The following is a 135,144-nucleotide window of genomic DNA, read 5'->3' on the forward strand; positions in this document are numbered from 1 at the left end:
TGTTGGCAGTTGAGAAGTCCAGTCTCAACTGTCAGTACCTCTCCTTCCATCACCCGCCATCAGAACTGATGAAGCTTCTTGGATGAGAAGTGAAACGTTTTTCTTCTTCTTCCTCAAGGGAAAAAAAAAGTCCAGTTTCATTTTGAAAAAGCACCTTTGAGATTAAAACTTGACTAGTACTCCTAACATGTAACCACTAGAGGGAGCCCTTAGCAAAATTATGGCCCAGGCTAGATAATTCTAATGGGGGGGGGAAGAGAACCCCCACTTCCCCAACCCTGTGCCCTCCAGATGCCTCGGATTATTAGACCTTCACATCCTGACAATGAGAACAATTAATCAGTGGGTCGGTTGGCGTTCAGAGGTTGTGGGTGCCCCACCAGTGGAGAATGTTGAGAGCCATTTGTTCATATAAGTGTAGAAATTTCTGCTGCAGAGTGAAGTGTTCATTCAGGTCCTCACTTATAGATTAAAAGAGATAGGCGTAGCTATAAGGCACAGTACTCTGCATTGTGAAGTCTTCACTCAGGTCCATCTCTCTCTCTCTCTCTCTCTCTCTCCCCCCCCCCCCCCCCCGTTGATGTCCAACATTTTTTGAAGCCATCGGCTGTGGTTTTTGTATGGTAAACTTCTAGTATTCAGAGTCATTCTAGAAATTGGGGAAAGTCCAGTGTAAACTCATTTACACTGGCATTTCCCAAACGCTGCACAACGTAAGGCACTCCTCTGCCTGAAGTGCTCATTGTCTACTTGCAGAACACACACAAATATCACAATACTATTCAGGAAGGGAAATCCCTGTGCATTATTTCATAAAAAGTCCTTTAACTGGGTGTTGTTAAATGTTTGTGGGCTTCAAATGAATTCTTTAACGGTAATCTCATTGCGTTCTTTTGTTTCCCTTCTAGTAAACTGGAGTGGAAAGGGAAATCAGGTGAAATAACAGAGTTTTAACTCTTGAAAAGTTGGAAAAAGAGCAGAGGATGGCAGAAGGGCATTCATCAGCAAGAGTTTTACAGAACTGGCCTACTTGGCAAGCCAATTGTGCATAAAGTATGGGTGGCTTTTAAAATAAAAATAAAATACCAATAAAGGAGAATATTTGTAGCTCTTTTCGGCTGCGCATTTGGCTGGATGTGCAAAGATGCGGGCCATGTACACAACTGCCACCCTCAAGGCTTGGCTGGCTCGTCCCATCAGCTCACTTCAGAGCCAGGATTCTCACTTAATAGAATTCGAGCAGAGCATTAAATCAATTACCCAGCCTAATAAAGCACTCAGGGTATTTTGTGTTTAATTAAAGCTTTTAATTAAAGCAGTGTGGATTGCAGTTTTGTCGTCTCCGGCAACCAGAACTCTCCTTCTGAGACTTGGGAATCGTGTGGTTCTGGAGGTGGTGGTGGGGGAACTCATGGAAATACAGAGTGAAAAATGAGAGGGCTTTCTTTAGTTGAGAAGACAGGTGTCGCTTCCTTACACCTGAGCCTGAACAAACACAATGGGGGGAACTAATGGAGGAAAGCCTTCTCCCACCCCGGTTGCCCAAGCCAGGTTCACCAGAAACTTAACACTGTTCCTCTCCCAGTGGAGAAAAGGGTTGTTGTTTTTTTCATTTTCCCTGGCTATTTAGTTCAGGGTTAAGCCCCTTGAGATTTTGTCTTTGTGATTGTTTAACTGCTGTGTCACGTTGATGGATAAAGTTGGAGAATGTAGGCAAAAACAGATGAATTTCTGATGACCCTCGCTCTTAGATTGCCACACATTATTCACCAGATCCATTTTAGACCACTTTGAAGTGCTTAGATCCCAGCTGCCTTCATGTAAACCAGTGAAGATCAGCATGTCCACAAGTAGTCCCAAGTCCAGGAGAAGTTTTAGAACGTAGAATAACAGGAACATAGAATAACAGGAAGTCAGTCAATTAATCAACGGAAAGAAAGCGAAGAGGATGACCACCATAGCTAGACTCCTTTCCTGTGGTGATGGGGACCCTGTTGGAAGATTTAATGGACCAGGTTGGGCACAGTTCCTCCAGGAGAAAATCTACCTGTGGCTGGGGTGGGCAACTATGACGCGTTATGACCTGTGGACTCCACGCTGGCTCAGGAATTCTGGGAGTTGGAAGTCCACAGGTTATAAAAGGGCCATAGTTGTCCCCCCCATCTGTGGGGTCGCTAAGAGTGGACATCAAGTTGATGGCACATCATCAATCCATCAGTTGCAGCTATTTGAAAACCTCGCTTTCAATTAGCAGCTGCAAGGAGGAGGACCTGTCTAAGCATGAAAGTGATATTTTTGCATCGTCTTCCTCAGCTTCCTCCATACTGTGGGAATTGCACACACAGACAGAAAAATCCATATTGTACGAATGGCAGCATTGCAAACTGGGTGCTTGGGAAGCCTGCTGAACGACCGGGGTCATTGTCTTTTCGAATATCTGCCAAGTGGCCTGCTGTTTCTCCTCCGCTCCTTGTTTATATAGTCTCATTTGGCATTCAATATGCCCTGGGCTTGGTTTCTTAAGAAGATCAGACGTCTTTACGTAACCCATTTTTCCTTAGCATTAAATCTTCCTCCGGATTAGTGACTTCTGAAACATCTGTGTGGGCTTGGAGACAAGACTGCCAGCTGTAGCTGCCGAAAATAACAGAAGATATTAACTGTTGAAAAAAGGCATTAAGAAAACAAACAAACCCACAAGCTATTAAGTAAGTAAACAATGCTAGGATACATCTTGTTGCTAACAAGGATGAAATCAGAATTAGTTGTTTTAAAATTTCAGCGTGGTTACATCCTGCAAAGAAGTGAAAGAAAAAGAAATGTTGCGTTTAATTATTAATTGTTCTCACTGTCAGGAAGTTTCTCCTTAGTTCTAGGTTGGATCTGTCTCTGAGCGGCCCTTCCAGCCCTATGGTACTATGATTTTCCAAAATTATTCTGTCACAACCCGGGCTGGGTTTCATTTGTGATCCTAGCAAGGAGAATATTACCTGCAAAATGCTGTGTGCTTTGCTTAAATTGGCAGGACGCAGGGCAAAAGATCTGCCCAGGCCACCAGCCAGAAGTTCACCGAGGACAGAATTTCAACCATTTTGTCCCCCCCCACCCTGCAACTATCTTTTTCAACTCCCCCCCCTTCCTCCGGGGCTCCGCAGTTTAACCAATCCATACAACTCCATCAACCTAACCTGGCCTGGCTCCCCTTTGGAGGCCATTAATGTAATGACAGAGGTCACCAAGTTCAAGCCAAAATGTCAATTTTCATTTGGCAAAATGAGCCTCTGCTGAAAACCGGTGGGCTTTCCCTGGGCTGCTGTCCCCCCAACCCAAGACAAACTTGGTCAGGAGTCTCCAAGGGGCTGCAGTGTCCCCCTCCCCGTTCAAAGTGCCCATGATTAACAAGGGGCAGGGCGGTTGTGCTCCTAGCCAGACCTGAAGACCCGGGGGGGGGGGCTATTTGAGACCCATTTGGCACTGACATCCTCTCCTGAATGTCCATCATGGGCCTTGGCTTCTCTATGGATTTATTGACACGTTTCAGACATTCATCTCCCGCCAGGATAAGGTGGTGTTGACAATCCCAAACCTCCCTCTGGTTTAGCAAGAGTTATTCCACACGGCAGCAGCGGAGCAAAAAAACTGCCATTTCCAGCGCCAGGATGCTGGAGAGAGAAGTCCACAACTGAAGGCTCCACAACCGCATATATCTTTGTCCAGCGTGTGGCTTGTGAGGCGGGCACGGTGGCTCAGGGCCCAGGATGCTGGAAAGCCAGGGCCCAAGGGCTGCCTGTATTTGTCTCTCTCCAGAGGGGAGCTGTTTTCTCTCCACCGTCCACCTTGCCCCAAGAACGGAAATCCGGAATGCAAAGCGGCAGAGTTGCCCATAAACAATTTCCCTTCTCGAGCTCACAGTCAACGGGGTCCCTAATTAAGTGATTTAATTGGACTCCGGCAGCTTTAATTACCTTTTGGGATTACAGAGTGGGGTCAGAGAGTCAATTTCGTGCCTTGAGCAAAGGGGCCATAGTTGCTGCGGGACCCCCGACAGGAAGTCTGCCGGCCTTAAAATAAAATGCCCCCCATGATTGTGACGTTCAGGTCTGAGTGCAAGTCTCCCCTTCCTCCTTTTCCCCCTTTAAGGAAGGCAGGATGGAACCTGCCAATAATCGACCCGTTGGAGGGACGGATCTCAGCTCTTAAAAGCTCAGCTATACATTTTCTTCCGGATTTTGTTTCAAAGCCTCGCAGCCCGGCTGGCGTCTCTGGCCAGACGTCCGGACGCAAAGGGAGAGCTGGCCTGAGAGGGACCCAGTCTTGGACTTGCAACGTTTCGTTTAGCGACTGTTACACCGGCCCTGGAAAAAGGGAATTAGGACCGTTTTTCACCATTGCGGCCATTGCAGCATCCCCAGGGTCATGTGATCGAAATTTGGATGCTTGGCAGTCGCGGTGTCCTGTGATTCTCTCTTGAGACCTTCTGGCGGACAAAGTCAAAGGGGAAGCCAGATTCACTTAACAACTGTGGCAAAAGGGTCATAAAATGGGGCACTTGCTTAGTAATGGGCGTTTTGCTCGTTAAGTTGAGGACTTCCCATATATGCAAGGAAAAGAGAAAGAGAGACAAAAAAAAAGACATCTGCAGGTCAGCAGGTTCTCATCAAAATCACCAAAGCCACATGCAAAACATGTGATGTGACAACGAAACACCGCTTTGCCGTTTGACTCAGCTTCACCCCTCCTTCCCTGGATGTGACCCTGTCAACTGGGGCTTGTTCACCTGCACTCAAAGCCATCACTTATGCCGGTTGTGTGAACTCAGCCACGGCTCATAAAATATCTCCCAGCCCAGAGCGCTTGAAGCCCTTCCCTCTTGCGCCAGGGAGAGATTATCTGTTTTTTTTTTCCTTCAGGGACTTTTAAATAATATAAATATGTAACACTGTCATTAATCCCGCTCTTAGCTGGGAGAGCAGGGTTAAGAGCGGAGGTAATGAGCGCGGATGAATAGAGAACCCATGAAAGATTCATTGGGCTACAGGTGATAAACGGAAAAACTCGAGCAACAGGTAGATCAGTGGGCCAACTGGCTGCAACAGTTTTCCTTAGTTCCTTAGAAAATAAGAATCAAAATAAACTGGCTTCTTTGATTAGAGAAAAGACTTGATCTACCTTTATTTGTGCTTGGAAGCCTCTTGTGGACTCTGCATAAAAATGAAAAAAATAAATAAACTTGCGATTGATGAATAGAGAGGGCAGATTATGCCAGGAAGAGACTCGTGATCTAACTTCACAGAGAGGGAGGTTAAAATGCAATTTATTTTATTTTTATTTATTTTGTTGGCTGCCCGTTTGCGACTCTGGGTGGCTTACAATGTTAAAAAGAGTGAAAAACAAGAGACAAAAGAGAGGAGATTTAGCTGTTTCTCTTCTGTGACCCTGGTTTGTTTCCATTTGCCATGATTAAGAGCAGGTTCCCCTGCCAAGGAGGGATCTAAATTTCAGGGCCAGACAAAGAATAGACTGTAGCAATCAGAATGTGCTTTGTGAACGATCCAGCCTCCGCCTGATGCGGAAGCATTTTTCTGAAAATCAAGACTGGTCCAATTTTCTACCCTTAAGTCTCTTCCCAGCCCTTAAACCCACCATTGTGTGCAGGATTGTAGAGCAATTAAGGAGTTGTAAGTGTGCACTGTTTGGGCACTAATGAAGTTTAGGGGTTTTGTTTGGGCCTGGGAATCCAAGACCACCAGTTGATCCCAGCAGGTCCCTTTCTCCGGACTGAGTTTCAGAGTTCATGTGGGAGAACTGTTAGCCGAAAGCTGAAATGGCCTTTTTAAAAAAATGCTTCTCTTTCTGGCTTTGAAAAATACCTGTATAAAATGTGCATTCTCCCCTCTTTGAGTGGCTGAAGGTTTTCATCTTTATCTGGGCTTATTATTCTGTCCACCTTTTCAGAATGGGTCAAAACCTAGAAGAGCGCGCTCGCTTAAGAAGGTCTTAAAATGGGTGGGTCACGATTTATGACTGTAATTGCCAGGTTGAATTGCAATTATATAACTGTATAAAATATTAATTGGGTGGTCATCTTGAGCTAAATTCCAGCAAGTGCTTTGATTTGGAATAGCTGATCAAACAATTTCACCCATCAAAATCAAAACTTCAGCCAAACCTGGAGGGTCTTTGCGTTGTCCTGGACAAAATGTGTGATTGTCCAAAACTACCACTAGCTTTTCTTTATTAGAGTTCTTTATTATTTTTTCATACCTTGGCTTCCTACTTTTATTTTTTACAAATTAAGCCACTGCTTGTACTCTGCTCTGCGATAGATTATTATTCATCTGGTCTGCTATAATTGCCCGGTGACAGACATTATATCAGGCTATTTTTCCCCTCAGCTTTCTTTCACTCGGCTTACATCCTTTCCCATTGTCCCCAGAGCGAGGCCTGCCAAATGTTCGCCACGGATCTGTTGTTAATGCTCTGTGTTAAATATTAATGCGGGATATCATTTAAAAAATGAACGCCAGGCCAGAGGGAGAGGGGGTTACATGTCGGTCTCCCAGGATCACCGACAAACTGACATCTGCAGGGATATCAAGGGTGCCGAAAAGGACGCCCAAACTGGAAATCCAATGTCATCGCTATCTTGAGGTTTACCTGCCATAAGGACTACACGTCCCAGAATTCCCCTGGCCCGGCAGAGAATGCTGGGAATTGGAAGCCACTCTATAGATCTGCTGATTTTCACCTCTGTAGTTTCTCAGTCAAAATACAGGGAGTCCCTGACTTACGACAACAAATGAGCTCAAAATTTCCATCGCTAAGCAAGACAGCAGCTGATTTTTGTCCCATTTTAATCACCTTTCTTGCCACAGATGTTAAGTTAATTGCTGCAGCTGTTCAGTTAGTCACACAGTTGTTAAGTGAACCTGGCTCGACTTCGCTTGTCAATAGGTCGCAAAACAGGATCACATCACCCGGCACACCGCAACTGTCATAAACGTGAGTCAGTTGCCATTTATGACAGCCACAGGGCAAAACTCACTTAACAACTGTTTTGCTTAGCAACAGGTATTTTGGGATCAAATGTGGTCGTAAGTCGAGGCCCACTTTTTCAATAGGGAAACATGAATCTTTCAGGGCCTCCACGTTGTTTGCTTGGTTTTTCACCCAAGCTGAAGTGGACAGCTGGAGCCTTGATCTGCAGGAGTTCACGTGTGGATTCCTCTCCCAGCTGGTGGTTGGGGGGCAAGGTCAAAGGTCAACTGCCTTTTTTAATGAGGGAAAGACGGGAAATTCAAATTAATGTAATGATTCTGTTTTTCAGGTTTCTCCCAAATTAGTTAATGGGATATCCTGGGTTGGGGTCTCCGAGAGGAGAGGAGGAGGACTGTGGGGTCCTCGTTGCTCTCTGAGCTTGGTGATTTTCTCGCAGACGTTTCATGACCCAACTAGGGAACATCATCAGGGCTAGAAGGGAGTGTAGATAAATGGAGAGCAAGCCTTCTAGCCCTGACGATGTTCCCTAGTTGGGTCACGAAACGTCTGCGAGAAAATCACCCAGCTCAGAGAGCAGCGAGGACCCCACAGTTCAACCCTGAGCTACAGAGATTCTCTTCTATCAGTGGATGAAGCTGAAGACCCCTCTCTCAGGTCCTTTCCCTAGCGGCTCCTCCTCTTTCAAAGTCATCTTGCTCATCTCACTGGGCCCATCCACGGCCCCCACCCCATTATTTCAGTCAGGCGGCCCACCAATCACCTTGACAGAACAATCAAGCCACCGTTGCAGTTTCCACCTTCCCTCCGCGCCTGCCTGTCCACCAGCCCTCCTGGTTGAAAGATGGTTCGCCTTCCACCGCGCATACCGGAGCATCGGAATAAATCCGTCAAGGGACCTGTTGCTCGCATCACAGCCTGGTTTTTGACGGTCCTGTCGGATGGCGTCTCCAGCTGGTGGTCCTCCCTCCAGCCCAGCCAGCCTTTTCTCCCCTGCCTCCTTCCGATTTTTGTCTTTTGTTTTCTTCCCACTGAGAACTTCATCTTAACAGCCTCCCTGAAGGAGTAATGTCTACGTAAGCAGCATATTGAGCAGGCCGGATTGGTGATTGATGGCTGGATCGCTGGGACAGATGAAACGCCTAACAGGACTGCCAATACGGGGGGGGGGCGGGTTTGGGAAGAGCCTCACCTGCTCCGCCATCTAATAGTCCTTGACCTGCAGGGGCAGCACCCCACTTTCTCATTTCAGGGGGAGGCGAAGGGGCTTTTTTTAGGCTGGCAATCAAGTAATTCATAGGAAACTTAAAACACTTGGACACCCGGAGATTGCAAAAGGAAAATATGATGGATTATAACTTGAAAAGAGCCGACTTTGCAGTGGGAAATTGATCCCCTGGAAAATGTTTTTGTCTGCTGTGAAAAATGGGCAATATCACAGCCAAGCCCAAAAAAAAAGGGTCTAATCTGGAAAATAATTTGCTCTTGATTTTCCTTTTGTTGCAGCAAACTCTTTTTTCTCCTCTCTCTCTCTCTCTCTCTTTCTCCTATTCTTCCTTTCCACCCCCACCTCTAAATGCAGAGGTTTTCATAGTGCCCAGTGTGTGGGGGGAAAAAGAGTTTTCTTAAAAGAAAAAACAAGAACAGCTTTTAATTTGCTATTGCGCCCTTGTTATTACTGCGGGGAAAATGGAACGTAAAATGAGTGGAGAGAAATAGACCAGGGTGCAGATTCTGCCAAGTGATCTAATAATGTCAATAAGCGTGCTGGGCAGGGGTTTTTTTTAAGCCTCAGAATCAGTTTTTCCCAAAATTGGTCTGCTTCTGATGCAATAGCCAGGATTTCCAGCCAAGATAACTTGTAGGATTAGCTGTTGCTTGTAGCCGAATGCATCTATTTATTTTATTTATTCATCAAACAAAAATTGCAAATTCAAATGAACAAAATGGAAAAACTAAAATGTGACAGGGACAATCGGCCCTTCGTCTGAGGGGCTGCCCCAAAGGAGAGGGAGAGGCATAGTCATCCAGGCCATCCTTGTCCCAAAGGCGCTTCTTCAAGAGGCCACCGGACTTTCTTGGTTTTTCCTTGAAGACGTTTCACTTCTCATCCAAGAAGCTTCTTTAGTTGACGCAGAACAAGCAGAACTGAAGAAGCTTCTTGGATGAGAAGCGAAACTTCTTGAAGCCGAACCAAGAAAGTCCAGTGGCCTCTTGAAAAAGCACCTTTGGGCCTCCCGTGTTCTACTTTTATCCTGAAAGTGGCGCGGGACCCTCTCTGTTTCGCAGAGAGCCTGGTTGCAATGCGGTGTGTCGGACCTCCAGCCAGGCACGTGGACTCGGTTTCCCCCCCATCGTGGGGCCTGTGCAGAGCCCCACTGCCCTGGAAAGGTGCAAATTCCTTTCTCTGGGACAGTTCTGCCAGTGCTACGGCAAGCAGGAAAACCAGCTTCCCAGGAAAACCTTTTGTAGCACAACACATGCAGACCAGACCCTCCCGCCAAACTTTCAAATCCCTGGACATCCTTAGACATTTCCTTGCTCTGAAAATTCTCTCCGTCTTCTTGCAGTTGCAGTCCTCCTCTAGAGGAGACTGTTTTCAGCCTCCGTTCTCCCAGTTAGTTATTTCTCTTTCCACCCTCGTGTTGCCTCTGCGTGTTGCATCTCTGAATAATCCGGGGAGATCTGATTGAAATGCAAGGAGCAAGCGTGTTTCTTCGTCACCCCTTTGGGCATTATCCAAAGGGCTCCAAAAGATGCCGGGTCTTGATGTTAAGGCACATTTGCATAGGCAAACATCTCCTTTTCCTGAATTAAATTGCCCGGCCAACTCGCACGTACGAATTGGATGGTGGTAACGTATAAATCACGCCTCTGTCAGTCCCCCAGCGAGAGAGGCCGGCGGGGACAGGGGGCACGGCTCCCTTGCTAATTCGCCAGCCCGGTCATTGATGGAAATGAGGCTGCCAGGATAAACGGCAGCCGGATCAATAGTTATCTGTCTAATACGATCAGGCCGGCGATCAGCCCCTCGGTTCCTGGGAAAAACAAAAGGCAGATTTCTCCCTTTTAATGTTTTGGCGAAAGTTTCCGGAACAGCTTATTGAGCGGCTCCAGTATTTTATCACGTTTATTGCCAGCTGTTCTGCGATGCATTGGGAGGCAAAGGGGCTGGGATAAATCAAGAGGCAAAGAAATGGGAAGAAGGAAAAAAGTCAGCAGGGCTAGAGGGGCCCAAGAGAGTCACCCCCCCCAATCAGGGACTTGTTTCTCTCCTCCTCCTCCTCCTCCTCCTGCTCCTCACCTAAGAGAATATCTTTCTTTCTTTCTTTCTTTCTTTCTTTCTTTCTTTCTTTCTTTCTTTCTTTCTTTCTTTCTTTCTTTCTCAATCACTCTGCAATAAAGTTGAGACTCTCTGGGGAAGAGAGGGGGCTCAAATTATTCCTGCTGGTGAGATTCTAAGAGTGGGAGGCACGCTCCTCCCGAAGATATTTTTCCCCAGTTGAATGAATAAATAACTGGGTGAGAAATAGATCTGTCACCGACTGGCAGGAAGTAGCCCCTCCATCCTTCTTCCTGTTCTGTTATGGGATATTAAAAGGAGAGCTTTCAGCTGCAGAGAAAGCCGAACCAATGGGCAAGGGCCTGGTGAAGCCAGCCTTAGGACGGCTTGACGTATGGCCTGATGGAGGCATTAGAAGAGAGGCTGGGTCTCCTGTTATCCCTGTGAGAATCTTGGGGTCACCCAGGCAGAACAGGAGCAGCATTAGGAGGACACAGCCAGGACCTTGGAGAGCTCCAGCCAAGCCGGGCCTGATTTCATTTGATCCACCAGGCAAACTCCAGTTTTACTCCAGATTAAGGCTGCCTTGGAGTCTCTTGCCGTTTATTTAGAGTCTTGAGTGGTCAAGGGGCGTGTGGAATGGCCACTCCAGGACACCGCAACCATCACAAATACATGCCGGTTGCTAAGCACCTGGATTTTGACCACATGACCCTGGGGATGCTGCAGCGGTCGTAAGGGTGAAAAACTCCTTTAAATTTCAGGGCTGTCGTTAGTTTGAACGATCCCTAAATGAAAGGTGGTAAGTCGGCTACTTGTTTCCCCCCCCCCTCCATCCCTTTCTCCAAATCAGTTCCCCTTGGTCCCCCAGATTAAGGAATTAGGGCTCAGCAAAATTCTTCTCAATATTTAAGAAATGAACCATCTGGGACAGAATCTAGGGCAGATTACTCTTAATCTGATTTGGAAAGCCACACGCGAAGATGAGAACAGCACCAGGCATTAACGTGCTGCAGATGCTGAAGCCTAAATATTTTTATTTCTTATTTATTTTTCAAAAGTGGAGGATATGCACGCCTTGGGTAGCCTTTGTGCCTGCTTTCTTCAGGGCCAAATTCTCTGAGGCTGAGAGTGCAATCCTTTGGAGTTGTAGACACCCCATCACTGGAGGTTTTCAAAAATAGACTGGATCAGGATGACATAAGGTCTCCTGCCTTGAGCAGGGGGCTGGACTAGAAGATCTCGGAGGTCCGTCCCATCCCTAGGACTCTATGTTGTAGGTTTGGGTGAGATTATGAGACTGAGTTAGCCAGTGAGTTTTCATCCTCTCTGCCTGGGCTTCCAGAATGTACCCTGAGCAGATCTTTCTCCTCCTCCCTTCTTGCCCCCAACCAACCCCACAAGACGTTGTCTCCCTCGTCGGCTTCAATGGCTCCCCAGTGTCAGCAAAGTATTGATTTCCCTGCCCGGTTGACGTTGGCAAAATAACACCTTGATAAATCGCCGAGGATTGATTTGCACTTAATTGACAATTTGGTGAACCCTCTTTTAAGAGGCCCTGGAGTTAGCCTGGTGAAAGACCAAGCAAGCATTTCTGGATAATATATTGCCGGATCAATAAGTCTTGGCCTAACATCCCATAGTCTTAGCGACAAAGCCAGTTGAGCTGTCAGCTTGGGTCTCGGAAAATTAGTGGTGGTTGTGGGGCGGAGGAGGGGGAATTTAGGGGGCAGAGAGACGTTGCTCTCTCCGGAGCGCAGAGGGCAGCAGAAGCTTTAGAAACCGTGGGAAGTGGGTTGAGAAGGGAGGTCTCTAGCAAGGAGAATGCTGGCTGGGGAATTCTGGGGGTTGAAGTCCAGCCGTCTTCCACTGGCCAAGGTTGAGAAACATTGTTGTAGATACTCCCAGGGTCAACCATGCTGACCTCTTGGGAAAGCAGAAAGACATTTGTTTAATTCCCATCATTTCATGTGATCGAAATTCAGGCGCTTGGCAACTGACTCGTATTTACGACGGTCGCAGAGCCCCGGGGTCACGTGACCCCCTTTGGAGACCTTCTGACAAACAAAGTCAACGTTAAAGTCAAAGGCACTCAACAATTGTGTGTCTAACTGAACAAGTGATTCACTGGACACCTGTGGCAGGAAAGCTGGTAAAATGAGGCAAAATTCAGTTAACAACCGCCTCAAGGAGCCACAGAATTTGGGGGTCAGTCGCGGTCATTAAATTCTGTAAATTCTTAGATTTGAATTCTGCAGATAGAGAGAATTTTATTGTCAGAGAACAAAAAGAAATGCTAGGATCCTTTTTTTGTAGAAACCTACATACAAAATGAATATTGTAAATATTTTTCTGGATATTGCTAGCTTAGAGGATGTTTTGCCACGGATTATAAAATAATAGGAGGGGATTTTAAGGGAGTTCAGAACAAGGACTGAGATGGCAGTAGGAGTAAATATTAATACATAATCGTTCTCAAATACTTTTTTTAAGCTCTGGAAAGTAATAATTTTGATGTCTAGAGGTTCTTTAATCCATATATTTTATTTCAAATCTGCATCAAACAATTTTCGGAATTTTTTGCCCAGCTGTTTATGTTACTAAACTTTGGGAAATGAAAGAAAAACCATCCTCAAAGATCGGTCACCTGTTTTTATAATGCTAAACCAGACTGTCAAGTCAAATAGGTTACTTTTCATTAAAAATAGTACCTAGTTTATCTTTCATTTAAACGTAGTGACTTCTGCTGTTTTATCGTACTAGTGATAAGCCCCTTAGTGTCCATCTAAAGTGGCGCACACATTTTGCAAATGAGTTACGGGCAGTTCTCGACTTAGACAGCAATGTAATGTTACCACTGACTCCTATTTATGACGGCTGCAGCATCCCAGGGTGACGTGATCCCCTTTTGCGACCTTCTGACGAGCGAAGACAATGGGGAAACTAGATTCACTTAACAACTGTGGCAAGAAAGGTCATAACATAGGGCAAAACTCACTTAACAAATGTCTCACTTAGCAACATAAATGTTGGGCTCCGTTGTGGCTGAGGACTGCCTGCAGCCTCAGTTAAAGGGACACACCTGGCGGGTGGGTTTGTGTCCCTGCGGCAGATTGCCCCACTTTGCAACCCCCTCACCTCCCCCCCCCAGTGCCCGGGATCTCTCTCCCCTTTAATCTGGCCAGGCCAAGACTTCCTGGGACTCAGAGCAGCCCGGCCCTGAGGACCCTCCCACCCCCCCTGCAAATGCCATCCATTAATGCATTTCATCATTTCAATCAGGGATGTTAAAGCTGCGGTTCTAAAGGTCCCAACTGTGTCTTTCTCCATAATTAAAAGACGGGGGGCGGGGGGACGCTCGGAGCCACTCGCCCGTCTTCAGGTATTATTTACATACAATTTGGATGGGAGTGGAGGAGCATCCACGCATACATATTTTATATTTTAAAACTTTATTAAAGTGCTCGAAAAGGTTGTGTGGCTGGTTTGGTCAATCGGATCCTGGAGAGCATAAATCAACGAGCGGTTTGATTTGTTATTCTTGGCCGGCCATAAATTAAGCTTTTCTTGATGAAAAGGCGGCTGGTAGGGTTTGCCATTTCGGGGGCGGGGGAAGACTTCCAGAAAATATGCACCCGGAGTTGGCATCAGAAGCCTTGAATGGATACTGCAAGTAATTTTTCTCCCCTTTTTTCCTTGACCTGCAGTTTCTGCCTCCTGTTCAGGCCCAGTTCTTTGTGAGCATCTAATTCTGTTTTCCCCCCCTATTATTTGATTAGTAGCCTTTTATCTCTTGGTGAGGGTTTCCGCGACAATTCTAATCGCACACCCCTTATTTCCTCTTTCTTTGATTCTTCTCTGAATGCTGTGGGCTGTGGGGCCCATTCTGAGACAGACCCACGCAAACCCACCCACCCTGCAGACCCCTCTCCCATCTCAAAAGGATGCAGCGTTTTTTCGCCAAGCCCACAAATGGGCAGCCACACAAAGACCCCGTTAGAAGGTCTCTCCGCTCTGGGGGGTCTGAATGCTCCACTAAATATATAAGGATTTTGAGTTATATGTCTCAGTGAGTCCCAATAAATTACAGGTCATAAAATTCTTTGCACATAATTACCCGGCAGAAAAGGAGTGTTCAAAGAAATATTTTCTCTGCCGCCACCTCTGTTCCCATTTCTTTACCATATAACATTTATTCTAATATTAAAATGGCAGCAACTCGATAAATTGTGAATCATTAACGCACTCCATTGATTCCGGGGGGCTTGCTCTTTGTCCCCCCCCCCGTCCTGCAAGCAGCCTGGGATCCGCCGGGTGTGTGAAGATCAGTCTATTGGATTGAGATTCATAATCTATTTGAGGGCCGGTGACCAAGACCTTCAGCGCTTCCATTGCTACAGCCCCCCAGACTGATCAATACGTGGAGACACCTCGAATGGCTGGCTGTTGGCGAAGAGCTCAGACGGCTGCAGGTTAAAGTGCAAGGAATGGCCGATCCAGGTGGAAGAATTTGATGGAGAACCTGGAATGGCTCGGAGGAATCTGCAGGGGGGTCCTCGACTTACGACCATTGGCACTGGAAATCCTGATCCTAAAAAAGGAGAATATTTGTAGCTCAGGATTGAACCGTGGGGTCCTTGGTGCTCTCTGAGCTGCGTACTTGTCTTGCGGACGTTTCATTGCCCAACTCGGTAACATCATCAGTGCTGGGAGGGAGGGAGGGACCAACCCCACTCCTTCCTAGCACTGATGATGTTACTTACTTGGGTAATGAAACCTCCGCAAGAAAACAACCCAGCTCAGAGAGCGCCAAGGGTTCCTCGTTCTGACGCTCAGCAATCCAGCCCTTAAGTGACCAGACACCATTTTATGACCTTTTTTGCCACGATTGTTAAGCAAATCAGGCTTTGTTTGTCTGAAGCCACGTGGGATGAACACGTGCTGGGTGCCAAGCACCTAAGTCACAAACACGTGGCCACAGGAACACTGCGATGGTCATAAGTGGAGGTCACTTTTCTTTCAGTGGTGTCGTAACTTTGGTTACTAAATGAATGGACGTAAGCCGAGAACCGTCTGCGCCCACTTGTGCTTCAGACTGTAAGTGAAGAATATTCTCCACGATGGGCAACGCTGAGAGCTAAAGCCAGGAGTTTTTCTAAGAGCAGACAATCCGGTGAGGGCTCTATGCTTTATTTTAATTTTTTTAGCCCCTCTCCTTGGGGTGCCCTTGGCTGCGAGCTTTCATTAGCATAATCCAAACATTTGCAGCCCACTACAGCAGTCCAACCTATTATGGTCCGGCATATTTTGTGACACAACCACGGGCCTTTGTGATTACACACTGAGGTCACTGACAAGTAATATATTCAGCCCGTTAAGTTATTAGGGAGATAAATAATTGGGGTGCTGGCTGAACTGTGAACTTTTACCTTTTCCCCCAGATCGGAGAGCTTCCTCCGGTTTGGCCAGCTCCGACTTCGTAATTCCATTATGGTTATGAGCGCAGCTGTACGCCCAGCAGCCTCCGATACAATTTCTTTATGGAGATCAGCAATAGGAATATTAAACTTTAAGCCCAAAGAGGTTGTAATTTAACCTGTATTATTTATTACAGACACAAATCCTTTACAATAGGAAAGAAGGAGGAATTAGTTTAAAAACACACACCGGCATAAACAATCCATATATAAACAGAAAGGGAATAAAATACATTCCTTCCTTTAATGCAATTAGATTGGAGTGTTGCACCAGACCGGGGAGAATGTGACTTTTGTTTTTTGATCGGGGTGGGGGGGTGGGGGGGCTTTCTTTGTTTGAATTGCAGCGGGGGATTTTCTTGTCTGCAGCACCTGGCATGGCTGGTGGGCACAAAACCCTCCTGGCATTTAATCATTCCGTAACGAGGATGCATAAATGCTATAAACGATCGGGTTGTGCTTGAGGATCACACAGCTACAATCAGCTACCTGAACATCGATTGATTCAATTAAGCTGGTGACAGCCTGAAAAAATAATACTGCGTATAGGTAGTCCTCGACGTACGACCACAATTGACTCCAGTATTTATGTTGTTAAGTGAGACGTGTGTTGAGTTTTGTCCCATTTTACGGCTTTTCTTGTCACATTTGTTAAGTGACTCACTGCAGTTTTTGGCTGTTTCATGTTCGACTTCTAAGCTTTCTTTTTCTCCACAAATGAAAAAATAACTTTCATTCTCTTTGTTTTCAATGTGCTGGATTTTTCCCCTGTTGATTATATACATCTTGTATATATACACGTTTGTCCAAATTGTTTCTCTCCCCTCCTCTCCTCCCTTCCTTCTCTTCTCTTCTCTTCTCTTCTCTTCTCTTCTCTTCTCTTCTCTTCTCTTCTCTTCTCTTCTCTCTTCTCTTCTTTCCTTCTCCTTCCCTCCTTTTAGTAACTCAGCAGACCTGACACCCTTCTTCTCTCAGAGAAACTTAAAGGCAGCTTCTCGTTCATCCAATGGAATAAGAATTGGTAGAAGGGAGGAAAAAAACAAGCACATTTCTCTGGCTGAAATAAGTTTGCATGTGATCAGAATTATGAATCTGATTCTCTAACTGACATCAGGTTTTATGAGGTGTAGATTTTATTCTTTCGAATCCTAAATATATCAGAAACACGGCAATGTATATTGAGGATTCTGTATCAGATTCTGAAAGGATTTTGACAGTATGTTGTGTACGTGTTAAAGCTTTCTGCCTGTCAGCTCCCTTGCCAATGCCCGGTTCTGATGCCAACTGAAATGTTGTTTTCAACCAACACTGAAATTGGTAGTCAAGATAATTAACTGAGTTTGGAGCAGGATATTATTTACTAGTCAGGGGAACAGCGCCTCGGGCAAGGGAGGGGACCGGAGAGGAAGGCAAGTCATAAAATGTCCCCCGTCAAGGTTATTAATTTTCGCATGCCAAATGGTGATATATCCAAATAACTTACATATTTTAATAAGACACTTAGTTTAATGAAAAAGGGGTTTGCATAATAGCCAGTCATTAATTAGATTCTGAATCCCTGCCTGTTGCCTAAATATTAGTCTGCAGAAAGGGGATAAAGGGGAAGTGTTAATAAAATTAGAAATTAATAAAGAGTAAAATTATATATACAATTTATAATTATATAGACGTTTTAAATAAATTATGTGTATGTGTGTAAATGTATCTCCCTGTGGTCTCCTGACCTATTAAAACAAGTTTTTTTCCCCCTAGAAGCCTAAGTACCTCCGTCCTGGGAGCTACGAGCGTCCAGGGCTGCCTCTGGCTTTCTACTCATTGGCCAAAAAGCTCCTGATTCCCCCAAATTTCCAGCAAAGCCACAGCTTGCACCATCATTCAACCTGGCATGCTATTTATTCACGAGCCAGTTGGCAGCTGAGGATTGACGAGTGTCCAGGGCAGATGTGTGTCAAGCACCACTAATGAAAAAGCTCCCCTGTTTGGGGGTGGTGGTGTTGGGCTACTCCCCCCTGCCAAAGCCCACCGTCTACTGCCATACGGAGCCCAGTTTTGTTCCCCCCAAAGTGAGAATTTACCACACCCCCACCCCCCCGATGATGTGATGATTTCAGCCTCCTTGCCCGGGAAGGACAACGAGATGTTTGTTTATTTAAAAGACGTTGAGACCCTAGAAAGAATCCTAGGGGTGGAAGGGACCTTGGAGGTCTTCTATCCAACCCCCCTGCTCAGGCAGGAGACCTCAGACCATCCCAAACACGGCTGGCAGGGGAATCCTGGGAGTCGAAGTCCACCCATGGTCAAGTTGCCAAGGTTGAGGAACACGGCCTGAGAACTCGCCTTGCTCTGCTCTCCAGCCCATGGGTTAGAGGGGGCCCACGTCCTCCCCCCCTTCCCAGCCCCTTGGGGCCCAGGAGGCCCTGGGTAAAAGAGTAACTCCCCCCTTCCTCCTTTCCCCTTCCTCCCTCCCTTCTCTTTTACTATCTCTACTTCTCCCTTTTCCTTCCCTCCTTCCCTCCTTCTCTTTTTCTATCCCTTTTCCTTCCCTCCTTCTCTTTCTCTATCTCTATCCCTCTTTTCCTTCCTTCCTTCCTTCTTTTCCTCCCTCTCCCCATCCCCCCTCTCTTTTCCTTCCTTCTCTTTCTCTATCCCTCTTTCTTTTTTCCTCCCTCCCTCTTCTCTTTCTGTCTTTAGTTGTCTTTCTCTTCTCTTTCTCTTTCTTTTCTTCCTCTCTCTCTCTCTCTCCCCGTCCTCCCATCTCTCTTTCCTCCCTCTTCCTATTTTCCCCTCCTCCTCCTCCTCCTCCTCCTCCTGCTGAGCCTCCTACCAAGGCTGGGATTTCCCAGCAGAGAAACCTGCAGGTGGGCATCTTGGCCGCTTCCTCCTTCGCCTGCCCGCCTTCCCGTGCTTCCCGTGCTTCGCCCACAGCAGCCATAAAGGCGACTCCCAAATTAATTTAGATTTCAGGCAGCCTGGCTGGGCCAGCTGGATTTGGCAGGCTGCTCTTCTCTGGGAAGCCCTCAGACATCCCGAGGGGACACTTAGCAGTTTATAAATCTGTCAGGGGCGGCGTTGCTGATGACCCCAACTTCCACCACCAAACGCTTTTAAAGATGCAGCGTTGCCCACATCCCCAGGGCCCAGTTTTTTTGCAAAAACTGCACGTGCTGGAGGTATTTGGGACCTACATTTATGCGGAATCAGGGAAAGAAATGGAAGATTCCGGGGGCCCCCCCACCCCGTCAAAAAAAGATCATATCCTAGCAACGGGAAGCAGGCAGATTTCCTTCTTTGTTTAAAAGTATGCCTATTAGGAAAGTATTCTGTCCATAAAAGTAAAATAAAATTGTATTCAAGCAGGCTTATATTCTGGAGTAAGCATTTACATTTTAATAACATCAAAGAGCACTTCATAATAAAATATGTAATTACACAAATGTGACAATAATTTATGCATGTGGATCTTCTGGTGCATAAGATCACGGACATATCCAAGGCACAAATTAATTACAGCTTCCTCAAGTGCAACCCTATTTCTCTTTCTTTCTTTCTTTCTTTCTTTCTTTCTTTCTTTCTTTCTCATTCATTCATTCATGAATGGGCGGGGGGGGGCGAGGCGGGTCTTCCAGGGGTGGAAGGGACGCCAGCCACAATTGCCCCCCCTCTGCTTAGGGATAGGGGGAGGCCAAATCCCCGTGAAGAATTGCTGAGGAAGGGGCAAAAGGAGAAAAGGATATTATGCCTCCCCCCTCTCTTTCTCTCTCTCTCTCTCTCACACACACACAATCAACTATTTGTTTAAAGTGGAAAAGGGACAGTACTCTGACTTTTCTCTCCCAAATATATGTCTCATGTTGTTTTCTTTTTTCCTGTCTCTGCACTTCCCTTTTTAAATTTATTTTCCTATTTTTCTAATTTTGCACTCCTCTTTTGTCTTTATATTCGTAAACTCTAATGAAATTATTTTTAAAAAAAATCTGGCAAAACCAGTCCTGAAGCCAACTGCCCATTCTCTCTGCACCCACTCAGGAACATCATCCATTTTAATATTTAATTTTACACCGTGGTTCCCGTGACTGTTTGAGCTGATTTGGCAAATCCCGCTTCGGATAAAGGGGCATATTAAAAGGTCTTGGGAAAACGCCCTGATTTTAAACTCCCCAAGGAAGGGTAGAAGTTGAATCTGCAAGGTAAATAAATCTGAAGGTAAGATGATTCAGAGACAATTAAACAGAAATAAAATCCACCCGCCAAATGGAAGAGACCCGCTTTGTGAAAAGGGAAATTAGTTTGCGGGGAGGGGGGGGGAAATGGCTGAAAGAAAGCGGTGGAGAATGAAAGGTCACTACACGTGTTGCAAGCTGCAGAGAGGCAGAAGTCACTCCAGGTTTACTAATCGCCTTTAATGCTCCTTCCTTTTCAATCTCGGTTTAAATGTCAGTCTCCCTGGCTCTCACCTGGCTATTTATAACTCCCTAGTTTAGCAGGTCTGGCGCTGCCTGGAAACCAGCTTCATTTCTGTTCTTTTCTTTCTTCTCTTTGAGTCTCTCCCCTTGGCTTTCACTGCCTTTCAAGGCGATTCTCAGGTGTCTTTCGGGCGGAATGGAGACCTTTGGAAGCCCAGCAGGCAGGCGGGTCAATGGGCCACCCTAGCCGGGAGGAGTCCAGCCTCAGAACCAGCTCCTGCCTAGGGAGGCTTCGCTAGATGCTCTAGAGAGTATGCAGCCATGGGCAGTAAATACAAATAGTTAGAGTGTGGCTGCTTTTTTTTTTACAGTTTACACCACTCTGTATTGGAGAAGAAAGAAAGGGAAAGTCAGAAATTCAAAATTTGCCTATATTATCTTTAGGGGTGTTTTTCACACAGATCTTTCTTTCCTTCTTCCTTTTAACGTTTCTAACTGAGTGGAGATGTTGGCATTAAACTCAGAAATGTATACTTTCTTTTTTTAAAATCATCAAACAATGCAACACAAGGGAAAGAGGAAGGAGGGAGGGAGGGAGGAAGGAAGGAAGAAGGAAACAAAGGAAAGACAGAACAAGAAAGGAAGGAAGGAAGGAGTAGAGGAAGGGAAGGAAGAAGGAAAGAAAGAAATAAGTTTTTTAATCACTCTTCCCTCCCCCTTTGCCCATCTCTTGCCTTATATTGATCTTGGTAATTATAATAATTAAAGTGAAATCAAGCTCTAGATCTCTGTCTAAATGCAGAGCAATCCGCAGCTCAGCCTCGGTTGGCATTTTGATACCAACACATCCCATTAAATATCCTTTAGGAGCTTTCTTGCCAGTTGATTCGTTATTTACTCATTGGGTAATTTATTTCACACACTTTACATGTTCTCTTCAACCAGCAAAGCTTCCAGAGCAAATGTTTTCATACAATTGGAAAAACAACACGTAAGGTGGCTTGTTTGGAAGCTAAAGAAAGGAAGAAGTCACGGAAAGAAGTCACAGGAAAAACAAACCAACTCAGCTACCCCTTCTCAAATTTCTCTCTCAAGACCTGTCGGAAAGAATGTCAAGTTAAAAGGCTGCTTTAGCACAGCAGAGGTAACATCCCTGTTTCTCATCTCTTCGGTCTGCTGCTCAGTTGGAAAAAAAGGGGAAAGGATGGGGGGGGGGCAAAATTCAAAATAGAAGGTTTAGGAAACTGACAGGTTCAATGGACAAATGCCCGGGATGTACAGTATACCAGGACAGCCATGTGAGATCATTTCAAGTTAGGGTTTTTAAAAAAATATATTATTACAGCTTGTCTTCTTTTATCATATTGCCATCAGCACGGAATCCAGCTTGTGAACAAATGCAATTTTAAGATCAAAAGATTTAAGACAGTTAGCCTCAGTCCTGTAGCCACATTTGATTATTTTTTAAAAACGTTCTGCGTGAAAAATGTGAAACGTATTTCTGATGAATTCCACGCTGTATTTTTTTTCCATCCAGGTTTGCATGCCTGTACAACTGCATTTGGAAATGTCTGTTGAATAATCTCCAGTCTTGTGAACTGCAAACTTGATAAGGATTTATCCCACACCATCAATAAGCCACCTTTTTAAAAAAAATCTATAGCCCTTCTACGTTGGTTAGACGTTTCTCCCATCTTTTCTCTTAACTTAAAAGAATATTTGGCCATGGAAAAATAGCTACAGGCTGCCCCTGGGGGCCCGCAGAGCTCTGGAGGTGGATCTGATTCTTTTAATCAGGGTGCATGTTTTAAATCAAGATAGATTAAATTCTGTGAAAGACCTCATCAATCTTTAGCTGACAAATTTATTGCAAATGTTAATGGTATTTGATTAGAGAGAAAGAGACACCAAACATTACACATAACCTACACTTAATATTTAGTTTTACAGGTTATGAGATATAGATATATAGATATATATTGTTTTGTCATACTGAAATAATCTGTCTGTTGTTGGCTGCTGTGAAAACACACAATATAAAGGGACAATCAAAGTGGTTTTGTTTTTTTAAAAAAATTGTCACCGGGCTGTTCTTGAACATACAAAAATTGAGCCTAAATTTTAAAGATTTTTAATAAAAGATGTGGACAAACTGGTCCAGGTGGGAGAGCGTTTGGCAACTGGAAAGCAAAGACACAAACTGGACAAACATTGGAACACACATCGATCCACCGAGTGAGTTTTCTTGAACTGCATCGCCTCCCCTTCTGCACGGAAGTGAATAAATTCAGACCTTGAGAAATGGCAGCTGGTTTTAATCCTCCGTCTCTGGGTGGCATCGCAGAAAACAAAGGAAGACAAAAAAAAAAAAAAAACCCAGACATGGATAGTTCTTGACTTAGGACCACAGTTGAACCCAAAATTTCTGTTGCTAAGTGGGACAGTCATTAAGTGAGTTTTGCCCTGTTTTATGGCCTTTCTGGCCACAGTGAATCTGGCTTCCCCATTGGCTTCGCTTCTCAGAAGGTCGCCCAAGGGGATCACGTGAAACACACACACACACACACACACACCGGGATGTTGCGACCGTCATAAATACAGGCCAGTTGCCAAGTGTCCCAATTTTGATCGCATGACCATGGGGATGCTGCAACGGCCGTAAGTGTGAAAAAGGGTCATAAGTCACTTTTTCCGGTGCCGTTATAACTTTGAACAGTCACTAAATGAATGGTTATAAGTCAAGGATTACCACTGTATTGCACAATTGTTGTCAGTGAAACCACTTTAGCAAATGTTTGGCCAGCAGCTTTGTCAGTTTTGAATGCACAGACACAGATCAAAACTGCAAACTAAGCATTTTCTTAAAAAGGAGTGGGGTGTGTGTGTGTGTTTCTGGTGCTGGCGGTGTCTGCAGTACTGCAGATTCCCCGCTATAAGGGATGCATGGAAATGCACGTTATTGACAGCGACCTCTTTAACCAGGTCTGTTTGAGAACACGGTTGGTTTTATGGGATGCCAATCAATAAAGGGGGGTACACAGGCCCCTCCCACCAGCTGCCGATTTCGTGTCTCCTGCCTAAGGGCAAAACCACCTGCCTCCTGATCAGTGGAGACACACGGGAGAAATTGGTAATTGGTGAAGTAAACTGGTAAAGAAAAGTGATTTTTAAAAAGCATCCATACACATATCCATTCCCATATCAGAAATTGTTTAAAAAACAGCAGACCCTCTTCGAGCCAATCCAAATGGCATTCAGTCTGTACAGCTAAAGCAGCTCATTTACAGTGCAATAGAAAATAGCCTACAAATTAATTACAGTGACTTTTATATATATACATATATACATACATATACAAATAAAAATAAAGGAGACTCGATGCTAGGCTTTTGAAAATCTAGACCGTTGAGGCTGTTTTATTCTTTTTGGGCGGAGGAAAGGGAAGGAAGGGGAAGGAAAGATGGTGGACAAAGCGAAGCTGAATGCAGCATCCTGAATAGAAAGAGAGAGACGTGGACGCAAAAATGCTCATTAAAAGGAGAGGTTAAAGCTTCTTGGTTGGATGGAAATCAGTATTAGGGAAGGGGAGAGAGAGAGAAGAGGAAGAGGATGGGAAGGGGATTTGAGGGAAGGAGAGAGAGAGAGGAAAAGGAAGGAGGTGGAAATGAAGAAAAGGAAGGAGGAAAGAAGGAAGGAGAAAGGGAAGAAAGAAGGAGAGGGATAGAGAGAGAGGGAGGGAGGGAAGGAAAGAGGAAGAGGAAGGAAAGGGGGAAGGAGTGAGTGAGGAAGGAAACCAAGGAAGGGACCCTTGTCGTCTCTTGTTTAGGGAGTGGGAAGCGGCCATCCCAGAAACACATTTTCTTGTTCTACTCACATATGAGGAAAGAAAACTAAGGCTATCCTGGTTTCTCTTCTGTCCCCCTCGGGTGGCAGGTTTCCTCGGATTTTATAAAAAAATATCTTCTCTTGGGTCAGACCCTGTCACGACAAATGCACAGAGAACAGGCGGAGGAACCCCCGTGGCCCCTCTGGACCGCCTTCCTGATACTCACATAGGCTTCATCGAACTGGGAAAGCAAAAAGTCTACTCGGGTCCAGCCGCATCTGGGGAAGAAGCTGGGCACGGTCCCTTCACCCCCTCCGCTCCTTCCAGGAGCCATCCTTGGTCAAGAGCTGGCCTGTCCCTCCTTCTCGTCTCTGCTGCTGACACTTCTCCACTCGCCTGGCTCTCCTGGGTCATTCCAGGCAGATGTCCAGTTTCTGAAGGAGCTCCAGGAATTCTCCAGTCCGGTATCAAAACTGTGCATGGTCAACTTCATCTAGCCAAGAAGCCGGACTGGCTGGGAAATCCGGATAGCCCCCGCTGCTTCCTGAAGAGAGATCTGAATTGGGTCCGTTCCCACTCAACACCCTCATGGGTTGAGGCACTGATTGTCCACCTTGGCCTACGAGGCCCAAGCCGTGGTCTGGGTAAACCAAGCTGGACATTAAGGAGGGGTGGCCAGACATAGCTTGTAAGGACCCTGGTGAGGGGGGCATCCCGTACGGGCTGTTTGACCGGAGATCGTGAAATTGGTCCTGAGCTGGGATGCCACCGTGTTCCAAGGAGAAGTTGCCACTGCTCCCAGGCTGTTTCGCCAGAACGGGGGAGTTTTCCCCGAGACTGCTGTAAATCCCGTTGGGATGGTTGATGTCGGATATGGAAGGCTCATCTGGAAAAAGGAAACAGGGACGTGGGAGAGAGAGAGAGAAAGAATGCTCTTTTTTGGAAGAAGATCCGGCTTCTCCCTCGAAGAACATCGATGGAGATTCTCGGTCGTCCAGTTTCACGGATGTGCCAAAGGTGCTTTTTCAAGAGGCAGCTGGGCTTTGTTCTCCAGCTGCCTTTTTTTTAAAAAAGCACCTTTGGGACTCTCCTTTGAAGAACTATCAGAGTAATATTCTCACAACCCACAAGCACAGTCGTGAGTATCCGTGCAAGGCACGGGAGGCAAAAATATCAAAGTGGTGGACACAACTTTGCAATCAAAGCCCTGCCCACTGAAAAAGGCCATGATTGTGGCAGCCATCTTGACTTTTTTGACCTTCCTTGGCATGCCCGCAGTTAGGATTTTGCGCGTACCTGTGAAAGAGACCTCAGCATCGCTGTCCGGCCCTTCTTCCTGGATGCTGTCCTTGTCCAGCTTGGAATTCCCCCTGGAGCGTTTCATGTTTCTGAAATATTGGCCCCACCTCTGCCTTCCCGCGTCTTTCTTCAGGCGCTTCTCCTTGGCTCTCCTGTTCTGGAACCACACCTGGAGGGGCGAAAGGAGGGGCAGGTTGGCTTATTTATTTTATTTAGAGAATAAATAAATGAGCCCAAAATTTCTTTTGCTAAGCGAGACAGTTGTTAAGCGAATTTTAACCCATTTGACGACCTTCCTGGCCACTGATTCATTGCAGTTGTTAAGTTAGTAACATGGTCATTCAGAGAATCTGCCCCCCCCATTGACTTTAACAGAATAACAGAGTTGGAAGGGACCTTGGAGGTCCTCTAGTCCAACCCCCTGCTCAGGCAGGTGACCCTTCAGACAAGCGCAGGACTATAAGAAGGCTAAAGCTAGGTCTGGCCGAAGGCCACGAGGCGCCTCTGTTTGTATCCCACACGGCTTCAATGCTAGGATTTGCAACACAGGTAGTCCTCGGCTCACAACAGGCTTACAATAGTAACAATAATCACCGTAAGAATCACGAGTAATTACAATAACGTGGCTCAATCGATGGAGGAATCCTTCGGCTGGGTCGGCTGGGTTGTTTCCCCACCGGTCTCCAGTCTTTTCACCCACCTGGACCACTCTCATGTCCAGGCCTGTTTCGGAAGACAGCTGCTCCCTGACGTGCCGGGCCGGCTTCGGAGAATTGTTGTAGGCGTTTTTCAAGGTCTCCAGTTGTTTGGCGGTGATGGTGGTGCGAGGCCTCTTTGCTGTGGACTCGGCCTCTGAAAATGTTCCCAAGAGGGAAAAGGTCAAAGTCCAGAAGCTGAACTTGCACGCGGACGGAGTTGTGGGAGTGTGAAAGGGGTCAAGGAGGAGGAAGAAGTTCTTATGGATACGTTCACCTCCTGAGGTTATTTGTAAAGATAATAAAGGTGGGATACAAGCATACAAAGAAATAATTCTGCCCATCATAGCCATGGCTCCTGGGACTCAGCGGCTTTCCCCTGCTTGGGGCTTCCTAATTGTGAGAGGCGGGACCCGCCCCCCATTTGGAGGCCGGGCAGGTGGAGAAAGAGCCGAGCAGACTCACCTCTTTGCTTGGCGGTCTCGTAGTCGGCCTTGCAGACCAGCCGGCTGTCCTCCATGAGGTAGAACTCGTCTCCCGTGGCCAGCTGCCTTTTGCAGACCACGCAGGAGAAGCAGTGAAGGTGGTAGACAAAGTCCTGGGCCCTTCGCACCACCTGGGTGGGCGGGATGCCTTGCTGGCAGGCTGCGCATTTCGTCCCAAACCTCCTGTGGATTAAAAGCGGGAGAAATTCATTTTCTTTGCATGACGAGTATGCAAAAATTCAGAACGTTTGGAGCCGGCAGGTGAAAAGTGGCGAAAGGGGGATCACATTGTGGCGGCACCGGGAGCGTCTTCATTGGAATTCGCAGACTCTTGCAAGAGGGAGAGTGCCTCCCTCCTTCTTTCCTTCCACGCTCCTGAAAAGTCGGGAGTGCGGGTGAGGGGAAGGGCTGGAGGAAGGAGGGGAAGGCCGGCCTTGGTCCACTCACTTGAAGAAGTCCTCCTTGCAGTAGACGCTCTCTCCGCGGCTGAAGCACTTCTCCGCCAGCTGCACCTGGCAGTCGTGGCATCGGAGGCATTTGCTGTGCCAGTGGCGGTCCAGCACCTTCAGGATGAAGCGGTCCACAATGTGCTGGTTACAGCCTGCACAGAGAGGGATGTCTGGGGGGAAATGGTTCAAAGAGAGAAAGGACATCCATCAGCTCCTTCCTCCCTTCCTCCCTTCCTTCCTTCCTTCCTTCCTTCCTTCCTTCCTTCCTTCTCTGCTTCTCCCTCTCTCCCTTTCTACTCTCCCCTTGTTCTTCCTCCCTCTCTCCCTCCCTTTCTTGCTTCCTAGGGAAAGATTCTTTTTGAAAGGTGTGAGAACAGTTGGTTATTATTTTTTTTTACAATAATAAAAGTAAGATTATTTAAGTGCCCCAAAAGCCATACTGGTCAGGGGTTAGGATTAGCCATTTTAAGCCGACATTCGAGACCCCGTAAGGCTCAAATTGCTAAAATCAAAATAATTCTAAAATAAAGGCATCTGTAGCACAGCTGGGGTGAGAATGAGGCAAGAGGGACCAAGGAAATCCCTCTCCCACACTTTTCTACTTTTATTCCCGCTTCCCATACTAAGCGGGGGTCCCACCAGGCGGGTTCAAACTCCTGTGCCAGGAAACCCCTTCAAGGCGCCAGCAAGAAAGAAAGAAAGAAAGAAAGAAAGAAAGAAAGAAAGAAAGAAAGAAAGAAAGAAGAAAGAAAGAAAGAAAGAAAGAAAGAAAGAAAGAAAGAAAGAAAGAAAGAAAGAAAGAAAGAAAGAAAGAAAGTCTCTCCTGCAGATCACACCAAAACGAAAAACAAACACAGATAATTGCTGGTATTTCCCCCCCCCCCGCCCCCCCCATAAATAAATCCGGATTTTCGGTCAGAGCCAAACGCCTGTTCTTTGGTTGTGATTGTGATGATTGTGTCATCATTATCATCATGAAGCTCCGCGAAGCAAGTACCACCACATCTATGCTTCTTTTTTGTTAATTAAATTACGAATGTCCCCCAAATTGATTCATTTGTTGATTGAGAAGCCTCGGAGAGAGAGAGCAAATGATTTACCCTGATTTCTTGCAGGGTAAATATCACAGCAGGAACATCCGTCTGTGGTATTTATTAATTCAAGGAAGATCTGACATTAGTTTCAATGTACAAGTAGAAATAATAAAATAATGCAACAATAACTATTTATAACTACTATTTATAATTATTAATATAACTATTTCTCTTACCATAGTAATAGGAGCCCTTGGAGCAATACCCAAAGGGCTGCCGAGGCACATGGAAATTTTGAACTTATTCGACATGAATATTTTGACTTTGCAAAAAACCCTAACCCTTACTCGGAACTGCCTCTATTCCCAGATGTTACCGTAACAGCTCTTAGGTCCTTGGTTAGGACTTGAACCGTTAGGTTTTTAACAGTCCCAGACTGTGCATCGAATTAAAGATTAAATGATAATAATAAATAACAATCTACTGCCGGCAAAGAATCCATAGTTTTTAATTTGGCGAACGGTAAATGTGTAAACTAGCTACAAGTCTCCCTTTTAAAAGAAAATCTGGAAGGGGGGGGGGCGTTCAGCTTCGCTTGCAATCAGGGAACTCAACTTTGAACCCCGGCAGATTAATCAACTTGAAGCCCTCGCCGATGAGTCGGTCGGAGGCGAAGGGAGCCGACGTCTAACCGCCCCGCTTTGCTGCTGCGCTCTGTCCGAGGCAGGCGGTCATCCGACCCGGCCCAGCGCTCCCCACCGCCTGGTCTGGCCTCTCCCCCGAGGGCAGATCAGGGAAGGGAAGAGGAGCCCGGCCAAGAAACGATTTTGCGCCCTGGGCGATCCAAGCTCCTGGCCATCCGTTCCACCCGCTTGCGCGCTTTTTACGCCCCCCCCCCCGGTTTGCTTTATTTATTTGTTGGCAACTTGAAGTAGTCTGGATCTTGGGAGATGGCATTAGCGATGATGATGATGATGATGATGATGAAGATGATGATGATGGCGGCGGCGAGGGGGGCTTCAAAGCAGGAAAGGTCCCGTAGGTGCAAATAAGGCGCCCGCATCTCCTCCTCTTCCGAGGATAAATTCGGTCAGGGAACCGCGGGGGTGGGCTGGACCGGCGCCCTCCCGATACGCTGGATCGCGAAGCCCATCATCCACCCAAAATGGGACTTGTAGTGCGCTCGTCGGGAAGGCGGTAGTCGGTCAAGCTGAAACAGGCGCCTTAGGCTTTCTCCGCCTTACAAATGATCTGACCGATAACAAATCAATAATCATAAATAATATCGCAGTGATAGGATTTTCGCTCTTCTGGGGAAAGGTCGACGAAGTGAGTTATTCTCTCTCCCTAGAGTTAATCCCCTACTTTTCATTATCTAAGGGGGAGTTTTTTGGGGGGAGGAAGGGGGGAAAGTCTCATTCGACTTTTGAAAAATTACATTAGGGCAATTAGATCGTCTACATTCACTTCTTAAAAATGAAACCGTTTGAATGGCTATGACTCCCCTTGAGAGGGCAACAGAAGCCAGCAGAGGACATTTCAGCAGCCTTGTTTTTTCCATTTTGTGCAGGTTTTAGGAAACGGGCAACTAATTTTCCTTCCTCCGCGATTAAATTTAAAAATTCGGTGTTGTACCCTACTTAAGCATTCTCCACATCCGGAGTTCTCAATCAAGTCAGCTATCGCGCGCAAGAAAGAAAGTTCCGTCACTTGTTTCCAGGCTAAGAAGAAGAAGAAAATGGGCGAGGAGTTATTATTTCCAGCTCTTTTTCTTCCTCTTTCTAGAAAAAGGATAGAAGGGCGAGGAAGGATGAGAAGCAAAAAGGGAAGGAAACAGGAAACAGAAGGAGGGTTGCTTGCTTACGGTAACTGATGACCAAAGGTTGAAGCAAGACGTAAGGAAAAGAAATCGAATTGGGACCAAAGAAAGACAAGACAAGATGGACGGAAGAAGGAAGGAAGGAAGGAAGGAAGGAAGGAAGGAAGGAAGGAAGGAAGGAAGGAAGGAAGGAAGGGAAACGAAGGGGAGGAAAGAAGGAGCCAAAGGCATCTAGCTGGGCGCGGAGGAGGCTCCATCTCGGAGTCCTTCCCTCTTTTGGAGGATTCTCTGGCTCTGAGCAGCGGCAACTAGTTCTCCCTAAGAGAAAATGGCTGCCCAATTTTGGGGGGTCACGGCTCCCCACCAACCCAGTAAAAAGTTACTCAGCTGCCACCTGGCACCTGAAGAGACCCTCCTGCCCCCTTCTCCTTCAACACCTCGGCCGCGGAGTTCATCTGCCATTATCCATCGTTCCGAATCATCATCATCATCACCCCAAAACAAACAACGACGGAGCGGCGGCGGCGCCGGGTGGGGGGGGGGAATCTCCTTCAGGGTTCCTGTGCTGCTCCTCCCGCGGGCAGGCAAGAGGCTTAGAAGGGGGGGGGGTTGTCCTACCCTTCCCCAATTTCAGCCCTCCTCTTCTATGCCCCTCCCCTGGGAGGGCTGCAGAGCCCTTGCTCGTTTTGGGGTGTCCTGTCCTGAAGCGAAGGGTGGATATGGAGAACCCCGCCGCCCCCTTTGCTCCCGTTGCCCCCAACGGGATTTTTGCTTGGAACTCAGGGAGGGTGCTGGGTCTTGTGGGGGGGGGCAAAATACCTGGGCAGGATGACTGAGAACCATCAGGCCCTTCCTCTCCCCTGGCGGCCCTTCTTCTCCCCCTCCCCCGTTACCTGTCCGGCCTTCCTGGTTCCGCGCCAACAGCGCCAGGAGTGTCTCGGTGCTGCTGGGGGGCTCCCGGCCAGCGCCCCCCCGCCGCCGCCGCGCCTCCTTCCCCGCGTCCATCTTGCTTGCCTCCTGCTCTTGGGAAACTCGACCAGCCGGGCACTGAAGATCGGGGGGGGGGGCAGAGACGCGGGGGGGGGGGGCGGGCGGAGAAAACCTCCGCAGAAACCTCCCCTTTAAAGACCAAGCGAGCCTCTCCCGGTTCCTGGCCAGCGGCGCTCCGTCAGCACCACGGACAGCGGCCGGCCGCCAGCGACGGGGCGGGGGAGCCGGTCGAGTCTACCCCAAGGGGGGACGCGGGGGTGGAGTCACTCGTTCTCCCCCCCCATCACGGAAGGGAGGACATTAGACGGGGGGGGGAGCAGCAGGGATGGAGGCCTTCCAGGGGGACTCCTTGCCACGTGGGCCAAGGCGAGGAGCGAGTCCTTTTGGACCCACCGACAACTGCTCTCCGAGGCTTAATCCGTACCTAAAGACGGAGCAGCGTCTCCGCCGAGGGTCCTGGCGAGGATCTCCCCTTCCTCTCTCAGGCAGCAGCCGAGGCTGATCGAATGTAAGAGCAAGCCGGGGTGGGTGGGAGATGGGAGGAAATGGGGGGGATAAATAGCCCCTTCGCTTATAAATGAGGCATAAGAGAGACGGAAAGAATCCTAGCCTGGAAGGAGCCAGCGAGGTCATCCAGCCCACCCCTCTGTTCGTGGCAGGGATCCGATTCCAGATCCCTGGATGCCTCCGCCTACCGGACAGAGGCAAGAAGAGGTGTCCAAGAAAAGGCCAGGAAGGAGGAGACCTTCTGGGCAACATAGTTTGACTTTGATCCACGTTCTCTCCCTTTACTCATTTGTGAAGTTTTGCTGAAATAATTCAGAGTCAGCCGTGTTTTGTGTGACTTGTGAATAGGCGCCAATGCAGAAAGCGCAGACGGCAAAACCAAATTTCTGCTCTTTGGGAATCGAAGCTGGGGGGGGGGGGGAAATAGGAAGCGCGAAGGAGGATTTTTGCCTGGTTAAGTTTGTCCCAAGAAGGTGTTTTCTGCTGAGGTTGTGGAGATATGCAAATTTATTCTGATTTAATTTACTAATAGGGAAAGGGAAAGTGGCTTAATCAGCTAAAACGTTCCTGAATGCCCTGACCGACATAATATGAATGATCTGTGCCTGTTGGGGGCCTTTTCCTTGCAAAAGGATTCCAATTTTTTTGAGGGGAAATGGGGGAGGGGAGAGAAATCGACAGCACTCCCTCCAGCCACGCGAAGGAACCCGATTGTGGGGGCTCCATTTGAGGAACAAGGACCGGACCGGATCCTTAGAGGAAATCTCGGCAAATATTCCGCAAAAGGCGGAAGAGCCGTTCTTTCTAAATTAAAATATATTCTTCACTTCCTCCAAGAACCTGCAGGACGATTTATCTCCTTTTTTCTTAATCAAATGAAAAGAAGTTCCGGTCTCCGCTAAGCTTCTCTCTGAACTGATTTGTTAATCTTCAAAGTGCAATAAGCCTCGTTGACTACTAATCCTTCCTCTCCTCCCTCCCTCCCGTTTTCCCCCTTTCCCTTTCCTTCCTTTCTTCCTTTCCTTCGTCCTTTCTCTTCCTCTCCTTCACCTCTCTCCCTGTCATCCTTCCTTCTTTCTTTCCCTAACCTTTCCTTTCCTTTCTTCCCTCTTTTCCTCCTCCCTCCCTCCCCTCCCCTTCTCCCTCTCTCCCTGCTTCCACCAGTGCAGAAGGGAAGGCAGCCGCCAAGACTCTCTAACCTACAAACCGGCTCTTTGGAAGCCAGTCCAAAGGCCTTCGGAGGGTCGGTTCCGATATCAAGGGGCAGAAATCCTTTCCCAAGAGAACCCAAAACCTGGAAACGCCTTCTGGTTAAAGACTGTACGCGGAAGCGCGACGTTTACCGGACCTCCCGCCTAAGAAGAGGGGCGGGAGGAGGCTTCCCCTAACAGGGACCGCAAAGTCAAAAGTCTCGGGACGGGTCCAGCCATCCCGGAGACGCTCTGCTCATCCTCCTTCCGAGGGTTCCTCCCTGCTGACCGTTTTAAAATCAACTATCCCCCCCCCACCTTTTTGGTTTCTGTTTCCTTATATTTTCCAAGGTCTGCTGCCCGTTTTCAGAAAACGAAAAACCCTCCCTGCGGCTGCCAACCATTCCCACGTTCGGTTTTCGCGGGGCTCCGCCTGAGCGGCCCAGATGGCAAAGGTTGCCTGGCTTCCGGCAGGTAAGCCGAACCGCCGCGATCGGGTTGCTTGGACGTCAGCAGCTCCTGGAAACCGCCGGGTCGCCATGGCGAGCCCAAAAGGTCAGGGACACCGGCGAGGCCAGGCTGCCGAAGAGAGCCTGACCCCCAGCCGCCCCCCCAACCTTGGCCGGAGTCTGCAGGGGCGGCGGGAGATCCAGACGCGCCTATTTTCCAGCGAGATTAAGGAATCCGCCTTTCTGCCCGTCGGGCGCTCAAGGAAAGGGGCCAAGCGACCGTCCCGAAGCGGACCCCGCCAAACAGGAGAGACGCTGCTCACTTGTGGCTTCTCCAGCTGCACGCCGGGAGTTCCCCCTTTCCCACGCTCAGCTCGCCCGGCTCTGAAAAGACCCCCAAACGCGTAGGGGGCTTCTGGGTCCCGAGCTGGCCTTCAGGAGCGCTTGCGGGCCCGGACAGCGGTTGACCTGCCGCCCTGGAGGGGCTCCGGCAGAGCGCAAGCGGGACCGGCGGTGGGAGGGCGCTTTCCCTGGTCGGAAGACCCCCGCTCTGGGAGGTCCCTGGGCTGGAAAGAGACGCGCCTGGCAGCTGTTCAGCCCCGCCAAGCCAGGCGCGTCCTAACGACTTTGGGTGAGCTGCAGTGGGGGGGGGGGCAGCCTCTCCTCTCCCAAGCGGAGCGCTGGCCGTTTTCCGTCTCTCTTTCCTCCCCTCCATCCCCAAAATAAGGTGGCCCCCTCGACCGCTGGGTGAAGGGGACCCAGCCCAAGGAGCATCTGTTACAAGGAGGATGCGGGGAAAGTGATGAAATTGAGTAGGAAGATTTCCTATTAAGCAGAGGGTGCACATAAGTTGAACCCGGATTGCTTGAATCCATCCCTTCGCCCAGGAAAGACTTGTGCCAAGAGAAAAAAGAGACAGACGGACGGACGGAAGGACGGAAGGAAGGAAGGAAGGAAGGAAGGAAGGAAGGAAGGAAGGAAGGAAGGAAGGAAGGAAGGAAGGAAGGAAGGAAGGAATAATAAAAGCGACCGGGAGGTAAAAGATGAGAGGAAACCCTCAGCGCAAACGAAGAATAAGGATGCGCAAACGAGATTCAAGATCCGTCCGATTCAAGACCGCTCGGCAAAAGCTGGAAAGTCCTTCCTAATTTTAAGAAAGACCCCCACCCCGCCGACTTCGCCGCCCCCGCCCGAAGCGCTTCGGGATTTTCTTCCGTTTGGCTGGAGGCGGCGGGGCGCAGAACCAGAGGACTTCCCCCTGAAGGAGGACCTGCCCCGCGGGCCAGCCCGGCACAGGAGCCCTTCGTCCCCCCGGCGTTTCTCGGGGGGGGGGGGCGGCTTACCTGGGCTCCGGCCGAAGGCGCAGGGCTCGGCAGGGCCCCCTTTCTCCCCGCGGGCGCGCTCCAGCAGCATGGCGCTGAGCCGCCCGGCCGGGGTCGGACGCCGGAACAGAGACCCCCGGCCTTGGCCCGAGGGACGGCGGCTGGCAGCTCCCGGAGCCTCCAAGCGGAATGCAGGCAGGAGAGCAGGCCGGGGGGCTGGCGAAGGGTTGGAGGGGGAGTGGCCGCGGGGGGGGAGGAGGGGGGGCGAGGGATTCCCCCCTACCACCTGCCCGGCTGAACCGCGCAGAGGCCCCCCCTCCCTCGTCGCTCCTCCCCCTCCTCCTGTGGCCCCACCGGCTCTGGAGCAAAACAAAGGCCGAGGGGGCAACGCGGCTCGCGGGGAGCTGTCCGCGGTGCTGAAGAGCCCCCCCTTGTTATCCAGTACCACCCCACGAAGGGTTCGTTCGCACAGCTCGCCTGGCCCGCTTGGCACAGGGCAGCCCACTCTGGTTGAGCAGAGTTGGCGCAACTCCTGAAGCCAACAAGAAAGTCCTGGACGGACTTTTAATCCCAAGACGGGATTAAAAAAATAAAATAAAAAATAAATAAAAAAGAATAAATAATAATAATAAAAGGAATAAAGAATGACAGAGTTGGAAGGACCTCAGAAGTCTTCTAGTCCAACCCCCTGTACACCATTCCGGACAAATGGCTGTCCAGTCTCTTTTCGAAAGCCTCCAGTGATGGAGCACCCACAACTTCTGGAGGAGGAACAGAATAAACATAGGCAGAATAAACACAAGGGTTGCTACGTACAGATAGTCCTTGATTTATGACCACAATTGATCCCCAAATTTCTGCCTTTAAATGAGACATTTGAGTTTTTCTCCATTTTACGACCTTTCTTGACTACCTGTATTTTAAAATGAATTTATATGGGAATTTAAATTGAATTAAAAATAATAATTTAATGGTATTTTTATTTCCTTCCCCTCCCTTTGATAGTGTCAAGGGGGACGGAATGGTCTAGTTACTAGAGCGAGTAGTTTTCCCCATCCCCTTGTCCTCCCTAAGGAAGGGCCCCCCATCCTGCCCCCTTCTTGAAATGCTGGCTGGAAGGCAGGCACCCAGCATGGCAGAGTCACCCAAGCACAACTGCCTTCCTGGGGAATCATATTAAGTCAGAGCCGGCAGTTTTTCATCTGGGTCTTTTGGCGGTAAGCTCTTGTGTTGGTCTGTGTGTGTGTGTGATACACGAGTGCCCATTTCTCTGCGTGTTAAAGCAGAACGGCAAAATTTAACCTATGCGTGATCCGTAGAACACCCCGCACAAACACAAAAATAGGGTTTTAGCTAAAGGAGGCAAGCGCGACAAACTCAGGAAAGAGGTTACTAACCCCCCCCACCCCCCCACTCTACACGGAGCTTCATTAGGCAAGGTGTGAACAGGGTGCCAGAAAACTCCGGCTGCTTTTCAGGCTGAGGTGCGCCTTGGGATCACCCACAAAAGGCAAACCAAAGGGACAAGAAAACCCGCAGGAGAGACACAGGAGCTGGGATTCAGAACGCTTTATTGGCAAATCTTGAAAACAAATCTTTAAAAAAAGGAGAAAAGAGGAGGGGGAAGGAGAGGGGAGGGCACAAAGAGGGAAGGAGGGATTCAGAGGCGAATTTAATATTTTGAGGAGCCGCAGATGCTCAGATTCCCAAGGTGTTGCGTGCTGGATCCAAGGTGAGGAAGCAAGTAAAGGAAGCAACTGGCCGGAGCAAATCTGACAGCCTCCACTTGGGATGCAGCGGCTCACCAGCGGTCTGCATTTCAGCCTCGGCTTTAGGGGTGGAGACCTCGCCCACCGAGGACCCGCCTCCAGCCCCGTCCCTTTCCATTCTTTACTCCTTTGGGTTCCTTCCTGGGTCTCGGGGGGGGGGGGCAATGTTGAAAGAGCTCCCCACCTGCCCTGGAAGCTGCAGGATGAGGCCAAGGGTCATGACCTCCGTGCCCGGCCCTGTGGAGCCCCTGATCCTTCCAATCGCAAGCCAGAAGGCAGCTGAGGAGACTCCTGCCATTCCCCCTCCTGGGGGCTTCCTCCCTTTGAGCCCCCCCATCCAGGGTCAGCAGTTGGCCTGCTCCCTTCGCCATCCAGAACTGGGGTGCTGGGTGCAGACAGAAGCCCCCCCCCCCCCGGCAAAATCAGAGGGTTGGACTAGAAGACTTCCAAGGCCCCTTCCAATCCTATTATTTGATGTTCTAAGCAGCCTGGAACTCGCTTTTTCTAATCTCTTTTGTCTCCATCTAGTCAATCAGAGTAGAGCTGGAAGGGACCTTGGAGATCTTCTAGTCCAACCCCCTGCTCAAACAGGAAACCCTACGCCATTTCAGTGGCTGTCCAGTCTCTTCTTAAAAACTCCAGCCATGAAGCAGGCACAATTTCTGGAGGCAGGCTGTTCCACCGATTGTTCTCACTGCCAGGAAATTCCTCCTTAGTCCTAGGTGGCTTGTCTCCTTGATTAAGTTTCCATCCATTGTTTCTTATCCTGCCTTCAGGTACTTTGGAAAATAAATTGACCCCTTCTTCTCTGTGGCAGCCCCTCAAATACAGGAACACTGCTATCGTGTGACCCCTAGTCCTTCTTTTCACTAGAGCAGACATACCCAATTCCTGCAAACATTCTTCGTGTTCTTGTCTCCAGGCCCTTGACCATCTTAGTTGCTCTTTGTGCTTTTTCCAAAGTCTCAACACCTTTTCTGTAATGTGGTGACCAAAAATGGATGCAGTATTCCAGGTGTGGCCTTACTAGGGAATTTATAAAGCGGTACCAATACTTCACGTGGTTTTGATTCTGTGCCTCTACGCCAAGGATTGTATTAGACTTCATCTATGCGGATCCGAGCCACCTGCTGATACTCTGCCTTAGTTCTGTGTCCCCTCTTTCCATTTGGTCCCTTTTGTCTTTCAAATTATTAGAGAGATCTTTATGCAACCACGCTGGTTTCTCCTTGGATTTCTTGTTTTTCTTTTTCAATCGCATTGTGCCACACTGGCCTTTTATGATCCTATTTTTCAGAGTTTCCCATGCTTCTTGAGTTGTTTTCCCCTTTAGGGTTTTTATCTGTGGAATTTTCCTTAGGCTGTCTCTGAGCTGGTCAAAATCAATTCTTTTAAGGTTTAAGACACGGGTTGGATTATATTTTACAGTTGTCATCTAAATTTTGAATCTCCTTGTTTTTACATAAGCACCTGTTTCAACACCCTGCTAGCACCGATTTTCTTGAACCGTTCCATAAACCACAGCACACTAGGTAATCCAAGGAAGGAGATCACCAGAACCGTTTTAATGTTCTTCAGGAAAACACCTTTTTGTATACCCTTCCAAATTCAGAGCGTCCACCAGTAGAGAAGCAGAACATCAGTGAACGAGGATGAGGACCAACGGCACGGTCCCTTGAAAACGAAAATGTTGCGCTGTAGAAAAGAAAAGAAAAAAATAATCCCTGATTCCCTGCTACCCGAATTGCAGGCGAGCAGGAGAGAGCCATTGCGAGACCGAAAGTTGATTTCCAATGGATCGGCTATACATAGGGACGGTGGCTGTGTCTGACTTTCCAGCGCTTGGATCTCACGCGGAAGAAAAAGAACATGGTCATTAAGAATAAAGACGACGCTACGTAGAGGACGATGCAGAGGCTCATGTCGATGTTGGAGAAGCCGACTCCCAACAACGACACTGCCTGCTTCCTTCCCTGCTCGGCCACTGCGCCCGCTGGCCTTTTCCCTGGATCGATCATGGAGTCCTCCTTGGCTATCCCGCGGTCTGCCCCTTTGGACTCTGAGCCCAAGGGCTTCTGCGGAAGGCGGCCCTTCTTGGCCTCCCTAGCAGCTTCCTCCAGAAGCGCTTCTCCTCCACCTTGGCGCTCTCCTTCCTCAGCGTTGTCGGCTTCCTCCAGGTAGGTGTGGACCAGGTTGTGGCTGCCGTAATGCTGTTTCAGGAACTGGAGCACCTCCATCTTGTCCCAGGCCGGGGGCCCTTGGGTCGCCTGGTGGCACGCGGGGCAAAGGGCCCGGGTGGGCCACTGCACTTTGGGGAACTGGGGGTCTTCGCTCAAGTCCCCTGTCGGAGGGAGAGGAGGGAGAGACAGGAAACATCAGGGGGTGCATTAGTTGGGGAGCCCACACTGATCAACTGACTTTTTATTTATTTACCCAACTTATTTACCAAAAAACCACACCCAGTTACCAACACAGGAAGAAGCACTTAGAAGCGCCAAGTTGTCCCTTGAGAACTACCTGCCAGCCGGGCGTTCACCACGTTGTGCGTCTCCCAGAGCCACAGCACGGCTTCGTCCCAGCTCTTCACCGAACCCAGAGACGCTCCGGCCATCTCCGCGAAGTGATCTGCGCAGGCTCGGCAGCCGAAGAAATCCTGGACGTATCTCTGCATGACCTGGAGAACCACCCGGGGGTCGTCCTCAAAACCTGCAAGAGAGCAGCGGCTGACGTGCTTGTTCACGGGGCCCCTCGCTGGTCTTCCTGGAAATGGGATCTTAAGGCCAACGGGGCAGGGAAAGAACTTTCTGGGCAGAACCTCTCCCCTGAATTCTCAATAATTCTGAGGAAAGAGATTGTGTCTGTCTCATTTATTAGCCCCCTGCATCTTGCAAACAGATGTCGTGTCTCTTGACCTAATCCTTCCTTTCTCTTTCCCTGCAAAACTGCCTCAACTCTGGATCACTCTAATCTTTAAAATGGGCACGAAGGATAAAACTCCACCTGTGGCTGGGAGGATTAGGGGCCCTCCAGGAGACAGGAATTAAAGCAAGCAATAAGAAGAGGAAACCCTCGAAGGCCTAATCCTGCTGCTTCAGCCTGACCCAATTCTCCCATTACAAGAAACGGTCGCATCGAAGCCAGGCTGAGCTTTAAAAATGGGTTGAAACTTCCAGCCTGCTCCCAAAGAAGAAAATCTGGATAAAAATGACCCAATTCAAACTATGTAGCTCACTGCTGGGGATGCTTCTTGCACCAGGATATTAACGGAGACGCTCTTTAGTTTTGAAAGCCACAAATAACACCTGCTTTCCTTTTTATGCGGATGTGGGTTGTGGTCACAGAACAGGAAACAAGTTTTCAAAGCAGGACGATATTTCAGTGCTAACAGCCTCAAACTTAACAGACTCAGCACAGCCTCTGGATTTCCCAGATATTGCTCATAGATTTTCTGAAGAGGAGAATCCATAATATTTGCAAAACATAAAGGAATTGGACTTTTTAAGCTATGTCTATCTATGTACAAGCTGTTCCACTGGTTTTGTTCTGTCAGGAAATTTCCCCTTGATTCTAGCTTGGATTGCTGATCTATGAGCTTCCATCTGTTACTTCTTGTCCAGCCTTCAGGTGTTTGGAAAATAGGCTGAACCCCTCTTGCCTGGGACAGACCCTCAGCTATTGGAAGACTGCGATCGTGTCACCCCTGGCAAAGGCTGAGCTGGTTGCTCAACCCCTATTAAAGCAGCTGCAGTGCCATTTAAGTTCCCCTCCCTCCCTCCCTCCCTCCCTCCCTCCCTGCCAGCCACACTTCACCCGCAGAGGCGTTCCCCTTTCTTACCTGTGTTGAGCAAGGCTCTGGGCTGGGCTGCTGCTTGAACTGTTAATGTGTGGAAGATCTTCCAGAAGGAACAGGTGTAACCTCTCAGCCCCACCTGGCTGCCCTGACACCCGACCCACTGGAGCCGGCTGGGCAGAAACAGGCCTGAGATCTAGAAAGGGGGAAAGAGCGGCATGAGGTCCCACTTTCACGCACTCCGTCGGAACAGTCGGTCAGGCAGAAATCTATCGCACTACAGCTGACCCCTGGCGAGGGGGGCCCCCTAAAAGTTCCTATCCTCGACTAATATCTTGAGGGATTCACCTAACTTTTAAAAGAAGGGCATGAGGAAGAAGAGGATGAAGGAAAAAAGGAGGGGGAGAGAAAGAAGGAAGGAGGGAGGGAGGGAGGGAAGAAATCCCAGGGTCTGTTGTGGCCGTAAGTCGAGGGCTGCATGCAGCTCATCTGACTCGCCACCATCACAAAGGGAATCCCTTCTTCAGAAGGGGCATTTTTACAACTGATAAGGGCAAAAAACATTGCAAATAGTGATCACGTGACACAAGATGCTGCAACTGGCTCAAATGCAAGCCTCTTCTCCTCCTTCCTTCTTTCCTCTTCCCTTCTTCTTCCTTCTCTTCCTTTTTTCCTCTTCCTTTTCCTTCTTTCCTTCCTCCTTCCCTTCTTTTTCTTTCCCTCCTTCCCTCCCTCCCTCTTTCCTCCTCCTCCTCCTCCTCCTCCTTGTTTTTCCCCTTCTATGCCCCCAACCAAAAACTAGCCATAGCTTACATGCATTTTATTGTTGAGCAGGTCCAGGACGGCATCGTAGGGGATCCGGTCCAACGGGAGGCTCAGCAGCCACACCTGTAACGTCTCCAGCGACTTCATCACAGGCTGACGGCCAGGAAAGAGCTGAGCGAAAGACCAAGTTAAGGACAGATTCGCACGGACTGTTCTCAAAACTTTCTTCCCTTCCCCTGAAGCTGCCAGGGGTGCCGGTGGGGAAAACAACTGAAAGGCAGCACAACCAGGCTCCGCAAATCGCCAGGTAGCAGAAGCTGAAACGGAAGTCGACTCAAGAAACTGAAGTTCAGCTGTTCTGTTTCAAAGGGATCGGCTGCGGAGGCACCGAGGAGAGCTGCTTCTTTGTGCAACTGACCGAATGGCAGGAGATGCCTGGTTGTGACGCCACACAAACACCACACACAGCACAGCCCAAAGCACACACTCTGCTAGAAGTCCCCTGGGGATGGGCTCCAGCACAAGTCAAAAGCTCGGAAGACTAAACTCTGGTCCTGGTGACCGAACTGCATCCTACCAATCTCCCTGGATCAGACTTAGTTCTCCAAGGGCTGTAAAAATGCACACAGAAAGGCAGCCGCAAAAGTCCCGATTCCAATTTCGCCTTTCCGAACGGGCTCGATCAGGAATCCCATCTTCTCCTTCCCCATAAACGCGTCAGAGGTTCTTTTAGTTAGGCAAGTCCCGTAGCCTAAGGAGATCTCCTGCCCAGCGTGATTTACCGCACACTGCAAGCGCAGTGAAAAGACTGAAAATGTTTACCTTGGCTAGGACTATAACGACATCTTTTAAGGCCCTCAGCGCAGCACCTTCCAAGGTTTTGTGGGTGGCCATTTCTATCCTGAACAAATAATGCAGCCCAGATTCAAGGTCAGCCATATATAATTTGGACCTGAAAAACAAAGAGACACGGATACTTTAAAATGTGGCGGGTTTATTTTGCCTGCACAAGTGAGGAAGGTAGGAATACTAAAGACAGGAGATTTATCTTTAGAAACTTCTATTATTAGGCCACTGTTGTCAGTACACCCATTTTGTTCATCCTCAGTGGATTGGAACTCAGATATTTTTTTTTTAGCAAAGATAAGTATTAATAATAATAATGAAGTAGGAAGTCAACCTATTCTCCAGAGCTCCTGAAGGCAGGACCAGAAGCAATGGAGGAAAACTAATCGAGAAGCAACCTAGAAACAAGGAGCAATTTCCTGAGAATGAGAACAATTAATCAATGGAATGGCTTCCCTCCAGGAGTTGAGGGTGCTCCATCACGGGAGGCTTTCAAGAAGAGATCGGACAGCCGTTTGTCTGAAATGGCCTAGGGTCTCCTGCTTCAGGAGGGGGTTGGACTAGAAGACCACTTGTTATTCTGTTATTTACTTTATTTAGAGCTAAATTTCCATTGGGCAGCCTAGTAGCACTTCTTTTGCAGGATTCAGAATTGGCACATTTATATTTCAAGCCTTGAGATAAATTTATGGCACTGATTTCTCTTTTGAAACCCACCAAAAGTGTCCGACTAGTCCTGCCCATGTTTGAAGTGCAGCCTTTGGAATACCACAGAAGCTCCGGGAGGTCCACTCGCACCCCCAAAGCCGCCGTTCACTGAAGCCACCCGTTCAGGAGTGGGAGAAAAGCCAACACTGAAAGAAAGGGGGGGGGAAAGCTCTTTCCTGCTTACGGGTCAGATCCTTTCCATGCCTTCGCGTTCGTGTTTCCTGGCCTCTGTGGCTGGAGAAGAGGGAGTGGAGAGGCGAGTTTCCTTCTAACTCCCGGGAGTGACTTTAAATGGGAAGAAAAGAAAGACCGGAGAGGCTTCAAACTGTGTGTGGAAGGACAGTATAAAAGTTAAAAAAACCCTCAAGCTCAACAGGCGAGTCGCTACAGAAATTCAGGTGCTGCTGGCTGCTTGCCTGAAATGCCCCTTTCAGCCCCCAATAAATGCCACACGGGCAGTCCTCACCTTACAACCATTTGAAATTACAGCAGCACCGAAAAAAGTGACCGCTTTTCACACTCAACGACCATTGCAGCCTCCCCACGGTCGTGTGATCGAGTTTCGCACGCTTGGCAACTGGTTCATATTTATGAGCCTCGCAGAGTCCCGGGGAGAACTGGCACCCTCTCGATAAGGGCTGGCCTATTTGAATATTTATTTGGCCCTCTGCGATACAGGTAGCCAACGAGTTCCCTGTTGCCAACTCCCCTTTGCTCCCTTTGGCACCCCCTGCCCAGGTAACTCACCCAATGCCAAGCCACCAGGGTCACCCAGCCATTACTAAAGCCTGCTCCTGCCCCAGTTCTACTTTATCAAAAGAATTCTGACCATCTTGCTTACACCAGGAATTTGCAAAATAGTTACGGACGTGTCCACAGCACCGCCCCTGCCCAGCTGTCCCTGCAGCCCACAATTAAAAAAACCAAAACTTTTAAATGGAAGCCAGAGTCTCGTGTGCAAATGCTGAGACCCCAGGATGGCAGAAATCTGGTTGCAAAAATTTATAATTCATAAATGGCTACTGTCAACTCTTAGCAGCCACAGGGACAAACCTTTTGCAGGTGCCTACAAAGTGATGCACGGAACACATCAGAGCCACTGACAGACGGCTCCATAAATCAAGGGGTGACTGACAGCTTACAGAGTTTTTGCACAGTGGATTGATGGCTCAATATTGGGACTTTTTCCCCAGCACGCGAGCAAATAAGCGGCCACTTCCTCATAATGGCTTTCCAGCATCATACCTCCCTCCAATTTCCTGCTGTACCTTTACGTATCGTATCTGGAGCTGCCTAAGAAGATCCTAAAATTACTTTCGCATAGTGTTTCTCAACCGTGGCCACTTTCAAGATGGGCGGACTTCAACTCCCAGAATTCTCCAGCCGGCATTCTGGGAGTTGCAAGTCCACCGATCTTAAAGTGGGCAAGGTTGAGAAACACGACTTTTAAGGTCTCGGAAAGGCAGGTCCTACAAACTCACATTCGTCAAGACTTACTCGTTAATTAATCCATGGGATCCATTGGGATAAATCAGGTACAACTGAGGGACCGAAGTAACACCAAGTTTCCTAAGTAAAGCTGCCTCAGAATTTAGAACCCGTTTGACAGCAAGGTTTTCATACTGACCCAGGTCCAAGATCACCTGGAGGAGAAAGCAAAGCAGAGTGATCAGTGGTGCTGTGCATTTGGTTAGGACTGCAAAGAGAGGCAAAGTGAATTCCGACCACCAGAATTTCCCAGCCAGCACAGGGAGCTGGACTAGAAGACCTTCAAGGTCCCTTCCAACTCTGGTATTTTGTATTCTTCTTTGGAGTTTGAGTGAAGTTGGGCATAAAACGAATTGTCTTTCGTCCCAGCTTACAAAGTAAAAGCTGGAAGGCTTGATGAGGGCCGATTTCAATCAGGGGTAGATAAGATGTAAGCCACCCTTACATCGAAAGGACTGGGACGTCACATTTACTGATTACGTTACCTCTCGGCCGAGATAGGAGCTCCCGTTTTCAAAAATAATGGCAGTATAATGCTGACTGTGTTTTCTGAAAAGGGAAAATACTTCTTCTGGCCTGTTAAGAATAAGAATGATTAATTAAGAATTAAGAAAAATTAAGTGAAAAAATCACTGGACAGATAAAGGTAAGACATCTATTGATAACGTCTATGGCTGATCTGCAAGGGCTTTCAACTCACATATTGTCAGGCAGCAGAAATTATGAAATGGCTTTTTACAGTTTGCTGATAAAAAAAATCATTAAAAATGGGTGGGTTGTGGAAATTTTAATAAAAAAGAGGGCAGAAGGCAGAAAATGAGCACTATGGAAGACTGCTTAGTTAGGTTTCCCAGAACACATAAGTGGTCCTTGATTTATGACCACTCATTTAGCAACTGTCTAGTTACAATGTGCTGAAAAAAAGTGACCTCATACTTATAACCATCGCAGTGTCCCCGAGCTCATTATGACTGCCATTTGTGACTCCCCAGCTTGCTTCGGACAAGCGAGCCCAATGGGAAGATCACAAGGAAGGATCGCATGATGACTCACTTAATGACCATCCCAGTTAATAAATTTTCCAGTCCTGATTGCGGTTATAGGTCGAGGACTACCTATACCACTAACTGCCCTAGAATATCCTATATTTCTAAATCACATTTCTGGGGCTTTTATTCATAATTGTTTATGCAGCTTTTGAGAATAACCATCTTGAGAAGCATGAAATAAATAACCGTAATAAACAAATAAACAACAAATCTTGTTATCTGACTTTCTGAGTATGCCACGACAGGCTGTTGTGTTTGTAGTGGCCCTGCTTTGGTTCTTCATGATGCCGGCAGCACCCAGGAGCCCTCATTCCAACCCTGCAGTTCTCCTTTATTGGTACAAACGAAGTCTCCCCTGAGCCTCCTTTTTTAGCAGGCAAGGAAGGGACTCACAGAGTTGGCTCCAAATTGGGGCAAGCGGCTGGCTTGGCTTCCCGGGAGTGGTTCTGCAGAAAATCAATCACTGTTTGGCGGATGGTCTGAAGGTCCCGATCTGAGGTTGCTGAGGAAAGAGAAGACGTATCCTGAAACTAAATCCTTTCTGGGCATCTGGCAAAGCTCTTGGCTTATCCCTCCCAGAGGAGGAAGACACGGGAGCCTTTGACCCAACCTCGTTGGAAGGGACTGATCTTGAACCAGGAAGGGCACCGTCAGGTTAACTCACCGTGATGATTTTCTCCAACTGTAAACTGCTTGGTAAAAGCTTTGAAATACTGGAAGGGAGGGGAGGGAGAAAAGAAAAGGTTCTGTTTAGAACAACCCAAACTAATCAATCCCTGAACGTAGAACGGTCCCAGTCTAAATATATTTATTATTAATCAGCCACATGTTTTAAAACTACAGGAGGGGCAGTCCCCGGCATGCTGCACGAATCCGGAGGGCAAAAGTGGCTGGTCCCTGCAATGAAAGGGGCCACCCAGGACAAACAAAACTGCAAAGGACCAACAGGTTTTGCCAGCTGAAACAAAGCGGCCACAAACAACGACCTGGACTCCGCTCAATAGCTCCGACCAAAAACAAAAACCCAGCAGAGCAACTAAGACATGAGGAACAAAGGGGCACCCCAGTTGCCGATTAAAATTTCCACGGGAAATCCTTCCCCACACATTTTGCACCACGTGGAGCCAAATCAAGCGGCAACCCTTTTTAGGATGCCGGCAGGCGCTTACCCTGAAAGTTGGATAATACTGAATTCCGTACTCTTTGCACTGTTCGTAGTTCTTCTCATCTCCGCAGTCCAGCACGCCAATTCGGATAGCAGGCTCCCACTCTGAAAGGAAAGAAATTAAAACAGCGTTTATGCCTTTTGCCAATCTGGGAGTTGAAGTCCACACATCTTGAAACGACTGAAGTTAAGAAACACCGCTAGACTACGCGAGACAGAATAGGATGGAATGGAAGGAAAAGGAACGGAAGGGGTAGAGGTAGGAACAGAATCCTCAGACACACAAGGAATTTGTCTCCGGTACAAGTCAAAAAAGGAGCAAAGGTGGCCCTAAACATCAAGAAAGAAATTTAACGATGCTGCTGCAGACATCTCAGTTAAGAACTAATTTTACTGCATCAAATGTGGAAGTTAGCTTTCGTTTGAAGTAAGTAGTTTTAAAAGAAGCTGCTGTGGCTAAGAGGGCTGACCCTGTTCTTTAACAAGCACAGTCCAAAGTCTGCCAGAGAGAAAGACAAAATGAGAGTATTTGCTTCTCTTTTGAAAACCCTGAGAAATAAAACCCATCCTACAAAAATAAATTCAATCTTTCTTCTATAAAAAAAGGGGAGGACTTAGAAGCATCATTTATTCATCAAATTTATCCAGCCTCCCATCTCACCAGAAGTGACTTACAACCCTAAGCCAGATGTTCCTCGCAGGGCTGCAAAAATATCTACTTTCTCTTTGTTTTATTAAAAAGATGTGGCATTTAGGAACAGGGTGAAAATGGCCATTGTAGACGGGAGGCTGTCCACGCAACAGGCGCCAGGATAACCATCAGCATCTCGGAACAGATGGGCACAATAGGGAACGAGCTAGTTTGTTGCTGAAAAAAGCAGAAGCTTGAAACTGTTTGGCTTCGGGTTATCTGCTTCATTCATGATCACGGCTGTTCTTCTCTTCTTCCCCCCTTGACCCCCCCATCTCGAGCCCTACAACTGCAATGAAATGAGCCTTACAAAGGACATGCAAATGTTGTTTGTCCTTTGCACAATGCAAGCCAGCCTCAACCCAAACACTTGGTTAAGTGCGCCAGCTGGGAGGCAGGTCTGGGCCATTCACAAAAGGCAGAGGGGAACTTTGCGTGTCAGGTTACAAGAGGGGATGATCACGTGGCCCTGGGACACTGCAACCGTCATAAATACAGTACATGCCAGTTGCCAATCTTCAGAATTTTGATCAGGTGATGATGCAAGTGTGAAAAAGGGTCAAAAGTCACTTTTTTCAGTACCATTGTAACTTTGAATAAGTTGAGGACTCTGCACTGCTTCTCAGTAATTGTAAGAAAGCAAACTGTGATAAGGCCAGTGTTAAGATGAGTGGACCTCAACTCCCAGAATTGCTGGGTAGGGGATTCTGGGAGTTGAAGCCCACTCATCTTTAAATTGCTGAGGTTGACAAACACTGTGTTAGGCTACTGACTATAAGAGGCAGCTTCCTATGCTCTTGCTTTGCACAAGATGCATCTTTTCAGCAAAAGTGCCTGCCAGACCAGAAGGACAAGCTGCTAAATACCAAACATTTTGAAACTTCTGAGATTTCTTCACCATCCAAAGCTTCCCACGCCAAATACATTATGTCCTCTCAAAGACTTCCCAATGTTTGCTCTCTTTAAGCCACTACAAACTAGAGGGAATGTGTGGAAAGAGCGAGCGGTTGCGCAAATCCTGCAAATGGCCCCACTCAGCTGAACACAAAAAAGAAACCACATTGTTATTGACACCTTGCCTTACGAGTGTTTAGAAAATATGCCACCCTTCTCAGCTGCCGAGATATTATCTCAAACTGACACATCCATTTCTCATTGGACAAAGGGCATCTAAACTGCAATGCAGCCCATGAAACGGGGCAAAAGATTCCCGAAGTTTCTTTGATGGGTAATATTCAGTAATAAAAAATCAGTATCCTCTGGAAACTACTTTTTCAACGACATGAGCATGCTAGGGCTGAACCTGCAACACAACAAATATATGCAAAATACAGTAAGTTCATCCTGGAGAAAACCTGTCTATGGGGCTGCTAAGAATCGACACAGATTTGATGGTACATAGTCAAGCAATCAAGAGTATAGGAGCCTTCAGGACGTGTTGGACTACAAGCCCCAGCAGCCTCAGCCAGAACGGTCAGTGGTGAGGTCCCTGGGAATTGTGGCTCAGCCGTCTGAAGAAGTCTACCTGTTTCTCCCTGATAAGAAAGCAGGAGGGCATCTTACCCCAATGAAGCCCTTCTCTTTCCACCCTGCCACATGCCATCCGGGAGTCAGACCCCTGATGCCCCCCCCCCGAATTCTGGCCTCAGTTGTATCCGGAGATCTTTGAGGGGGGATCTCTGCAAACCTAAGGTCCTGCTCCACTGCTCCGCCCATCCATGGACGTAAGATCCAGCCTAGGCATCCATGGAGAAGCCAGGGAGCACCTTTCTCCAGGTGGGCAAGCCAGCTAAGGAGATGGCTCTCTAAGGCCGTCACTCCCGCCCCCAAGGGGAGAATGATGGGCGTTGGAGGTCACCATTGCCTGGAGAGACTGGAGGATTCCGTGCTTATTGTGGAATCATCATCATCATCATCATCATCTGGAGAGTGGAAAATTACACTTTGCAAACTCCCTTCTTGGGCAAACGGTTGCAAGTTCTCCCCGGGGTCCGGAACCCTCAGAAGGAAGATCAAAGGGATCAAGATGCCCTGCAGTTAAACCCCCTTTTCCCACCAATTGGCCGCCTCAGCCCTGCGCCCCCGACCGGGCGCCCTCACCGGCGCCGCCTTGGCTTCCCCTCGGGCTGGGGACGGCGGGGAGGAGGGCGCTAGGCCGGGCCGGGCAGGTCGTGCCGAGGGGGCCTCTCGGCCGAGGGCCGGGCCTCCTCCCCCATCATGCCCGGCTCACCGTGAACGTCCCCGGCCAGGGCGCGCCACGTGGGCGCGAAGGCCACGCAGTGTCCGCAGGACGACGAGTAGAACTGCACCAGCCAGGCCGAGGCCGCGTCCCGCAGCGCCTCCCGCACCGAGCCGCCCTCCAGCACCCACACCGGGTCCACGCCGGCCTGGTACAGCCCCGCCCCGGCCGGCGGAGGCGCCGCCACCGCCAGCAGCGCCAAGAGCCACCCCAGGGGCGCCGCACGAGCGCCCAGCCCCGCCGCCGCCGCCGCCGCCATGCCCGGTGCGCAAGGCCGGGCGCCACCCAGGCCTCCAGGCCGCCCCTGGCAACGGGCCGCCGGCCCTGGAGACGGGGGCGGGCTCTCCGCGCCGCGCGCCGCCCAGCGCGCAATCAGCGGCCGAGGCGGCCCTGGGGGCGGGGCTTCCCGGCCTTCCCGGCCTTCCCATAGGGAGGCCGGAGCCTCCGTCAAGCGGGCGCCCTTCGCTCGGAGGGCTTTGACGTGTGATGCGGAGTCGGCCTCGGAGCCCATAATCCCCAGCCCGGCTTCCTCCCCGCCTTCCCTTCCCCTTCCCCTCGGGGAGGACGGACGGGTAAATCGTCGCCTTTCCGTCCCTGAAGGCCCTCCCCGCCTCCTTCCCCGGCTGGAGGACTTTGACAGCCGGAAAGCGGAAGTGGGGGAGGCTCTTTCTTTCTTTCTTTCTTTCTTTCTTTCTTTCTTTCTTTCTTTCTTTCTTTCTTTCTTTCTTTCTTTCTTTCTTTCTTTCTTTCTTTCTTTCTTTCTTTCTTTCTTTCTTTCTTTCCCTCCCTCCCTCCCTCCCTCCCTCCCTCCCTTTCTTCCTTCTCCATTTCTCCATTACACCTTCCTTCCTTCCTTCCTTCCTTCCTTCCTTCCTTCCTTCCTTCCTTCCTTCCTTCCTTCCTTCCTTCCTTCCTTCCTTCCTTCCTTCCTTCCTTCCTTCCTTCCTTCTCCATTTCTCCATTACACTTTCCTTCCTTCCTCCACCTTCCCTTCTGTCTTCCCTCTTTCCCTTCCCTTTTCCCCTCCCTCCCTTTGTCCTCCCTCCCCTCCTGCCATCCCTCCCTTCTTGTTCCTCATCCACTTTCCCTTCTCTCTCCCCCCTCCCCTCCTTCCCCCTCCCTCAGAATTTCCCATAAATGAGCCAAGCCAGCCCCAAAACGGTGTGGGGCATCCGGGCTTTGGGTGCCCCTTAAGAGGCGTCTCCGTTCTGCTGCTGCGGGGACAGGCGGAAGGAGATGGATGACTTGAAAATTAAATGCAGAGTTTAACTGAGAAATAACCATTTTCTATGAAAGCTAATGACTTCTCTGGAGGCCCCTACGAAGATTTATTGACCCTAGAGGTTAATATTGATCAAGACCACAGCAGGCAAAAAAAAAAATCAGACCTTGAAGTAAGTATAATCTTGATATTGAAGCCTTGCCAGTGACAGGCAGGGCGATCCATCTCTTGGGACTGTCAAGTGCATCCGGCCGCGGTGGCTCCGGGTGTTTAATGTGTCGCCATCCTTGGTGTGCGCCTTCACTTTGTGACGGAGGCCTCCTTTTCCACACCTGAGCCACAGAAGATCAAGCCTTCGTAAAGGGCCCCATCCTTTTACAGGTGGTCCTCAGCTTGCGGCCACAACTGAACCTGAAATTTCGGTGGCTAAGTGAGAAACTGGTTAAGTGCGCTTTGTCCCGTTTCACGACCTTTCTTGCCACAGTGGTTAAGTGAATCGCTGCAGTTGTTAAGTTAGTCACACGGTTGTTAAGCGAATCTGGCTTTCCATTGATTTCGTTTGTCAGAAGGTCGCAGAAGGGGATCAGTCATAAATATGAGCCAGTTGCCAAGCGTCTGAATTTTGGTCTTGTGACCGTGGGGATGCTGCAGCGGTCATAAGTGTGAAAAACAGTCATAAGTCCCTTGTTTTAGTGCCGTTGTGACTTTGAACAGCCAGGGTGTAAGTTGAGGACCCCCTGTATTTGTTTTCGAAGCAATTGTAATTTCCCTCTCCATTTTTACGCTGAAATTCGAAGGTGAGAATGGAAAGAAATCTCAGGCACGAGGAGAGGAGCCTGAACCTTCTGCGGGGAGGTTGCAAGGTGGGGAAAGCTCTTCGGCTTCAGAAGATGCCACTGAATCGGGTGGAGAAGGGAAGTCGAGGGGGCCGGAGGTGGCCTCATCATCTTGTCCACTTAGGTTTTCGGGTGGAGCTGGGAGATCTGTGCTCCAGGATGAGGCATTCTTTTCGGTTGAAGACGGGAGATCGCTGCTTCCATAAGTCAACATTTCGTCAACCGGAGACACATCATCCTCCAGTTCAGAAAGAAACTTGTTGCTTAAATGCACGGCGTCCCCTTCGTTTTTTGGGAGAGCCTCTTGGGGAGACCTTAAATGGACTGCTGCCATCCCAGCTTCATTTGTATTTTGGTTCTTGGTTGAAGAACTTTTTTGATTTTCCTCAGCCAGGTCCCTGTTTCCCAGGGACGTTTTGTTGAGTTGGAGACTGATTTTGTCTGGCTTGTGGGATACACATACCTGCGTTGAACAGTTGACACAGCTGGTTTTGTCCTCTGAAACTAGCAGGTGATCAGAAGAATTTGGAAACCTGTGGCATAACGAATGCTTAGGGCCATGGACTGGCTGCTCGGAATCTTGAGGGGTGCCAGTGTTCAGAGAGACACCTGATGCCAATGTCACGGTTGCATCCTTGTTACCACAGTGAGATGTGTTTTCATCCTCAACATCTTCTCCGGTTACATTAATCACATTAGGCAGAGGGTCCTTCTCTCCTTCACTCTCTGGACTCTGAAAAGGATCATTGGTGGAGGAGAAGACCATCCTCACCTCAGCTGGACTTCGAGACGTCGTCTTGTTCCCACCATTTTCTGCACGTTCTTCGGAAACATTCAGAGAAGTTGCCCTGCTTCTCAAAGTTGGTGCATGAATGTGGTCCTTTTTTGTCACAGAACAGGTCCCCTGCAGCCTCCCACTGTTGGGTAAAATAACAGAGCCAGATTCAGCCAACCTTTCCGTTCCAGCCGCGTCTTCCCAGATCTTTTCCTGACTGTACACAGCACGCAAGTCCTCTGACTCAAGATCCCCACCAGGAATTTGCCCATGAGGTTTCTTCTCAGAGGAGGATAATGTACTTTCTGTACTTATTACTATCCTCGGCACCACTGGAGCTTCATGATGTGTAGAGACAGCCAGGTTATCAGGCAGGGGTTCCTGGAAGACAAATTCTTCGGGGAGGCTGACGTCTGTGTCTTGTTGGCCATCATCTTCTAGATCTGAAGCAGAAAGAGAACTTCCAGAGAGATTGACTAGAACCGCATAGCCCTTACGGAATTCAAAACCGGATGGTGACTTTTCTGGATATGGGCAGAAACCATGAAGTATGGAAGAAGTTCCTGCAGAAGCAAAACTTCCTGGGCTTTTGTCCAATGGAGATCCAGGATGGTCTTCTTGGGAATTCTTGGTCAAACTGTTATCAGGAGAACTGTTTTCTCCTCGACGGGCCAAGTGATCTAGAAACAGCAGAAATGTGGAAATTGATTTAATTTTAGGTCTTAATGTCAGATTTCTCTGTATTTCTCTAGGAGGGTGGAAGAAATTTTAGCACCATTCCTTAAGAATGGGGAAAAAAACCCAGGATGCTACTGAAATTTCTTGAAGAAGGAGAAGCCGCTGCAGACCACTGGAGAGAAGGTGGCAAATCAGAAGACGGGACCACCAAGAGCAGCCCATGAAGTTTCCTTCCAAAATTTCTCTGCCTTGCAAATCTTTCTAAGGAAGAGAAGAGAGGGCTGTTCTGCTTTTCCTGTTCCCCTAGAGAAAGTAGCAGAAAGTGCTCTAATTTCAACCAGAATCCACAGGCAAGGCACAGATTTTTATCTTGAATACCAACTTGCTAGGGGACAGAATTAAACCTTGCTTTGGTGGCCAGGAGATGCCACAAACGTTTGCTTAGCGACCGTTCAAAGTTATAACGGCGTGGAAAACAGTGACTTAGGACCATTCCTCACACTTAGCGAAATGTTCTGAATATAAGTACAGTTCTGAGGAACTGTAATTCCTGACTCAATATTTATAATTTCCTAGAGACAAGGCACCTACAAGGCTAGTAAATTGTAGAAAGGTCTCCGATAGAAGATTTGGATTTAGTTTCTATAAGCTGAATGGGAAGGCGGAAGAAATATGAACCGCTGATAAAAGTAAGAAAGCAAAATCTCTCAGATGGATAGATTTTTTTTAAAAAAATGTGGCCTCTTAAATTATGTTGGAAATATCTGGGCAGAAAGCACATTTCTAATAGCCCAAATGGAATAAGTAATGCCTTGTTTTCTGGAGAAGCCACATAATCATATTCTCTGATAAACTCGGACAGATTTCGGCTCTCGCGTGATTTACGCCAATGAGATGTTGAGCAGGACATTCCAGGCATCAAAGGGGAAACTGAGACTCTTTCGGTCTGCATTAAAGGGTGATTGAAGTGGCCAGAGCAAATTAGACGTCACAAGCCCCGAGTTTAATTTATTATTTCCTTGAGGAGCTTTTCAGGAAGACATAATTTACGGAGAGAAGGTTAAGGAGGAAATGTCAGTCGGCAAAATGACTTAGAAAGGTTTTGCGGGTAGCCAGAAATGCTGGCTTGGTTCCATCCAGAAAAGTCAAACCAACCAGCCACTTTCTATTCCTAGTCGACCCTGGAATTAAAATTCTCTTATCCCATCACCTGTTTTTGAGCGCCCAAAGACTCAAGGAAAAAGTTTCTAAACTTTTTCTTTCACATTTTTGCGGGAGTTGCATTTTCAGGAGCAAACCAAAACTATACAGGCATAGCAGCTCTTGACAACAGTTCCTTCAGACAACAGTTTGAAGTTACCACGACGCTGGAAATAGTGACTTATGACCGTTTTTCACACGACTGGCAAAATGCCACAACTGGTCATCAGGCTGACTCGCCCAGCATGTGATCATGTGACCACGAGAGAGCAAGGGCACAATCCTTTACCACAGCTGGGGATACTTTATGAGCCGTAAAGCACTTGTTCTGTGGCTGTCGTAACTTCAAACGGTCCTAAAACTACCCATCCTTAAGCGAGGACTACCTGAATCTCCACCACGGAGATCCAGACCATCTTTGTATAGTTACCTGCTGTTCTTCCATCACCGAGGGCTGGATACGGGGATCTTTGACCAGAAGGATCATATAGATCCTGGATGGTAGCTTCCAAGACCTTGGAAGACGGATCTCCTTTTCCTGGTTCCCTCTTTGCGCCTCCTTCCGCCTCCCGATTCCCTGGCGGCAAAATGCTCTTCGACTCAGCCAGTCGCCTGTGAAGGGATCGGCCTGAATTAGTGGGAGGGGGAGTGTGGAATGCAGCATTTCCCAACCGTGGCAGCTTTAAGACGGGTGGACCTCAACTCCCAGGATTCTGGAACCCATTCTGGACAACCGGCTGCAGTATTGCAGGCTGACTGCCCACTGCCAGCAGTCCGATCCTGACTGGCTCAAGGTTGACACAGCCTTCCATCCTTCTGAGGTCAGTAAAATGAGGATGTTTGGGGGCAAGAGGCTGGCTCTGTAAACCGCTCAGAGCGGGCTGTAAAAGCCCCGTGAAGCGGCATATGAGTCTGAGTGCTGTTGCTAAAAACCTCCAGTGACAGAGCATCCACAAGTACTTGAGAGAAGCTGTCCCACTGGTAGGAAGTCCCTCCTTAGTTCTAGGTCGGATCACTCTCTGATAAGTTTTCCATCCGTTGCTTCTTCTCCTGCCCTCGGGTGCTTCGGAAAATAAGTCCGTCCTCTCTTCCCTGTGACAGCCACTCCAGTGCTGGATAACTTCTGTCACCCCTAGGCCTTTTCATTAGACTAGACCAGGGGTAGGCAACCTCGGCTCTTTTATGACTCATGGACTTCAACTCCCAGAATTCCTGAGCCAGCTATAGCTGTTGAAGTCCATGAGTCATAAAAGAGCCGAGGTTGCCTACCCCTGGACTAGACCTATCCAATTCCTGCAACCGCTCTTGGGCTTTAGCCCCCAGCGTCTTTGTTGCTCTCGGAGGCAGGACAAGAAGCAATGGATGGAGGCTTGCCGAGGAGAGGACCAATCTAGAACTAAGCAGAAATTTCCCGACAATGAGAATAATTAGCCAGTGGGACAGCTTGCCTTCCGAAGTTGTGGATGCTCCATCCCTGGACAGCCGTTTGTCTGAAATGGTGTGGGGTCCCTGCTTAGGCAGGAGGTTGGATTAGAAGACCTCCAGGGTCCCTCCCAACTCTGTTATTCTGTTATTCATCCAGATAGAACTGCATGGAAGCGGATCTCGACCAGGACTCCAGCTAAAAGACTTTGCCGCGTCCAAAACAACTAGATGGATGAGGTCTCTCTATCCACCATGCCAGCCAGCCCTTCCATCAGAGAGAGTGCAGTTGAAGCCAGCAATCCATTTTAAAGGTACCGGTGACCTATAATCAATAGCAACATGAATTATAGATCTGTTTCATGCAAAGATTTATTTGCAAGGCTCTCCATTAACCAAACAGACCCCCTCCCACTTATCCACAACGCTTCTCAATGGGAAGTGACAAGGCCAGTAGGAAAATTTGTGAAAGAGAAAGGGTGGGTGTCACAAAACACCCCATTCATTCAAAGATTTGCAGGAAGGTGAGCTTTCAAAATCGGGACCCTTCAAGGGCAGAGGCCAAGGAGAAGATCAGGCATGGACAACCAGAAAAAAGCCTTTGAATAAATCAAAGTGAGAAGTAGTGATTCAGTTCTGAGCAATCTATCCCAATCGCCCTTTCGTAGACAAATTGCCTTACCCAGATAACACAATTAACACAAAAGCACAATTGTTACTTAGCAGCAAAGGAATGTTGAGTTCTTCTTCCCTGAAATCCCTGTCAAATTTTATTCTTGATCAGATTCTGGATTCCGTTCTGTACTCCATTTTGGATTGGAATCTTGATCCAATTCCACACACTACTTCGGATTGGATTCTGGATCCTATTCTGTGTTGGATCCTGGATTCCATTCCGGGCTCTGTTCTAGATTGGATCCTGGATTCCATTCCAGATTCTGCTCCATTAGCCCACCAGTTACTAGTAGGTTTTATGGAGAATAATTATTGCTCTATTTTGGACATGTGAATCTCCAGGCCGGCCTGCTCCAGGCAGCCCAGCTAGGACCCGTCTTCACCACACCGCGGCCCCTGCCCGCTCGACCCGTGCCATCCGCCCTCGGTCTCCAGCTACACCACCCATGCGGGACCAGCCTCCCACCCATCGCCACTCCCCCAACGGCCCTCCCGAATCAGAAGGGCGGGGAGCCCAAGTGGCAGCTGGGTCTCCCCTCCGTGCTACCAAGTGTGCCAGGGTGCCACAGCCAGCCCCCTCCCCCGCCACCAGCCTCCGTCCAGCAGCAGCCCCACTGCCCCCGCCCCACAAGCCTGGGAAGCTCAGCCCTCCCCCCCCCCCGCAAGATTAAGGAAGGTTTTCTCACTGCTGTCCCGCTTCTTGGCTGCGTCTCCTTCCTCTCCCCCCTGAACAGGTTGCAATAAGAGGAGCAGCTTTGAAAGAGGCCTCAGAGTTTTCTTTCTCCAGCATTCCAGCTCCTGGAGGGTTGAGAGAAATCTGGCGGAAGGAAGAGAAATCGGTCTGAGTTTCTCTAGGATGATCGCAAGTTCAGACTCGGGAGGGACCTTGGAGGTCTTCTAGTCCAACCCCTTGCTCAAGCAGGAGACCCTCTCCCGTTCCAGACAAATGCCTTCCCAGTTCCCCTGAGCGCCCAAATTTTAATTAAAAACTTTGACAAATAGAAAGGCTGGTCATTGCTTTCTAGAAGAGAAACATTGCATGACATACGGGAGCGATGTGCAATTTCTTACCTTGGGGCTATCACCAAAAAGTCCCTGCTCCAAATCCTGCAGATATGGCTGATTCTTTGCTGGAGAGAAACTAGACAAGGAGGGGCTTATCTCCAAGGAACAGGGGTCCCAGGCTATAAATTCCAGACCAAATTAAAGCTCTGGCATTAATTTATGGACGAGTTACTGCGTGTTGATATGGGAAGCGCAGAATCCAACCACTGTAAAAACCCTCAAATAGTTTGCACTACTTATATCTGGAGGGGGGCTTCTCATACTTTGGAAGCTGGAAAGAAGAGCAACAACAGGTCCTCTTGCATGGACCTCACAAACCTGGTGTGGCTGCTGCCCAGCCAGCTGTAGCCACAGCTGTGTGGTTGTCTTCTGCACTTCTAGGAGCTCCTTTCGCTGCTGGAGGAGTAGTTTGCGCTCCTGATGAGCAGCCCGGCCGATGTTCTGCAGATGCCTGATTTCTGCCTGCAGAGAACAAGGAGGAGAAGAGAGACAGTGAGGCCGCCTCTTCCCGACAAATCAGGTAATCGGATTGGATTCCTTGATCGATCGATCCAAAAGTCCAGATGTTCATTCTTGTTTCCTGCTCCTGCCCTGAAACTGGAGTTGTTTACTCATCCAGATCAAATGCAACGTTCCTGGATGTCCTCTTTTGGAAGGGTTTGACTACCAGTCCCATTATCCTCTGCCATTCCCAGTCATTTGACTAGGCCTGGTTGGGCTGCTGGCCTGGCCTACCTCGCAGGGCTAACAAACTCCCCAGCTTCCCCTCCCTCCTCCCTTCCCCTCCCCGGATATTGTCACCTGCTCTTGCTTCAACCTGGTTAGGATGGAGAGCTGCTTCTCGGCTGTGGAGGATGGGTCTCCTATTCCCTGCAAGCCCTGTGGGGAGCTGAAAGGAGGAAATAGGTTGAAGTTAAACAGTGGGAAGCGGATTTCTGTCCCTGGGATCCAGTCAGCAAGTCTAAGAGAGGGGGGCTGTGTGGGGCCAAGGGGTCCTCACCGCTGCCCATGCTCCAGCCAAGCCAGCTCCGCCTGGGCCTTCTCCAGGAGGGCCTTTTCACGCAGCCGGAGAAGGGCGCTCTGGTGCCGGGCCCGCAGCTCCTCTTCCCTCAAAGATTGCTCCACCAGAGTCAGGCTGAGCCGGCCAAAGGAGCCGGACCCTCCATAGAAGTGGCCAATCTGACTCCACTGAGGACAGAAACACAGCTCTGGTAAAGATGTCCCAAAGGATGCACCGTTGCCAAGGCAACCTCTCCTCCCCAGGACCACCCGGAGTCCTTGCGCCAAAAGATGGTTTCGATTTTCCTTCTTAAGTGAGGAAAGGAGGAGTGGCTCAGCCCCAGGAGGGTACCTGGCTGTTTGAACCTGCAGGCTCGGATGGGTCTTCTTTTCCGGGGGCCAAATTAAATGGCGGGAAAGGAAAACCGGGCGGCCGGTGCTGCGCTGTGAAGCCACCGGGTCCTGCTTGGTTTTCTGGAGAAAGAGAAGTGGAACTTTCAGACATCACTGATGTTTTTAATGCAATGGCTCTGGCCCCTCGGTCTGCAGGTAATTGCAGAGCATCGTGGTAAAATGCAGCAGTGATCATAAGTGATGCCCACGTATACTAAATCGCTATCGTTGGCTTCTCCAACTCTTCCCCGAACAGACAGACGAAATCACAAAGCTTGGGAATCTGCTGCCCATCTTGCTTCCTGCTGCTAGTCCCTCTTTGGGTTTTTAGAATTTTTGGAATTCGGTTCATGCCTTTATACTTTATACTTCTGATGAATCTGACCCTTCAGCACCCTCGGGGAGGAACAAGTCCGCCTGTGCCATTTTTCTTTGCATCTTACCTGGAGGCTTCTTCTGGGCATTGCTTCCTTCTGGCTGGTTCTTCTCCAAAGCATCCTTTGGGATTCCAGCCAGCGGGTGGATCGACCCACTACAATGGAAGGCAAAGAGCTGTGAGTTCAGATGCGGCACTTTCACGAAGCCAGAACAGCCTGATCCGCCCCTCAAGCTGCGTCCCTCTCACACACACCGTGGCCTCGCCCCAACCCCTCCTCTTCCTAAAACAGCCTCAGATCATCCTCGACTTGCAACGTTCTGTTCAGAGACTGAAGTTACAACAGCACTGGAAAAAGTGACCTGTGAGGGTTTTTCTGCCGGCTGGGGAATTCTGGGAGGTGAAGTCCAGCCATCTTCCAGTTGCCAAGGTTGAGAAAACGGGCTTAGGAGGTGGGCTAAGACGGCTTTTATTCTTGGGGATCAGGAGTGGAGAGCTCGGCTAAAGCGATTAGCGACGGATGTGTGAAAAAGACGACTTTTCTCGATCTGGGGGAAAGGCAAAGCCAAGGACACAAAGTCTTGGCAGATGCTTCCTCGGGCGGGGAGTCGAAGGAGACAGACTGGGGGGCTGAGTTTTTATTCCAATCAGCAATCTGCTTAGCAAAAATCTCATTTCATTTTTCACGTTAATAAGCTTTTTTTTCCTTCCCTTGTCACAGGATGACCCAGAAACAGCAGAGTAGGGGGCGAAAAGGGAGGGGAGGGAGAAGGGCGACTTATAAGCCAGAGGGTGGGGACGATGGGTGAAAGGGTAGAATTTTGTTTTTCCTTCCTTCCTTTCTCAAGGGGCAAATCTTGCCTAGAGAGGTGTCCCAGGTGCCGGAGCGTTTCAGGACCTGCTTTTTAAAAAAAAACGGCATTTCAAGCGTGCCAACGTGGGAGATTCTGCCTGTGCACCAAGCAAGTTTGCAAGCACAAATTTCACGGTGACTTCAGGACGGAAGAAAGGATTAAGCATATCTTCCTGCCTGCTGTCAGGGCCCAATAATTACCCACCATCAGTCCCACAATTCAGGTAGTCCAAATATGTGGACTGCCATATTTGGAACCTGAACTTCTGTCGCTAAGCGATGTGATCATTAACTGAGTTGTGCCCAGCTTTATGACCTTATATGGACATTAAATGAATCTGGCTTCCCCCCATTGACTTTGCTAGCCAGGAATTGACTGGGAAGGTCGCCAATGGCGATTATATGATCCAAATAAATAAATAAATTCCAGTTGCCAGCTATCCGAAATCTGGTCACTTGACCATGCAAAAACCATAACTAGCAGCACCGATCATGAAGTCACATTTTCCAGGGCCATTGTAACTTCAAAAGGTCATTAAAAGAATGATTGTAAGTTGAGGACTACATGTAAAAGTTCCAATACGGTGAAATTTGGTTAAATTGGCTGTCCAATCCAATATAGCGTTCATTCTCTCTGTCCCAGTGCTGAAACACGGCTAGTGCGTATATAAAAGCGGGGGAAACCGACTGCAGTAAATAAATCTGCGGGATCCACTTGTTTAATCTCTTGTTCAGATTGAGCAGAAAAGGGATCAGCGGGGATTTAGAGGGGCGCTCGTGAAGATAACCAAGAGACTTCAGTTCCGTCCCCACACCATATGCTGAAACAGATTCTCCCAAAGGGGCGGTATAATTTAATATCTCCGTTCTCGGGAGCAGGCCAGGTCCTTCAAAAAGGATTATGGGAATTGTCGTCATGGGAAAGTTTCATGCCATACCAAATTACGGGGGAGGAAAACAAAAGAAAAGCAAAAGGGTGGCTTGGCTCAGATAAGCTGAACTTATCTAGCTTTGGGGCAGCCTGTTGTGTGAACCCAGCCAATCATGGCTTATTCAGTCAACCAAGGTTGGACAAGCTTGGTGTGGAAGCAGTGGAGAGAGACTGGGAGAACAGTGTTAACTGAAGCAAAAAAAAAGGTGATTTTTTTTTTCATTCTCTCGTCCTCGGGAAAGTCTAATCTCTCTGCAGATTTTTAAGGCTTCTCAGTATAATATCAACAGCCGGAGAGGCCAAGCGGTGCCCGATGAGCGGGTCAACAGCCACATCTGGTGGGCACGTTGCGAAACTGCACAGAGCTGAGTTTTTGGAAAGGCGAGAGTGAGCTCTGGAAGCTGCTGCTGATAACCGAAGCAACGTTTAAGTCTTAATCAATATATTAAATTATGGGTCCTTGACTTACGGGACACCCCATAAAATAAGTGGGATTTTGTGACACCCCAAACTCTACTCAGCAATGTTTTATGAGTGGTTTTCCAAGCATCACCTTCGGTCGCTTCTCTTTTTCACTTTTCCCTGGACTCCCAATTTCTTTCTTTGTCCCTCTTCCTAAGCAATCCCAGAGTAGCTGAAAATGCTGGCCTGGTAGAAATGTGGTTTTAAAATAGCCAAGTTTAATACCATCCTAGTCCAGTCCATCGTGGTCCAATCACAGCTCTGCTAAAAATGGACAGATCTTGCATGGGATGTCACTGCCTGTTTAGACACCCACCCACCCAGTCCGCCACGGGCAGGAGGCTGAAAGGCTCCGTGGAGGGTGAAGAAGTCCAGGGCAGGTTCTTACCTTTCAGTGAGGAGGCCAGCTGGGGGCCCAGTAGGGTCTTTCCCCCCAAATCCCATCTCTGGAGCAAGACCTTGGGAAGAACAACAGAAATTCATAACTGATTTGGGTAAATATAATTTTGTTTTTATGATAATATGTTATCGTTAACTTCCTGAAGTGGCAGTTTTGGTTGGCATGCAGGCAGAAAGAAGCAAGGAAAAAGAGAGAAGGGGAAGGGGGCAGAGAGGAGAGGAGCAGAAGAGAGAGGAGAGGAGAGAGGAAGGAAGGAAGAGAAAGAAAAAGGGAGGAAGGGAAGGAAGGAAGGAAGGAAGAAAAATTTTGAAATCCACAATGCAGGAAATTTCGTTCTGCATTCAGCCCAATAGAGGTTTCATATTTCACAGGGCAATGCAGGAAGCTTCTCTACCAACCTTCCTTCGGTTCTTTTGCTTCAGTCCTGCTTTGCCTTCTCTCAACCGAGTCCGTCACCTGAAGGCCAGCCCCATCAGTTGGAAAAAGATGTTGGATGAGCTCTTCCTTGTCCATTGGGATGCCTGGCCCCTTCTCGAGACAAGCCCTTTCTTGAGGACACATTGATGGATTCAGTGAAGGTCTTGAAGCCCGGATAGACTCTGCATCAAAGTTCTCAAGAGGAGCTGCAGGTGGAGTCGTCATCTGAGACCTCTTAGATGGAGTTCCAGGTGGGCATCCTTGGTCTCTCGAGGCCTTGGTGGCTTGTAACCTCTCCATTTCTCTCCCCAACCGCTCACTGAGATCTTTAGCTAAGTTGTGGATGGCCCTCACTCTGTCTTGCTTACTTCTGTAAGAAGGGGAGGTAGAGGTGTCCAAGGAGAACGGTGTCTCCACGCCAATAACTTTCTCTCTCCAGAAGTGAAAAGGACTCGGTGAGTGATGGCTGGCCCGAAGGGAGGAGATGTCCACCTGCTTGAGTTTCAGAGGGGTCCTCAGCTGACCTTCAGGATCTATTGAGGTACATAATCCCAGCATCGGAGTCCCCTGTCCTGTTTTGTCCATCCTTGGCTCCAGCTCGCTGAGGGAACCCCAGTGGAATTCCAAAGGAAAGAACACAGAGTCACTTGGTTGAGTCGGGTGGCTGTAGAAATTAAATAAATGAAAACCTCTGCCCCATCTCTGCACGCTTATGCAGCTGGAGACGACTGTCACGTACCTGTTGAATTTTGACTCCTTCCTTAGCAGAGCCCGTGACGGTCGACAAACACCTTTCGTGTCATCTCTTGCTGGGGGTTGCCCACCTGGGCATTTCTAAATTTAAAAATAAGAAGAATCATTTTATATTAACTTTTTTCCGCCCACCAACAGGACCCATCAGCCAGAACCACTGCTGAGAATTCCGGGGGTTGGGGGCCATTGGAAGTTGGGCAGCAGAGTTTCTCAACCTGGGCAGCTTTAAGATGTATGGACTCCAAATCCCAGAATTCCCCAGCCTAAATCATGGTTTGAAGTTGGGTAGGAGCCCAGCAATTACGCCTTACTCAGCAAACCAGCTGCGGTTTCTGAGGTAACCTTAAACCACAATGGCTTATGGGACTCAGTCTTAGCAGGGGACTTTCTAACAAAGCTCTCCTTCATTTATGGCTTCTTTCTGACCGCGATGTCCTTACCAAGCCAAGATCGCTCTTGGTGGGTATGACGGAAACCAGGTCTTCTCTCGGTGGTCCTGCATGATGCAGTCTTCTGCTGGCTGCTTCTCTCTGCTTTCGGTAGACCTCTTGAAGTTTCCTCTTCCTCTCCTCCTGGGCCTGCTTTGAGGTCCTCCTCTCTTCCTGGATCCTCCTCTTTCTCTCAGCCGCCTTCTGGTCCATGAATTCACGGACCTGTTCAGGACTGTAGGGCTTCTTCCTGGCCTCTGCCCCCGTGGTGGTGGGTCGCCCTTCTTTCCTCGGAGTTGGGCTTCTCAGAGAAGACCCATTCGGTCCTCCCTTGCCAGGTCCGGAGGACTCTCCCAGGCCCATCCTTTTAGCCGATGCATTTTGAACCTTGGGAGGACGTGTGGTCTTCACCCCATCAGAGGAAGCCCTTGTAGATCCCGCTGTCCTCGCTCTTCCTGCGGATCTCGGATGGTTTTCACCCTTCTTCTCTGTATCTGGAGCTTTCTGGCGCCTTCTGGTCCATTTCTCTGTCCAGCCGGGGTTCTCCCAGTCCCGCCACCTACGGTTTAGTTCGGCGGTGGGTCTCTCGTGTCTTATCTTCTTCCTCTCTGGCTGAACCGCCTGCGCATTTTCTCCGAAGCTTTGCTCCGTCTGGGATCCTGTTAACGGATCCCCCTGAGATCCTGGAGGAGAGGAGACACACCCAGTTCAGCCATGTTGTCAGCCGCCCGTTAGAAAAGAAAGACTCTTGGGAGCAAAGCACCCGCGCACGAATGCCTGGCTGCTGCCAGGAGGGAAAAACCTCCGCTGTCCTCCCCTCCTTTGCCAGAAATTTGGGAACTAAATGATCAAAAGAGCGAGGTGGGGGGGGGGGGGAAAGCCCCTACATGCTGAACTTCTCTGCACACCTTGTGTTTCTTCTGGTTGTCTCCTTTTTGCAAATGGATTCTGTGCACTTGGTGGGAGGGAGGGAGGGAGGAGAGGAGAAGGGAGGAGAATTGGTAGGGAGGAAAAAAAATAAAAGGAGGAGAAAAAGGGAAGGAAGGAATGCGGTTCTAGAGAAAGGACAAGGACTCGCTGCCTTGGATTCATCTCTTAACAGAGGAGAAAGTTCTTCTGGGAAAAATCAAGGCGAGAGCCAAGCGATGATAAGAAACCTGGCAGAACTTTCTTTGCGCCCTGGTGGCGGCCATGCTGACTTTTTTGACCACCCTCTGGAGGCCAGTTTGGGCACGAATCCTGCCAGGAGAAAGCAGGAACTGACCTCTGACTCTGAGACAAGTGACGGTTTGGTGAGAATTCCCTTCAGCGAGTCCTGAGCCAGAATAAACGAGATATATAAACTTTTATGTGTCTCTAAAAGTACCTTGGAGAGGCCCCTTTCCTTTGCTTTTCAGATTCGGGTATTTGAGTGGTGGGCCAAGAATGCTCCTGGCCAGCCTCTGGCCTTCCCTCCAGGCAGATACCCCGAAGGAAGTGACAGCTGGAATTGAAACACAAAGAGAAAGCTTTCAGAAACAGGCAGAGACAAGGAGAAGAGGAAGGTGGGAAGGAAGGAAGGCAGAACGAAAGAGGGAAAGCGGAGAGGGAAGATAAGAGGATAAGAAATAAATCGGCTAAAAAGAGGAAAAAAATAAACAGTTTCCAACGTTTTCACCACTTATAAAACCAACCCTCTTCCCTCCTATTTTTGCAAAACTCTCTTGGACCAAACCATAAAATCACTTGACTTTTTTTCCTCTTTCTTTGAGCTCCACAGGCTGTGAAGTCATCATCTAAAGGATGCTAAAGGATCCAATCTAAAGGACACCCCACTCCCCCCCCCCAAAAAATACGCACGGCTCCTTCAGGGATAATTGTTGATTAAAAAAAACACCCCTCTCTTATGTTAGGCCACTCTGCAAAGAGAAATTAACTTTGACACTTGGGAGAGCCAAGATGAGCAATAGCCAAGCTAGGATTGAGGGCTCAGTGTCAAGGCTGGCAGAGCAAGAAAGCTTCTGGCGCCCCCTGCTGGAGCTTCAGGCCTAGGACAGTTTTGGGAAGGGAAGAGCCCTTGGCTAGAAGCCCCCGGATTGTGCCCAGCCCCGCTGCCTCCTGCTTCCATGAATATTTTATCCCCAGCCTGACTTAATTTTTTGTTAACTGCTGCAAAACTCCAATTCATCAAACCTCCCAGGGCTTTTCCCCCCGACCTGCGACCTCTCCTTCATCTCCCTTATGTCCTCATTGACAGCGCTTAATGGCCGGAGCGTCTTCCAGGGACGCTGACAGCTACCATGATGGATGCCTCGCGTGGCCTGGGACAAGGATGACCTGCCCTCTTAGCAGGGAGGAAGGCCCGGCCATTTTTCAAACGATCCATTAAAGCAAAGCAGGAGGGGGCAAGGTTGGCGAGGTGGGGGGCAGACAGATGGGGATTTTCACCTTCCTTCCTCCCTTCCTCCCTCCCTCCCTCCCTCCCTCCCTCCCTTCATTTCCTATCTCCTTCCTTCCTTCAGTCAAGCAGCTACTTGACTTGGAAGATCTGAGGATCCCTGCCTTGAGCAGAGGGCTGGACTAGTGGATCTCCAAGGCCCCTCCCTACCCATGATTCTACATCTGCCTGCCACAGTTCACAGCACCCAAGTCTTTTCAAAGCTCTCTTCCTCTGCATTTCAGTCCTGCCATTTTTCTCCCCTCTCTGCCTTTCACCCTTTAGATAAAAGTTTGGGCCGTTTGCCGGGGCTGCTCCTTCCTCGCCGTGGCCTCACCTCTCCCTTTCTCTGCCTTCCGGGAAGATGGCGCTGAGTCCTGGCCGGCTCTGAGTTTCTTTCCGGCTCTTTCGCTGTGACCTTCACCAAAGAGAAAATATTATACATGGCACGGGTGGCCGAGAAGGGACACGGTGAGGAAAGGTCATGTACAGGTAGTCCTCTACTTACAGCAGTTCATTTAGTGACCGCTTGACATTACAATGACACTGAAAGAAATGACTTATGACCCTTTTTCACACTTACAACCATTGTAGCATCCCCACAGTCACACGATCAAAATTCAGACACTTGGGAACTGACTCGCATTTATGACAGTGTCAGCATCCCGGGGGGCTCATGTGATCCCCTTTTGCGACCTCCTGTCAAGTAAAGTCAAGGAGGAAGCCAGATGCACTTAACGACGGTGTTACTAGCCCGGGAGACCCTCCACAACCTCTCGGGCCGTAAAGGAGGGCAGACGGGAGCTTTGGATTTTAGACTTGCAAGATTCTGTCAATGTAGCCTTACAGTAAAGTGGAACTAGCTCATCCAGATCATGTCTCCTTTTTGGTCTCCCTGGGGAAGCTGAAAAGGGTTGAAAACTTTGGGGAATGATGGAAGAACGCTCCTGATGTCGTTCCGAGAACAACACGGTTCACGTGGATGGAAACTGAACCCTGGGTTTTCATCAAATGCGCCCCTGAACCTGGCCAGATCGGGGAGGCTTTACGCAGAATTCGAGCTGCCTGCAAGTCTGGAACGGACGAGTATCGTATAATTTTCATCTAAGACCCTGGGGGCAACCAAGTTGGTCTTAACGTGCATAATGGGCTGTTGATGACGCAGCGGTTAGAAGGTTGACTCGGCCTTCCATCCATCCAGATCGTTGGGGGAGCGATATGCTGCCTTTGTGAACCACTTAGAGAAGGCTGTAAAGCACTATGAAGCGGTATATAAGTCTATGGCTATTAAAAATGAATGCATGCCGCTCCAAGGGCACAATGGGCCCACCACCCACGTCCCAAGCTCAGGCTTAGGGAGTAAAAAAGGTGGCCTTTGTGGAAATCTGCAGGAGCTGTTCCTGAAGCAAAAGAGGCTGAGCTATTTTTACAAGTCTAGAGCAACGCCATGACATCCGGAAGCAGCTCAGGGAGACCCCTCCCCAATTTCACTGGAGGGTAAGAAGGGTCCAGCATCCTCAGACTTCCAAGACTCTGTCCTAGCCAACCTCAGTCAAACTAGTCGACGTCTTGTGATCACAGCAGGCCTACCGGACGGGGCTGGCGTTTCCAGAGCCACAAAAGAACAACAAGGCATCCTGGACTAACCCGGGCAGGCTGGGGCCGAGAAGGCTGCAGCTTTGCAGACCTTCCTCTTCAGAGGCTTCGTGCTCCGAGTTTCCCCTTCTGGGTGCCGGGGGATGCACCTGCGTCGCTGGGCGAGGATCATTTTCTTCAGGGCCTGCAGCTTCTTATCGCAGGGTCGGTTCTCCTTCAGGGCCCTGATCCTGCAAGCCAGGTGTCGGGGCGGGGCGGGAGGCAAGCCTGGCCGGAGAGGAAGGGCATCGTTCCAAGGGGTGCCCTCCGCGGCCAGAGAGACCACCCTCCTTTTTTGGAGGGTGGAGCAGGGCCTGTTGCCTCTGCCTTGCTCCCAGGCGTGGACTCGGCTCCAGAATTCAGGACCCCACATTGCTTCTGCGGAGAGCGAGGAAGGTGGCCTTGTCAGAGATACGCCAGATCTGTTAGCAAAGCAAAAAAGAGAGCATGGCGTAAGTCCATACTAAGCAGAGGGAATGCAAGAACGGCTCAGAGAGAGGTACCTCCCTAAATCCCTTGGGTTGCCCCCCCCACTGGAGAACAAATGGTGCATTTCGGAGCCTCTTTTAGAGGCTGGCAGTTAAAAAGCTTGTGATGAATGTTTTCACTCCTAGCAGCTGTGTGTACAAAACACATGCTCGGGCTTGCCAGAAACTGGTATTTTTGACGGTTGGCAGAGAGGAGGAGGAGGAGAAACTTGGCAGGAGCAGACAAACGGCCAGGGCGGTTCCCTCCGCAGCCTCTGCCGTGGACCTGGCGACGGGAGACTCAGCCAGCCCAGCGATTGGTGGCTGACAGACCTTGGCTGAGGGGCCACGGGCATCTCCTCTTCCACTCTTGCCGTCTAAGAAGCAGTGCTGGCTTCTGCTTAGACCTGTCCTAGATTGCCCAGTTCGAAAGGGATAACAAACATAGTCGGGAGTTCTTGGCAACGTGGTTGAATTGATGCACCATACGCAGGAGTATCAGCTTCCCTCCGGGGGGGGGGGTTAGGGCCAGTGTCATGCTAAGGAGCCTTCACAGCTGCCTTACCTGCTTTCCAGCCAGGTAAATCCTCTGATGAATCTTCCTGTCTCACCTTCTCCGCCCAAGTGAGCAGCGACTCTGAGGGCCGCCGAGAGGCAGGCAGGGGCCCTGAATGGCGGCAGGAGAGGCGGGAAGGGACACACCTTTGTTTGGGGACAGGTGCCCAGGGCAGCTGCCAAAGAATCGACTGGCACAAACACACGCTCACCGTCCCGCCAGGCTTCTCTGCCGCTCACTCAGCCAGCAAGGAGGAAGAGAGTCAAAGCGAACGGGACACAGGAGAGCCCTCTCGGACCTCCTCAAGCACCGGAAACGGAGGAGACGCACAGAGGAGGGGAAACCCACGCAACTGGTGCACTCCTGCCCCCCAAAGTTGGCATGTGGCCCTTCTCCGGAGCTCAGCATTGGGTGTTTGCAGGGGGACGATTATAGAAAACTCTGATTTCATGGAGCCTTCATGGCGTCTGTGAAATCTGAGTGCCAGTTAAATCAGAACCTTCCGAGGGAAGACACAACTTGCAAGGGCGTCTTGCTCAGGTTTTTCTGAACCCCAAAATATGTTTCCTGTTTTTGTCTGCAGGCTAGTGGCAGACTTTTTTTCCCTTGCAATTAAATGCCTTTCTCTGTGGATGAGAAACGGTTATATCCGCGGGACCGACTCTTGCAATGTCGTATAATTTCCACATGGATTCAAGATCTGACGGCAGGAAAACTGTCCAAAGCAGGAAAATACACACGTGGGAAAGTTGCCCAGGAAGGGTTGTCTGGAAGTTCCTCCCCCCCCCCCCCGCCCCCTGTGCATCGACGAACCAAGCGACCAAGCGCTTCTGAGCCACTGAGGGGCAGTCGAGCACCGTCCCTGAAGGCAGCCTGCGGGATTGTGGGGGAGGGGGGCACCCCAGAAGCATTGCTGGAGAGAAATGGAAGTGCCTCTTCCTCTGCAGAGTTCCCCGGAGACTTTTGCAAAACTCCTGCGCTGGAGAAATCAGCCTCTGCTGGAATAAAACTTTGGGGGATGAACCCCGTTGCTGGAGGAGGACCCCTGCCTTTTGACCAGAGGGGGGGGGTCTTTAATTCAGTGCCGGGAGGAAAGGGACAGAGCTTGGAGTCCAGCTGTGCTCGCTGGAGCCAAAGACCGACTGGCCATCCGTTGGGTGCAGCTCACCAACGCCCAGAATGTGGGTGGCTTTGAGTTGTGGACCCCGCTGCTTCCTGAAGGAGAGAAAGTGTGTGTGTGTGTGTTTGTGTGTGGGAGAGAGACAGCCCTTTCCAGGTCTGGGGGGGGCAGGGGGGGGTGGGCAGCCTTTAACCGGCCAGGGATAAGAAGTGAAGAGCCAAGGCTGGACAGGAAGTCTGGGAAGAGAAACCCAATCAGCCAGGAAAAGAATCAAATTCATCCTGGTCTCCGCTATACCAGTCCCACAGGTACCCCCCCCCCCCATCCGAGAGATTCATTTCAGAGGCATAAGTGCTTCCAGGTTGCAAGGGGGAGGCCACAGGTCAAAGGGGCAGGCGGGGGGCTGCATGGTGCTGCCCACACACCCCTCCGTCCTGCGCTAGGGGATGGTCCCCTCCAGGGCTGGGTTTGGCAGATCCTGCTTAATGGTGGTTTGCTGGATAAACCACAGTTAGTCCAGGGCACCATGAAATGGGACTGGCCAGCCCTGGAGTTGGGCACCAGCTATAGACTGACCGTCAGCCAGCTCAGGGGTGAGTTGTGCCCCCCCGTGGGCTGGAAGAGCCCCGTACGCAGCTGCGGTCAAGGCCAGAGCATGGCTGGACCCCCACTGACTCAGCTCCCCCTGCCCCGTGCCAGATTCTAGCTTAAATATGGTCTGATGCCGCTGTGCAACGGAGCTGGTCTCCCCGATCCAGATTCGTCTCTAACTGGGACGACACAGTTGCTGGGTGTTCCCTGGGCCCCCACTCATCAACTTTCTGGAAGTCGGGGGATAAAACAGGTTAACCGAGCAGCTGAAAGGCAGCAATTTGGCGTATGGGATCATTTACCTGATTAGAGAGTTTATTTTATAGAAATTGCTTCAGAATGGGGCTGCGTCCGGGGGGGGGGCTGGGCTGGCGAAGGCATCATCCCCTCCATGGGGGGGGGGGAGCCCCAGCGGCCAAGGAAGGCATCCTTGCCCGTTGTTTAAGTGGCACAAGAAATTATGCCCCTTAGCTATAAGCGGATTAGGAAGCATGCCAAGGGAAGTCGTGAAAAGGGATTTGCAAGGGTTTTCCTGCTGCTCCCCCAAGGAAGAGTGGGTGTGATGCCCTCAGGTGAACTTTCAGCTGCTTGCAGGTAAAGGCTCCCTCCTGGAGGGGCCGTCAGGCCTCGGTTCCTCAGCATTTTGCCACCAGCGCTCCTTCCTGGTGTCCTGGCCGAGCCTTCCCGCTGGCAGGGCTGATGAAGAAAGAAAGAATGGGAAAGCAGAGCTGGCCTCTTCAAAAGGGCAAGATTGAATCCCCCTCACCCTTGAAAGGCGGGCGCTCTAACCATTGGAGGCCCCTTCCTCTTGACTGGCAGGTTCGACTTGGGTAGGAAGGAAAGAGGGAACTGCAGAGAGAGTTGGGGTTGGCACGTGCCAACCTTCGCTAAGTTTCCCTGTTTAGCCCCAAAGGTGGTTTTGAAGAAGCCCCGCCTGGCTTTTGTAGCACTGAAATGGTTGTTCTCTGCCTCACAGCTTCCACGGCCACGGCCCCTCCGATGCTGGCTGGTTTCGTACCCCGATTCATACATCCATCATATCCAGTCTGCACTGGAAAGAGTTGGGACATGCTTGGAAATTTATCAAAGGGGAAGGAAGAAGGAAGGAAGGAATAGAAGACAATGAAAAGGTTAGGACTCTAATTCTGTCTGTACTGGTCCTTAATTAACTTCCTGGGCAGGCCGCCTTTTGTCTGTCTGTCTACATCCATCCATCCATCCATGCATGTCATCTATCCATCCATATCATCCATCCATCCTCTCTCTCTCTCTCTCTCTCTCTCCACTCACCCACCCACCTACATACCTATCATTTATACACACACACACACACACATTTACAGGGGGACACACACAAATAACAGAGGGAGATTTTAATGCTGGAAGTTCTCCCTCATTTGCATGTGTTTTGCGCCTGGCACCAGCACGGGTGCTGGGGTCAATTGAAACTCGAGAAAAAGAGGAGAAATTTTATGCAAAACTGTTGATTGCATTTGTATGTAATGAAATCATCCAATATTCATCCGCCTCTGGGCGCTAATCGGGAAGGAGAACCGGAGGACGGGAGAGTCGCTGGGAAGCTGTAATGAGCTTCTGTAGTGATTAAAAAAAAGCACTCCAGCCCGCCGACAATCCAGCCCGAAAGCGCCTCTAATCAACACTGAATTTCGGAGGCAAAGCTATTATGCTGCTGCCGCCGCGCGTCTTTCCCCCTGCTCGGCACCCTGTCAAAGGGGGCCGCGCCTGGGAAGCCCAGCATGCCAAGCCCGCACAGCTCTCCTTGGAGAGAAGGCAGGGAGGCGGCACAATCAGAGCGCCAGGCGCCCTGCGCACAAAAGCAATTGAGGCTCTGCTCCCCCTTGCCCGCTCCCCCTCAAAAAAACGAGGCTCAAAGGGGAACAGTCACCTCTCTTTTGAACTTCCACCTTGGCCTTCTGCCTTTCCATCCGGCCCCGGTTTTTTGGCTACGATTGCTCAGTTATTGTTCAGCCTGGGCTGATGGCTGTATTTGCATGCCTGGCACCCCTGTCCAGGTCCATCTTGCCAGTGAGCAAAGCGATTAAATTTGGTTTTCTGCCCACACTTTTTCTTTCCTGCACAAGGCGGGTTTACAAAAGGTTTGGCTGGAGCAAAGAAACCAGCATGGAAGGGAGTAAAATTCCACATTCAGTCACATATCCTAGAAATGGTGTATTTATTTGTCCAGCCGTCTAAATGAACATTAGGGCCAGTCAGGATCACCCTTATGTTTGACCTACCATGCTGCGCAAACCAGCCTACGTGGATAGATGGTGGTTTAGGATGTCTTAAGGCTGGATTGCGCAAACCCTGGGCGAGTATCGCCAGGCAGTGCCCAGCACACTTGTGGCTCAGCATGGTTTCGGCTTACAAGCAAGAAGTTTAAAGCAAGCTAGGGTTTATGCACCAAGCCCAAACGTGGCTTCTTGCTTGTTTGGCGAGCGCAGAGGCTCAAAGTCAATCCCAGGCAAGCCTTAGATGTGAACCAAGCCACGTGTTGGTCCCTCTGGGTCAGCATCACCCCTTCTGAAAGTCCAGAATTTGGTCAAAGAGGCCTGAAGCTAGGAAGGACGTCCTTAGGACTGGAGAGGAAGGTCACTCTTCAGTCTGGAGACCAGAACTGAATTGTGCTTTGGGCAGAAAAGAGCTGCCGGTCCCAGCACATCCCACCGGGTCTCTAGGTTAAGGTGGTGAGGATAGCAGAGTTGGAAGGGACTTTGGAGGTCTTCCGGTCCAACCTCTGTCCTTTGCAACAGGGTGGCTGTTTTTAATGCCCAGAGTGAGGTGGGGATCCAGTAGCCTCCCCAGGATGTGCCCGTTTCCGTGCACTCTGACGCGGCTCAAAAACCAGGGGTTCAACAAGCAGGTCATTCGGACTTGCTTTATTTGATAGACGAAATTCCCAAGAGATTCTCGAGTCCCGCAGCACCCTCTGCTCCCCCAAAGTCAGGCAGCAAGGGCACAACAGGCCATTTAATCGATGACGGTTTGTGATCCTTCTTTTTCCAAAATGGCTTCTGGTCCACGCTGCGCTTTGGGCAACGGAGCTGAGGTAACAGTTGCCGGGGAGCCAAGTTCTCTTCTCCCAGCCCAGCTGAAAGGCTAAGCCTGAGTTTTGGTTTGCTGCCCAGCGCTGGTTCACTGCGGTGGAGACACCGGTGGGGCTCCCTGACCGTTTAGCCAGAAGAAAGGAAGCCGTGGTGACCTCTGAGAGACCCTGTTAGGCAAGCAGCTCCTTCGTCTTTGCTGCCAAGAGCTTCTCCATCTCGGCTGTGGCGTCTTCTGTCATTTGCTGAATCTGTGGCAAATTGAGAAAAGAACACTCTGCGATTTTTATTTTTTTTTAAAAAAGAAAACCGCCTAACAGGTAGCTAATAACAATGATCGCATTGGGATTTTCAGGCAGTACCCTGAGAAGGCCCTCCCTGTGGGAGCGCACAGGACGAAGGGAGCAGGCGTTCCCTCAGATATCCCGGACCCAAGCCATATGCCGAACAGTGTACATTCAAAGTGACAGTAAAGTTATTGTTCTATTATTCTCTTCTACCTGCTTCTCTATCAGTCGGATGGTGTCTTCCGACGTGGTGCTTTTGGCTTTCTTCGTTTGGTTGATGGCCCCAGTGCGCACTTTGCGCAGAGACTCTTTGGCCTTGTGGGTGAGCTGCTTGGCGACCGTGACCAAGTTCTCCCTGTGTTCGCGGGTGATTCTGGCGGGGGAAAAGCGAAGGAGAAAAGCAGCCTCTTGGGACAGATCTAAACTTTTCACGGCGCGACAGAACCCTGCGCGAAAATGCCCAGAGATGCAAAATTTGAAAACAAGGGAGAAAACGTTTGAAGGAGAAAGAAGGCTGAACTTCGCAGAAGAGGCAGCTCGGTTGGCTGATGGCAGGGCAGCAACTGGGTGCATGATGTTTTGGAATAATATCTGACAAGAGTTTGCATTTTTGGCTTTTTTAATGACTACAGCTTCTGGAGCGTGGAGATTACTACGCCAGTGGCCTAGCAGACACAATTTGGATGGCTCCCTCCCTCAGCAGGCACCCTGGCAATCAAACATGTGGGTCTCGTCCCTCGGCTGCTTAAAACAAAGGAAAGAGGGAGAAGGACATTCAGCTCTCCCCTGACTTGCCTGTTTTTGGATTCCTCTTCCTCTCCAGGAATTCAGATGGGAAGAGATGACCTGGGAGCATGTTAACAATCAGGCTGCTGCCTGGCAATTAGGAGGATAATAGCAGCCTCCTTCAGAATTGGAGGGGGGGGGGAGCTGAGAGGGGCAGGAGACCAGGAACTGGGTTGGCAGGGGAGGGGATGGGAGCAAAGGGATCCCATTCCATCTCCTTCCTTCCCAAACACACAATTAGCTTTTCTTAGTCGGGTTTAATAATGGCACCCTTGATTGGCTGGTGCTAAGTGGCTTCCCACAGCTTTCCATGTGGCCCTGACTCAGATTGTAAGCGTTCAAACGAACACCCGATCTTTGTTTAAACTAATTTAAAACACCAAAGCACATTGCAAAACTTCAGCAAACCAGGTATGTTTAAAAGGAGGCATTAAAGGGATATTTGAAACGGCCTGGGAGAGTAAGCAGGTCTTCAGCAGGCCTAGCTAGGAGGGTTGGGGGGGGGGGCTGGCTTGGAATGGGAAAATTCTGGGGTGCCACGCTAGGCAGCCCCTGTCAAGAGCAACGTCACCCCCTCTTCCAAAGCGCAGGAGAAGGCAAGAAGCCATTTCAGAGAAGTTCTGACTGTTCTAAGTGGACATTCATTTAGCCAAGCAGGCAAAACCGCCCAAGGTCTTTTGCCATCGAGGGACTGAGAGAAGGCGGTGGGGAGGCTTACTTCGGAATTGGCACGCGAATCAAGAGCCCATCCGCTTCCGGGTTGAGATTCATCCCGCTCTGTTGGATTGCCTTGATGGCCGCAGCTGTGCTCTGCAACAACGCAACCAAAAAAAAAAGGCAGGGGGAATTAGCAAATAATTATTACCAGATGCCAGGACTCCCCATCAGTGGAGAGCAATCCATCTTGACAGAACATGGAAACATTTAGTTTGGTTACCGGCAAGACCAGGAAGTTACATCGGCCAGGGCCCCTTTGATCAAACTGAGTTGCAAGCTGCAGGACGCCCCCCCCTCCTCCTACTCCCCCCCCACAATCAAAGATATTATTGAAGAGGCTTTGGGGGGGGAGGAGAATGGGACTAACTAGGCAAGCAAGGAAGAGAGCAGAAAGGAAGATGGAAACCATCTCGATGGTTTGAGGCAACACAGATAGCAAAGGAGCAGCCAATCCTCCCGGGGGCTCCGGACTCCTGCAAGATGTAGGAGAAAAGCAGACGAAGGATTCCAGGATGGGCCTTTGGCTGCCACAGCCCCCACGTGGTCCTGTTTGGGGCTTAGGGGGAAGCCTCAATCACGTTAACTCGTTCCACATTGCACCGGGCAAGTGTGAAAATAAAGGGGATTAGCACCAGGCCTGTTCTTTGCATCCCTGGATTTTCTGGCAGGCAATTGCTGGAAACCTCTGCCTGCCCCCCCCTCCTCCCCCCCCCAGGCTCAGCCTTTGTGCCACACACAGCCCTTCGGCAGCCAGCAGAGCGAGGACCGCGTGCTCTCCACGGCATCAGAGGCGCCTAAGCTGGCCGTGGGCCTCCTTTCACATTTGTTAGCTCATTTCTCTTAACAAAAAACACCCTGTTTTGTTCTCTTAGGACTTTAGAGAGGAGCACGGAGGAAGCACAATTCGAACTCCCAGTCGCTGGAAAAGCTTCCCTGCTCCTTTCTGGTCTGTTAATCCTCTTCTTCCGAAGCAAACGTGGTTGTTGGGTATGATTCTGCACAAGCTCTGATGTCATTCACAGCTTATGCAGTAATATCAAAGTGTGAAAGCCAAGAAAAGCTCCCCAGGAGCTTGCAGTCTGAGTCACTGCAGAGGCCAGGGCAAGGACACGAGTCTTCCTGTCAGCTGTCAGTGACAACCAGACGTGAAGCCAAAGGTGGGGGGGGGGGAAGCAGCTTGGGAATCAGGAGATTTGGGTCTGTCAGGGGAAAGGAAGAAGAAATCTACTCACTTCTGGGAAACTGCTCATGTTGACCACAAGGAGCTGCGCAGAGTGTTGGGAGATTTGTGCAAGCTGGTTTAATGGAAATTTCCCATCTTTGGTGGCAACAGTGATAGAATCGAGAGCCCCTGAAATGAGAAACACAACGGTAGCGAAACCATCTCCTTCCTTCCCAAACAGGCAATTAGCTTTTCTTAGTCGGGTTTAATAACGCCACCCTTTATTGGCTGGCGCTAAGTGGCTTCCCACAGCTTTCCATGTCGCCACCTCCTCCTCTCTTTATAGTTAGGGTCTGCTGCTTTTATTGCACTTTATTACATCTATCCATCTATTCATCTTACATAGTTTGGGGATCAACCTGGAAAGCTCTTGATCTTTGGTGCTTCTAAAAAAAATATACTGAAGTAAAAACATCGGTGAGTATTGCAAGCGGCTGCCTTCAGAATTATCCGACGCCTGTTAAAAATCCACCAGTCTGTTCCCATTCCCTGGTTCTTTCAGGCAGAAGAGAATGTTCTCTTTCATTACCTCCTAAACTGTATAGTGGTCTAGTGACACCCCTGAGTTAGAGCCAGGCCAAAAAAAGCAGAGTTTTAAGCGGCATGTTTTTAAACTTGATATGGTAAGAAAATAACAAATGAGTTGGAGCGGCGCCCCAAAAGCTGCAGATCCTCACTCACCTGGGTTGGTTCTGATGCTCAAAGTTTTGTTGAAATTTTCCTGCAGGGTTTTGACCACTGAGTTCATCTCTTCGTTTACTTCTTCTAGGTTGATGATATCTTCCACCAAGGAGATGTTGATGTTCACACGGACCTGACCTTTCCCTTTAGCTGCAGAGAGCAGAACCAAGGCACGCTGGTCACTCAGGACTTCTCCAGGAGCACCGTTGAGGTAGGCCGTCTGTTCCACGTAGTCACCTCTGCTAACCCCATCCAGCCCTCAGTCATTAGACAATATTTGGCATCTTACTGTCACTCTCTGACCCTGGACAGCAAAGCCCGAAAGATTTGGATCGTCTTTCAGGAGAGATTCTCAAACGTCCAGTTCACGACTGTCCCAAAGAGGCTTTTCCAAAAGGTAACTGGACTGCCTTGGTTGGTTTTTTTTTTTCTTGAAAATGTTTTCCTTCTCATCCAAGAGGAACTGAAGAAGCTTCTTGAATGGGAGGCAAAATGTTTTCAAGGAGGAAAAAAGACAAGAAAATCCAGTTGCCTTTTGGAAAAGCACCTTCGGGACTTTGAGGATGGATCGTTCCAGCTGTTCTCCCTTTGATGCACCACAGCATCTTAATCTGAAGTAACATGACTGTCGGTTATGGGATGTACGGGTTATAGGATCGAGAATGGAGTGGCTTTAGTCTTGGCGTGTTCTCCTCTGTTGGAGACGGTGAGCCACCCAATTCAGCAGGCCCAAAGAGGCGGGAAAGGGGGGACTGGAGGTGGTGGTCTCAAGGGGCCCTTCCGCCTCCTTGACCTTTGACACCCACAGCGTTCCTCACCTTTAGCCTTCTTCGTGGCCAGGGTCCTGACTTCTGGGGTCTCAAGGGCCCGGCCCTCCCAGGCGCCCAGCAGCAGGAGGGGCCTGGGCTTTGGGGGGGCTTGCCAGGAGGGCCAACAGAGCAGGGCCGGCAACCGCCGGAGACCTCGGAGGGGCCCGGCCATGGCGCCACCTGGAAGAGAGCAGAGCTTCGGTTAGTCCTTCTCAGTCTGAGCCCTGTTGCTCGCTCGGGGGCTGCTGCCCCACTCCTGAGGAAGAGCGTGGCTGGGGGGGGGGTCCTGGGGGGGAGGGGCATGCCAGAGGGGAACCCCACCCCCTGGGGGTCCTGCTCTTTCAAAGGGGTTGAGACCCGCGTCCCCCTTAATAATAGCAATCCAGCTTGGCTTGCTCGGAGGCCAGCAGCCCCGGGGGTGGGCTTCCCTGCGAACCTGCCTCCCAGCCAAGCTGAATTTCTATTAATAATAATAATAATAATTTAGCGTATCAATAATAAACTGGGGGGGGAGAGCAGGGATCGCCCACCCGCTTTGGAAGCGGAATTAATCGATACTTGCCAAACGCTGGGCTCCCTGCTTCTTCCGGGCCCGCCCACCAGAGTCCCGGGACACGCCCCTCCGGGACACGCCCCCTCGGTGCCTCTCCTCCTCGCTCGCCCCGCCTCCCGCCGACGGTCCCGCTTCCTCGCCTCGGGGCAGCGAGCGGAGAGAGGCGCGCGGGGCCGTCGCGCGGCTGTGACGTCATTCCCCCGCGCGGCGGCGGCTGCGGCTGACGTCCCTCGCTTCTCTCGGCGCGGAGGAGTGACGCGCGAGCGGCCCTCCCGGGTGAGGCGGAGAAGGAGGCGGCGGCGGCGGCGGCGGTGTCGGAGGGAGGGGAGGGGCTGCACTCTGCACGTGCCCAGAGGCGCGGGGCCTCCGCTGACCGGTCTCCGCCCTCTCCCCCTCGCTAGGCTCCGGATGGCGGCCCGAGCCCCTCCGCCCAGCCTGCGCCTGGAGAACGCCTCGCTGCTGTCCGAGGGGGCCCTGCAGGACGGGCACCGCCTCTGGATCGGGAACCTCGACCCCAAGATCACCGAGTGAGTCCGCCGGATCTCCCCGGGGTCGAGCGCAGCCTCGGTCCCAAGACCCTGCTTGGCAAGACGGGTGTTTCCTGCCGCCCCCTCCCCTCCCCGACCAAGCGCCCCCCCCCCGCTCCCCCTCTTTGGGCTGCTCTGGCCCTCGGTCAGGACCCTCGGGGGAGGGGTCCGAGAGGGCCAAGGCAGACCCCCTCCCCGCCCCTGCCTTGGAAGGCTGGCCTTTGCCCCCTCCATCCGGACCCGGGCAGCCCCCTCCCCGTCTCTAAGGCTGCAGCTGCCTGTGTGGAAACCCCCCCCCCGCCGCCCGCTCTGTTTCTGGTGGCATTAAAGGCGAAGTGGGTGCGCGTTTGACATTCCCTTGGCCTTCCGTGATTAGTGCATTTAAATTGCCTGCTAACGTGTTTGAGCCCCTTGAAGTGGGGCAATTAAACACCAGAGAGGAGGAGGAGGAGGAGGAGGCGAGCTTGATTGCCCGGAGGGAGATGAGGGAGATTAGCTGGCGGCATTGGGGCAACCGTTTTCCCTCCCCCCCCACTTTGCCAAACAATCTCCAATTTATGCATTCCGAGTGGCTGTCTTGTCTTGTCTCCCCGATATTGTCTGCCTCTCAGCTGTGGAAGCAATTTTTGCCCGGCTCCATCTTCTTCTCCCCTCGGCAAGTGCTCTTTTTTGTTCCAAGTGCTCTTCCTTTCAGCTGGGCACAGTCCTAATCGCGCCTCTAAGTGGGAATCCGTCATTAATGCCCTCTTGACGAGGATTCATTCAGGGCTGCGCTAACCAGCCTCTTCTCTGTTTTGCATTAATTACCATTTTTTGGCCCAGTGTTTGTATTGCTGAGGCTTCTGGGGTTGAGCAATTTGTGGCGACTGCTCAGCTGACGGGCACTCGCTGAGGAGGCTTTTCAGCACATGAATTTGTGTTGTGAAGTTTTTGGAAGTTAGAAGCGTCTCTTGAGCACAAGCCTACAGATGGGGCCAGTTGGATTGGCAGGCTTGGGAATCTGTCCCAAAAAACAGGCATTGTGTGGATCACTTCCCCGGCTATTGCAACACTTGCTTAGAGTTTTGCTGGATAAACTCCCAACCAGGTGCAAAATGGAACCCTTGGCGCCAAACTCATTTAATTTATGTTTTATGCCACAACAGAGTTTGTATCCTTCCTGCATTCTGCAGTTTGCATTCTGGCTCACTTTTACTTTTGTGAGTTTCAGTTTCATTCCATTTACCTGTCTTTCAGGTGAGAATTCTGCCCTGCTGCAGTCAAGCCTGTTTGCACTGCAAGCGTGAGGGAAGTGAGTGGGGCCTCTTTACAGGCAAGAGGCCTCTCCGCCTCTCGCTTCAAGATCCACCCCGAGGAATTGTCCCGGCCTAAATGGCTTTAGCATGTGGCTGGGACCATTCCCACATCCTTAGACGAGCATTGTTTGAAGCAACCTTCAACTCGGTGTTTGAATAGCGCTCTGGGTGCCAGGAGGAAAACTGGCGGAAAAGGAAATGGGACTTGGACAGATTGTCTTGCATGTGTTTCGGATGGCAGGAAGTAGGAACGGGGGGGGGGGGGGGCTACTCTCCTTCCTCTGCCTGGGGCTTCTGGTCCCAGGTACCCCATCAAAATAGCTCTGGCAATTTTCAGCAAGCCGACTTCCTGTTCCCTGTCTGTAATGCAGCTCTTTCGTTACTCAGAAACTATTTTAATGCTTTGTAAGTAGCGGTTGACCATATCGGAAGTGAAGAATTGGGCAGAGAGAGGAATTTGTAGAGGATGAAAGCAAAGCAAAAACTTACAGGTAGCTCCTTATCGATAAAGCAAGTTCTGTGCAAATTCTTACTGCCGTTAATATGACTTCAAATTCAGATGGCAGCTGTGGCTGTTTTGTTGATTATCTGTCTGGCATGACAATTTGCCCTAAACAATATTTTTATTCTTTCCGGAGCTGAGTATCATAGGTTCCGCAACAGGCATCTCTGTGGGGGCAGATTTATCATATATTAACCAAAGATTCAAACTCCTGCCTGTCGTTTCTCTTTGTTTAGGCTCCAGATAAGTTCATCTTGCAAAGGAAGAAAGAGCTTGTAAAAATGGGCTTGGCAAAAGGAGCAAACAAAGATGCCACGGACATTCTTAACTGCCCCTACCAGAATCCTGCCATCACCAACTCTGGGGACTAACTGGCTCATTACCTGGCACTCGGGCTGATGTGATTTAACGTTTTCCTGCCTTTCCTCTGGGCTGGAATTTAAGCAGGGGTATTTGGAAGCTACTGCTTCCCTGCAGAGACAGTGCAGGGAAAGCCCCACGTTGAGTTCGGATGAATTTCAGGCTGATGAACCCAGCCCTGCCAAAACAGGCCGCAAGGTTGCCAAAGGAAATCTAGTCAGATTCCTCAAGGCGAGTTGCTCGCGAACAGGATGAGCTGCGGCCATTTGGGACTCAGGAAAACAAGCACATTTGCCAAAGAGAGGAGATAATGGGGGAGGCAGGGGGCAGAGGGAGAATAGGGGTGTTTTTATGCTTCTAACAATAGCTAATAAATCTTGAGATGACTTCCAGAAATAAATAAGCCAACATTATATGGCATACTTTTGTGGCTCAAAATGTTTCTTGGTTTATTGTAGGGATGATGCCCAAAATTAGCTGCCACGTGAGGATAGATTATAGAAAGGAGTATTATGATCTAACTAGAGAGAGAGAGCTTAAGCAACTGTACTTATAATTGCCCTGAAGAATATCAGAAGCCTTTTTTCTTTTTCTTAAACTCTTTTCCCACACTTTTTGCTTTGCTTTGTGTGTGTGTGTGTGTATGTGTGTGTGTGTGTGTAAACAGATTAGCTGCCATGGTCGTGGTATCGGTTTGCAAAAGTTTGCATGAGTCAGGCTAGACCAGCTTCTCACCCCCACCCCCATTCCTGGAAATTATCTGTGATTACCTGCTTTGGGAGACTGCTTCAATTCCTGGAATTTTCTCAGTTTTTTCAGTCATTTCAAGGAAATGGCTGCGTTGCTGGGAACCCACAGGAAGAGGTACGGCTGGCCAGGGAAGCTGCAGATTCCCTTCACTCCCCAAAGGTCTCCGGTGACCCCATGTTGGCCCTACAATATTCCATTTGGCCACCTGACCCTGGATGTCAGCTTTTGGCCATGGTCCTGAAAATGCCTTCCGGCAAAAAAAAAAAAAAAGGAACAAACACGGCTTTTCTTTTCTTCTTTACCTTTTTGTTTATAATTAGTGGAGCAAGGTGGGCTTCTGTAACAGAATTGTTCACCCCTTTACCCTCTCTTCCAGGTATCACCTTCTCAAACTCCTGCAGAAGTTTGGCAAAGTGAAGCAGTTTGACTTCCTCTTCCATAAGTCAGGGGTCCTGGAAGGGCAGCCCAGGGGCTACTGCTTCGTGAACTTCGAGACCAAGCAGGTAGGTGGAGCCTTTGGCTAATTCAGCCCTTCGTCTCTTGAGCCTCAGCTTCCTCCTCCTCCTCAGTATTCCATCACCTGGACACCATTTACTCTTCTTGGCTGGGGACGCAAGTGGCTTTTGTCCCCTCACCCATTTTCAAAACTTTTTGTAGGGAGCAGAAGGGCTAAAACCAGGAATTATGGAAGGGTTGGGAAGGCAAGGGGGTGTTGGTCTGCTGCTACTCAGCTGCTCAAAGCAGCGCCCTACGTTTGATGCCTTCTGCAGGCTCTAGCCCTTGCCAGCCGTTCAGGTCCATACCTGTCCTTGAAAACATGACAGAATCTGAGGCTGAACTGTAGTGAAAAGCCAGAGCTTTTCTCTCTCCTAAGTCTCTTTTCTCCTACAGGAAGCAGAGCAGGCCATCCATTGCCTCAACGGGAAGCTGGCACTCGCCAAGAAGCTGGTAGTGCGGTGGGCCCACGCCCAGGTCAAGGTGAGCTGCTTCCCGTCTCTGCTGGTGCCGGAGAAGGCCAAGGCTGATGTCCTTGGAAGGGACCTTGGAGGTCGTCTGTCCCAGGTCCAATCCCTGCCAAAGCAGGAGACCCTGTAGCACCATCCCGACTGTCCAGTCTCTTCTTGGAAACCTCCAGTGTAGGCAAGCCGTTCCCCTGACGGATTGTTCTCGCTGTCAGGAAATTTCTCCTTAGTTCTAGCTTGCTTCTCTCCTTGATTGATTACTTGACCTCCCCTGTGTTCACTGAGGTTCCATCATTGCTAAAAATGGCCCATTGGTGTTGCCGTCTGAAGGGCCAAAAGGACATTCTTGCTGTGGCTGGGGGGTTAATTTCTGCTCTTTCTTCCCCCCCCCCACCAGAGGTATGACCAGAATAAGAACGAGAAGACCCTTCCCATCAGTCTGGAGCCGTCTTCCAGCACAGAGAGCCCCCAGTCCAACCTGAGGTAAGATCTGCCTCCAGTTGTAGGAGGTAGGCTTGTCCTTTGGACTCAGCTAGAACAGACGGGACCCCGAAGAGCAGAAAAAGGGGTTTATTGGTCTGGGACATTCTCCACCCCAACGTCCGGTTTCCCGCCATTTAAAAGAATTTTCTCTTGAAGAGGCTGCAGGCTTTAGGGATAAACAGGGAAAGGACCGTGAGTTTCTCCCAGCATCCTGACAACCTCGATCTGCAGAATGAGGTGCACCTCTTGGGGACTGAGCCTGTGGGACTCACAACCAGGCCAGCACATGTGGGGATTGTGCGGTTAAAGAAAAGGGACCGGCAGGAGGGTGTGGCTTGAACCCAGGGACAGACCGGGGGTGGGGTGGGGAGCTCCTGCATGGACTAAATGGGCCGACGTTTCAGCCGCCTCTGTTATTCACTCTGCAGCGTCAGCACAAAAATCAAAGCCATCGAAACCAAGCTGAAAATGATGTCAGAGAATCCCGACACCGAGTTCCCGCCGGCAGCCCCTTACGCCTACTTCAAGGCCCCCGAGAAAAAACGGACTGGCCCCTACTCCAGAGCGGCTTGGAAGTCTAAGAGATGATGACCGGGTGCGGTCAGCAGCATCCTCTGGCGCTCCGGGCCGGTGGGAGGTCGACTAGGAGGAAGCAGGATTGGCACGGCCCCATCCTGTCCTCCTGTTGGACTGCTGGGATTCGTCCTCTGCACACGTGGAGGCCAACGCTCCGCCAAGGAGATCAGCTGTAACGCCGCCCATAAAAACTATATAGAGCATCTCAACAAACTCAACTGGCTGAGTAGTAAAACCAGATTCCCTCCCCCCCCCCCCCCCCCGTGTGGCTAGGTAGATCCAGCTCCAAAGTCCAAGATGCGTGTGTGTTTCAATAAGTTTTCTCCACTTCAGTATTTGTTCTGACCTGAAGATAACAAAAGGTCTTGATGAACTGATGGTCTGCCCAGAATATTATCTCTAACCAGTAGTGAAACGTGATTTGGGTTGCCTGATCTTCCCAGCAAAAGAGAGTTTCTTGCACCTTGAAACCTGGGAAATGCCGAAAGGGGGCAATGAAATTAGTCATGTTTCCCTGTGAGTAACAGCTGCATTGAACACATCCAGGCATCAGTGTATCCATTCTTTCTAAAAAAAAGGAACATCACAGAAATAAATTTTAGCCCACTTTTAAAAATGCGCCTTGTTACGCTTGGATCATTTATCAGAATCTCTTAAGTTCAGAACTAGTAAATTAACCATCAGCATTTGGCTGGTTTTTTTTTAAAGAAACAACACCAAAATTATGTAATTTAGCACGGAGAGGACCAGCCAAGGAATTGGAGTGGAGAAGTAGTGAGAAAGTCTTCCTTGGGAGCAGCCAGCTGGGAGCTTCTGGGGTGAGGAGGCAGTTGGAGATGGGGGCCGAATGGAGAGGAGCATCCACATACACGTAAGGAGAGAAGAGACACCCCTGATTGTGTGTTTTGTGAGCCACGGAGGGGATTTCTGGCTAGGTAGAGAAGAAGGGGGCGGACGGGAGGAACCTCCCCTCCCCTGCCCAAAACCTTGTGCGGCCTTTGAGAAGACGTGCCTGGCCAATTTGGTAGGCGTTTTACATTTCCCTTTCTGCGAGGAATGTTTTTTAATGAGCGTCTTCGCCCTTCCCCAAAAAGCACGGACTCTTCTATTCACAAGGGGTGGGGGGTGGGGGGCTTCTGAATTTCAACAGGATGGGAAGGAGGCCCGAAGAAGCCCCGGGCTGAATTTGAAGCACTGCAGCAACTCGGGAAGGCGGTCTCTGCCCAGCTCCTCTGCCCTGTGGAGAAGCAGTCTTGGAACAACCTCCCCTTCTTGCCCTGCCCTGCCCCAGTTACCCATCTGGGGGCCTGTCCGCCTCCAGCTACTTCCTCCAAACGGGCTTCGGGGAAAGCCACGGCCCCGCCTGGCGCCCTCTCCGATTATCCACTCACCCCAGGTGAGGCGGCCGGGTAACCCCAAGATGGCCGAGGCCCTTGTGGAGATGGGCAACCTGTTGGATTGTCACAGGTTTGTTCCCGGACCAGGTGCTTCTACCTGGGGGGTGAATGCTAGAGGACGTGGCCCAGGTCCCTCTGGCCCTGTGGTCTGTTTCTCAGGCCCTGGAAGAAACTGCACACCCTGGGGTGGGGGGCAGGCTGTCCTCCGGTTGGCTCTGTGCTGGGAAGGTGCAGGGCAGAAACAGGCCAAGCCTCCCTGTCCCCTGGCGTGCTTCCTCCCCGCCCCATTTAGGCATAAGCAAGGAAGGAGGAACTTGGGGGCGGGGGGGGGATCGTCCCAGGCAAAGGGGGGAAGGAGGAATAAGTCCTCTGCAGCAGCTGTGAGTTGCGTCTGGGCGGCCGCTGCTGCAGAGGGGAGCTCCTTATGCTGCCCCCCATGTTCTGGAAGAACGAGCCCCCGGGCGAGCAGCCACCGGCTGAGGTGAGGCCGAGCAGGCGGGGTGGAGCTGAGGAGGGGTAGGAGGTGGGAGATGGGAAGAGAGCCCCTGTCCCGGGATGGCAGGGGAGAATTGGGCTGCCCTGCTCTTTGGAGAACTGGGTCCCCCCCTGCTTGGGGAGGGGGAGGTCCGGGGGCTCTTGCTGGTCTAGCCTGGGGGAATCTGGTAGCTGGCAGTCCCCTTGCCCTGCCCTGGCCTGCATTCTTCCCCAGGCGGAAGGGAGAGTGCGGGTTTGGTCCAATGGGCAGGATGTGCCTGCATGTTCCTTCTTTTGGAGAGGGGAGGGGGGCCTCGCAGAGGATGAGGTGCTCAGGTCCCCCCCCCTTTCCAGGTATCACTTGCTGCTGATGGGGGGGGCTGGTGGTTGTTGAGTGCCAGGAAATTGGGGGAGGAGGAAGGAATGGAGAGGCTTGGGAGAGGAGAGGGGCCCTTCTCTTTGGGGGGGTCCCTCTTCCCGGGGCAGCGAGAGGGGCGCAGGAGAGGCTGGCGTGCCGTCCTTGCCCCCCTCACCAGCCAGGCTGATTGCCAGGTGCGCGCGCGCCTCTCGGGCCCGGCGGGGCTAAATGCAGGTGCTTCGGGGCGGCGACTTGGGGAAGCAGCAGGAGGAGGCGGAGGCGGCGGCGAGGCGGAGGCGCGGCTGGTGCCGCTGCGGTTCTGGCTGGGCAGAGCGAGCGGGCGCGCTGCGGCTGCCTCCGGAGCCGCTGCCCGAGGTGCCCCCCTCCCCCGCGCCTCTCCTCCCCCGCCCTCCCCGCCCGCCGCCACCGCGGGCTGCTTCAGACGCGCCGCGCTTGCCGCCTCGCCCGCCGCGCGTCTCTGGACGCCGAGCCCATGGCCGCTCCCGAGGTGGGCTCCGTCGTCCGGACGGGGCGGCCGTAGGTGCGGGGCTGGAGCCCCCCGGCCGCCTCGCCGCCGCTCTCCTCCGCCATGGTAAGCCTCCGACGGGGCGGGCTCTCGGCGGGCTGGGGCGGGGGGCTCTCCGGGACTGACCCGCCGCTCTCCGCTCCCGCAGGCCCAGCCCGACGGGGAGGCGCTGGCCGGCGCCCTGGAGAAAGAGGAGGCGCGCTCGGGCGCCAGCACCCCCTCCACGCCCTCCGTCTGCTCGCCGCCCTCCTCCGCCGCGTCCTCGCTGCCGCCCGGGGCCAAGAGCGTCTGCTCCAGCTGCGGCCTGGAGATCGTGGACCGCTACCTGCTGAAGGTAAGGGGCGGGCGGCGGCCGGGGGGGGGGGCGGCCGGGCCGGGCCTCGCCTAGCGCGCTTCTCCCTCGCCCGCAGGTGAACAACCTGACCTGGCACGCCCGCTGCCTGGAGTGCTCGGTCTGCCGGACGCCGCTCCGCCAGCAGAGCAGCTGCTACGTCAAGAACCAGGAGATCTTCTGCAAGGTGGACTACTTCAGGTAGGCGGGCGGCGGCGGCGCGGGCTCCCCGCTCCCCGAAAGTCGACGGCCGAGCCGGCTTCTCCCGCTTGGACGGGGCCGAGCAGAGCAGGCCCCGACCGTCCGCTTTGCTCCGGATGGAGCCCCCTGTTCGCCTCCTTCCGCGAGCTCCGCCGCCGACCGTGGGAAAGGAGCCGAGCCGAGAGCAGCCGCTCTCCCTGGGGACGGCCGCTGCGGGCCGAGCGGAAGGCGCGCCGAGCTGGGCTGTGTGTGTGTGTGCCGCTGCTGCCGCTAAGCGTAACCGCTGCCCGGGAAGGGTCGGAAGAGCCTCGAAGAAAATCCAGGAGCCGCGGCGGCCCGCGCTGCCCCTCGCCCCGCCGCCGAGACCCCCGAAGCGCCCGCGGTCCGGCGAGCCCTTCCGATGGCGTCTGCGGCGGGGCAAAAAAGTCAGTGCGGGGGGAGGGGAGCTTAATTGCGGTGCCGGCAATCTCCTCCCACAGCGGTGACTGGAGGCCGATTCCAGGACCCCAACGCCCCCCCCCGTCCTTCCCCCCTCGCTCCGCTTTTGGCGCTCTGCCTAGGAGCCCTGGAAGGGGCAGCGGGCCCTTTGAACACCTGGCCGCCGCCCTCCCCAAAGTCCGGAGCTTGCCCGGCCCGGCCCGGCTGGAGCCAAACGAGCGCATCGCTTTGGCGCCCGGAGCCCCGATGGGCAGGGAGGGGCGCCGCCCATCGCCGTCTTTGGGACCGCCGGCCGGCCGGCCGACCTGCGGGTCTATTGAGATGGGAGGCGGGCGAACGGATCCTTGGAGCAGGGCCGCCCGGAGGCGGCCAGGCTTTTCCGGGGAGCTCAGCCAGGGCCCCGAAATCCCTGGGGCCCTCGAGGAGGCTGGGATGGGCGAAACGCAGCGCGGCTTTCCTTCCCGCCTCCTCTCCGCGTGTTTCGGAAGGAGCCAAGTCTGTCCGACGCCATTTCGAATAGGTTTCGTTCGGAAGATTCGGAAGGAATCCGGATTCGTTTGGGGACCCCGTCCTCTGGCCCCTGCCGCCTTCCGTCCTTCTCTCCCGTTCGCCCTACAGTGGCGAACCCGTTTCCCACTGTAGCGGTTAACAGGAGTGGGTAAAGTTGCGCGCTTCGCCGCCGGGAGACGAGCCTCTCTTCGCGCGCTCGGAAGGAAGGGAGCGAAACGCGGCTTTGGAAAGCCGGTTTCTACGGAGGGGCCGGCCTGGCTGCAGCGGCGAGACAGACGCGACTCCCCCTCGGTCAGCACTGCCCTCAAGTTCCTCGGTAGTTCTTCGACGGGCCGTTTTGTTCGGCGAACCGCTTTATTTCGTTGAATTTCGACTGGCGGAATTCTGTCGGCTCCTCTCCTCTCTGGCTCGGCAGCGAAGCCGCTTCTGGGTTCCCCGGCGCCTCCTGAAAGAAGTCCACCTGGGGAGCAAGCGCGTTTAATCCCGAGGGAAGCGTCCGGCCGGGAAGGGGCAGGCCGGAGCTGTGAGTCCTTGGAGTCAATTCGGAATTCGCCCTGCGGACGGCTCTGACCTGAACCGCCGCCCTCCGACTAGGAATCTCCGTTCCCCCATTTCTAAACTGGACGGGGGGGGGGGGGTTCTACCTTTTTCTCCCAGCCCGGCCTTTTTTCCTGGGGGAGCGGCTCCTTTCAGACGACCGGGGCGGGGCGGGGGGGGGGACGCGCGGCAGTCCTTCGTTGGTCCTCGGGGTTTGGGGCGCCGGCGGGCGAAGACCGTCGATCTAGAACGGGGCTCCCGAGAGATGCCCTGGGCGAAAGGAGAAGGGTCGGGGTCCTTTCCGCCTGGAGCCTTGAGCGAACCCGGATTATAATTCCGCTCCGGGCGAGTCGGGCGAGAGAGAGCTTCTTCCCTGGCCCGAAGGCAGCCGGGGCACGGAGGGCCGAGCGCTCCCTTGGGACCCCGTCCCGCCAAAGGCAAAGGGGCCGGCGGAGCGGAATCGGAAACATTGCCCGGCGGCGATCCCCGGACCCTGCCGGCTTCCTGACCCGGGGGCTTCAGCCTCGTGGGGACCCGGCCGCGGGGTGGCGGGGAGCGCGCCGCGCAGGAGGAAAACGGCGGGTTTGCGGCCCTGGCCAGGTGAGGGAGATTTCCTCGTTGGAGCTCGGCCGCGGCGTCCTTCGGGGGCGCCTGGCCGGCTACTTCTGGAGTCGTTCGCCCCTTCTCCGCCTCTCCCGGAGCCCCGAAGGGCTTGAGTGAAGGTGCCGAACTTGTCCCGGGGGATCCTACCTCGGCGGGGAGGGGACCCAGCCGGGCCTGAGGGCGACACCCGGAGAGGAGCCGATCCGGGGGCAGCGCCGGCCTGGTGCCGCCTGGGAAAGCCCGGGGGAGAAGCCGGGTCCCCGCGAGGGCTTCCTCCCTCCTTTCGAGCCTCCCTAAGCCAGGGGCACCGAGCCTCTTACGCGGCCTCAAAACGCGGCGAGGGACGTCGGTTTCTCCTCTGCCGACCTTCTCTGGGTCAGGCCCGGCTGAGCCTCGGCCGTCGGTCGCCCTGCCTTCCCGCTCCCTGGCGGGCTGGGCGCTCGCTCTGGAGCCTCCGCGGGCTGAGCAGGGCTTTTCTCTCCAGGCTGGAAGGCTCCGCCGCTGCTCCGCTCTGCAGAAAAGGAGCCGGCGGCGTTAGCGAGGAGAGCGCGCCCGGACGTTATTTCTAACGTTAGCAGCCCCCCCCCCCCCGAATTGCTATCTCCAACCGTTCGCCTCCGTTTCCCCCGAATCTGAGGGTTTTTCCAGTTTCAGGTTTTTAATTCCTGACTCGCATAAACAATGGGAAAGGAAAGTGAAAGTGCACAAGAGGAGAAACATGCCACCCCTCGCCTTGTTTTTTGCACGTTAAGATGGGTGACGGAGGATGAATTCTTGGGCTAGATTTCTGCCCGTGAAATTGGAGGACACCTTCACGATGGCCCTTTGAAGACCGAGGGAGCTTAGCAAAATGACAGGACTCTGGTTCTGGACGGCAATGATGGTGGGGATGGTCTTGGGGCAGCCGCAATTTAGTCAATGAACTCAAATTATTAGGAGGTTAGGAGCACAGAGGTCTGGTTCCTCTGCATATGTGGTAAGGAAGGTCTATTCACTGGGCCCTCCCTCCCTCCCTTCCTTCCTTCTTTCCTTCCTTCCTTCCTTCCTTCCTTCCTTCCTTCCTTCCTTCCTTCCTTCCTTCCTTCCTTCCTGGTTTCAGCTTCACAAAATTGTCCCTAGGACTGAGGAAGGAAGCTTCTTAGTCCTCCCCCCCTCACTTTTGCTTGATTTCTTGAGCACCTGCTTTGAATGAATCGACCCTTGCTGTTTTTGATCAGCTTTGTTATGATGTCTTTGGAAATCAATTTATAATTATGAGATTTGGACCACTGAGGAATAACTTGACATGGCTCTGGTGGTTTCTAGAAATTTTGGGTAATATTTTTTTTTGTCTGAGGATAATTAGTTTCTGAAAGACTTTGGAATGCAGAATATCTGTCTGCGTTTTGGCTCTTTGCTGAGGTGTTCAGCCAGTTGTGGATTTACAGGGTAGTTCTGTGTAAGGCTATTAAATGAGGACTACAATAGACATTAGGGGAAAGCGGTCGTACTTGTGGACAGACATGCCCAGAGGATTTGCCGTGTGGCCACTATCCTGCAGTTATTCACGGAGACCCATTTGGGTCTTAGTATAGTAGTCAATTGACATCTCCTTCTTAGTTTTTTTATATTCACATTTTTCAGAAAGAAAGGAAAAGGAGGGAATTCTTTCTGTTGTGTTAAAGATCATTTCCAGCATTAGATAGACGTGGGCAAGGCAGGCAGAGAGGGGAGAAAGATTAATTCAAGGCCGCTTGGAAGATCTACAATTTGTTAGAGAAGCTGAACGGAGAGTTTCACACGGAAGCTGTTTTGTGGTCTGCCAGAGATTTGAGTCTGTGCAAATATCATCAGTTGTTCCTCTACCTTATTCGGTTATTCAGTTATAATAGAATCCAACAAATCCTTTCAGCTCTATCACAGCTGGATAAAGCCGAGGAGGCGGCGGTGGGGACAGAGCGTGTCTTAGTTTCTTTTAAACACTGAAACTGCTTTTAGTCTGGAAGGCCTCAGAAGACTTTCTGGTCCCAGCCATTTTTTTAAAAAAAAAATGCCTTCCTTTTTATCCCAGCTTCTTCCACGCTAAGCCCTGGCGTTCAAAACGGGTTCTAGAGGCTTTTGTTTAAATTAAAGGCATCCTGATTTCGCCTGGTGCCAAACTTAAGTGCAGAGCACTAATTTAAACCTGAACGCAGGACTGTTTTGCTATTGTTGTCTGGCTGCATCTGCAGAGCGAACGCTGCAGGAGAATTTCAGGGAGGGCAGTTAGACTGCCGTGAGATCATTTCAGGGAGGGCAGTTAGACTGCCGTGAGATCGGTGGCCCCTCACCCTGGATCTGCTGCCACCCCACACACACACCTTGTTTGGGCTGAGAGAACGGATCCCGAGGCTTCCTTAGAGGTCTAATAACTAGGATATTTGCCCTACCCCACTTTAAGAAAAATTCAGTAATAAGCCATCTGCTTACTGTGTCATATTTACTTTGGCTGCTTTGGCGTCTGCCTGGTTTTATTTTGTCCTTCTTTCCCTTAATGATTCTTCAAAGTGCTTTGAGCTTTTTTATTTTTCAAGTGCTTTAAATGACCGCGGCCATACAGGACAAGGTTTACAAAAATAGAAATTCTTTCTTAAGTTTTTGCGAAAATGTATTAGCCTAAATTGCCGTTAAAAAAGAGAAACAGTCTTTAGAAAGGCATGTCTCTGTGTGTGAAGCAGAGAATGCAGAAAGACATAATTAAGGAATGGTATTGGGTAAAAATGCCCGCTGTAATGAACATCAGCTATAATCAATGTACTGAAATCTATTAATTGGAAACCTTGGCAACTTCTAGTTAAGATATGAATACGGAGTGAGATAGGTGGTATAAATTCAGCAAAAAAAAAATCTTCCATCTTTGATGCAGTCTGAAAGAGCAGCTATTTTGTTGACAAAGATCTGGGCTTTTCCCAAAGCAGGAATGAAAAATTAATTATCATGGCCCTTTTGTTTGTGCAGGCATCTAAACCAAGCATCCCATCATTGGCTCACTACATTCCCCATATGCAAGAAATTAGACATTGGTCCCTCCCTTTTCTGCCTCCAGCCCCCACCTCCAAAAGAAATTAAAAATTAAAAAACCACTGGCATTGGGTCTGCTCTGACACAAAACCCTTTTAATCTGTGGATTTTTTTAAAAAAAATCTGTATCACTTGGCCCAAAAGGATGGAGGATCGGATGGGTGCCAACTCAGGTGACCCTCTCCAGGACCCATTTCAGTTGCTTGTTACTGACCGTGGTTTGGGGGCCGAATCTCTCTCTTTGGTAAAACAAACAAACAACAAACAACGGGTGGCTTCCAGAAGCCAGCTGCACTTTTTTTGGAGCTGAGTCTTGAGAGCTTGAAGTCAGTTGTTTCTCGTTAATTTCTCCAACGAGGACCCTCCGTCTGCCTGCTCCGTTCTGCTCTGGCTCCCCTTGTGCAAAGGCTCAGGAAGTTGGCCGGTGGAGGGGGAGTGTCAGAAGGTGGCTAGTCCTCAGCATATCTCCTGCCCAGCCTCGCCTCCAAGTAGCCTGTGATCACTCCAAGAAGTGAGCCAAAGAACGTATTGTGCATACATTTCCCCACCTCGGCTCTCCCCTTCACTAGAATGGAGACTCCTTCCAAGGAGGGGAGCAAAGCCAAGCCCAGGGCTGACTCGGGTCTAGCAGAGGGAAGTCCTGAATAGGAGGGAAGCCATCTGCAAAGAAGGGGGAGCGAGGGGCTATTTCAGATTAGGGCACCCCTGCAAAATTTGGGGAAAGGGACAGAAGTAGAGAGGAGAGACACCCCAGAGAAGAGGGGGAACAACCAGCTTTTGTTGCTTTGATGCATTCTGCAAGGACGTCGTTTAGCAACTAGAATCTTTTCTGCCTTCCTGTTTTAATGAAAGGGAATTTTGAACCAGGACTGAAAAAGTCCTCCTTGCAAGAAAATAACAAGAGGACCCTGTTTTGGGATCCTTGCAGCCTCCCTGTGATTTCAGCCCATTTTACGACATTTGTTGTTTAGGGGCGGTTTTAACTAGCATGGCTGCTGCTCTCTCAAAGTTTAATTTTGACAGCATAAAAGCACAGCTCTCAAAAGAGTAGCTTTTAGACCAGCCCTTAAAACGATCTGAGTCGATGGTGCAAACCCGTTTTCTGCAAGCTGGCATTTATCACCTTGTCTGGGGAGGTCTCCCGTTTGGGGTCCGAGAGTGCTGAGTTGCTGATGTTCTGCAGATCCTGCCATTTAGATGCCCGGAGGATTGGGCATTTCTGCATTGGGGGCAGAAAGTTGGAAGACGAAAAACAAAATGATCCCGATTTTGGACAATCGTGGTCATTCGGCTTCTCCTCTCCTTTTCAGTCGGTTTGGTACCAAATGTGCCCGCTGCGGGAGGCAAATCTACGCCAGCGACTGGGTGCGGAGGGCTCGGGGCAACGCCTACCACCTGGCCTGCTTCGCCTGCTTCTCTTGCAAGAGGCAGCTCTCCACTGGGGAAGAGTTTGGCCTGGTGGAGGAGAAGGTCCTATGCCGGATTCACTACGACACCATGGTGGAGAACCTCAAGCGCGCAGCCGAGAATGGTAGGTGGCCCTCCCAACTCACCTTCCCTGGTGCAAGAGGAAAGAGACTGTGGCCCTGGTGTGGCCATAAAGCTTGACCGTGTAGCCTCCTCCATGCGGTCCTGAAGGTCTGAGGCACCTCGTCAAATCGTTCCTTCGCCCGCATCTGTTTGACTTAGGCCAAGAGTAAGGTGCCTTTCTGAGCAGAAAGTTCTCCATCCATCCACCCAACTTCTAACCATCAAAGGTGCGAGAAAGCCAGGATGGGCCAGACTCTCTCTTAACACTTGGCAGAAATTCCCCAGATATAGCTGGGTTTTTTTTCCTCCTCTCTGTGGCCTGCATTTCATCCTTTTATCTGGGCTATTTCCTACATAAAATGCAGAACTGTGTTTTTCGGCCTATTATCAAGGGAGGCAGCAGGGAAGACCTTTGACTAGGGATTAAAACTGACCCAGGATGCTTGTGAGGTCTCTATTTATCCATTCTTAACCAGATTCATAACCCCCCTCCCAACTCTAGCAATGTGACTGTGGGCAGCATGCAGCCCAAACACAAAGAAGAAGAAAAAAATCTCAAACAACCCTCCAGCCCCTGTGGGTTAAAACTAGCAAAATATTTTAATATAAAATGGAATTATGAAATAGCGACTATAAGCCCTGTAACGTGACAGCCACGAGGGGGATCCAGTCAATTTCCCCCTGGCGCCCAGAGGCACGACGGCCTTTGCTTACGGCCATTCAGTCTGATTCCATGTCTCAGCTAGCATATATCTTGGATTTATCTTGAATTGCTCTCTTTAAAAATCGCAGGCCAGACCTAGGTTCTCCCTTAGTGTGGTTATTCCTAAGATGCCCCCAGTTCTCTTTTCCAGGATTCCCCCCCCCCCCCATGTCTTGACAAAGATGCGGAGAAAAGACCTGGCCTGGCTCAGCTGACCTGACACAACTTTGGCCCTTTCCTCCTGCTTTTTCAAAGGAAGAGGCAGAACTTTGCTCAAGTGTTAAAAAGTTTTTTTTTTAAAAAATAATCGAGATATTTTTTCTCTCTTCTTGAGCAAATGCAAGAAAAAAAGGGGGGGGGAGAGGAAGAGGGTGCGCAGGGCCCTCCTTGCCCAGCAGATGGAAACGATTTTGAGAAGGGGGGAAAGCGAAGAAGGAGGGGAAATCTGAAAATGAAAATAATCAATGTTTCTGTTTACAAGGTTTAAGCCAGGAGATGAAAACAAAATCAAAACAAGATGCCAAAGCGGGATGCGGTGGGAGGCTGGCCTGTGGCGCATCCTTCTCCTGACCAGCCTGGCTCGGCATCTGGATAGGGGTGGATTTGGACCCAGGTTCAGAGGCTTCCTGGGTGGCCCCGAGAACGGGTCTCCTTGACCTCCTGTCTGAGGAAGGAGAGGCAGAGGGCCTGCCTTGGAGGCCAGGGACGAAGGGGGTGGCAAGCGAGGCAGCAGCAGGGAAGCCGTCCAGAGAGAGGTTCCCGCCAGTCCTTCAGGGCTGGTGTTTCTTCTCTCTTGAAGTTGGCAGAACTTCCAGCGGGTGAGCCCGGGAAGAGATGGGCCTTCCCACCAGCAAGGATCAGCAGATCCATGTTGACGGGGCCTTTGGCTATCCTTTGGGGCTCTCTGTCTGGCATGGTCATCCCAGGTGGCCGCTGAGGTCCACCTCTCTTCTGCTCCCCGTTTGGCCTGGAACCCAACCCAGTCGGGGGCCTTCAAAGGTGGCAGCTGTTTATTGGGCTTCAGCACCCCTCCCGCCAAACCCCTCCAGGCTGGGTGGGTGGAAAACGTGGCTCCCTCCCTTCGCCTGCCTTGGGCTGGAGCCACACACCCCTCCCTCCACACGCTTCCTGGGTGCCGGGAGTTCCCTGCAGGGCAGCGGGGCAGCTTGGTGGGCAGTGATGGGCAGAGGCCAGGTGGCAGCTGAGCCTGCGGGCTGCACTCTTTCCTGCAGACCCCTGGGAGGGGACGCCAGTCAGCCCATCCGTCCTTCTGTCTGTCCCACGGAGCCTAAGCCTTCCTCTGGGACCTGCAAAGCGATTTTGCCTGCACAGGTCGTCCAGAGAAAGGAAAATAAACAGATGTTGCTGCGGCTGACTTCCATTAATCACCCCACAGCAACGAGTCAGCTCGCTGGAGAAGAGAAGGAAAGAGAATTCCTTCAGCCTGGGCCAAGATAACCACGTCCGGAGCCTTGCCTTCGATCCCAGCCTCTTGAGAAGGCGAGGAAGGTCTGAACGGTGGGTTCCCACGCTGGTGGCTCTCTCTTGCGCTGCCCAGCCCCGGAGTTTCTCCTTGCACTCCGAAGCACATGGGGCTTAAAGGGACTGGCTGATGCTGCAAGAACCCCCTTTCTTTGGGTCTGACATTGAATGGGGTTTGGCCCCAAACTCGATGCAAGCATGGTGTTGCTGAAGTCATATTCCTTGTGCTCCCTTGCCTGTTGAGGGATTTTATTTATTCAGTTTATCTGGCTATCCAGAGCGGCTTCCAAGGCAATAAAAGCAGACCTATAAAAGGAGTTATAAATATAGGAACAGTTAAAAGGAAAGGGATTAAGTAGACTAAACGGAGTTGTAAATGCCGGAGTTGGCCTACGGAGCAATTTTCCCTGAGGAAGGGGACATGAATGACACCAGGAGAAGGGATGAACATCACCACATTGAAACCCAGCCCCAGAAATTCAAGGCCCAAAGAAAGATGTGTCGGTGGAGCTTCCAAGCACGCCTGAAGTCTATCTGTGCCAGGAGAGGTCCATCTGAAAGGCTGGCTTTCCTCCTCTCTTTCTGCAACAATGCAGTTCAGCTGATGGGGACTGGATCTCCTGTCCATAAGCCCCATCAGGCCCTGCGGAGTCCCCCCCCTCCAAGGGTCTGTCTGGGTCTCCGCTCATCCCCCTTTCTCTTGTAGGGAACGGCATCACTTTGGAAGGGGCCGTCCCCTCCGAGCAAGACAGCCAGCCGAAGCCCGCCAAGCGAGCGCGGACCTCCTTCACGGCTGAGCAGCTGCAGGTAGGGAGAGATCTGGGGGGGGGGAGGGCTGAGGAGGGGGGGAGGATGCCAGTTCCTGGGCAGGGGGTCTCACCTGACGCCTCTCCACTCCCCCGTGTAGGTCATGCAAGCCCAATTCGCTCAGGATAACAATCCAGACGCCCAGACTTTGCAAAAACTGGCAGACATGACCGGGCTCAGCAGGAGAGTTATTCAGGTGAGGGTTTGCCCCCCACTCCTGGCACTGATGATGTTACCTAGTTGGGTCATGAAACGTCTGCAAGAAAACCGCCCAGCTCAGGGAGCACCAAGGACCCCACATATTGGGGGGGTGGGGGCTACTTAGTCCAGCCGGTTCAGAAGTAGAGGGGGCCGCCAGCTCCTCAGTCCTCCACCTCTGAGGTATCTGGCCACTTGCTTCTCCTGACCGCCCTGCTTTTGTCTGGGCTTCATTTCCTCTGCAGCTTCCACCTCCCCGGAGGTGCTTAATGGAGGCAAAATAAGAATAATTGCTGGGGGGGGGTTTCTTCCAACCGTGGGGCGCCCCTCCTCCCTCTTTCTCCAGGTTTGGTTTCAGAACTGCAGAGCCCGGCACAAAAAACACACCCCTCAACACACGGTGCCGCCCTCGGGGGGGTCCCAACCCCGCCTCCCTTCCGTGCTGCCGGAGGACCTCCACTACTCCCCGTTCAGCGGTCCTGAGCGGGCCAGGATGGTGACCCTCCACAGCTACATAGAGAGTAAGTGGAGGACAGGGGAGGCGGCCTTACGAGTCACTGCCACGATTATTTTGCGGGAGGAGGAAAGGAGACCACACGGAGGAGAACAAGAGAAAAGATGTGGGAGGTTAGAAGTTGAGGGTGTTCCCAGCCTGCCACTTTGCCAAAATCTCCCCAGGCAGCTCTTGATTTTCTGCATCAAGGGGGTCTCTTCTTGGGGGGGGTGAGAGGGCCCCCCTTTTCCTGCCAGACCAGAGGGTTGAAGAGCATTGGGGGCCAAACCTGAGCACCACGCAGGATGAGCCCCCAGAGCCAGGAGAAGTGATCAGCAAAAGAGAAGGAGCTTTAGTTGCGTCTGCAAATACACTCGGTAGCGGCTTTCCTTGAAGTGATAGCGAACAAGGTTTTCTGCACACTTCGTGTTTCTCTCTCCCTTTGAACCCCCCCACTCCGCGGACGGCCCCCCGGGTGCTTGGCGATCCAAGTGGTCATCTCTTCTTTGCAGGTCAGGTCCAGTGTGGACAAATGCACTGCCGCCTCCCCTACGGCACCCCCCCTGTGCACCTCAAAGCCGACATGGAAGGAGCGCTCTCCAGTAGAGGGGAGAAGGTAGGAAGGGGCCCCCCGACAGTAACCAGGGCTGTTTCTGCAGCCCTCTGTGGTGCTGGGGAGAGCCCCCACCCCGAATCCCTCACCCAGAAGCATCCCCCTCAGAATTTGGGGTCCAGAAGTAAGTCTCCCCCTTTTCCAGTGGAGGGTGGGGGTCAATTTCCTGCCCTCCTTCGCTTCCTCCCGGCTGCCTCTGACTCCGCTTGGCTCCCTGATCGGCTAAGAATGAAATCTGGGTCCGTTCACCTCACGGGCGGCTGCTTGTCTGGTCTTGCTGGTGGGAAGACCGAGTGGAGAGGTGGGCGAAGGTGGGTCCCAGCGTGCTTGGCAGGCGTGCAGGATGAAAACGGGGCTCCGGCGTGGGAGGGGGGCAGCTTGCAATTCAGTCTCAGGTAATGAGGATGTGGGCTAGACTATCTTTGCTCTTCCTGCCTTCTGCTCGTGTCCACACGTTGCACCGTCCTGGCAGGTGGGAACAGGCCAGCATAGGACGCTGTGGCTTGATGCAGTCCCAAGCATCTCTTCCTAGGACTGGGTGCAGGCAAACACAGGGAGCTGGCCTGGGGGAGACCGGGCAGTCTTCTCCTAAATGGCTCAAAGGCCCTCAAGGGCTGAGATGTTCCTAAGCAGCCCACTTCCGGCTTCAGCGGCTTTGCAAAGAGAAATCCCAGCAGTCAGTCAACTTTTGCTTTGTTGACCCTCAGTGGAAGCAAAGTCCGGCTTTCCCACCGCCTTCTCTCTCCAATGCACAGCTGCTCAGGCGGCTGGGCTGGGATAGAGGGCTCACCTTCCCCCAGGTACGGGCCTTCAGGTAGCAGATTCTGGGAGCCTTTAGGACTTCTCAGGCATCCTGAACATCCCTCCAGGAAGAGGCAGCCTGGCCTCTCTCAGCAGCCTCCTCCTACTCCGAAGGGAGGGTTTGTTGACTTCTCAGCCCCCTCCGGCCAGGGAAGGAGACGCCCTGCCCTCTTCCGCCCTCTTGTTCTGCTCGCCCAGACCCCACCGATTCTGCCCAACCTTTGCTCCAAGTAGGCGGCCGTGCCTGTCTGGCCATCAGCCGGTTTGTTTAGGGCACGGAGGGTCACGTGCGTCTCACTGGATGTCTTCAGCCCCCCCACCGGCCTTCCCGGGGGGGGGGCGTCTCGCATAATGTGCTTTGGGGAGGGAAGGCAGGTCCCCTTCCGGCCCCCTTCTGTTCTTCTGCAGTGCCTCCCAAGCTTCTCTCTGATTTCCCCGGCAGGTGATCTTGTTCCAGTATTGACGCCTCCCTTTCCTCAACTCCCGGGACTTGCGAGGCCACTGCTGCTTAATCTCCCCACCCTTTCCTCCCTGGCCACCAAGGGACCTTCAGTCTGAGAGCCCCCTCAAGGTCTTCTCAGCCTGGGGTTCTAACCTGGATCACGCGTGCCCTGGCTGTGGCCACCAGCCGCCGAGCATTCCCCGGTGCTGTTCTTCATCTGGTGGACTTGCTGGCTGGTGAAGGCTCTGGGCAGGGCCTTCTCTGGCAGACCGGCGTAAGGATGTATCTTGCCGTCTGCTCCAAGTTTAACCAACGCAAGGACAGAAGCTGTGCCGCCGGGGCTGATCCAGTCTGTTCGAACGTGGAACGCTGCCGATCTTCAGCCTAAGAATCAAGTCTACCGTATAGTCAACATTCAACCTTTGGATGGAAACGTGGATGGAAGGTGGAAACGTTGTCCGTTTCAACGGAGGAGACCGTGGATCTTGTCCTGTCGATTCCTTTTCAATTCTTGAGGCTTTTGATTTTCCCTGTAAGCAACATCGGTCTGTTCTGGGGGCTGGCAGGGCTTTGTGGCCCCCAAGCCAGAGGCTGGACCTGCCCTGAGGGGTGACCCTCCGAGCAAACTCTTACCGATGCCTCTAATCCCACCGCCCAACAGCCGTTGGGAAAATGTCTGTCTCCCTAAATCTTGGGAGCAAAATCCAATGAATTAAGTCTCCAGCCTTGGTGCAGAGCTGAGGGAATGTTTTAAAAACCTCTAGTGGCAACATCAAACTTTGAAACCTGGGGTCGACAGAAAACGTGGGACTTTGCGCTGCCAGGACTGTAGAGAAAAGTGGAACTTTTCTCTCTCTTTCCCTCCTATTTAATGGCGTCCGGCGTTCTCAGGTTGTGCTAGACGGAGCAACTGAGCAAAAGCTGTAAAGCACTTGGCCTTCTTCGCAGCCTCAAGCTTCGTCTTGCTAGGCTGGGCAGCTGCTAGGTTAACTGGCCCGTGAAACGGCTTTCGGGGCATCCCCCAGGCCTGGGCCAGGGCCACCACCTCCCCAACCAGCCCCGTTGCTCTTCTGTGAGGCTCCCTGTTCTCCAAGGACTTCCTCCCCAAAGACACAGGCATCGTTCTGCCTCCCTCCCTCCTTCCCCCCAGCTGGGGAGTTCCTGATCTAGGCAGATCCCCCACTTCTCCTTGGGCTGCGATGGCACTGATGACATTACCTAGTTGGGTCATGAAACGCCCGCAAGGAAACCACCCAGAGAGCACCAAGGACCCCGCCCTCCAATCCTGAGCTATAGATATGCTCCTTTATTGGCACGACGGCCCATTTCCGCAGTTCTGTCGCTTCGTGGTCCAGCCGGGCTGCTTGGATGGCCCTTCAGCAGTGCCCAGCGCGACCCGTTTCCTGAGAATTAACCTGGAGCGTGTGGCTTGACCTGAAGGAGGAGGCCGCCCAGTTGCGTGTTTCTAGGTGGTCCTGGGTGGCCGAGGAGGCCTTGAGCGCAGGAAAGGAGGCCGGGCAGAGTGACCCTTGAACTTCCTGACTCAGACGCCCTGCTGAATTGCGGTGGAGACAGAGGCCCCCCTCCCTGGCAGCTGTGAACCTTGCGTGGGTGTCTCAACTGCCTGTCTTTCAACAGGAAAGCTTTGGTGGGTCAAGCAGTGGCTTGGAGTGAGCGGCTTTTTCAGCCCCTCCGCGCCACTAGGAGGAGAAGGAGCAGGGACTCCAGGGTGGGGGTCAGTCCCAGAGGAGAGAAAAGGTTTTGTCTGGTTGTTCCCCGATCCTCAAGCAAAGGTTGGTTTTTCCTTCCTTGCAAAAGTCAGGGGCTGCCTTTTTACACAGGGCAATTTTTGCTCCACTCTTGCAAAACTGGAAAGCATTAAATGGATGTTTTGATCCATTCATCATTCACTAAATGGGTGTTTCTGGAAAATTAAGGCCTGCCCCACAAGAGGAAGATGGATCCTCTTTAGATTAGCATCTCGTTAGCCTATGTCTTCGTCCTGGGCAAAGCCGTCCATCTATGTACATTTAAAAGCACACACAAACACACAGCTGAGCCTGAACGAGCAAACTCTGCATGCTCAGAGACCCTCCTGGAGGTTGGACGACTCTGCCCGTAAAATCCCTATTTTTCCCAGTACTATACTTCCAACAACGCCTCCAGCATCGGGGTAATTTAAAGTAGGAACAGAATCCTTCATATCATTCACTTCTCACAGTCACATTGTGAAAAACTCCTAGCAAATTTGCTAACATCCTAATACTGAAGGCCAGTAATTAATAAGACTAGTCAAAATCTACGTAACTCAATTCCCTACAAATAACGAGCTTTGGAATTCGGCAAGGGTTGTAGTTTCCTTTATGGAATATGTTTGAATTTTCTATAGCTCTAAGAGCTGAGAAAAAGTAAGTAGAATCTAGTGGATCTGGAAAGGCAAAGGAGGTGTTCACAATGTATATTTAATTTAAGCATGTTGGCCTTCTGGGGTCTCTGAAGAGCAGCATAACATCTCCCTCCTTCTGCTTTAATAGCTGGGGTGAACAGAATTGGGGGGGGGTTTCACCAACTAAGCGGCAAACAGAGAAGTAACTGCCTGGCCTGGTCAGGAAAAGCTGGGGGTCCGAAGCTGCGCCAAATTGTCTCGGGGAAAAAGAGCAGACTGTTTTGTTTGTAGATTGTGGCAATTTGTGCATGTCTAGGTGAACATGGCTAAAAATAACCTTTGGAAGAACAGGCGGTCAGGACTGGTATTTATTTAAAATAAAGAGACAAGGGGTGGGCGCGGTGGGGGGGAGGGAATAATGGAAAAAAGAAAAAACATGTAAAGCACTTTTTTAAAAAACAAAAGAAAACAAAAAACGGTCAAAACCAATGTTTGTTTTATTAGCTCCCTTTTACTGTCGTGCTTTGTAAATTGTCTTATTTGTGTAATAAATAAAGTCGAGTCGAGTCGAGGTGCGGGCACTGACATCAGGGAAGAATGGATTCCTCCGGTTCTTCAGCCCGGCTCCTCTTCTGTTCCTTGGGTCCTCCATGCAGATGGCAAAACAAAACAACAACCAAGCACCTCCCCCCCCCAAAAAAACCCCCTGGTTCCTTCTCTCCCGGGGAGAGGCCATTGAACCCAGAGGGCAAAGGACGGCCTGGGTCTTTGCCAACCGGTTCATCTTGGGAGAATCTGACTGTAATCTGGGGTGATTGGCTCACCATTTCCACTTATTGCCGCCGATGAAAGGGAAGCCGTCGGGCACCGCTCTCTTGCCAGGGGGAGGCCAAGTCGGCCTTAATGGAGAAATGATAGGCAGAGGGTCCTCAGGCGCAGAAGCCCAAGGGGCGCCGGCTTCTTCCTCGCCCTCCGCCAGGCTCACTTCTTCGGCTTGAAGCCAACACACTCGTCCCAGCCTTTCCGGCAGGTCTTCACAATCCAGTCGTGCTCATCATCATCTGGGGGGGGGGTTTGGTTAATTGTGGTAGGGGGGAGACACAAAAGGAGAATTAAAATGGATTTCATTCAGGGCTGAGGGGGGGTGGTCTCTTGGCCTCCCCTTGTCAAACTGGGGAGGAGTTTGGGCTCCAGGGCTGAGCGAGGAACAATGAAGACTAAGATCTAAGACATAAAAGAAAGATTTTTCACGGCAGGGCAGATATAAAAAGTTTCCTCTTAAACAGAAAGCAAATGTATTTTGAGCTGGTAAAGAGGCCACTTGGGTGTTGCTTTCTGTTGGTTTAGCAAGGCAGCTTGACTTGGAAGTAAGCCCAACCGAGTTTAAATAGGGTTTACCCCAGGTAAGTGGGCACAAAATTAGTCTAATTATTTGCCTTGGACGTGACTACAGTCTGATTGCCTTTTAACGACTCAATTAATTTCATCTAGGTCGTTTTTCATACTGTCAAAACCTCAGCCTTCCTTCAGGAGATTTCAGAAAGCGTGGAAGTGGTGAGCTTATGATTTAATAAATTTGAGGGGTTCCCTGCACTGATGGGGAAGGGGGGGAAAGGCCATTTTAATCATGTCCGCTGGAATGGCCTGAACCTTAAGCTCACATATAAACCGATGATCTAAATTCCATTTTGTTTAGGTGTTAGATGGCTAATCTGGTAACCGGTTAAAAACTGCTGCCGCAGCCTCTTTTCCTGTGTTAAGGAAACGGACTCCAGGACCCCCAATAAATATATTTTCATTCCTTCTTGCCTCTGGGAATCCAGCCTGTATCCATGTCACAATTTTCCAGTTGTGGCCATGAGGCGAAGGGGAGGGAGCTGAGCCTACGGGCTACCCGGTGAGATTTTGGAGGGGCTAAATGTCCCTTTGCTGCTGTCCTGAGGTCACCCAGGTGATTTGCCACAACTTAGGGCCACCCGCAGGAAGACGGGGCCAGATCCTGCAGAGCCAGGAACACAAATCCTGCCTCGCAACTCTTCCAAACCTCCTGCGCTTGCTCAGGCAAAGGGCTGTGATTCTGCATGCAGGGAAAACCACCAAGACTTTTGACCAGGCGACGGACAGGAAGCCAGGTATTTTCCAAAGGCCAGTTTCCCCCTCCCCCGGGGTGGGCGCTTCTCCTGCTTAAACGGTGAGGGATGCAAAGGGAAGGGAACTGCCCAGCCAAAGAGCAGCTCAGGGGGACCCTTGGTCACCCCAACTCTCTCACTGGACCTATCCAGAAGGAGAGGCAGCCCTCACGGAGAGGGGGACGCAGAGGCCCGGCCCGGCTTGGCCTGGCCGGGTGGGGATAGCCGAGCGAAGGGTTAATGGAGGAAGAGGAGGCAGGCTGCCTGCTAATCACGCCTGCTCCCGGGCCCTGAATCGGTGCAGCTGTAGCCTCTTCAGCACGAAACAAGGCAAACTGGGTTTATTGTGCTGAACGAGTTTGGGTCTCCTCCCTGATTGTTGGTAATTGGCGGCCAGGGACTTAACAGCCTCTCCATCATCTCTCCCCGCACTCTACCTGACGGTGCAGCTAACAATTTGAATCACAGATGCTGCTCGGGCTCTCGGCAGCAGCTGCTCGTGTTAGCCGCCCCGGTCCCTCCTCACGCAATCCCCGGCAGCTTCCTCGCCCCGCCACACCGGGGTGAGCCTGAAGAGTTGGGGTTTTCATCCATATTTAAAATGGAATTAAAAGCCCGGACAGACTCTGATTAGCGCTGCCAGACGACAAAGTTGTAATTACCTTCCTCTCTTTTTCTTTTTAGCTAAGACAATTGTTGGGCGATATTAACAGGAGCGCCGAGGCACATCTTTGCCCTAGATGTGATTTCCTTTTCTTTTCTTTTTTTAAAAAAGTGGTACTGAGGGTCAGGTGGGGGGGAGAAGAGGGGGAAGCGAGAATACAAATACTCTTTAATCAAGTAAAAATTATCACCCTGGTGCAATTAGGCGCTCTGTCTTTCGTGTGGGGAGGAATCCCATCGGGACGCGATTAAATTCATTCTCTTCGCGTCTCCTCTTTCTAGCGGCCCCCGTTTGCACCCGAGGAGGAGAGTCCCGGCTGGACCAAGAAAGGGCCCGGCAGCAGAGCGTGTAGCAAAGACACCCTGGATTGGGATCCTTTGCATGCCACCCAAGGAAGGGCAGGAAAGGCCCAAGGTAGCCACAAAGGCATGGAATCCATGGGGAGTATCCATGTTTACCTTGGTGTTAAGGAAGCCTTGATGGAGTTTTTAAGAAGGTTCTTAAGATGGTGTTGGACAACCATTTGTCTGAAATGGTCTACAGTTTCCTGCCTGAACAGGGGGTTGGACTAGAAGACCTCCAAGGTCCCTTCCAATTCTGTTATTCTAGAATCAAGATGAATTCAAAGCACAGTCCCTCAAGCTCTGATAAAGGTCCCCGTGCAGAATAACAGAACAGAATAACAGAGTTGGAAGGGACCTTGGAGGTCATCTAGTCCAACCCCCTGCTCAGGCAGGAAACCCTAGACCACTTCAGACAAGTGGCTGTCCGGTCTCTTCTTAAACACTTCCAGTGTTGGAGCACCCATAACTTCTTGTGGCAAGCTGCTCCACTGGTTAATTGTTCTCACTGTCAGGAAATTTCTCCTTAGGCCCAGGCTGCTTCTCTCCTTGATTAGTTTCCACCCGTTGCTTCTTGTCCTGCCTTCTCCTTAGAATAGGTCGACCCCCTCTTCTCTGTGGCTGCCCCTTAGATACTGGAACTCCGCAAAGCCATTTCTCCTGAAGAGACTGCCATGATTCAATACTAAAGGGGGGAAGCATCTCTACTTGCTGTCTTCCTCCCCCCTGGTGCCATCAAGACCCCAGCTGGATCCTGTCTACGTATCCAGAGTGGGGAGCTCAAACCCAAACCTTGCTTGTTATTCTTGGCAAGCCAGGAATTAAATCTTTGCAGGTTTCAAGTAGTCATTATTTTAGGGCCTGGAAACCCAGAGGGTGGGCAAGGAGCCAAGCATCGCGCACCCTGCCAGGAAGCGGCTGCCCAGGCGCGGACCCCCAGCCTGGCAGGGCTCCCCCAGGGACCAGCCGAGGCCTTCCTCGAAGGGGGGGAGCTTTCAGGTGGAGAGGCTGGGGAGGGAGATTGGGACCCTGGCACCCTGAATGCCCAAGGCCGAACGCCACCAGGTCCTCCCACTGAGCCCTCACAGGCGGCCCACAGCCAGGCAGGGGTGGAAAAAGTCACCCCCAGAACATGGGAAACACACGATCTGGCCTATTTCATGCCTGTATCTCTTGGATCAGACTGTGGGTCTTGAAGAGGCTGGTGGGAGCCCTGAAGACTCATTCAGGGACACTCTCCTGGTCTGGCTTCAGAATGCTCTCTTTCCTCTAAAATTTGTCCAGGGCTGAATTAAATAAGAGTGGAGAAAGCCACCTGGAGACCACCGTTTGAGCTCAAAAGGCATTGCGTCTCCAAAGCTGCCAGTGCCGACCTGCGTGCACTTCCTTCTGACTCCACGCCCAATTTTTGGCATTGCTAATTAACAGCTCTGAGGAGCAGACCTGCTCAAGGGACCCTTCCCCTCTCCAAAGGATTCCCTGACAAAACCAGATCCTTTGGGTTAGTCTAAAGGAAGCTGCACCAAGTGGTGATTTCTGAAGCAACGGCTGCATTGACCCATATAGTGACAACCAAATATATGGAGGAGGAAGAGGGAAAAAAGGCACTCGCTCACCCATCCCATCTCTGCCATTCAGAGGGCTGTGCAATGGAAACCAGCACACAATTGACACAATTTGTTTTGTTCCCTGCCCAGGAGCAGACTCAAAAGAGCTCACGATTAATTTCGGCATAAACCGAACATTCTTGCAAACAGGTCTGGCGCCCGTTCTTTGAAGAATACACTGATTACCAACAATTTCTCAGGGCTTGCCACAAACATTATGTCTTTTGTTGTGCAAAAGAAAAAGAAAAAAAAATAGCAGAATCAACCATCTGGCAAATGCCCCAGAGCTAAAATCTTTCACACGGCTTATAATTCACAATGATTAAATATACAAAAGCAGAAAAGAGGAAGAAGGGGGAAAAAGAGAGTTATACTATAGTATGTCAAACACACACACACACACACACACACACACACACACACACACGGGACTTCCATTGCTTGATCAAAACCCAATGCCATCCACGGAAAAGTATCCGAGGAGGCACACTTATTTCTTTCTTTCCCAGATCATAGTTTCAATTTGCGACTTGCACAATTGCCATTTGAACCCGTCACAGCTCACGGGGTCTGGGTGTCACAGGCCGTTCCCTGCCTGCTTCTCAAAGGGCCAGGTGTGCTCTTGAGGGCAACCGGCAGTGGTGCCAGGCCGGGCCGGGCCGAGAGAGAAATTCACGACTGCAAAAGTGCAATGGAGGAACAGAAGCAGAGGACAGGAAAGCCTCGGAGTGGAAAGGGCTCGTTCAAGGCTGAAGACCTGGGTTCAAATCTGAGGCCTTTGCAATTCCTCTGTCGAATCCCAGGCGGAGGCAGAGTTTAGTTTCTCTCTGGGTGGGTCCAGCTGCCCTCAAAACCCTGGAAGTGTGGGAATCCTGGCGTCTGCAGGCAAATGGGGGAGGGGAGGGGCTGACTCAAGGGTAAAACAGTCTCCTCGAACCCAGCTCCTTAGGAAGAGGGTGGACTTTCAGCAAACCGCCTCTGCTGCTGTTGTCCAGAGGTTCCTAAATATTTCCTGACATCTGTTTTTGATGCTTCCAGATCTGGCCAGTCGCCTGCCAGAGCTTTCCTGCCTTTCCGGCGAAGGAGCAGTCCTGGATCCGTTCCCTCTCACGGCTGACCCCTTCCTTGTATGCTCCCCCCCCCTCTTGTCACCTCGGTGGCCCCCCAGCCTCGAAAGACCCTCCGGGGACGGCCGGCGTTCCTTTAAGGGCAGACAAATGCTGCCGTTTTCAATTGTATCTGTGCCCTTAAAGGAAGGGATGGACTTTGGCACGACATCCCATCTTCACACCCATGTTCTCGGAGGGAGGGAGGGAGGGACGCGGGGGGGCACGCTCCTGCACACTGCCCAGCCACCTCTTTGCAAAGCGGGATTTGCACAATGGGCCACTTGTAATTGTTGCGAGGCCATCGCTCCAAGTTTATAGCAACAGAAGGAAAGGAAGGGGCGTTCAAAGCCGAGGTGGAACAAAAATTCCAAGGAGTCTCCCTCTGTCTGTCTCTCTCTCTGGGTTGACCGGTCACAATTCCTGTGTTGGGAAAGGGTGTGTTTATCTTACTCGTGACGAGGGTCACACTGAGCCCAGGACTTTGGTCTGATGGCACCCAGAGGCATTGAGATGTTGGGCGGAGGGGGGGGGGAGACAGAGCCCAGTCCCACCTACGGCAAAGTTCTGGAGATGCTGGAGGACCAACCTCACCAACCCTGCTGAGGTCAGGGCCTATGCTGAGGGTGGGGTGTCTCCAGAGTCCAACCTACCTTCGGGGGTCTTGCTAAGCACATTGATTTGTGCTTAGATTGTAAGCCGCCCTGAGTCTTCGGAGAAGGGCGGGATATAAATGGGATTTTTTTTAAAAAAAAGATGGCTGACCCCAAGGGCCCTCATTCCTCCCCACTCCTTTTCCAGGTGGACCCCAAGGCTTGCCGTGGTCTGCCCGGTGTTCTCCAGGACAGCTCAGACTTCCCTCTTGCTTATTTTGCAGCCCCCACAGCCAGTTCCAGGTTGAAATGGATCCAGAGGATAAAGGCCTACCAGCGTTTCTCAGGAAGCGGTGCCGGTAATCCACCACCACTCTAGTCTTCGGGTTGTAGAAGCCGTCTCCACAGTCATAGCAGCCAGGCGGGATGGTCCGAGGCGGGTCCAGGTTGGTCAGCTGGGAAATCCCTTGGAAAGGAAATGGAGGAAGAGGAGGGTGTGAGGAACAACGACTCTGGGGGGAAAAACAGCCCAGACTCTTTGCACCAGGGGCCCTGATTTTGAGTTTTCGGGGGTCTCCCGATCAGAGGGGAGAGGGTCTGCCCACCTGCCAAAGAGAGCAAGAGCACCAGTAATCCCCACATCCGGCCGACCCAAGCTGTACCTGCTGGCTTCAGGCCGTTGCAGATTTCCGTGTAAAACCTTCGGTCGTAGCCGTCACAGTAATGCCATTTGTTGTCTTTGTATTCCAAACCGTCAGAGAAGGTGTATTTCCCCTGCCGGGGCAAATTCAGGGCTAAGGTGGAGCAGAACCAGCTTCCTGTTTCTTGACTGCGTCCCCAAGGATGGCTTCTTTCCCTCCTCAGAGGGTGTGAATGAGCCTGCCTATCCGACTATCATGAATTAGAAAACTGTTTTATCAGACACAGGAAACGGGCAGGGAATGACCGACAAGGCGGGTAGAAGAAGCAAGACAGACAAAGGAAAAGAGCGAGGAATGGCGTTTCTAAAGAGGATGGACATTCTTGAAGGACAGTTAAGTGCACCCAGTCCTGAAAGGTCCTTATGGGACAATCCATTCCGGATCCTTGTTCAATGTTGTCTTAGCACAGTGTGTGCACCGAGCCACTTTGCTTTGTGGGCGTGTGGAGCCCAGCACGCTTGGGGCGCCCACCCAGGAGGCATCTGCTGAGGCTTCGGAGATGGAGAAGAAAGGATGACTCCCCTTGGTAGGAAGGTGGTCCCGGGAGGTCCTCGTAGGCCCGGATGGGTCAAGATCAGCTCCCACCAGGGTGTCAAAGAGATTCTCTCTCGAGAGCCCCGGAGGGCCCCGGTTGAAGCCTTACCTCAACGCAGATGCCTTTGTCCCAGGTCCCTTCGTATTTGCTTCCGCTGGGGAAGTACAGAGTTCCTGGCCCGTGGAACATGCCGTCCTTCATCTCGCCCTCATACTTGGTGTCGGTGGGGAGGGTGTAGGTCCCCGTCCCTTCCAACCTGGGGGCAGCCCAGAGAGAGTCAGGCACTCCAACCACCCAGGCCATCCTTATGCAAGGGAGCAATAGCCTTTGCGTTGCCCCCCCCCGTAATCATCAAATGTAAGGGGGGTTCTTAATGATGCGTTACTCATTGGACCTATTAATAGGCAGGGATAACGCTTCCATCCCCACCCCAGCCCACCGAGCAGATTGCTCTTATGAGAGGTATTAATAGCACCATCGAGGCAGACTCTGCAATCTTTACGGGCGATTATGAATTATTAGCGTTGCATATTAATAGACCGTCTGCGCTGCACGTGCCCCCCCCCAAGTCCTTGCAGGGAGGGCGCGGCAGCCCGGATCCCCTGGGCCTTCACGCGAGGCACCCTCCTTTGCACGTGAGCAGAGGCTTCCCGTGGCGACCTCCTTGTAACACGTTTGCACGACCCCCCCCCACCCCCACTTTGCAACCTTTAGGCAGCGGGTGGGGGTGGGAGGTAAATCGCGGTTCATCAACGGGCCTGCAGGAGAGGGGCGCCCCCGGGGATCGGCCGGCCCTCCCCCAGCCTGCGTGTCCGGCGCTGCCCGGGAGCGGCGCGTCCCCACGTGCACCTGCCGTTGACGCGCTCCCCGCGGTAGCAGCTGCCCGTGTACTGCATGGCGCGGCGGGGCTCGCGCGCGTCTCCGTCGCCTGGGCAACGGAGGGCGGCGCCGGAGCGGGCAGGGGCGTGGCCGCGGCGGGCGCCCCGCCCTGTGCGGGAGGAGAGGTCGGAGCGGGGCGTCTGCGCCTGCGTGGCACGGGGAGCATGCGCGGTGCGCCCTGAGGCCCGGCGGCGGCGGCGGCGAAGGAGAGTCGAAGGTGCGCGGCGTCTCCGGCCATGCCGGGCCTGGTGGAGGTTCCCTCGCCGGAGGAGCTGGCTGTGCCGGAGGTGAGCCGCCCCGCGGCGCCCCCTGCCCTCAGGAGCACCCCGGGCGGTGCCTCGGCTTCCCCACTCGCGTGACCCTCCGTGACCTCTGACCTCCCCAAGCCCCTCTGGAGGGGTCAGTCCAGGGCTCTGCCTGCCTCCCCACCCTTAAGCAAATACATAAAATAAGTACACATTTTATTTTCACACTATCTGCCTGCAGTTTCAGAGCTTGGATTTTGACCCCCCCCCTCCCAGCATGGATCTGGCAGCCACCAGGAGGATTATATGTGAAGGGGGAGGAATGGAATAAGAATGGATGAACTGGGCAATCTGGGCGTTTATGAATTTATTCATTAATCCAATCTGTGTGACCGCCCATCCTGCCCAAGGCGTGCACAAGAAGAGAGAAAACTACAGGTGAAATGTATTTATTTCCGTTTGTTAATAAATGGGCCTGCCCTTGACTCCCTGGCTTGCTCCTCAGCTGGCAGTTGGCAGAGCGGTGCTGAAGGCGGGTGCCCACCACTATGGCTCGCAGTGCGACCAGATCAACAAGGAGTTCATGCTGTGCCGTTGGGAGGAGAGGGACCCCCGGAAGTGCTTGAACGAGGGCCGGGCCGTCAGCAAGTGCGCCGTGGACTTTTTCAAGTGAGCCTGGCGGGGGGAGGGCCCTGGGACACGGTTGGGAGGGGGTCGTGCTGTGAAGGCCTCGGAAGGGAAGTGTTGTTAATAAAGGAGAATGTTTGTAGCTCAGGGTGGAAATGAAAAATATTACAGTTGACCCCGTAGTCAGCTAGATATTCAGAGTGGATTTGGCATTTTAACTGACCTATTGAAACCTCCCCAAGGAACCAGGATAGGCAGATGTCAAAGATTTATGAGGTTAGGGGTATCGTCACAGGAGGGAAGCTGTGCCGAGCAAAGCCGCCTTTTGCAATGGACCGATGGGGATTTTGTCAATGCCAATGGTGGTCATGTAATAAATTAGTGTGGTTTATTGCACAGCCAGCAAGTATTTAAACTGGATTTGGCATCTTTGTCCACTTATTGAGTCCTTCCCAAGGTAGGCAGATGTTACGGTTTGGTGGTGTTAAAATCTCTCAGTAGGATCTAAGCTGTTCCAAGCAAATTTGCCTTTTGCAGTTGATTGATGGTGTTCAAGTTGTGCTCCAGATGTTTTGAGGTTGCACCCAGGTTGTTGTTATGTTATCTTCTTATCCCCCTCCCCATGTATCTTGGGGCACGACCGCATTTCGGGATGGTTTTCAGCCTTTTATTCGCTTAATCAAACGCAGCCTCTTCTGGTTTACAGGCAGATCAAGCTGCACTGTGCCGAACCCTTTAACCAATACTGGAACTGCCTGGACGAGTCCAACATGTTGCAGTTTCGGTATTGTCGGAAGCAACAGCAACTCTTCGATGACTGCGTGCTAGACAAGCTGGGCTGGGCGAGGCCAGAGCTGGGGCAGCTGTCCAAGGTAAGCGAGGACCCTCCTCGTCTCTTTAGGGCAGGTGCTCATGGTCAGTGAACCAAGTGCTTCCTGCTCCTTTCCCATCATCACCCACTTTTCTCTAAACGAGCAGGAATCTGCTCCTTCCTTCCTCCTTCCTGTCGCAACTCTGAAAATACGACAAGTCTGAGCTGACTTTGCTCTTTCTTGTGATGGATGTAGGCTGGGGGGCACTGCTAGATTAAACCAGCCCCTTAAGGGGATGATAGGCTTCTGGAATACGAAGGCAAGGGGTCTAACTCCCTTATTTCTGCTGCTGCTAGGCAAATTTTTGTGCTTTGTGGTGACAGAGCTAGCAGTTTTGCACGTGAATTGCCTTCTGGCGTGTTTATCAGATGTTTACCTGACTTCCGCTGCACGTTTTGCAACTGAGCAATGCAGGAGGGTAAGGGGAATATTTACAGAGGCCCATTTAGTCTCATCCGAGCAGAAAATGCTGGGCATGAGATCCTGCGGTCTTGACTGCATCAGAGGCCCAGCCGCTTCTGTGTCCCCCTTGCTCTTTCCCTCCGCTTCCTCTTCTAAAATGTTGTCTTCTTGCAGCAAGATCTTCCATTGGGATTCTTCCCTTTCCAGGTCACGAAAGTGAAGACCGATCGTCCCCTCCCCGAGAACCCCAGCCATTCCCGAATGAGACCACCACCCAACCCACCAACTGAAGGCGAGTACAAGCCTGCGAAATATGATAACCGAGGTTATTTCTGGAGTTGGTAGGGGAAAAAAATTACACCTGTGCATGTACACCAGCCACTGCATGAAAACAGGTTTCTTTCTGGATTGTAGATTATTCTCCTTGTCGCTGGATGGATCTGACGTGTACTCAATGGTCATTAAATACATATTCCCTAAAGGTCCGACTTCTCATGCGTTCTGTCGTGTGTGTGTGTTTGTTTGTTTGAAATATCCAGGTAGAGAAATGATCTAATTCTGGAATAAATCTTTATGGGTAGCAGTAAGGAAGACCAGCCTTTGAGCTGTCCCAGTGTGGTTGTTTGCGTTAAGGACAATATTATGGGTTTCTTAATACCCGTCTTCTCGGGGCAAACTTTTCCTCCTTGCCTGCTGATCTTTGACTTCCTGAGTGTTGTCTCAGTTATGGTAAGCCTCGCTCTCAACCCTTTTCACACAACCATTAATCTCAGCCTTAAATTCAGGCGCCTTGATAGGGTCTTACGATCTACGGTGACGTTAATCTACAGTTTCCTTCACCCAGTGAAGTCTTGTATGTATATCTCCTGCTAAGATTCAAGATTCTATTTCTGTGAATCTCCTCATCCATTTTAACTGACATTGAACTGCCCTCAATCTTGGTTCGGAATACTCCCCCACATCCAGGAGGGGAGGGGTTCTCTTGCTATCTCCCTCTGTCTGTGTCCGTCTAAACTTTCTTAAACAAGGAGGCTCTGCAAATCGATGCGAGTTTGTCAGTCTGCACTAGCTCTTGTGGCCAAAACATTATCGGAGGCAATGGGCTAAACCACTTTGAGCAGAGATTTGGACTAGGAAACCTCCAAGGTCTCTCCCAACTCTGTCATTCTGTGTTCTGTAAGCTTAACCAAGTTTAAAACAGTGTCAGAAAAGTGCACTTTTGAGTTTCAGGGTGCCTTCCCTGGAGACAAATAGACCTGCAGATATATCTTACTGCTATGCGCAGGTCGGGGCTGGCGGAGGAAGGAAGCGGGTGAGAACGCCAGTTGTGCCGGCATCGCTTAAAGTCTTAGCTGGAACATCAAGGGAGGCTGCCAGGAGGCAGCATTCAACTGATGGTTGGTTGCACTGGAGACTCCCTGAGGTGGCTTGGTTGTAAAAATCAGCAAACAGTTGTTGTTTCTCCCAGTCCTGAGAAGATGAACTCCAGCTGTGCAGTCAGACTCCTCAGCTGAGTGAGACCAAAAAGTCTTGGGCTGATATAAGCAAGCTGGACTGCAAATACCTGCCTGATTCCAGTAGTTCTCAATCCTTCCAGGGTGCGTGTCAGTTCCAGAGATACCGTTGTTTGTTCTCGTCCTGATCATAGATCAAAGCAGCAGAATGTACACAGATCAGGGCCGCCCCTGGAAAGCATATATGAAACACAAGCACTTCAGGATCTGCTTGTAGCTGAGATGAAACATTCAGCGCACGCACGCACACAGAGTCCAATGTCCTTAATGTGTATGTGCCTCTCTCTCTCTCTCTCTCTCTCTCTGTGTGTGTGTCTGTGTGTGTGTGTGTGTCTTGGCATGATTATTCTTCATTATTTTATGTATATACGGTTTGCATCCTGCCGTTTTGCCTGTAGGTCATTCAAGGAAGCCTTTTCTCTGAGAAGAATTTCATCCATGAGTTTGTAGGGCTTTGAAATCCCCAGAGCAAACAGTCTCTGAGCATCTCTTATTGGGTGGGGAGGGCCTTGGCTCCGGGATTGGGATCCACACTCAAAACCAGGGTTCAGGCTGGAGCCCCCCTTCTGCTGGGCTTGGACACTCGCTGCTCTGCACATTGGGGGGGGGGGGTTGAAAGCTTTCCCTCCATCCTCCCTCCCTACAGATGCTGTGGGGAGAGGCCAGGCAGGGGTTCCTCCATCTGCTCTGCTGCCTCTGTCCTCGGTGATTTTTTTTCCCTTTCCTTCCCATTGTTGACCTGTGGGGAGGCTGCTGCTGACCCTTTGCCTTCCTGTGTTTAGCCAAGAGGGAGGGCTGGCCACGAGCTCCTCCAGCCCCACCCTGGGTGCGGTGCCTTCGGGAAGGGGCGCTGGGCTGGGGTCAGGACTGGCTGTTGGTGGCGGTTGGTCGCTTTCCGATGGCTGGATGCCCGACCCAGCCGGGAGCGTCCCTCAGATCCTCAGTTAGTGTCACTTAAGGTCTCCTTGCTCCTTGTTGCCTAGGGAACCCCTCCAGAGAGGGGGCCTTATGGCCTGCTTCCTGTTCTAAAAAAGACCCCCCCCCAAAGGAAAGCCACGGTCTGGTTCTCTGTCCTTGCCAAAGAGGACATCGTGAGGCTCTGGAGAATCAGAACAAGGTGGACCTCCAACTCTTTAAGCGGCACTTGTGGCCACAGTGGGCTTGAGTGCCTCCAGCGTGGCACCTACAGATGTTTTGGGAGCACGGTGCCAGGACTCCAGTGGGTTGGCTTTATACGGGAAGGGCCAAGCGATGAGACGCATAATTGGGGGTGCTGGAGACCAAGGCAGGAAGCTGGGCAGAGCTCTCTCGCCAGCCGCAAGGAGACAGCTGCTGGTTGAGGTTCTGCCGGCGGTTCTTCTCTTGCCTTTTTAAATCTCAAACGATTAAAATGAGTTGATTCCTCGCGGTTCCCTTCCTTCAAAAGCTAAGCCGTTCGGCGCAGGCCTCAGTCCCAAGAGGGGGAGACGTCTGAAGTGGGGCACCCTAACCCACCCTTAAACCACGGTACGTGCAGAGGGAGTTAAGCCCTAAGGTGGCTTGCTAGCTCTGGCTTTGTGGGTTGTGTGAGCCTGGCTACTTCAGCAAACCATGATTCCCCAAGCTGCAATCTTGGTCTCAGGATCACGCGGCCCAGAGGAGAGCAACCTGGGTCGCAGTTTCTGAATCCTTCGGAGACCGGTTCATTGGGAATGCAAACCTTGACCGTTCTGGAGAGCTGCTTTTAAAAGAAGGAGGGGAGTAGGAGAACTGCCACCCCCGAACGAACGCCAGCGGTAATTCATGTAGTAACTATGGCAACAGCCACGTACATTTACATATTCTTCCTCTTAATCACGGGGCCATCCAAGACAACTCTTTGCCAGTTCTTCCGACATAATTTGCTGTTTTCGTTTACTAACCAGAAGATACCATCCCTTGGGCTTGTATCTTTGGGGCAACCGTGATGATTGAGAATCTCCAGAGCAGGCAAAGGTGAGCCAAATCTGGACTGCCTGCACACCTGGCAGAGGTACATCTTTGCTTCTTCCCCCCCTCCCCCACAAGGAAGCAAGATATGAACCCATCACCGCGTTCTTCATCCAGTATCGCAAAGTGGGTACCCTGATATTCTCCTTTTGGGATGCAGCCTGCAAAGTTCTCTGTGTGGACTGTATTTGTTCTGAAAAAGAATTTGCGTGCTGGAACTTTCCCCCTCTGCTTTCAAGGAGTGGAGTTGAAAGGTCCGTGCCATCCGAGGGCCCTGGCATTTGTTCAGTGCCAGGCAGACGCTTTCTCACCCCCTGAGGTGGGTGGGCAGTGCCAGCCCCGCAGTCCCCTGCCGACAGACAGGGTCGCCTCCTCCGCCCGGCCAAGGCCTTTGCCCACCCTTGAAAATGCAAGCTAGCACGTCTGGGCCTAAGGCGGCGATGGTTTCCTCCTGGTTTGAAAATCCTTTTCCTCACATTAATCTCTTTTTATTTTTATTTTGACAAATGCATGTTTCCAGGAAGTTGCAGAGGTCAGCTCAGCATCTGTTGCTGGTTACGCTGCGCCGAGCCGAGCGGGTGGGTGGGTGGGGGCCTTGGGGGGGACCCTCCTCTCTCGGCGGTTTCCAAAGCGACGGGGAGCAAAGTCATTTTTAAAGAAGGACGGAGGAGCTAATGAGGGTGATGAAAATCAGAGGGAGGACTTGCAAAGTCTCTTGGAAGTGGGATCGGTGTTTCACAAGGGGGTGGACACTGACCCCAGAGATAGCATCCCAAAATCAGGGTGTGGGAGAAGCCCAGACGTAGAGCTAAGGAAAGGCAGCTTCCCTGTCTTTGTTCCCTTCTCTTCCCGGTTTGTGCTGGCCAGAGAGAGACATTTTCTCTCGTCCAGCTCACAAGGCCCAGAGATCAAAGACCCAAAGGTCTTTTCCCCTTTCTCGTTTTTTTCCTTGAAAACATTTCGCTTCCTACCCAAGAAGCTTCCTCCGTTCTTCTTCTCGGAAGGCAAAAAATCAAGGAAAAAAGCACCTTCGGTACAGCCCTGACTTGGATGATTGAGGAGCTTCGTAGGCAGAGAGCAAAGGGCTTTGATGCCCGATGGGCTCCCTGTGGCTCTCCTGCCGGCCATCCTCCAAGGCCAGATAAAGTGGATAAATCAATGTATTTGAAGGGGCGGGGCTAACCCTCCCACCGAACAGCCCCTCCGTTAATAGGAGGCTGATTCAGTCCCTACTTGCAGAGGCTGGTGGGTTTGGGGTAGTTGTTTTTTGCAGTTTAACAAAAGACACTTTCTGGCAAAAAGAAAAAAAAAGGACGCAGTGCCAAGGTAAAGAGGCTTGGAGATTTATAGCTGAGGAAATACTTTCTCCAGTCTTGCCAGCAGGAACAATAGCGGGTCCTGCGGTGTGAGCCAAGCTGAATGGGGCTTGGGGAGAGTGTGGTTATCGGTGCCTTTTCCTCGCCGTCCCCTCCCTTCCTGCCAATGGGAGATACCAAGTCCTCTCCTGGGTCCTCTGATGTGTAATCAGCAGGAATTCGAACATCCGGACTTGGAAAAAAGTTGTGAAGAGGATGTCTACGGCGGTGATGGATGGGCCCGAGCCGGGTGAGCTGCAGCTGGGTTGGGGGCCAAATCTTCGAGCATTGTCCATCTCCTCTTTGGATTTCTTGGCAAGTTCGGGTGAGTCTTCCCAGGAAAAATTGTCGCCGGGACAAAATTCTCCTTGGCCAAAGCGTTGAGCAACGATGCCTCCATCCGTCCATTTCGTTGGCCAAACAGTGACTACAGCTCTAGGTTGTTTGGAGATACGTACGCAAAGTTTAACATGGACGTACAGCCGAGACTCTCCAGAAGAGCCCTTTGGGACCCTTGTGAGTTTGGGGGGGGCGGTCCACGAAGCGAGGCTCAGCCAATCTCCGTGTATACGTGGTTGTACTTTGACAATCAAGGTTCATTCATTCCTTCACCAACAGATGGAAACCAGTCAAGGAGGGAACCAAGGAGAAATTTCCTGAGAAGGAAGAGGAGAGGCCTCCAGAGGTTGTCGGTGCTCCATCACTGGAGGCTTTCAGAAATAGACTGGACAGCCGTTTCTCCTGCACTTTTTCCAGTCTCAACGTCTTTTTTGTAATATGTTAATTGGTAATTTTGTAACATGTCAATAACTTGCACACACACCCCCCGTTCTTTCTCCAGTTGAGTTTTGTTTCGCTTTTGCCGCAGGCTGCAAGTGCTGGACGATGCCCGCTCTCCAGCCTGGGTGCCTATTCGGCTGGGTGACGGAAAAGAGCAAAATTCCTCTCTCTGGATCGGGGATGGTAGCACTTCTGGGGTGTCTCCCCCTCCTCCCCCCAGCTTGTTCCTCCAAGTTCTGCCCCCTAACCCGATACTTAGGATATGAAATAATTATCCTAAGTGATCGGATTTTAATTAGACAGCGCAGTGGATGATTACCGTATTCCAAATTGGTGTGGAGTGCTTACTTATGTGCCAGACAAACTTGGTCTCTCTATTTTACCCAGTGGGTGGCCAGAACACAATCAGGAAGCAATTAGTCTGGTTGGGGGCTGCAGCGCTTGTGCCCACCGGGGAGCGTCTTGCTGCGTTCCAGGACTGCGCCAGCTCCGGAGGAGTCCGAGACCCAGCAGCATTCGTCTGTTTCTGCTTTCTCTGTTTCTCTCTCTCTCTTTCTGCGCTCTGCTACTCTGGAGCAAGCCGTCATTCTTGGCAGACCACCATTACCTCTGTCGATATTCGTTCGGAAAGGAGGGGCTTGGCAGATACTGCCAGCCGGCCGTCGTGTGGCTTCTGGAAGACGTGGCCAAGTAGGCTCTGCTGAGAGTCCCTTTGGAGGGGATGACTACAAGTCCCATCATCCCTGGCCTGCATCAGTCATGATTGTTCTTCCAGGAAGGGGATTCTGTAACCATCTTCGTGGCCAACATTTGTGCGCATACCATAAGTGACACCAAGTCGCCAAGTCACAATTCACCTGGGCATCAATTCACTTGTGTCACTGAGTTTTAACATTGTGCGAACCACAGGCAGGGAACTGCCAGCCCCCTTCTCACCTATGTCGGCTTAGCAAATTAAGGGTATTTGCATGCAGTACTTTGCATACGGTTTTGGTCATAAATCTTAATTTGGGAAGCCAAACATCTTTGCAAAGTTCATCCCTCCCTGGAAAAGCTATCAGCCCAGCCCTTCACTAAGCCAGCATCTTCTAAGAGTTGTATCGAGGTTGCCTGTCCTCTCTTTTCACCCATAAGGACTAGAAACTTTGAGGCATTGGCAAACCCGGGGTTTGGTCAGCTGGCGTTTACCTTTTCCAGCTGACCTTTTGCGATTTAAGATCTTCTAGACCAGCGATGCTCAGCCTACCTTCTGCTCAAGAGGTTGCCCGTGTAGAGGTTTTATTCTGTTTTATTTGTGTTATTTGCAAACTGTTGGGGCCAAAAAGCTAAGACTGTGTTGCCCTAGGAAGGAACTCCTGGGTACGTGTGTGTGTGTGTGTGTGTGTGTGTGTGTGTTAGCAAAGTGGCCCAGCCTGTCAGAACCAGACAAAGGATGCGGCAAACTCTCTTCCCCATGTGGATTGGGTTGATGGAAACTGTAGTCCAACACACAGACAAGTGGTTTTTAGAACAACGAGGTTCCATCTCCCCATCCTCATCTCCTCTCCACCCGCCTTTGGTTCCCCCCACCCATCGATCAGAAGTTGCCGACAACTTTTACCCCCTTTAAACACAAAAGAAACTTTCCCTTCTGGGCTGTGTGTGTGTGTGTGTGTTTTTAATAGCAGAGATGCTCACTCCAGCAAAATGATTGGCAGACTCAAGAGCTAAGAGAAGCCAAATTGTTTATATCCTAATGAATAGAATCTTGATTGCAGGATCCTGTCTGGAAAATTACAGTGCCTGAATGGAAGCCGTACAATTACATCTCCCAAACGCTGCATATTCATTTCAACTGCTTTGCATAGAGATTAACGAGCACGCGCGCCCCGACGCAGACTCCGAAATTAAAGCCAGCGCCGATTTTAGTCACAGGTTACCAACTCAACGGCATTGTTGGGAGGGCTGGGAATCTTTACCACCTGTGATGTGGAGTGGCTTTATCTGGGATGAATTCTGCTCCCTGTTTTTTTCCAGTGCAAGAAAAAGATAATGAAATTATGTGGACATAATTTATCTGTAGCTGCATATTGGATCGAATCGTGTATCTGTTTGACCTACGGTGGAATGGCGGTGGTGGAGAGGTGCACAAAACTCACTTTTCCTTCGTTGCTTTTCACATTTGAACTGGAAAATAAGCAGGTCATCTCCCAACTCCTGACCGTGCCCCACACGCTTGCCCACCCTGTCCTTCCTCCCTCCCTCTGGCTTGGCTTGGCGTCTGCTCCTGACGCAGCCTGACCGTCGAGTGAGGTTCGTTCAAGTGTCCTAGCTAGATTTTTAGCTGGACGTTTAGCAATTTTGGTTTTTCTGTCTTACAGAACCTCAGTTTTGGTCCTGTAAACTGGGTCTGCGAACAGTTGACCGTCATTTGAAGGTGGGTGAAAATCCAGGTTAACTCTGAACCTGGTGACTATATTTGTCTGGTTTCGATACAACTGGGGCTTGTGTAGAAATGAAATCCTACAGACCCAGAGAGGAAAAAAGTGAAGGCTCATTCTAAAATAATAGAATATGTCTTGTGAAGCTGGGATATTCTGTATTTCTTTTTTGAAGTTGCCCCTGAGGGTGGGGCAGTCTGGAAAAACGGGGATGCTAGAGAGGGTGACTATTTGTTTAATTTATTTGCTGCCTATCTTGTAACAAAACAACTCTGGGGGTTAAGGGCTTCAGTTGAAGTTTGTGGTTCCTGTGGCCAGCCACAGTTTGCGGCAGCCATTGTCTCCATCAGTGATGGGGATGCTGAAGGGGGCCACAGCTGACAGAGGGTCCCTTCTGCTTATGAAGGCCCTCTGGGATCCGGTGCAAATTGAATCTGGAAGTCTGATTGGAAAGAACCAACTTATTGTGGGGTTTCCTGCTTGGACTAGATGAGACCTCCAAGGTCCCTCCCAGCTCTGGGAAGCTGCCTCTGCTTGGAAAGGACAAGGCCGGGCAGAGGCCCAACAGTCCAGCACCATCCCGCTCCGAAAGCTGGCAGGCCGAAAGTCCACAGTTGACCTGTTGTGTTTTTAGGAACATCCCAACAGGACGAGCAAGTTTTCACGGTCTGTCAGGAACCTGTGCCAAATTCCTTCGGGAAAAGGCTTGGTTGTCCTTCACGTGCTGGCGGAGCGTAGGGAGGAGGCTGGGATGGTAGCCGGAGAGGGCGGGGTTGCATCCTGCCGGACAGGCCCCCAAATATTTGCTTTTGCCACTCGGCTCCAAAGGCGTCTTTTCCATCAAGGCTCGGCAGGAGGAGAACCTGGAGCGGTGCTGCCCTCTGCCGGGCGATCCCTGCTCTCCAGCGCAAAACGCAGGCGGTGCTCCCCCAGGGAGGGAGGGGGGGCAGCCACAGGACCCCCCCCCCTTTTTAAATCCACAGCCTGGTTCCTGGATGGAGGCCTTCAAAAACAGGAGCTAAGAAGGTCCGATGTCATTTGGGATGGCAACCTTCTGCAGCTCTCCTTAGGCCAGCGGCTTGGTTAAAGGTAAGGAGTTATGGGAGTTGTAGTCCACAATGGTAGTTTGTGCGGTGGCTGAGATGACCAGGTTGTCAAAGCAAGAACATCGGATGTTCTTGCTTTGACACAGGTTCAAGTCCCAAACCATCAATCCTTGATGCTCGTAGGATGAGCTGAGGCCACTTTGAGCCCAGCCTACCTGTCAGGGTTGTATGTACATCTGTATTTATTTCAGATGTATGAGACTCTTAGGAAAACAGTGAAAAAATGGGGATTAACCCCCCCAAATGTCATCCAGTGGAGGGAAACAGCAGCTCACCTTTCCCCCTCCCCTGTGGAGGTAAAAGCGGACATAGACCCCTCCCACCAGCCCATCCCAAGGTCCGTGTGTGCGATGCTCTTTGAAGGCCAGGGCCGTAGGAAACTCAAACCCGAATCCTTGAGCCCTGCAGGGGGAAACGTCGGAGAACTCCCAAGTGCCAGGTCCTTCTCCTGAATTTGGGATATTCTCGCAGCCCCCCTCCCTGGAGGAAAGGCGTGAGCAACACGCTGGTGGAAATAAGAGGGACAGGAAAGCAAACCACATTCAAAGTGGAGACCCCGGAAGTGGCTTTGGCACCCCCTGCTTCTCCTTTGTGATGCCATGCTGTGCCGCCCTCCCCCAAAAGGCCTCCGGTCTGGCTTGAGTTTGCTTCGATTCAGACGGTGCCCCACCAGGACTGGGCTGGTCTAAGAGGCTGCAGGTACCCAACACTTGCAAAAGCAAAGCAAAACAGCGTCACACCATCGCTGGTGCAAAACCGTTGCAAGGAGACACTCAGCCTAGGGAGTTGTGCGATGTGGCCGGTGTCCATAGGTGACTTTAGAACGAGGAGGGGAGAGAGAGCTGAGGACAGGAGGCTGTTGTGTGGCATCCCTGTGGTGCAGGAATGGGCATCATCCAATTACGTGTGTGTGTGTGTGTTGTGGGTATTTGTGGAGCAGGAAGTCCTGGTCAAAATGTTCTTTTTGTTTGTGCCGGCGGAGAAGGGTGCCAGACTCTTTATTTTATCAAACCTCCCAAATTCCCAGTGCTGCCTTCCCCCCCCCCCCCACCGGGGAGCTGCAGAAGGCATCTCGGGAGGGAGAGGGGCCGCAGAATAGCCCACCTGGTGATGATGCCAAGAGGGGGCACCCCACAATGGTGTGCATGGGTGGATTTGGCCTTTCCTGGGTGTTGAGAAGAGGGCGTGGATCTGGCCCAAAGATTTATGTTTTAGGAAACAACTGGACCTTCCCGGGTCTGGTTTGAGAGTTCAGTCTCAAGATGTCATCGAAGGGAGAGCGCCAGAAAAATATCGGCTTTCATATCTGTTCATCCTGGAGTTTGATACCGATTTCTCTTTTTGCCTCCCCTCCCAGAAGAGGAAGGGTTGAACCGATCCATGAAGCCCCCTCTCTTGCTAGCCCGTGTGCCAGCTCCAGCTTGTGTGCGTGGTTGGTGAAGTTGCAAAGGAACATATGGAGTTGGCATTAGGGACGACCTGATGCCAACGGGAGGCGGCAGACTAAATGGAGCTGGGAGAAGCAAATTCCTTTAGTGGTTAGAGGGCATTTTTGCTCCCACTTAATGGCTCTGCACAATTGCTTCGGTTGTTTCTCAACAGGTCCCCAAAATCTTCTCTGCGCCAGAATTTATTCGTTTGAGCTGAAACTAAGAATGAGTTTGGGAACATTGAACACTTTTGCCTAGCCACATACAGAAACCTTTGAAAGTCGTCTTTAACAGAATGCCCAGACAATGCTTAAAACAGAATAGGAGGAGGAGGAGGAGGAGGAGGAGGAGGTCAAAGAGTTTGTGTGGGGCTCTATGACTCTGTGTGTGTGTGTGTGTGTGTGTGTGTGTGTGTGTCGGGGTGAGAAGACGGTTACCTGGAAGGAAAGCAGACCTTATCGGAGAGAGCAAGTGCTAGAATTAAGTTATATCCACAGGGGAACTTAAATTGCCCTCTGTGTCAAAGACATGTTGAAAGCACAGGAAACCCACCCCCAGGCCCTCCCCCTCCCCAAAAGACAGCGCTAAGAAGGGAAGGAGAAAGGAATTCGGGATTACATTTATCATCCTGGAAACATGAGCGGTTTTACATTGTACATTCCACCGTTTCCCCCCTCTCCGCTTGGGGACCCTCTTCAGCAAGGGCAGAAGACCCTGGGGAAGCCTGGCCAGCCCCCCCAGCTGCTCTCCCCCCCCTCTTCTCTCTTCCCCCTCCTCTCCCTTAGAGCAGGGTCTGTGTGGCTGCCTGTGGCAAGAGCGCCAGACTCTCAATCTGGACCTTGGCAAAAACCCTCAAGGTGTTTTGATGCCTGGACCCAGGAGGATCTCGCCCCCCCTTCCAAAACTTTCTCCCCCCTCCCCGCCCCAGGGCTGCCGTGGCTGATGAAAACGGGGAGCCACGTCATTCCATGCCTTTGGAGCCACGTCGATCCACAGGCTGCCATTGCAAAGGGTGTGTCATATTGCACACCAGTTCTTGGTTTGTTCTTTAAGGTGGCTGTGAAGAACGCTTCCAACTCCCCCACCCCCCCCACCCCACCCCCTTGCATTTTTCTTCCTTTTTTCTCCCTTTTGGGGAAAGAGGAACACAGAGAGAAGATTGATAGCTGGCTTTGGATTCAGAAGTTAAGGCCTCCTTGTTGTTGGGTTTTTTTCGTCCTGGGGAGGGGGGGGGAAGGGAGGACTCTGCTGCTTGGTCAAACGCAGCCAGGAGCTTCTTCACAGGCTTGCAGTGGCAGCATTTGCAGCCCTGAATCTACAGCTTGCCTTGGGGGTGGTTTTCAGAAACCCTTTGGGTGTCTTGCAGATCCAGGATGTTTGTTTTTTCTCTCTGTTGTTGGCAGCATCAGAAAATGTTCAGGCACAGAAGGGAGAACTTTTATGTTTGGAGGTGGGAAACCTCGGTTGTGAAGCTGCCATCTTGCCTCCTGATTGGGGATAGCTTGATTGGGGATAGCTTGACACAGGGTGGTGCAGTCCTAGTGTTCCTTCCTTTCCTTCCTTCCTTCCTTCCTTCCTTCCTTCCTTCCTTCCTTCCTTCCTTCCTTCCTTCCTCCCTCCCTCCCTCCCTCCCTTCCCTTCCCCTCCTCCTCCTCCTCCTCCTCCTCCTCCTCCTCCTCCTCTTCTTCTTCTTCTTCTTCTTCTTCTTCTTCTTCTTCTTCTTCTTCTTCTTCTTCTTCTTCTTTTCTCTCTCTCTCTCTCTCCCTCTCCCTCTCTCTCTCTCTCTCTCTCTCTCTCTCTCACACACACACACACACACACCTTCCTACCTGGCAACTATTTGCAGGGTTCCATGGCTCTAGTCAGCTCCTTCATGCGTGTCTGCCTGACATTTACTACAAAGACCTCACCTCGTTTCTGATTCTTCGATGGGCCTCCCCTTCCCTGGCCCTTTTGGCAACCTGCTCTGGACGGCCTTGTCTCTTTGAAGTCACCAGCTATGCAGTTGTCATCCTTTGGGGCTCTACCTGAACCGGGCACCCGAAACGAGGTTGTAAAATTGTCACACAGCTCCTTGCTGGTGGGTGTTTATCCCCCTGGTATTGACGGATGTTGGATGTTCACTGCTCATGACGGTATCACAGTCTGCAAACCCAGCCTAGAAGTTGGGTGTAACTTCTTAGGAGCCTTCAGATGTGCCTGGAGGAAGACATCCGCTTCTGGGCTGGAAGACTTCAGAGCCTCCCAAGTTGCCTTCGTTTGGAGACAGTTTCAGTTCCCAACTTCTGCTTCTGTGCAGATTACTTTAATGGACTCATTTCGGGATCTCGGTCTTGTGGAGCGCTCAGCCACAGTCTGTCCTTCAAGCATTTCTATGCCTGAGCAACACAGCTCCCGTTCTGGTCAAGCTCATCCTCAGACAGACTGATGTGCAAGCTGGTTTCATCGATGCTCAAGAAGGGCCGTGCCCCCCCCCAGTTCTCAGCTGCTTCCACCAACGTATGGACTTCTGTTGAGCGCCCAACACTCTCCTGGCCTTGAGTTTTGGCCCGGGCGCTGGAATTCTGGCTTCCTCCCAGTGTCCTGGCTTCAGACTTGGACCTAAAGAAGATCCCTGCGCTGCTGAGCACGGAGGGTTCAGGGACGGCCCCGGAAGACGCCCCAACCTTCTCTGTCTCCAAGCAGGGAGAGATGGTTTTACTCGATCTCCTTCGCAGAGTTGGTGGCGGTGGATTGAGCTTGGGGATGAACAGCTGCAATCTGTCAAAGGAGGATGGGAAGCAGGTCAGAGGCAAGACCGGTCGTGGTTGGGTGTTCGCACATGCAGTGTGGGACCTCAACCTGAGAAGGAAGCAGGTCACAGTTCGGACGGATCAGGGCAGAGCAGAACCACCACAGCTTACCTCTCCCTCAGCATTGCTGCGTCCGGACCACTGCAAGTTGGCTGCGTGCTTCCGTTGGCTCCGCTGCATTCGTCCGCCTCAGATCCCTCCACGCTGCGGAGTCCGTCAGGCCCTTCCAGAACCGCCAGGTGCTCTTCTTCCTCCAGCCTGCCGGACAGTCCGCTGCCCATCCCCAAGCTGGTCAAGTTCTGGTGGGATTCGTAAGAAGCTAGAGGCGTTGTGGGGCTGCCCGCTATGCTGGCTGGAGTTGAGGTGGAAGACAAGTTGATCTCCAGACTGTAGTGGTCCTTCAGGTGGAGGGACAGCGAGCGCTCCAAGCTCAGGTTCTGCAGGGAGCACTCCACTGGAGACGAGACGGGGAAGGCAGGGCTGAGGGACGCCTGGTGGCCAGCGGGTTTCATGCCGTATTGTAAGAAGGTGCTACTCTGGGATGGCCGGTGTATTTATGGCAAGGACATGATCTCCGATGGCCTCCCTTCCTTACCCCTCCAGTGCCCCCTTCTTTCTCCCTTCCGCCTCCTGAGCCCCTCAGGTGTCTTGCTCCCAAGGGGGCACCGAGCACCTCACCTGCCCCGCTCCCTCGCTCACCTGGACGCCGCAGCTGCACCCTGATCTCCAGCTCCTTCAGTTGCCTCACCAGCAAGGAGACGTGTTGAAGGAGATCACGGTTGGTCAGGAGCAGCTGGCGGACCCGAGCCTGGGCCTCCACGCGGGCCATGGTCTCAGCCGACAGCTGGTCCTCCAGGAGCTGCACCTGTTGGGAAGAGGATGGGCAAGTCACCTGGCAGCCACCTCCTTACTGCCCCAGCAGACGATGCCCAGGCGGGGCAGATTCTAACCATGGACGTCGCACCAGGTGCGCAGGCTGGGAGCTGCAGTGGGGCACCTGGCAGCTGGAGCTCCCTTAGCTGTTTGGACAGGTGGAAGATTTACATACTGTCTGCTATAACGTCCGTGCCAGGACACTCGACCTTACAAGTCCCTGCAGGCTTTGCACTGTCACCACTTGGGGAACCCCGGCTGGACTCACCTCTCCCACAGAATTGTTGTGGCCAGGAGTTCCACAAGCCAACCAGATGGGCTGCCGGAAGCCTCCTTCAGGGGTGGCCCAAGTGGATTGTGGTTGTTATTGAGAAGCAGAGTCTTTCCGGTGGAAAAGAGGCCTGGGCAGATGTGGGAACTTTTGCACCCGGGAGAGAGAAGGCTTACCTGTGCAACTGCCACCTGCGTCTGCTGCTGCTGCTGGAAGAGCTGGTGCTGGAGCAGCTGCAGGCAGTGCTGGGAGGCGAGCGGTGTGGCCGAGGCGGAGGAAGAGGGGCTGCCGGTGCTGCCGAGGGGCTGGGCGCAGGAGGGCCGGAAGCCGCTGTTCTCCTTTTCCTGGGAGCCAGAAGAGAACAGAAGTGGGGGCTGCTCCTTTCGCCCTCCCCAGGATTCCCCGGGGGGGGGGCCTCCAGTTGCAGCTTTCCTGTTTCATCTCCAGGGCTCTCCCCAAGGAGTCACCTACCTGGCTGTCCCTCGCCGTGGGGCCGAGCCCATTTTTCAGCTCCCCCAGGTCAGGCGCGGAGAAAGGCAGCTCACAGATCCCACAGTCGGGCAGGCACACCTCTACCGAGCCGGCCAGGTCGTTGTCTCGGTCAGCCAAGGCCGGCTCCACGGGTTGGAGACCTCCGGGAGACACAAACGAGGCAGGAAAAGTAAGAGCCAGCTGGGATCCTGGCCTAGCTGGGGACCGTGGAGCACCTTGAAAGGGGGGCTGTCTTCAGGCAGAGCTTTCTGGAACAGAGCCGGGCTGCTTATCTTACCTGCTGCAGGTAATTTAATTTCTGAATGGAACAAAGGGTGTCCTGCAGCCATTTGTGGGCACAGCTTGAACTTGCTTTTCATGTGCGGATGGAGAGGCCTGCAAGGATTATTTTCCCATCTCAAACCTTCCATTTTGGGGAGGCCCAGGGTGCTGAGATGAGCCACTTACCTCCTCCAGATCTATGACCCAGAAAAGGCCCCCTCAGGCTCTCACCTTCTACCTGAGCGTCGTCGGCAGAGTTGTTGCTGGCCCCGTCGGCTTGGCCGTCGGCATTCTGGAGGGCGTGCTGCAGGCTGAGTTTGTGGCACACCTCAAAGGCCTGGCCCACCGTCCTCACCACACGCATCGCCTGGGTCTGCGGGAAGAGACCCGTTAGCAGGAGCCGAGGCTTGGCACGGGGCAGCCCCGATTTGCCCAGCTTGGCTTGCCTTCTTTTTGGACTTGAAAACGTTGCAGCGGAAGGAGTCGTTGGTGCCGTCCCTGGCGATGTAGCTGAAGATCTTGAGGTCTTGAGAGTCGTGGGAGACGTAGAAGATTCTAAGGGGAGGTGGGATCAGAGAGAGGGGCACAAAGACCGCTTAAGACCAGCCCCATCTCTCCCTTGCTCCAAACCAGCGTTTCTCAACCCCGGCAACTTCTCTCGGCTGGCTGGGGAATTCTGGGAGCTGAAGTCCACCCCTCTTCAAGCTGCCGAGGTTGAGAACAACTCAGCTCAACAACTCAACTGCTCCAAACATCCGTGCCTTCCTCTCCAGAGGTTCTGGGGTCGATGACTGGCCTTCTGGAATGTGGTCCCCAGCTTGGATGGCTGAGCCTCCCGGACCTCCTTGAATCAAGGAATCTTAACGATTCAAGGGCCCTTTCCAGATGTGTGCAATGCCTTCCCCCCCAATGGATGGGGCGGATCTCTAGGGGTGGATGTTCGGTCCCAAGTTAAGTGTTGCGTTGTTACCGATGGCCCTCAGCTTGTGACCGTTTAGTGACTACGTTATGGTGGCACTGAAAAAAGCGACATGTCTGGACACCCTGATGGGTAGGTGAGAGGAGAGGAGATGTGACTTCTTCCCAGAGACTCACCGATAGACAGGGTCATGCATCACCATGGCTTTGCCTTCATCCCAGGTCCATTCCTTCCTCTGGAAAGGAGATTGAGAGAAGAGACGGCGGCGTTAGTAGGGCCAACTCTTTTGGGCTTAGTAGCCGTGCAGCACCTCGTATTCCCCAGGGGTCGAGGGGAACAAGGACTTGGGATAATGGAAGCTCAAAGGAGCTGCAAGAGCATGTCCTGGGCTCTTTGCTCCTCTGCCAAGGGAGATGGTGCCAGTTGATAAGCCTTGAGGGGAGAGGATCTCTCTCCGAAGGAGAAAATTCCCTGGAATTCACCCTTTCCAGCCCAGCAGTCTGGATCGCTCTGCCTCTGGGCCGGTGTGTCGCCTTGGGCTCCCCTGGGCCAGGCCACCCACCTTGGGCTTCTTCCTCAGCAGCACCTTCACCCCGTCCACCGAGACGACCAGGTTGACTTTTCTCTTCTTCACGTTCTTGGCCTTAAATTCGTACTGTGGAGAGAGAGATGGGAGTGGCCCAGGAAGTCCCCGGCCACAATCGGGACCAAAATTTCCATTTGCTCAGCAAGGCCGTTGTTAAGTGTTTCCTCCCCCCCCACTCAATTTTATGACTTTTTTTGCTAGGATTGTTAAGCAAATCGCTGCTGTTAATTAAGCAAATCCTGCTCCCCCCCACCCTCTAACAACTTTGCTATTTTGAAGTGAGTTGGGAGGCTTCCCTGAAAGCAGAGCTGACTTGTTGCTAAATTTCTCATCGTTAGGTAAAATCAACTTTTCTGGATTTCAACAGTGGGAAATATCCAGATTCTGCTCTGCGATAAACACCAGTTAAGGCAAAGCCAAGCCAAGTTGCGTTGCTGGGCAAACCAGCCAGCATCCACGCCGTGAAGTTGCCTCCCTCTTCCGCAGGCCCACACAGAGCCCGCCCGAGACGGCAGGTAGAGAGAGCGCCTTTGAGTCTAGAGCTCCCTTTCTCTCCCAGGCCAGAAACGCCAAATGCTGGGTGGCAGAGAAGGGCCGCCTGGCCCTGGGGCTAATCCCAGCCGCTTGGAATGGCCCCTGAGCGGCAGAACCCGGGGTGGGACATCTCCGGGGGTGGAGCGGGGAACAAAAACGGGTATAATTGTTCCAGGCACCACTCAAAGCAGAAAATCCCACTTCAATTCTTTGGGAGAAGCGTCCGGGCCAGCGAAAACATCCGGCCTAAGCAAAAAGCCTCTGCGTTGTGCTTTTACTCCTCCTTTCTAAAACTTTTCTTTCTTTCTTTCTTTCTTTTTTGCTACAAAGAAGAAGACAAACGTCGTCCCGAAGAACAAAATAAACACCATTATAAATTGAAGATCCTGGGAGCTTTTGAGCTGTTTGAAGGAAGGAAAGGTTTGAAAGGGGTGGGGTGGGGTGGAGAGGGGGGGGTTTGACAGGTGGGCTGCAGGTTTCCCTTTGCTCCTAATACAGGGGGGCTTCTAAGGGAGCCCCCTGCCTCATTAGGGCCTCAAGACACGTCTGCCATTGCTCTGCACTTGCACAACCCTGTCATCCTATCTCTTTTAGCAGCTGCGAGATTTGGGCTTTCCATGGTCTTTTTTCCCCAGGACCGTTTCCTGGTTGGAGATTTGGAAAGCCGGACTGTGCATAAATCAAAATGCAGTGGCTGCTCTGAGGTACCAAAAGGGAAAGGTTTCCTGGGCCCCTTTCTCAGAAGCAGGAGCTTCGCCTCGGCTGGCAGACTGGCACCACGGAAGGGGGAAAGGAAGAAAAAAGCTGTGCCACAAGGGGGAGATGTAGGACGCGGCTCGGAGGACGGGCGGCGGCATCGTCAGGAAAGACGAGAGGGGAAACTCTGTAGGAACAGGTGTCCAGATGCGCCAAGGAGGCATCTTTCCGCTCTGCTTAATATTCCGGTCAGAATGGAGCTGCTAGTCTGGAGGGGCAGTCTGGGGTTTGCAGGGGAAAAGGAGGCTTAATTTCAGCTCAGAGAGCTCAACAACTGCAGGCAGCTAATAATAATCCGAAGGGAGGCCTTGCCGTTTAAAAATACATTCAAATTCAGGCTTAGCTTGGCTTTAATGACAGCCTGGTCTGGCACAACCAGCTCTTATCCCGCACATTTGCATTCCGCTCGGTCCTCTCGAGTTCTGGCGCTTCCTCCTCTTCTCCAAGGGAGGGTTTCCCTCCCCAAAGCCGCTGCCTTTGACCTCTGCTCTGCAGGCTTCCCAGTTTCCCCACTATTGTGGGGGTGGTACAGCATCTGCACCAGCAGAAAGTGTTTAGCCTCTCGTGGCTTGGCATGTATCCCCCCCCCCCGTTCCCCTTGACAGCTTCTCCCACAGGAGGAAGCGCCAGAACTTGGCAAAAGATTGGCTTGAAAGGGGAAAAAAATCAGGGGTCTTTTTGGCAGTTGGGTGGCAAACCCAAAGAGTTGGTGCCATCAACCGTGCCACCACATAACCTCCTGGCTTTTTAAGGCCGTGGAGACTGCATTTGGGTCAGTTTCCTCTTCCAAGCTTTCACGAGAAGCTGCATTTGCCCCTTGAGGTTGGCTGCAGGAACCATTTTGATGTTGTGTTGTAGGAACACAGATGGCTATGGGCGGATTCTCACCTGTCCTTTGGGTCTGTTTCGTTCCCCCCCCCCTTAATCATTGGTTTCTGTAAAGCAGCTCCTGTGTGGGTGGCATCTCAGTTGGATTTTAGTTTGCATTCTTTCCCCCCCCCCTGAAATACTTCTTCTTCCCCACTGAACGTACAAGCGAAAGAGAGATTAAAATTCTTGATTTCTCTCTCCCTGCAGCGAAAAGTCTGTTCTTCGGCTCAGCTGAAAGGTGAAGTATGAATCAAGAAAGGAAGCAGAAGGCATAATAAATCTGTTGGTTGCAAGATTCATAGGGCACCTTCTGTCTGCGAGGAAAGTCAGGCAGACGCCTCCAACGGATTCACAGGATAAGGAGAGCTTGGCCTTGGTCCTCCTCCTCCTCCCATTTTGGCAAGAGGTGTGGACTTCAACTCCCGTGCTGGTTCGCCTGCTGTGCAGGCTGGGAGTCCATCTCTGTGGCTGAAAAATTCTGGGAATTGAAGCCCACCCAACTTCAGGTGGGCAAGGCTGAGAAACAGCGGCCTCCCAGAGTGAATTTTCCTTGGAGCCCGTCTGTCCAAAGGAGCTGGCACGGCACTTTAGGCACCCAAGGAAGGACTTCTCAGAACTGGCTTTTGTGTTCTGAAGCCAGCCACAGCCTGCCCTGTTCAGTTGGCCCGGAAGGGGCAAGCAGAGGGTCCACGGGTTAAATCTTAGAAAATGAGTGGCAGCATGTCCAGAAGCTGGGCAGGGCTTGTTTGTGCGGACCGGTTGCTGGCGTGCTGTGGCCCGGCATCTGGGGTTGGGGATCCCTGCCTTAGAGGGATTCAGCTCTGCTCCTTCTGCCCAGCCTCTCCCAACTGGGTGGGTTGGACTGCAGCCTTGAAGTTCTTGTGGCTACTTTCCAGTCCAGAGAGGACTCGGCTTTTAGCCACTGTCCTGAGCAGAGGTGGGGGTCAAAGTGGGCGTGTGGTCAGTTTATGAGAACACCAAAGCAGTTTCTCCCTGAACTTTCAGAACAATATGCCTCCCCCCCACACTTTTCCCCATGTGGGCCACACCTTGGCTGCAAGCACCGGCTGGTTTGCCTCACATCAACAGCGCAAAAGTGTGCAGGCTGATCATGGTGGGTTCCACCACCCACAAGGGTCCAGGGAGGAAATGAAGGCAATACCCCCCCCTTAAAACATAGGCCAGAATTGCCCCTTGAAAGAGCCGCCCACCTCCTCCTGCCCTTTCATCCACTCCTGGCTGCCTTTCCTTGCATCCATCTTCCTTCTGTTCCGGAAGAGAGGCTGGCCGTAGGCTCAGGAGCCAAGACGGCAGGAGCGTCGCCAAGCAGAAGGTGCCATGGCTGCTACTCGGAGAGGAAGGCGGGGGTGGCATTTGGGGAGAGGAAGTTGGGAACGAGAGAACATGGTGTGTTTTTCCCCGTCTCCCCTTCCAACAGAAAATGCTTCGTTGAGCCCTGGGGGTGGGGGTGGGGAGGGGAGTGCAGAGAAGAGGCGAGGGAGGAAAGACGGGGGGGGGGTCTGCATTGACTCACCCGGATCCTCCTCATGGCGGCCACAATCTCCATGCGGCTGTTGGGTCTTGGGACATCCAAGCTACCAATGTACTGGGGAGGAGAGAGGGATGCCATTTACTCTAATGCCAAAGCAAAGGGAGGGGCTTCCGTGCCCGTGGGAAGCCCCTCTCTTCCCTTCAGGATCTGCCAGGCCTTTGGGCATTGCTGCCGGCTTGCCCAGTGCCCAGTCTTGCTTGCCAATCAGTGCCACACGTGGCTCAAAGAGCTGCATTCAAAGTTCCCAAAGGAGAGTCGGACTCCAATTATTCTTTCCAGCAGCCTGGCCATTGATGGGTAGTGAGGGCAAACTCAGAAAGCAGCCATTGCAAAAGGCTTCAGCTCTGCCCTGGCAAAGAGATCCCTGGCCTGCCAGCTTGCAAACCAGAATGGGAACAAAATTTAAGGCGGCAATTAACGATCTAAAAAAAATAATAATTATAATAATAATAATGTCCAGGTTTGAGACAACTAGCTAGGGTTGGATGCTTCCGAATGTAAACAACCAATAATTGATGCCTGGAAGCCACATTGTTAATAAAGCATTGTTCACACACTATTTTTAAATCCTCTCCCCTGAAACGGTTCTAATTAAAGACCAAAAAAGGCCTATGTGCCAGGGAATCTGCTTCTTTTTTTTCTTTTCATCTCTGGAGTGCTAACTCAGTGTATTTTTATCTCCTGAAGCTTTAAAATGGGAAGCGCATTCATGCCCGTTTGGTGGTGGTCTGCTCAGTCGCCCCTTCCCATCTCCAGGGCTTCTTGGAGACCGTCCCCGGCACGTTTCCCCCTGAGCAACGAGGGGGGCTCCGTGGCTTTTCTTTTGGTTGGGAGCAGAGGCGGGGAGAGCCAATGGGATTCCCAGGATTTAAGGGCAGTGTTTCTTTAAAAAGGAATTTGGCCCAGTTTGGGGAGATGAAAAGATTGAGCTTCACATTTAAAGCATCTCCGTGTTTCTCCCTCCCTCTCATGCACACACACGCGTGTACACCCACCGCCCTCCAAAATGGCCACTCCAGACACCTCATTGAGCAAAACGCTGGGTGCCTTCAGAGAAGGGAGGCCAAGCCAGAGCCTAGCCAGGTCGTCTTCAGAAAAGCAGTCTATTTAAAACAGACTTTGCACAAAGCAACTGGGTTCAGCTTTTGTCCCTGCTTATGTACCCAGGAATATTTAACCAGGGCAAGGTGGAGAGAATAGCTTTTTGGCAACAGGGCTAAATTCCACTCCTATTGAAGGGTCCTTCAAACGTGGACCGGCTAAAATATGCCAGAGTGGGCGGCTACCCCCCAGGAGAGCTCCTGATTCCAAATTGGGTCCATCCTGATCCACTCCAACCCTTGACACCGCTGGCTGCCAAGGCCGGGTGGGGACAAGGCTGAAATCAGTAAAAGCTCTTATTTTGCCCTTTGCAAAACTGCTGTCTGAATGTTGCTTTTGTAAATCTCCCCCTGGATACAAACACAGATTCGACAATATTTAACATTTGCCATAGGTTTTCCCCATCAGAGGATCTGCTCCCTTTCCATTCAGGCCGATGAAGAGATCTGTGCCAACAGGAAGCCTCCACGCTTTTTCAGCCAGAGCGCCCGAAGCTGAGCGTCCAGATCCAGGGAGCTGCCCTGGTGGTGTCGTGCAGCAAATGGGCGAAAGAGGTAAGCTTTTCAAGGTGAGGTGGGGGAGGGGGAGTTCCTCTCCCATTTAGGCTGCTAGTTATTTCTGTGGGAAGGTGTCCAACTCATTTAAACTCTAAAATCTAAGGACATTAAAATAATGGTTTAGAGAGCAGCCAACAGGACAAACCAGTTTACGCAAAGCCAGATGGCGGGCCTGCAGCAGACCTGTTTGGCTTTGCTGCCCGCTTTCTGGTCTTTGGCTCCAACCCAGGGAAGGAAGATCGGCAGGGACCAGCCCCCCAGAAGTGGCCTTCTTGCCCAGGCTTTTGCCCAGTCTGGGCTGGTTGCTTATCCGGCATCCTTGTGAGAATGGCAAGACACGGAGGGCACGGAGGAGCACGGCAAAGAGGCACGTTTTGGCATGATTTCCAATCTGACCAGCACATCGGAGGAGGGGGGGGGCGCCACACCTATGCGTGGAAGCTTTGCTGTAAGAGGACCTCAGGGGGAACCAGCTGCTAGAGAAGCCTTCATTTCACACCTGACGTCCAGAGGGTAGACTGTGGCTGCAGAGAGAGGCTCTATCTCAGTCGCTCCGGAGGAAAGTTCAGGAGACACTAATGCAGCAGTGACCAAGCAACTCTGCCCCCATTTCCTCGCAAGCTCCCCCCCCCTCCTCTCTTTCCAGATGCAGCCGGCCAGCTCTCTGCCCGCAGGCGGATCCAGCCAAGCGCCAGGCCGGCAGCGGCCTGAGAAACGTCTCCCGCGCCGGAGCTCTCCTTCCTTGGCCCGGCTGCCGGGACTCGGTCGGACGGAGTTGCGCCCGGGTGGGCACCGGGAGAGCAGCCCCCCCCGCTCACCTTGGCCTGGAAGTGGATGCCGTGCTGGAAGGCTTCCTCGTTGTGCAGCGGCACCCGCGCGTCGCCCACGTCGTCCACCAGGTTGTAGCGGTTCTGGAGCTTCCCGGGCATTTTGCGGCGGCGGACGAGGCTCCCGAGGGCTGGCCCGGCACCAGCGCATCGCCGCCCCGGCCCGGCCCTGCCCGCCGCTCTGCCCCCCCCCCGCGACCCCCGGTAGCGGCGGGCCGTGCGAGGAGCGCGGCGCTCGGCCGGCCAGGAGAGCGGGCGAGCCAGGCAGCCGTGGCTCCTCCCGGGGGCCGCCCGGGTGATGCGACGCGTCGGGGCGGAGCGAGGCGGGGAAGGGAAGAGGCGGGCGGCCCCCGGGAAGGGCCGGTGGGTCGGCCTCTCAGCCGCCCCGCCCGCCGCCCCTCTGCCCGCCGGGGCCAGGCCCGCCGCGGCGCTGTCCAAGGTACCGGCTGAGCGGGGTCGTCCCGCCGGGAGGACCGGTCGGGGGTCTCCAGGAGACGGGGACGAGCAGGGCCTCTGCCCGCCTCCCCCCCCCGGGGCCTTTCTGGGGGCGCCCTTCAGGGCCCCCTTTCTCCCCACTCTGCCGCCTGCAGGGCTTTGGTTTTCCAGTGAAATCTTTTTGAAGCAGCTCGTT

The 135,144-nt window shown here is 51.5% G+C and overlaps 10 protein-coding genes and 2 long non-coding RNA genes across 17 annotated transcripts in view; 5 read left to right on the forward strand and 7 right to left on the reverse strand.

Moving 5' to 3' along the window:
• Positions 1-24,452: 24,452 nt before the first annotated feature.
• LHX3 (LIM homeobox 3) lies at positions 24,453-34,315 on the reverse strand (the record flags this gene model as incomplete). Its single annotated transcript, XM_083375429.1, has 6 exons — positions 24,453-24,871; positions 25,282-25,453; positions 25,985-26,136; positions 26,445-26,647; positions 26,912-27,083; positions 34,246-34,315. 6 exons carry the CDS (start codon positions 34,313-34,315, stop codon positions 24,453-24,455), a joined length of 1,188 nt encoding a protein of 395 aa, XP_083231555.1.
• Positions 34,316-35,778: 1,463 nt separating this feature from the next.
• On the reverse strand, positions 35,779-49,036 carry QSOX2 (quiescin sulfhydryl oxidase 2). The gene is made up of 12 exons (XM_083375241.1): positions 48,726-49,036; positions 45,809-45,909; positions 45,304-45,352; positions 45,033-45,141; positions 44,076-44,166; positions 43,600-43,745; positions 42,287-42,427; positions 41,371-41,500; positions 40,597-40,719; positions 39,829-39,979; positions 38,511-38,699; positions 35,779-38,334 (listed from the first exon to the last, which is right to left on the reverse strand). Exons 1-12 carry the CDS (start codon positions 48,991-48,993, stop codon positions 37,796-37,798), a joined length of 2,037 nt encoding a protein of 678 aa, XP_083231367.1. The 5' UTR covers positions 48,994-49,036; the 3' UTR covers positions 35,779-37,795.
• Positions 49,037-49,665: 629 nt separating this feature from the next.
• Positions 49,666-56,674, reverse strand: LOC310647614 (uncharacterized protein). The gene is made up of 4 exons (XM_083374965.1): positions 56,614-56,674; positions 56,229-56,359; positions 53,876-54,057; positions 49,666-52,247 (listed from the first exon to the last, which is right to left on the reverse strand). Exons 2-4 carry the CDS (start codon positions 56,330-56,332, stop codon positions 50,773-50,775), a joined length of 1,761 nt encoding a protein of 586 aa, XP_083231091.1. The 5' UTR covers positions 56,333-56,359; positions 56,614-56,674; the 3' UTR covers positions 49,666-50,772.
• A 76-nt stretch (positions 56,675-56,750) lies between these two features.
• LOC310647567 (uncharacterized protein) lies at positions 56,751-71,780 on the reverse strand (the record flags this gene model as incomplete). The annotated part of the gene is made up of 16 exons (XM_083374886.1): positions 56,751-57,069; positions 57,409-57,496; positions 57,608-57,795; positions 57,959-58,080; positions 58,443-58,531; positions 61,010-61,079; positions 61,420-62,039; positions 62,178-62,272; positions 62,632-63,302; positions 63,986-64,102; positions 65,373-65,453; positions 66,683-67,092; positions 67,703-67,868; positions 69,390-69,579; positions 70,379-70,455; positions 71,663-71,780. The coding sequence occupies 16 exons, from the start codon at positions 71,778-71,780 to the stop codon at positions 56,776-56,778; spliced, it is 3,396 nt and encodes a 1,131-aa protein (XP_083231012.1). The 3' UTR covers positions 56,751-56,775.
• A 509-nt stretch (positions 71,781-72,289) lies between these two features.
• Positions 72,290-77,707, reverse strand: MRRF (mitochondrial ribosome recycling factor). Its single transcript, XM_083374966.1, has 7 exons — positions 77,534-77,707; positions 76,981-77,151; positions 76,163-76,312; positions 75,492-75,610; positions 74,261-74,352; positions 72,970-73,129; positions 72,290-72,720 (listed from the first exon to the last, which is right to left on the reverse strand). The coding sequence occupies exons 2-7, from the start codon at positions 77,141-77,143 to the stop codon at positions 72,643-72,645; spliced, it is 762 nt and encodes a 253-aa protein (XP_083231092.1). The 5' UTR covers positions 77,144-77,151; positions 77,534-77,707; the 3' UTR covers positions 72,290-72,642.
• Positions 76,253-83,597, forward strand: RBM18 (RNA binding motif protein 18). Of its 3 annotated transcripts, none has more exons than XM_083374968.1 (6): positions 76,253-76,394; positions 77,926-78,051; positions 81,335-81,461; positions 81,850-81,936; positions 82,318-82,403; positions 82,832-83,597. In XM_083374968.1, exons 2-6 carry the CDS (start codon positions 77,933-77,935, stop codon positions 82,989-82,991), a joined length of 579 nt encoding a protein of 192 aa, XP_083231094.1. In that variant the 5' UTR covers positions 76,253-76,394; positions 77,926-77,932; the 3' UTR covers positions 82,992-83,597. The 3 variants fall into 3 exon arrangements, with proteins under 3 accessions (XP_083231094.1, XP_083231095.1, XP_083231093.1); XM_083374969.1 differs by lacking the exon at positions 76,253-76,394 and adding an exon at positions 77,797-77,800; XM_083374967.1 differs by lacking the exon at positions 76,253-76,394 and having other exon boundaries at positions 77,814-78,051.
• A 9,243-nt stretch (positions 83,598-92,840) lies between these two features.
• On the forward strand, positions 92,841-98,552 carry LHX6 (LIM homeobox 6). The gene is made up of 6 exons (XM_083375262.1): positions 92,841-92,924; positions 95,815-95,915; positions 96,016-96,111; positions 96,460-96,634; positions 97,119-97,222; positions 98,463-98,552. The coding sequence occupies exons 1-6, from the start codon at positions 92,891-92,893 to the stop codon at positions 98,481-98,483; spliced, it is 531 nt and encodes a 176-aa protein (XP_083231388.1). The 5' UTR covers positions 92,841-92,890; the 3' UTR covers positions 98,484-98,552.
• Positions 98,553-101,801: 3,249 nt separating this feature from the next.
• MORN5 (MORN repeat containing 5) lies at positions 101,802-109,420 on the reverse strand (the record flags this gene model as incomplete). The annotated part of the gene is made up of 5 exons (XM_083375402.1): positions 101,802-101,909; positions 107,623-107,754; positions 107,951-108,062; positions 108,633-108,780; positions 109,374-109,420. 5 exons carry the CDS (start codon positions 109,418-109,420, stop codon positions 101,830-101,832), a joined length of 519 nt encoding a protein of 172 aa, XP_083231528.1. The 3' UTR covers positions 101,802-101,829.
• A 121-nt stretch (positions 109,421-109,541) lies between these two features.
• On the forward strand, positions 109,542-112,032 carry NDUFA8 (NADH:ubiquinone oxidoreductase subunit A8). Its single transcript, XM_083375408.1, has 4 exons — positions 109,542-109,690; positions 110,154-110,317; positions 110,982-111,147; positions 111,757-112,032. The coding sequence occupies exons 1-4, from the start codon at positions 109,640-109,642 to the stop codon at positions 111,892-111,894; spliced, it is 519 nt and encodes a 172-aa protein (XP_083231534.1). The 5' UTR covers positions 109,542-109,639; the 3' UTR covers positions 111,895-112,032.
• Positions 112,033-120,558: 8,526 nt separating this feature from the next.
• On the forward strand, positions 120,559-134,445 carry LOC310647820. 4 transcript variants are annotated; one of them, XR_014493951.1, is made up of 5 exons: positions 128,522-128,831; positions 129,181-129,270; positions 129,486-129,745; positions 133,524-133,683; positions 134,333-134,445. It is a non-coding gene; the product is annotated as an uncharacterized lncRNA (long non-coding RNA). The 4 variants fall into 4 exon arrangements; XR_014493950.1 differs by lacking the exons at positions 128,522-128,831; positions 133,524-133,683; positions 134,333-134,445 and adding an exon at positions 120,559-120,675 and having other exon boundaries at positions 129,486-130,991; XR_014493952.1 differs by lacking the exons at positions 133,524-133,683; positions 134,333-134,445 and having other exon boundaries at positions 129,486-130,991.
• Positions 123,874-134,752, reverse strand: LOC310647817 (carboxyl-terminal PDZ ligand of neuronal nitric oxide synthase protein-like). The gene is made up of 11 exons (XM_083375356.1): positions 134,505-134,752; positions 132,011-132,082; positions 128,293-128,385; positions 127,907-127,965; positions 127,258-127,366; positions 127,043-127,184; positions 126,530-126,690; positions 126,235-126,402; positions 125,614-125,779; positions 125,026-125,368; positions 123,874-124,882 (listed from the first exon to the last, which is right to left on the reverse strand). The coding sequence occupies exons 1-11, from the start codon at positions 134,613-134,615 to the stop codon at positions 124,495-124,497; spliced, it is 1,812 nt and encodes a 603-aa protein (XP_083231482.1). The 5' UTR covers positions 134,616-134,752; the 3' UTR covers positions 123,874-124,494.
• A 382-nt stretch (positions 134,753-135,134) lies between these two features.
• The window catches only part of LOC310647819, a 2,865-nt gene continuing 2,855 nt past the window's right edge, over positions 135,135-135,144 (forward strand). Inside the window, exon 1 of the long non-coding RNA XR_014493949.1 lies at positions 135,135-135,144. This exon is cut by the window's right edge and continues 139 nt beyond it. This is a non-coding gene — a long non-coding RNA (uncharacterized lncRNA).

This window comes from Vipera ursinii, assembly GCF_947247035.1.
Source record: "Vipera ursinii genome assembly, chromosome: 16".
NCBI lineage: Eukaryota > Metazoa > Chordata > Lepidosauria > Squamata > Viperidae > Vipera > Vipera ursinii.

Coding starts and splice junctions, on each gene's coding strand:
- LOC310647614 (XM_083374965.1), bottom strand. CDS start 56,332: ATGCTGGAGAAAGAAAACTCTGAGGCCTCTTTCAAAGCTGCTCCTCTT. Junction 54,058..56,228: donor AGCCAAGAAGCGGGACAGCA/GTGAGAAAACCT, acceptor ATCCCTTCACAG/GCGACTGGCTGAGTCGAAGA. Junction 52,248..53,875: donor CGGTGATGGAAGAACAGCAG/GTAACTATACAA, acceptor TGCTGTTTCTAG/ATCACTTGGCCCGTCGAGGA.
- LHX6 (XM_083375262.1), top strand. CDS start 92,891: ATGGTGGAGAACCTCAAGCGCGCAGCCGAGAATG. Junction 92,925..95,814: donor CAAGCGCGCAGCCGAGAATG/GTAGGTGGCCCT, acceptor TTTCTCTTGTAG/GGAACGGCATCACTTTGGAA. Junction 97,223..98,462: donor TCTCCAGTAGAGGGGAGAAG/GTAGGAAGGGGC, acceptor TTTCCCCGGCAG/GTGATCTTGTTCCAGTATTG.
- NDUFA8 (XM_083375408.1), top strand. CDS start 109,640: ATGCCGGGCCTGGTGGAGGTTCCCTCGCCGGAGGAGCTGGCTGTGCCG. Junction 109,691..110,153: donor AGGAGCTGGCTGTGCCGGAG/GTGAGCCGCCCC, acceptor CTTGCTCCTCAG/CTGGCAGTTGGCAGAGCGGT. Junction 110,318..110,981: donor TGCGCCGTGGACTTTTTCAA/GTGAGCCTGGCG, acceptor TCTGGTTTACAG/GCAGATCAAGCTGCACTGTG.
- LOC310647817 (XM_083375356.1), bottom strand. CDS start 134,615: ATGCCCGGGAAGCTCCAGAACCGCTACAACCTGGTGGACGACGTGGGC. Junction 126,403..126,529: donor CCACGGCGAGGGACAGCCAG/GTAGGTGACTCC, acceptor TCTGGCTCCCAG/GAAAAGGAGAACAGCGGCTT. Junction 125,780..126,234: donor CGCAGGTGGCAGTTGCACAG/GTAAGCCTTCTC, acceptor TCTTCCCAACAG/GTGCAGCTCCTGGAGGACCA.
- MRRF (XM_083374966.1), bottom strand. CDS start 77,143: ATGGCCGGGCCCCTCCGAGGTCTCCGGCGGTTGCCGGCCCTGCTCTGT. Junction 73,130..74,260: donor ATTCGCGTGCCAATTCCGAA/GTAAGCCTCCCC, acceptor TTCCCCCGCCAG/AATCACCCGCGAACACAGGG. Junction 72,721..72,969: donor TCCGACTGATAGAGAAGCAG/GTAGAAGAGAAT, acceptor AATTTGCCACAG/ATTCAGCAAATGACAGAAGA.
- QSOX2 (XM_083375241.1), bottom strand. CDS start 48,993: ATGGCGGCGGCGGCGGCGGCGGGGCTGGGCGCTCGTGCGGCGCCCCTG. Junction 45,142..45,303: donor AGTTGGAGAAAATCATCACG/GTGAGTTAACCT, acceptor CTCTTTCCTCAG/CAACCTCAGATCGGGACCTT. Junction 43,746..44,075: donor GCTCCTATCTCGGCCGAGAG/GTAACGTAATCA, acceptor TTTCTCCTCCAG/GTGATCTTGGACCTGGGTCA.
- RBM18 (XM_083374968.1), top strand. CDS start 77,933: ATGGCGGCCCGAGCCCCTCCGCCCAGCCTGCGCCTGGAGAACGCCTCG. Junction 81,462..81,849: donor TGAACTTCGAGACCAAGCAG/GTAGGTGGAGCC, acceptor TTTCTCCTACAG/GAAGCAGAGCAGGCCATCCA. Junction 82,404..82,831: donor AGCCCCCAGTCCAACCTGAG/GTAAGATCTGCC, acceptor TTCACTCTGCAG/CGTCAGCACAAAAATCAAAG.